Below are 120,206 nucleotides of genomic sequence, written 5' to 3' on the forward strand. Positions count from 1 at the left end.
TTAATTAAATAAATAAATAAAGTAAAAGCAGGCAGAATTGGCCCATGGTTTGAGGAGGACAAGATGTGATGTTTCCCCTTGGTGAAGCTACAGTGCCTTTGCAAGGTTTGGAGTGTGCAGGGAGGCTGTGGGATGGTGAGCACCAGCCTGGGCCACTGGCAGCAGAAGTGACGCCTACGATGGTGGCCCCGGTTGGGGACTCAGGCTGGACCCCCACAAACATGGTCAAGACATGGCTTGCATTGCAGAAAGCTGGTGAGTCCCCCTGAGCTCTCCCGGGCCATCGCAGCCTGAGGACCACCAGAGCCATTGCTCATGACGTTACTGTACATCTCAGGAATGTTTGCTCCTGAACCCCTGGTCCTTGGAGCCATACAAAGGTGGGGAATTTCAAAGGGTTCAGTTTTTTGGGTTGTTTTCTTTCTTTTAACCTCCTTAGCCCCTGGTTTCTGGGCACAGACATAGCCTGAACCCACTTGGTCCAAGCCCTGCAAGAAAATAAGAACAACGAGCAGCTTGATTTGCAGGGATGCTCAGACGTGACGTATGAGCCAGGAAACCATCACCAATTCCTCAAACTGGAAAAAAACAGGCAAAAAAAATGGAGGGGGAAAAAGAAAAGCTTTACATCTCCTGCAAAGGCCACCGCCTTCAGCGTGAGCAGCGCTTTCGGGCTCGGCATCCAAACCGAAACGAACTGAGCAATCGCACACGTTCTTCCTTTGCGGAGCCAAAAGCTGTTCCTGTCATGCTATATATTTGCTCTCTGATTAATGTAGGATATATTATTTTTATTTTTTTTTTCAGGGAAGAGAATCGAAGAAACCGACAGCAGCGTGTTAAGTATTTGGCAAACAATTCCTTTTATGTTGCGCGTAGGTAGAGCTCGATATATTTGCGAGCTATATATAGCTAAATACATATATATCTCACGCCACATAATGTTTCCACTTTTTTGCAGACTACCTGCAAAACACAGACACTATCAGAAGCTGCAAATACAATCATTACACCATCAACTGACAGCCAGTTCTCTAAAGCTTTTTGATGCAAAACATTTTTGTGTTTTCCGAGGAAAGACAACGGGAATCTTGGTCCTTTCTTGCCCATCCTGCAGGCAAGGGATGAGATCCCCGTGTTTTGGGGTATCAAGGCACCCGAAAGAACACGGTGTCCTGCAGCTATAGGTGTGCGTCGGTAATTCACGGCAAATTTTCAGGAGGTGTTTGAGACATTGTCTTAGTTCAGGCATCAAATTGGGGTGGTGGTGGCTGGGCTTCTTTCAAGTAAAGTAAAAATTCTGGGAAAGGGAGCTACAACAAATGAAACATTTAATTTTAATTATTTTTTTTTTAATTCCTACCCATCCTAAACAGAGCTGAGTCTGTGTTGCTTTTAAGGGAAAAATTCCCATTTTTGTTATTTAAGAAGTGGTGGAATAAGATCCTGGGACTTTTGGGGAAAAAAATGCTGCTGCTTTTTATTTTCCCCTGTTTCTTCCAGCTTGACCCCCCAGTCAAACTGGTCCCTTCTGCCCTGGTTGCATTTTTTTTTTTTTCTAAAAAAGCATCAGTAGAGGTACTGTGGTATTTTCCTGATTCACAGAAAAATTCACAGCCTGAACCATCCATCCCAACACTGGACAGAAATGTGCTGGGTTACCTTTTTTCTTTTTTTTTTTTTCTCGTGGGCTTCCCTGCCTCAAAGTGGAGGGTTTGTGGAGGTTTATCTGGTTTTCCTTTGTTCAGCGCTCGCGAAAGAGAAAGAGGAAGGAAACCCGCCATCGCTCGGCCTGATGCTCGGTTAAAAATAGCAGGGCTGGCTGGGCTGGGGTTCCCGTCCTCGCTAAAGGTCACTTCCCCAAGCGCCGCCGCTGAAAATATGCCACCAAATGTCCCATTTTGGCACATTTCTGATGGTTTAGAGGCAGCGAAGAGCCCAGAGGAAGGAGGGATGCTCACCGCCTGGCAAAGCTCAGCTCGGGGCTATGCATGGGTTTTATTTTCCATCCCAGTGAACCTTGTCCAGGGTTCCCTCCTCGGGGTCAGGATGTGACGGCTGCAGTGGGACCTTCACAGCTGAAGAGCTGAAGCTGGCACATCCCGGGTCCCTTCCTCCACTGCGAGGAGAGCATCCCACTGGCCAGGGCATGGGGCCTGTCCCCACGCAGTGCTTTTTAATTATTTTTAAAAATATTTTTTAAATTTATCTTTTTTCTTTAAATGTTAAATTTTAAAAATTTAATTTTATTTTTATTTTTCCCTGTACAGCTTGGCTGCTGCCTGAGATCAGGGCAGTCCCAGGGCTCGGCAGCGTGGCCTCGGTGGCTTGCAAGGGGGAGATGGTGCAGGGCAAGGGACCAGCTCCCAGTCCTACCTTCAGCATCGCTCAGCGCCGGCAGCCAATCTCCTAGGAAACTGTTGGAAGGACTCGGTGCAGTCACGAAACCCCCGGATTCCCCCATTTCCCACCCTCTAGACCTGGGAACCAGCCTTAAAAAGAAATTGTATGATAGGAAAACAGATCTGGTGAATTATTCCCTTCGCTTCCAAAAGGGCTGCTTGGTGCTGGGATGGGCACCCTCCTCCCAGCTCCATGGCACACACCCAAGGGAGAGCATCCCTTCGGGATATGCCACAGCCAGTTTTACACCACAGATGGCATCCCTCTGGCTGGAGGAGCCACCTCCTGTGGGCACTTTTGGCTTCAAAGCCACCATGATGTGTTTGTACACTCTTGAGGGAGATCTGCAGTCAGAGGGGGCTGGTTCCTGGCGCTGTGATATTGTGTGATTCCTGCTTCTTAGGAGAGAGAAGGAGCTGGAGATGTGAAAGGGAGGGAGACAAAACTCATCTGATGCTGGTTGGGCTCCGAGAGTGCCGGCCAGCCCTTACCCTCCCCTTGGTAATGGGAGATGGAGGCATCTCCATGGAGAGCCAGAATCGTTTGTTCTGCCTAGTTAAAACCAGACATTTTTCCATTTTAGGCTTCTCCTTTTGCTGGAGGGAAATGTGGAGTGAAATTTTGCCCATAGCGAGAGGACTGAATTAACCACCTCAACCACCAGCCCAGCCCCAGCTATGTGCAGGGCTCTCGGCGCTGCCTTGGAGCCTCCTCTTGCGTTATTTGCTTTCACCATTTCCTAAACTCCAGCAAAACCCCCAGGAATGACACGCCACAAAGGCAGGTAGTTTTCTTCCAGGAGGTATTTTGCATCAGGGAAAAATCCATCTGAGCATTGGAGTGTCACAGTATTCCACTTTCAATGGATATTAATGTATTTTCCTACCTTTGAAAGGGATCGGAATACAGTTTTTAAAAAAAAAATAAAAATTGCCCAATATAGGTCTGGATTCATAAACAGAGGCTCCTAAGTGTGCTGCTGCTGGCTGCGGGGAAAACGCCAAGGAGTTCGGAAATGCCACAGGATCCTCACTCAAATCCTGCCCAGCAGAGCTTGGGCAATTGCTCCAGAAATGCCTTTATCAGGGCATTGCACTTGGGAAATCCCTGTTTCCAGGTTATTTACAGACATAGCCATGAAAGCAGAGGCAACCTCAATGCATGTGCTTTATAGATACTGCTGTAAATATTGCCTGATGCTGGGAATCCTATTCCTTGTAGCCATTTGCGGTGGGAGCAGAGCTGGAAAATAGGGTGATTGCACTGTGTACCACCTCCCCACAGAAACGCCTTGTCCATATGGACTTTTCCTCCTTATTTTCCCCAGACACTGAATTTCACTGAATTTTTTTTAGAGTTGGAGGGGACCATATAGATCATCTAGTCCAACTCCCCTGCTGAAGCAGGATTGCTTAGAGAATGCTACTCAGGACTGCCCCTGCCTACTCAGGACTGCTACACAGGACACGACCCCCTGCCTTCCCTGAAATCCTGTGCCAGCCAAGTGATTCCAGGATCTCTGGCTCCCTGCATCCGTGGCCCCAGGTGGGCTGCAGCATCGTCCCCTGCACTCCGGCGGGATGCTCGGCAGGGCTGGCGCTTCCCTGCCACCCTCAACGGATGCCTTTATGCTTCAAGAAGCTAAATCCTGATGGATCAGGACACAGAATAGACGGATTATATTCCCAGCAAGGGTTGAACTACCTGAGCTCTAGCCCTGAGCGTAGCAGCGGTGAGGATTGATGTTTCGATGCTCTTTGGATCCAGCCCTCAGGGAGCAGAATTGGCCTGGAGCTGCTGGGAGTCCTGGCCGGGGGATTAAAAATAAACCCCTAAGCCTGGCTGCGAAAGGTCAGCTGGCATGTAACATTTAGAAGAGCCTCAAACTGTTATTTCAAGGAGTATTTTTATTTTTTTTCTCCATAGGAAAAGCAAATATCAAAGCTACCGTGGAAAAAAAAAGCCGCTCCCAACACTCTCCTGCGGGTGGGGATTCGCTGCAGCGAACTGGGGGGATGCGGTGGGAGAAAGCCTGGGAGCGGGACGGCAAATGGCAGCAGCACTGCCACCTTTAATGAATTAATGCCGCTGTGTGTGAGACAGCCCCAGAGCCAGGGGAGGGTGCTGGGGCAGGACACGGGGCAGCTGCACACAACCCCTGGTTGATTTAGGAAGGTGAGAGCTGCTGACAGAAGAGATCTGCACCTTCTTGTGTGGCATTAGCCTCTCTGTTTGGGGCGGTTAACCCTGAATTTGCTCTTTTTAGGCTGACAGCTCCTCTCCTGGGAGCAACCCAAAGGGCATATGAGTGTGTGGCTGCAGGTGTGTGCTGGGGTGAGGGGTAAATGAGATTCCCAAAATGGTGTTAAATGCACGCACCGAGGGCTGGCTCCCACATCTATCACCCACTCTTAACTCCCATCTGAATTAAGATGAACTTGACCTGAGCGAGGAGCGCAGGTGTGGACCCTAAAGCCTGTTGCCGCAGAAACGAAGAGGATGAAATACAGTCCACTGAAAGCTGACTGATGTTTTCTCCCATCCTTCAAGCTGTAATTGCTGCTGACAATTCTTCAAAGTCCTTAAACCCGTGGTTAGCCCGTGCCCAGGCTCGGTCAGCGTGCGTTATCCATCGCACGTCGCCAGCCGGAGCCCGGTTACCAGCACACGGGCTGCTCCCTCAGCCTTTCCAGCAGACATAATTTTTTCCCCATCTCCGAGGAACAAAGTGGAGACAAAAGATCAATCTTCCATGGACTGTAAACCGCTCGGGGCGAGGAGCATGGCGTGGATCCAGCGCCACTGGCAGCCTGTCCGCTGGCTCCCACGGGCTCTGGAGCGGCTCCGACCGTTCCCGTTCCCCTCGCCCCCAGCCCAGGAGCACGGCAGTGCAAAGCCATGGCTTTCGGGAGAATTAGTCCCAATTTCCTCGTATAGAAACAAGATCAAAATCAAAACCGGCTGTCGACTTCCATGCCTCGAATCAGCTCGGTCAGTGCTGGCCGGGCCCGGCTCTCCTTCCCGCACCGTAGCCGTGCCCAAAAAACCTCCTCAGAAGCTTGGGAAGTGTTAAACCCACTCCTTTCTTCTTTTTATGACCCTCTTAAGCTTGTCTACCTCCAAAAATTATTACCGGGGGGGAAAGCCAAGATAAATAAGGAAGTTTGCCTTTCGTTTCAGGGCTGACGCACTGCAGAAGGGAATCCCCCAAACCGGGGGGGCTGCCAGGGATGGAGCCCCGCTCCCCCCAGACTGGGAGGAGCCCAGTTCCAGTGGCCACGGGGCCTTCGCTTACAATATTGAGGGTGTTTTCACTCCAGACCCTTTTCCCTCACTGGTGATTGCTGGACTGACTAATTTATGGCTCCAAGACGCTAATAATTTTCATGGATTGTTTAATTATAGGTGGGGTGGACGGTGCTGCCTGTTAGCAGGGCTGCCAGATGTTCCCTTTGGAACTGTTCTGTTCTCAGTCGCTCCCAGCTTTGCCAAACTTTAAATTTTGGAGCTGGGACACAGCCTTGGCGCTATCTTCCAGTACAAGGACTGGCACCGTCCGATGAAACTGGGAGGAGCAGGAATTGGGAGGAGCAGAACCCACAGGAGTGGGTCTTCATGGGGTGCCCTGCCTGAGGGCATGGAGTGGACACGGAGGCGGCATGTCCCCAAGGGTGGTCGAGACGAGGGCTTGGAGGAGAGATCATTGAGGGTTACTGGATAAAATGCTCAAATGCTGGGAGGGTGCTAGTGGAGAATGCTGTAGGCATCTCCCGTGCCTTGCCCGGTGGCAGGGGCTCATGCGTGGGGTGGGTTACTGCTGGGGAGCCACTGCCGGGCTGGAGGGACCCATGGTCTGAGCTGCTGTTTGCAGAATGTGACAAAGGGCTCAGGAGATGCTGGGGAAAGAAATGAGAGTCTCCTGGTTTGACATAAATGGTCTCGCAGCTTGATCTTGGTGTGTCTCGTCTCTGTTCTTCATCTGCACAACGAGCATTAAATCAGACCCTCGCTTTCTCGGGTGCAGGTGAAGGCAGTGTGTGGTGTAGGGCCTTGCCTAAATCATGCCCAGGAGGACACACAGAACCCTCCTTCCAAAACCCTTCCTCTAGGGTCAGCACATCTGCCCTGGAGCAGAGTAACAGGGATTGGGCAGCTGCCTGTGGAGTGGGTTCCACCTCACCAGGCTGGGTGATGCTGGAGTCTGGCCTGACCCCTGCTAAAGCAACTGCTTTGAGGGCAGTTCCTGAGTTTTGGGGATTATTTATTGCATTGGGTCCTCTGAGAACCTCGCCAAGACCATGTCATGTTTTAATAACACCAGATAGCATTGGTTCTCCCCAGGCACCTGGTGAAACTGCTCAGTCCCCTGAACCAGAGACCACCGTCTGAGGGCAACACTATTGCCCAGCGGGCTCAGCAGCCAAAACACCACTTTTTCCCCCAAAATGGTTATGAGAAGTAGATGAATACAGTGCCAGAGCTTGAAGCAAGGCCAGACGGCAAGGCTGGGAGCTCGGCTTCCTGCAGCACTGCTGGGGGGGGGCCAGCCGGGCTGCAGCTTGTCAAGAGCACCCCTCCACCTCCCACGCTGTCAGCTGCGGTGAACCGAAAAAAATGAGTTTAACAAACTCAAAAAAATTAACCTATGTTTCCTTCAGGACCTCTGCTCCAGCGGGAGCTGCAAAACATTTTCTATAAATGAATCTACATAGAAATAAATAAGGCAGAGCTCCTCCCCAAGATGTCTGCTGCCACTTCCTTGCGCTCGCCGCCATCCCCGGGCTCTGTTTTGGGTACATTTCTGCAGAAGTTGGGTTCGTCACCCCCAGCTGTCTCGCCTCTCGGCCCATTGCTGTTCCCCACACCTGGAGAGTGGCACCGGTTGCCATCAGCTTCTTCCAGTGGCAGGTGCAGTGGGAAAACTGGAAGTACCTGAAAAGTCAGAAGTTGGTGCTCACGTGGGGACAGTCACCGGGAGCGGGTTCTAGCCGGGTCACAGAAAAACTGCTCAAGGGAAGAGCCCCGTTAGGCACACCATGTGGGTCCTGTAGATGTGGGTGGTGGTGGTTACCCTTAGCTGGGTTGTACCGTGGATTTGGGGGGCAACCTTCCTTTTCCAGATCAGGGTGACTCCTCACCTTGCTGCTGCTGGTCTCTGCTGCACAGGGGATCTGCTAGAAACTGTTGGTTTTTTGCTAGAAACAGTCATTTATGTAGCCCCTTGCCAGCAAGTGTTGCAAAAGCGTGGTGTAAAGCTCTTATGTTTTGTGACTGGGGCTCTGGCCCCTCCTGAGCTGAGCAGGAACCTGGTTAAATAGGGTGGCAAGAGGGCTCGAAACCAGCCCTGCTGTGGTGAGTTGTGAAAACACGAGAGCTCCAGAACGAGCCCATTTGCTTGAATGTGGATGCTCTGACTTCTGCCGGGGGGGACGAGGAGTGTGAAGCATGATGCCCTGGGATGTCCGGGCCGTGCACGATGAGCCCGATGCTCAGGTTTTACCATGTGCGAGGTGCCTTGGTTCCTTCCTGCCTCTCCCTGCGGTGACATTTTACATTTCATGTTTCAAAAGACGAAGGCGGCGCAGCACAGCTGCCTCTCTCCGCATACGGTGCATTGATGGGGACAGTGTCGGTGGCAGCTCTCACGGGTGTCAGGCAGTGATTCGTAACTCCAGGGCTCCCGCTGCCATCAGACACTGCCCGTGATCTCGCAGAGGGACGTGGACATGGACCTGGTCTGCTCCCAGCCGGGCGGGGGACATGGGGCTGGGGAACTCCCAACTTCCAGCTGGTCTTCCAGCAACGGAGGGGACCTTTCCAGAGCCCACGCTTTGAGCCCTCAGCACAGGACAGATATGGACCTGTTGGAGCAGGTCCAGAGGAGGCCACAAAAATGATCAGAGGGATGGAACACCTCTGTTACGAGGACAGGCTGAAAGAGTTGGGGTTCTTCAGCCCGGAGAAGAGAAGGTTCCAGGGAAACCTTATTGCAGTCTTCCGGTACTTAAAGGGGCTACAGGAAAGATGGGGACGGTCCCTATGTGAGGGAGTGTGGCGATAGGATGAGAGGTAATGGTTTTAAACTGAAAGAGGGGAGATTTAGATGAGATATAAGGAAGAAATCTTTCACAATGAGGGTGGTGAAACACTGGAGCAGGTTGCTGGGAGAAATGATAGATGCCCCATCCCTGGAAACGTTCCAGATCAGGTTGGATGGGGTAACAACCTGATCTAGTTGAAGATGTCCCTGCTCACTGCCGGGGGGAGTGGACTGGATGGCCTCTAAAGGTCCCTTCCAACCCAAAATATTCTACGATTTGCCCGGGCAGGGGCAGAGCAACCCCTTCCCGTATCTCCCAGCACCTGAAGGAGCACCCACCAACCCGGTTTTCTCTCCGGCGGGAGGATTTCCCTGGCCGCCAGCATCACTCCCGAGAAGTTTGGAAATAATTAAAAAAATAATATAAAGGTGGCGGGGGGGGGGGGGAGGGGGGGGAGGAAGGAAGAAGCACGGTTTGGGGAGGGGGGGGCAGCCTGGGCTGTGCAGGGCCGGGTGCCGGAGCCCGGGGCTCCCCGGGACTGCCCCGCTGGGGGCGGGAGAGGGGGGGGAAACGCTGGGGGCGGCGGCCCCGGGGGAGGCGGGGGAAGCGGCGGGCGGGGCGGTACCGGCGGGAGGAGGCGGTCCCGGCGGCGGGGGCCCCTTCCCGGAGAGGTGCCGAGGCAGCGCCGTGCGAGCGGCGCCCCGTGTGCCCTCCGTGAGCGCCTCCCCCCCCCCCCCCCCCTCCCCGAGCATCCCCCCGGACCGGGCCGCCGCCGGGGCATGGAGGCGGCGCACAGCCTCCCGGTGCTCGACGTCCTCCGCCGCTTCGGTGTAACGGAGAGCTGTGGGCTCAGCCCCGAGCAGGTCCGCCGCAACCGGGAGAAGTACGGCCCCAATGGTTAGTACGGCGGGACGGGACGGTGGGATGCTGCCGGTAGGGACGGGAGGGGCCGGGGAACACGGCGGTGGTTGGGGGGGGGGGTGTCGGGGGAGGGGCAGCCCTGACGGGGCACCGGCATCCCACCGGGGATGAGGCTGGGGACCCTCCGTTGGGGCCCTCCAGACCGGAACCGGGGAGGGCCGGGGTGCTGCCCTGGGGTCCCCCGGAGCATCCCCCCCCCCGCCCAGCCCCGGGGGTTGCGGAGGAGCCGTGGGGATTTGCCGCGGGACACCTGTTGATTAGGGGAGTACCTGCCGGCTTCAATTAAGACCTAATTACTGCGGGTATGGGCGGCCGAGCAGCACTGGCAATTAGCGGGGGGTATTTAATTCCCTAGGCGGAGTGTCTGAAGGTGGGGAGGGAGACAGATATGTCGCTAGGAAAGAAGGGGAGGAAGTTTACAGAGTGCTTGTGGGTGAAAGAGGGAAGCCCCAAAATCGGGGTGAGGGGAGTCATGGTGGGGGGACCCCGAGGAGACCCTGCTCACCGCAGCCCTGGCTGGGCCATGGGTGCTGCCACGGGAGAGGAAGGGGTGGCAGGGGGAGACAGGGTGGTGGGACGTACGCTGGCTTCATGGCGTGCTGTGCTGACCTGGAGAACCCTTTTTTTGAGCAGCTTCTTGGGTTTGATAAGGGGAAATTTTAAACTTGTGTTTCCTAAGTGCCCAGGGTGTACGGGAGGGACTTGCTGGGGTGCCTGAGCCTCCCCGGGTAAATACAGCTTTTGCTTGCTCAGGCTGGGACGGGAGGTAGGTCGTTAATTCGGCATACGGAAACAGGAGGGGTTTCAGGTGAGTTTGCTCCAGTGCTTTGAAGCAGCAAGTCTTTTCTTGAAGTTGTGCAAGGAGCAAAGTGTGTAAACTCTCTCTCGGGTTGGAGCTTGTGTCTGCTTTTCACTTGATCCTTGTGGATGAGGCTAAGGGAAGCCCAAGTAGCTGCTGGCGGGATTGCTGTCTGCACCGTTATTAATTAGGAGGGCTGCGTTAGGTGGGATCAGAGAGCTGTGCCTCCTCCAGACAAGCTCTGTGAACAGTGTTCCCGTGTGCTGGGCTGTGCTTGGGGTCCCCCTTCCTGCCAGCACCCCCTTTCCCAGGCGGGTTCTGCTCTGTCAACATGGTCAGGGCTGGGTTGGGAGCTCTTGCCCTGGAGGCAAAGCAATGGAGCATCTCACCTGCCCTCGTCTGACCTGATTTTGGAGGAGGGCAGCGGGCGACCTGCCTGGTTAGCTGGGAGGGGGGCGATCCCTTTGCTTTTGGGGGGCTGAATGCAAAACGCATCCTTAACAAAGAGGTGCACTTGTCTGATTTCAAGGTATAATTGCTTCTGATCTTTCCGTGCTGTCCCTTGGCCCCACGGGAATGTGGGGATGATGGGCCATACGGGCGGCCTGTGCCGCGCAGCAGCGTGTCCCCTACAGGCATCACCGTCGCGGGGCTCATGGTGGCTTCATCCTCCTGTTTGCCCAAGTGAATCATCGCCGCTGAGTCAGGCACGTTGGCTGCTCGGTGGCACCAGGCTCTCTGCCTTGAAAAAGGTAGCTCAAACGTATGACGTAGGCGCAAAGCAAAGGGCTAGTGGTGGCAATTAGCTTGCCTTCTTATTTATTATTTCTTTTCTTCTTCCTTCCCCCTCTTGCCAGCAATGGCCCTGTGCTCACCTCTCTCCACAGTTTTGCTTCCCATACGGTCCCGTGTTGGGTTTTTCACAGGCTGCTGCTTCGCAAGAGCTTCTGACTTTAAGGACGTTCCGTGGCTTTCGCCTTCAAAGCAGAGCTGGGCACCTCCCGTACAGCGCAGCTCGCAGTGATGTGCGAGACATTGAGAGCAGTAACGTGGGCAGTGCGACCATCAGTGAAAGTGTGGCTGAAGACTTTTAAGAATGTTGACTTTTCGTGATTTTTTATTTTTTTTTGTGTGTGTGTGCAGTGTTTATATTTTTCTTGTGGCGTGGATGAGAGACAGACAGGTTAGCACAGCTTAAAATCATGCAGAATGGGATCCTGTGTGGTTGGTTTGGTTTAAAACCTCGATGTTAAGCAAATAGCCTTTTTTCCCAGCATGGTGAGAAGTTTCAGGTTGGGTGGTGGCAGCAGGAGCTGGTCTCCCTGACTCTGCTGGGGTGCCCTTGGGTGTCCTGTTGGGGAGGGATGCTATAGGCAAGGGATGCTTGCAGGGAGCATGGGTCTTGAAGATGGCCTATATCAAATTGTATTTTAATTTAGGCTTAAATTAAGCTCCGGCAGCAGAAGTGTGGGGCAGTTTGGCAACTCGCTTGAGCTTGCGCAGAAGGGGGAAGAAAATTCAAATCTTGCGTGGCTTGAAGCACAGAGCAGACCTTCAGCTCCAGCGAGTTTCATTTTCGCACCCTCCTGTCTCACATTCATTCATTTCCTTCTAAATCTGAAATCAAACTGATAGTGTGGTCGTGAATCTTTCTTAAAAACTGCCTCCCGACATAATTTAGAGAGCTGCTGTCTGCTTTTTTAATTTTTTTTTTTTATTATTGTGTTGATGCATTTAAAAAATACGAGCTGCAATGAGCTCCAACGATAAGTGAGAAGCAGTGGCTGTTGGCACGTTTCATATTTTAAAAAAAATAATAGTGGTTTTTTGGAGGGGTTATTCTTTTAGAGCCGAAAATTGCTTTTTCAGTTCCAGTGCTCGCATTTACATTTGCAGGAGGAAGCAGAGAGCAATACTGATTATTTCATATCTCCAGTTCGTGGCTTGGCAGCCAAGCAGTGAGATATAGATTACCGGACTCGGAGGAAGATATTTCTCCGTTAGGAAGAGCTCGTGTTCTAGTTTCAGATCTGTCATCGGCGCTGTCAGCATGGCCCTTTCGTTTGCCAAGGGAACTGGAGAAGCCGCAGAACGTTTAGGTCTCTCCATGGCGGTTCTCAAAAGGCTCCTGAATCTCCAAAGTCAGTTTTAACTAATAAACACTTTGCGATGCCCCACGTGTGCCGGGAGGGCCCTCCCCAACGCCCCCTCCCATCCGCCAGCACCCAGCTCCACGGGTTGCTTTTATACCACAACACTTAAAAAAATAAATAAAAATACGAGAGCAAGAAGATGCACGTATTTTATAATAGACTGAGCAGAGGATACAGGGGTGCAAACATTTTTCTTTCTAAATCTGAAATGAGGGGCATAGTTTACCCTGAAATGATTTCAGTTTTCCCAGGGAATGACAGATGTAAAGAGGAGTTGCCCCGCGGACAGTCAAATGATTTTTCTGATTTAAATATAGCTCCGATTTCTCTCTTCTAAACAGATTTCCATGTGTAAATGAGCATACATTTCAGGCAGGATATTGCCAGCATTAATGCATATGCATAATTTTATTTGCTTCGTCGGTAGCCTAAATGGACTGTGAATGTCAGTGGAGTCAAGCGCTCGGCTGTTGGCAGCATAGGGGCGTTTATCTCTTCTTGCCTCTCATCCCTCCTGCCCGGGAAGCAGGATCCCTGCTGCCGTCTGGGGTTGGGAACCGGCGGGCAGGACCAGACCCTGCCCCTCAGCCCTCCTTGGGGTCTCCCCCATCCCCTCCTTTACCCTCGCTGCTCCTGGGGCTGACCCCAGCCTGGTACCCCATGCTCTTCAAACCTCCCGCGCCTCACTGCAAGGTGTGATGGTAACAGCATTTACGTGGTGGCTGGTTTCAGGTCTTATTCCAGCCAGCTTCAGCCCTGGGTGAACTCAAAGCCATGAGTAAATTATTTTTTCTTTTATAACACATTTCTATACATCTCCATAAGCTTTCATAGAATCATAGAATGGTTTGGGTTGGAAGGGACCTTAAAGATCGTGTCGTTCCACCCCCCTGCCCTGGGCAGGGACACCTCCCACCAGACCAGGTTGCTTAAAGCCCTGTCCAACATGGCCTTGAACCCCTCCAGGATGTATTTCAGGTTCTCGGAGCCCTTGTGTGTACTTTTCCATGTGGGTGCCTGAGCCTACCTGGGTGGGAGGAGGAGACGAGCCCAAATCCAGCCCGTGATGTGTTGCTGCTCTCCCAAAACCCACCGAGGCTCGTTCGTGAAGAGCTTTCCGTTCTTTGGCATGAGCGCACGTCTCAGCCTCTGTTTTGCTAGAAGCAGCAGCAAAAAACACTGATTATATTATTCATTTCCATCCTTTTCCCAGCCTATACCCTGGGCTGCATGTGTATGTATGTCCATTGGTGCATTCTTTTATGTATACATCCATCGGCACACGTGTGTACATGCACGCGTCCCTGCGCGTACTGTAATTGCGGTACATTATTTAATGTCAGATTAGCTGCTGGCGGCTTCTAACTAGCCAAGGTTACGCTCCAACTCTCTCTTGACAATAAAAAATAAATAAATAAATTAAAAAATATTCTGTTTCATGCTGAAGTATTTGAGATGCCGGTAAGGAGAGGAAAAGCAGCATTTTCTGACTCATCTAACTCTGCTCTCTGTTCCTCTGCGCATCGCCCACCTTTTCCACCCCCGAAACACACGCTTAACAGTCTGATTCATAAACATGCTACGGGGATGGTGTGGTTGTTTTTTTTTTTTTTTCTCCTCCTCCAAATCCTTTCCCTTAGGAGAAATGCTGAGGCATTAAAACCTTGTGAGCGCCTTCACATTTTGGAAAGACTACACAAAGTTATTCCTAATTGGACAAGAGGAAACTCAGGATTTTCATCCCAACGCTGTTCTCCGAGGTTACCCGCTTTCATACCTACCTTTAAAAGAAATTGTGAATAAAGAGCAATGTTCAGAAAAAATGATGACTGTTTTTTAAAATGCTTTGGAAGCCAGGGAGGGAGAATTTCCAAGGCGAGGAGAGGCCGGGGCGGCACTGGGGAGAAAGGGATTTTGTGTGCAGGTCTTGTGTGTCCCCCTGGGAATGACCTCCCCTATTGCATAAGTGTTATTTCATTAATATTTTTATTTCATTGCTGGTTTTAAAGCTGGGGGTGGTGGAGCTGGTACTACTACACACTGATTTAGGAGGATGCCCTACAGATGCCAGCTTGGGATGCACCGTTTCCAGAGAGGGACTGGAGCAGGTCCTCCAAAAACACCATTAGCAGCAAAATAATGCCAAGGCATTATATTATAGAGGGTAATCCTTTTCCCTTGTATTTCAGGTGTCTTTTTTGACCTCCCTGCTCCAGCCAAATGTTTTTGGCCAACCTGGTTCAGTCCTTGCCATCACCATGTAGCTGCACATCTGCTCTTTGCCTTTTCAATGGTGTTGGTCTTTCTGCCTGTTTTAAGCCTTTTCTAATGGCCAGATCTGATTTGAAGTTACTGAGTCGTGTTTCTATGGTCATCTCCCTCCAGGGTAAATCTCTGAAAAATACTATTGATATTTATATTGCAGGTATGGTTGTGTGTTTTTTTTCTTTTCAAAGCTTCCCCTCAAAACCACCTGATGCCTGGTGTTGCTTTTGCTTTCTTCCTACCAAGGAGAATTTTAATTTTTGAGAAGCGTCCAAGTCGCTGCCTTTTCGCTCTGCATTTGATCTCCTCCTGCAAAAGGGATGGTGTGAAAGCCGGAGGCTCCTGGCTGCTGCCAAATCACCCCTGTCCTGCTGGTGGGGTCTGTCCTGGCACATCCATAGCCCGGCGATGCTGGGAGATCCCTGCTGGGTGCCCAAAATTGCAGATGCTGCTGTGAGGCAGGGCTGAGCACGGGCAACTTTGGGCAACTTCAAGCAGATGATGGTTGTTTTCTGGTGGTGGTAGCTGCCCTGTGCTGCACTTGGGAGCTGGGGTGAGCACGGCCGGCCCACGCCCTCCCTGATGCACGAAACCTCCCCCGAGAGCGGCGTTCCCATTGCCCTGCTGCGATCTGCAGCGGGGATCCGAGATGGTTATCGGAAGGCATCAGAAACCTTGTGGGGCTGCCGGGCTGCACGCAACACCGAGATGCTTTCATTTTCCCAGTCCTGAAAAATGAGTATTTTTAGTTTGTTTGTAGGGTTTTTTTTTTTGTTTTTTTTTTTTTTTGTTTTTTTTTGTTTTTTTTTTGTTTGTTTGGTTTTGTGTTTTTTTTTTTTTTTTTTAATACATTCAAACCTCTGGAGGAGCCAGCTTTGATTTTTCTCCTACGCGCAGCATTTGCAAAGTTGGGTGGGATGCTCATGCCCCTCCAAAATGTTTGGTTTTGTATTTAGGTTTATTCTTTGTAAGCCATGAGCCACATGTTGAGTGCTTGCACCCTGTGCCTCTCGCCCAGCTAGTCCAGCCCCTCTCCTGGGGAAGGGGCTCCTCCTTGCGAGGCATTGCTGTGTCCGGACCAGCCACAAAATCCTTCTCTTGGTACCTCGAGCTCACTTGGTGGGTCAGGGGATGCCCCATCCCCATTAATGTTTTCAGAGCTGTGCAAAGGGGCGTTAAGAACTTATGAGCAGCACCTAAGCTGTACTCCATGGGGAATTAAAAGCAGAATGGCAAACCTCTTTCGGCAGGCAGGGCATGACATTGCACAAGGATGCTCTAAAACTCCTATTCAGTCTTTTTTCCCTGGGAAAAACCCATTAAGGGCACTTGGGCAGCTCTGGCACGTGGGGCAGCGTTCCTTGCCCGGGCTCTTGGCTCGTTTTGCTAATTGCAGCTGGTGGGTGCAAAGAGGAGGACGTTGGCTCTTGGGCTGGCTGGTTTGATGTGGGTTAGTTCAACCTGGTCTAGTGGGAGATGTCCCCTGCCCGTGGCAGAGGGATTGGAACTAGATGATCTTTAAGGTCCCTTCCAACCTAAAACATTCTGTGAATAGCTGGCTGGTCCGGAGGCGGAGGTGCTTGGGAGCAGGATATGGGGACTGGGAGACGAGCTGCTGTGCTGACATTTTCAATTACAGAGTGGAAATATTAAGGCAGCTCATGATCACCGGGAGAGGAATGGGGTTTTCTGCTTGCCTTTTTTATCTCTTCTTCCTTTTTTCTTTTTTTTCCCCTTTTATTTCCCTCCCTTTCCCCCGGTTCTCATGTAGTACTCATGGATGACCTCCCATTGCATCTCAGATGGGGTGAAGGCAGCCCCTCCTGGTCAGTTGGTACACCTTGGGCAGGAGAACCAGCTGATGCTGGGGACACTGGGAGGACTGGGAAAGGTGGGAGGGAGGGAAGGAGGAGAGGGGCCAACGGCCCTTGTGGGTGGGCCAGCAGCAGCAGGACAGAGCTGGCTGGGGCTCAGTCCAACCCTGTGCAATATTAATATCCAGGAAGCACCAACCTCCAATCCCACCTCCATTTATTATTGTACATCTGATTTCTTTTTAATTTTTTTTTTTTTTTTGCCGGTATCGTGACTCATGATCTTTTTATATCTCAGTGTTGGTAGTATTGGAGGTAGAAAGTATAACAGTAACCTATATTAAAAAAAATATATTCCCAACTGCTCGGTCGAGCTGCTGTCTGTACCAATTACCTCGCTGGAAAACAGGTAGCAGAGATCTGGGCTGGAAGTGTAGAAATGTTGAAGAACCGGAGCCAAAAAGCAATAGAGAAAATTGTGGTTACTTGAGTATTTCCATGACGTGAGCGTGCGCCAGAGGCTCCTCCGTGGGCGGTTAACCCCTTGCAGGCCGGGCTGCAGGCAGCTGCCTGCTCCGCCAGCGTCGGAGCAATGACCGCGCGGGTGGTGATGAGCAATGCTGGGACAGGAGACTTGTTATTCCCCCCAGGATTAATGCAATTAATGCTAATGGGTCTTTTCCAAGGTGGTTGGCTTGCCGGAGTTGAGCCAGTCATCTCGTGAAAGGAGGGTTGCATTTTGAGTGCAAAGTGTAGCTCTTTTGAAGAGAAGTTGAATTAATCCTTGCTAGCAATCAACCTCCTGTCTGTAACTAGTATTTGCTGTTATTTTGTGGGAACCTCCCAGTTTTTGAGGTTTGGCTGCTTGTTATCACTCTATAAAAGTCTTTTCTCTTTCTCACACGCAGAGGTGGTAAGTCCGACGTCGGGCTGTGGTTTGGTAGCAGTCCCACCTACCTCCCAGGACACGGTCCATGCCCATGTCCCGCCTGGGCCAACCAGGCATCAGGCTTCTTCAGGTCACGCCATGGCATCTCTTTGTGACCCATGGTGGCTGAAATGTGAAATTTTATACCTCTTTTTGAAGTCTAGACCTATATTAACCCTAAATCCAGGTGTCTCCACTCTTATCATCCAAATCCTCCTAAAAGTTAAATGGTCGGCAACCTGCTGAAAGTACCGAGGCTGGTCCTGGCTTCATCACCTGTGCTCCTACATGAACCCTTTTGAGATTTTTTATATATATATGTGCGTGTGTCCCACTTGAGATTATAACTGTATCTCTCTCCACTTGAGATTATATGTCTATATTTTTTATCCTTTTTCCCCTACACTGACATTTGCAAGTCACTGTGGGACACCTTTGCATAAAAGACCCCTTTATGGAGGGAAACCAAAACACAGACAATAAAAAGATGGGTTTTTCCCTTTCGAGAGCTGAGAGGTCCATGCTGAGGGGTGAAGGCACTCGAGGACGAGTGACACGGTGCTGGTGGCCCGGCCCAGCTGCGCGGCAGGGTCACTGTCAGCATCGGAGGTGCGATGTTTTGGGGAGGAAATCCGCTTCTTGCTCTTGCGTGTCCCCTGTGCCCCTGGGTTCCTGTCCACGGTATTTTTGCTTCGGGTGTTTCCTGCTATTTAGCCACTATGTGTATTTTAATCCAGCGTGCGGGGGGAGGTGGGGAAGGGATGTGAGTTAGTTCGGACCGAAGGGCAGGGTTGTGTGGGGTGTCCTTGTCCAGGTTGGGGACACGGGGCCAGGGGCAGCCCTGGCGGTGAGGGGTATTTCTCCATTCTGATTAAACCACCCCCGTGGTCCCCAGAGCCACCGGTTGTGGCCATACTGCTGGCCAGGAGCTGGGTGGGAAAGCTGTCCCTTGCGCTGGGACCAGTCCCCACAGCCAGTCCATGTCCTCCTGAGGGAAAGGATGGCCAAAATGCCTTCACCCCCTCCCTGCCTCCTCATCTCATTGGAGAAAATCCCTGGAGTTCTTGCAGAGCCGCCCTCCGAGCAAATGCAAGGGTTGTGTTTTGTATGTTATACATTTGCTTTATTATACAGTGGGGTTTTTTGTTGGCTTTTTCTTCTTCTGGTTTGGAAACAGTTTTTCTTGCATTTGTTGCTGATAAAAATCAGTTATTTTTTGGGAGGGGTGCCTGGGTGGGGGAGATTCTCTCTTCTGCTTCCTTTGCAGCGGGGAGCGAAAGAGCAGAGATCCTCAAGGAGGAACTCAATTTGCTGAGCAGTGACTCCGGCCACTCTGCCATGGCCGAATCCCCAGGGATTTGCCCTGTAAAACATCGGCTCAGCTGGATTTTGGCGAGCAGGCAGCGCCCGTCCCCAGGAGACGGGCAGCCGAGGTCAGGATAACCCTCCCTTTACCTGGCTGTTGGCACTTTCCTTTTTCCATTCTGTAACCTCCAAGTCAACAGAAGGTCTAAAATAAGGAAAACGTGGGGAGTGAGTGGAAAAATAAATATAAAAAAGGCCGGCTCAGTGGCGCGGGGTGGGATGGAGCTGTGTCTCTGGCCTTCCCGCTCTGGCCACCGCAGGGTCTTCCCCTCGAGGTGTTGTGCCCTTTGGGGTTTTGCAGGTTTTCTAGACTTTTGCACGTTCTGGAGGTCAGGGACCTGCTGTTGCCTGAAGGTAAATGGAAACCCCACCAGAGGAGCAGGCCTGTTTTGATCCGCTCCCTCCGGAGGGGAGTCCTGTTCTGTGGTGCCGGCTCAGGCCTCTTCCGGGGCTCTGCTTTTATCTATAAAAGTCTAATTCAAATTATTCTTCCATTTTTCACCCCTTTGTGACATAAATGTGTATAGGTACCTATGTATATATGCGTGTATATATATAAGATTTTGTTCTTATATACAAATGTGTATAGGTATCTATGTATACATATATATACTATTTCATCCTTATACTCAAATATATATAGGTATCTATGTATATATATAAAATATTTCATCCTTATACTCATATATAGGTATCTATATATATATATGATATTTCATCCTTATACTCATATATATAGGTATCTATGTGTGTGTATATATATATATATCATCCTTATGGACACACACACAGATACTATACATAGTTGGAAGGAGATTATGGAAAAAGCCTAGATGGGACTCATGTTTCCAGGGATCTTTGAGTATCTCGTTCCAGGAAAGGAACTTCTTCAGCTACACAGAGATGTGTGATCCCCAGAGAGTTCATCCATGAAAAGTATTAATTGTCCAACTCGCCCCTTTTTCCCATCCAGAAGAACGGATCTTTTCTATCCTACAGAAATTTTTTTCTTCTGATATAATCTAAACTAAGGGCAGTGTAGACTTCATTTTCCATGAAAACCCATCCAAGAGGATTGCTGAAAATAGACCATGCTCTGAGAACAGATACCAGAAAAAGCAAGTGGTGAGGGGGGGGGAGCCAGGTCAGCCGGGGCAAGGAGTTTTGCAAAAAAAATTAATAATCTCGGTTTGAGTTAATTAAGTTGAGAAGTAGCTCATCAGCACCCATGTGGGTTGGGGTCAGAGGACGCACCGCCCTGCAGATACACTGGCCACGTTTTATCAGCCTGATTTTATTTACCAGCAGATGGGAGACGGGTCGAGATGCCATATTCAAACTTTCAAATTTCACAAAGATTTGCTGTGGCGAAGGCATTTCCTCCAGAAAACAAACAAATGGAGAAAAAAAGCTCCAAACCCACCCCCTCCAGATCTCTCACTTTTAGGATGGAGTTGGCTCCCTTTGGCCCCGAACTTGGGGCAGGGTCTGCTTCCAACCCCAGCATGCAAAATTGGGGTTTTCCTGACCCGTAAATACGTATCCCAGCTCTTACGCTGTGGCTTGGCTACAGGTGGCAGGATCAATTAAAATATAGCTATTAAAATATCTGCTTTTGGAGGGGTGAGACTGAGTAGGTCCCTCATCTTGGCAGGGAAGGGGAGAAAAACTTGTTTGGATTTAAAAGGAATATCTTGTAGTTCTTTTGTTCTTTTTTTTTTCTTTTTTCTTCCTTTTTAATTGAGATTACTGGTTTGGGGCTTTGCTTTTGAGGGGTTTCATCTTGCAAATGGGGAAAACGCTGAGGTTAAGGAAGGTAAACCCTGCCCTGGCTGCTTTCTCCTGGGGTGGTGGGTACCGGTGTTTGAACGCTGAGAGCCCCTGGCCCAGCTGGTCCCTGTGGGGCGGTGGAAGAGATGTCCTCTGAGCAGTGATGCTGCTGGTGGGATGTGCCTGAGCTGCTCGGCCTCTGCTGGGTGCGGCGACCAGGAGCCACCCATGCTTTCCACAGCACTTGGCCAGTGGAATGTTTTAGTTACATTTATTATTTATTTGTATTATTTTCTTTTACATGCCATGCAAGTGTGATACCCTCAGTGGTTGCTTACAGCCTCACTGAAGATACTCTGCTCAGTGTAAACACTCACCAGATCCCTGGGAAGGCAGTTCTGGGGGATGCCGCTTCCCCCACCAAACTGCAGCAGCCCTTTGCTACGTGCTGGGCAGCATCTCTCCTCCAGGAGCAGATACTTCCTATTTTCAAAATGCATCCTTGTCTCGTTTTGTTACCTGACTTCCAAGCCCCAATATTCCTTTTCTTTTTTTTTTTTTTCCTATTTTTTAGGAAAAAAACCCAAACCAAAACACAAGCACAGTCCCACCTTGCTCTTCCCCAAGTCTTGCAGATGAGAGGCACAGCCCAATTTTCAGTGCTGAAATTCCTCCCTGGGGATATTTGAAGCCTCCTGGGGCTGAGCACGTTTTCCTACTGCCGGGCAGGGACGTGCAGCCAAGCTGACCTGGCAGCGTGGGGCATCGCTGGGGCTCCTGGCACTGCCACCTCCGTGGGGTTGGTTTCCTAAACCATTCCCCAGCGCTGCCAGGAAATTGTTACTACATTTTCTGTCGCTGGGTGTTGGAGTCCCTGCGAGTGGTCTATTTGTGGTGGTCCCTCCTGCCTGGAGGGATTACAAATTCGCCGTAGCTTTTTTCCCTGGCCGGGCTGGTGGTTTTCTGCCACCGTGCTGGGTTGGAGAGGTTTGGCTGAGGGTGGCATCAGGGCATCTCAGTTGTGATGCGGGGAGCAACTGAGGACAGGAGGCTGCAGCGGAGCCCAAAAGGGTGAAAAAGTATTACTGGGCAAAAATCCCCAATTTACTTAACACTTAGCACTGGGGTATCAACAGGAAATTAGTTGAAAGAACAGTTTTAGGGCAATAAAGGAGGAAATAAAATAATATCTGTAGGGTGCAAGAGGAGGATATGCTGAACTTGGCAGTGTGCCCCTCGATTGGGGCTGTGGCAGAGCTGGCAGAAGGTTCCCAAACGCAGCAGAGTCACTCCCTTGCCTTTCCCTGAGTTTATGGAAAAGGTCTCCTCAAAGCAGAGATAAGAAGCGAAAAGAGAACCCAACACAACCCCAATACTAAAAAAAAAAAACCACCCCAGCTTAAGCTTTATTTTATTGAAGTGCCTGTAGTGGCTTTTTTTTTTTTTTTTTTTTTTCTTTTTCCAAAACCTGTTACTATTTAAACGCAGATTTTTAGCTTTTCCACCCGGGAGCCGGGGCTGGAAATTCTTTCCACTGCGTTGGTGCAGGAGGGAACAAACCGCTGCTTTTAGTTTGCTCAAATAATCCATCCCAGGCTGGAGCCACGGGTTTCCTCTGCCCCGCTCCCTCCCACTCCCAAAACCAGCCCAGGGATCTGCTGGGGGTGCCGGTGGGGACTGCGATGGGGGGGAGGCGGCCACCGCTCACAGCCCCATTTCCCCAGGGTTTTCCCCCTAAATTTCCCAAGACTTTATTCTTGCAAACACCACGTGGGCAACGGAGCCGCAAACCTGAGCGGTGGCTATATTTTGGGGGGGCAAAATCATCTTATTTTCATAGCATTAAGAAAAGGAGGTAGTTTATCAGTGGGTAAATTATTTTCTTTTCACCGTGGTGTGGGAGGAAGACGCCCAGGTCCCCCTGAGCCATGGCAGAGGGAAGCTCCTGCTATCCAACATTTTGGGGATGAGCCATTTCCAAGAATAAAGGAAGGGAAGTTTGGGGTGGGATGGACAAGGTTTTCCTTATTTATTTCACATGGCTCCTTGGACCGTTGGTTCGATGCTTCTCTCCCACCTCCATCCCTATTTCCCTCTCCTTGGACAGTGGGATGTGGTGGTGGTGGCTTATCCTTTGGAACGGGGACACACTGATTTTTACGGAGAAAAGGAGTTATCACGGGGCTGGATTTGCACGGTGCATCGCTGCTGTTGAGGGGCACATCCAGGATAACCCCATTTCCTATTCCCTGACCTGCTGAGATAAGCTGGGCTGGCCAGAAAAGGAACAAGTGAGCCTTCAGCTTCTCCCCTCCGGCCTTAGCGGCGGGGCTGTGGGTGCCCAAAGGCACCAGTTCTCCCCTGGGACCTGTCACCGTCCTGGAGGGATGGATGGTGTTGGGCTGTGGGTTCAGTGCTGGCGGGTTTGGAAGAGCAGCATGAGGGTAGGACGAGTTGTTGGTCCAGAGCCTCATCTGCTGTGGAAAGCCCTATGACCCAAACCAGAAATTTTGGGGGCTGATTTTATTGCCAGCCATTTACAGCAGCCCGTTCCCAGCCAGTTGGATCATTTCACCCTAAAGCATTGCGTGGAAAACAGCAAGGACATTTCTGGCCCTTAAAGCTCTGCTAAGCATCCTCATGTGCCGCCCCATCATCCCTCAGCAGCCGCCATCCCCGGTGCTTCCTCTGGCCCCAAATTTGCTTATTTTTGGGGCTGTGGATCCCCCGACCAGGCAGGGCACCGGGCTTTTGCAGGGCTCGAGCAGGGACGAGTGCCGGGGAGTTACAGGAACAGCAAACCGCTGGTGTTTGCCGTGGGAGGGGGAGCTGTATCTCATGCCTTTTATCTTCCTGCCGCCTTTCGGAGCAGCCTCAAGCGAGCGGCTGTCGCGGGCAGCCGGCGTAACCAAAACTTGCCCGGCGTGCAGGAAAAAGCAGCTGCGAGGCGGTAAGCAAATAAGGCGCCGGGGGGCCGGAGGTGCTTCCCCCGCCTGCAGCACACCCAGGGCCACCACCGCCTTCTCTCAGGAGGGAAAGACACGGGAGAAAAAGCACCCCTGGCTTTGGAACCAGCAACTCGGGGGTGATGGAGGACACGGGGAAGAGCTGGATCCTCGGGTGGTACAAAGCAGAGCTTGACCGTGGCCTCCCGGCACGAGGATGGGGATGTTCCTAGGGCCATGCCTGCGCCCATTTTTAATGCACGGTGAATTAGTGTTTTCCTTGGGTTGCAGGACTCGGTGCAGCTTGGTCGCAGGGTTCACATGCCGCAGACATGCACCCGCCTGGGGACGCGATTTCTGTGTGTGGGGTGGTTGGGGTGTGGGAGACATTGCTCTGCCAGCCCTGCCTTCACCTCCACCCCTCATATCCCTTCATCTCCATCCCTTCATCTCCATCCCTTCATCTCCATCCCTTCATCTCCATCCCTTCATCTCCATCCCTTCATCTCCATCCCTTCATCTCCATCCCTTCACTGTTGCCTCTGCTGGGGCCAGCCAGCCCCACTGTGATTTGGATGGATGGCTACTGGGGTTTTTAATATACGGGGCTTTTTTTTTTGGCAAACAGCAAGCTCAGCTCTGCAGCATCCTTATCTCCTCGTCTCGCTGCAGTAGCACATGGTGTCTGTGGGTCTGGCTTATCCTCCAGCCAGGCTAGGCTTCAGCAAGCAAAGGGGTGCCGGGGTGGGAGGAGGGTGAGACCATGACTAAAGCCCAGTTTGTTCTGCAGAAGCTGAAACAACCCCAGAAAGTCCTTTTAGCTGCATCCTGAAGGTCCTGCTCTTCCCAAGCAGGGCTGTGTCCTTGTTGGTTGGAGCCTGGGCGGGATGCGAGACACAGGGAAGCTCAGGCGTGAAGCTGCATGTAAAAGCAAAGAGCGTGGGTTAATTTAATTAATACACAGCCAAGGCATGTAGCTAACTACGCTTTCTCCTCTGTGAACATCAGGCAGCATTAGCACTATTAGGCTTGGAGTGTTTGCCATCCTGGATAATGCTATAACCCCCAGGATTAGTTTGCAAACGCTGTTTTTTTACGCTTCTGCAGCTCAAGTGTGACCGTGCAAGGTGATGAGCGACTTCACGCCTCCATCCCCAGGCGGGAGAGACACCAAGCAGGTGATGGGCTGAGTTTGCCTTAAAACAACCTGCCAAAAGCCTTTCCCGGTTGTAGCTCTGCGGAGCGCCAGGGATGTGCGGCGGTGCCGGCTGTCAGCAGGGATGAAGCAGAGCAGACATCCCTCCACGACGGGATCCTTCCAGCGCAGCCGGTCCTGGGAAAGGCAGCCAGTTAAAATAACAATTTATTCTGCCCCGTGTCTTGCGGGACTGTGGAAGGATCCCAGAGCAGCCCTGCCTGGGTTCCTGCTTTATGTCACGGGAGAGGGGCTGCTGTCCCAGCTGGGGATATTTTAGGGTTTTTCTTACTCTTTTCACTGCTAACTTGGAGCCTTTTTCCTGCCTGTTGACAAAATCTGGAGTCGGATGTGTCCCTGTTTTGCCCATCCATTTCCCCTTCCCTGCATACAGAAGAATAAATTCAAGGCAGAAAAAAAAAAATAAATAGATGATTTTATGACATAGAAATATAGCTTGAAGGGAGTTATGTGGAGCAGAAAGCTGGGCCCAGGCATGATGCTCACCGTTATCCCCAGTGTTGTGCATCGTGCTGTTACCCTTCTGGCATCGATTGGCATCAGAATTCTTTCCCATAAGGGAAATCTGATTTTATCCTAGGGAAGCTCCTGAAACAGTGGGGATAACGGTATTTCATTGTTCACTTTGCAAGATGTGTGCTGGTGTGGGTCGCACGCGGGGTCTGAGTGCATACCAGGGTTCGCTTTGCCCTGCGCTGGCCTCAGAGAACGTGTCACCTCATGCCTCAGTTTCCCCGAAAGCCGAGTGGGATGTGATGCGTCACTGCACGACGGAGAAATGCCGGCTGCTGTAGGGCCGTGCTGCTCCTGGGATTTTTCATCCCGTTACAGCAGGAGAAACTCAAACATTTCCTTAAAGCGACCCCAACGCCACCCTGTCGCGTTTTATGTGTTTGCTTTGGCCCGGAAAGCGGGGCAGGGTCTCCCTGGGGGCACGAGGGCTGTCGTAGAGCCCCGGGATGGCAGCCTGCACCCGTGCTGCCTCACTCGTGGGTGGCACCCGTGTTTATTTACCTTTTCATCACCTGATTACCGTGCCCTGCCATGTTGCAGGCGCCAGCCCGCGGGCTGCCAGCCCTGTTTGAGTTGGCAGGAGCCGGAGGTTAACCTCCGGCTAAAATAAGCCCGACGCCAGCCCCGCGTCTGCCCAGGGTGGCCGGGCTCATTGCATGCCCTTAGACCATCTCGTATCGATATTTTGCAGCCCAGCTCAGGCCATGGTCACCGGGTGACACGATGGCGCAGCAAGGAAAGAAGTCGTGATGTGACAAGCTCAGAGCGAATCCTCGGCAGTCCCTGGAGCTTGGCTGTGTTTTGTGCTCCTGCAAGGCCAAGCTCTGCGGGTTGGTGGAGTTGGGGTTGCACCTCTCCGCTCGATAACCCAGAGGAGAGCACGCTGTCCTGCTTCCGGGAATGGTCCTGTGACATCCAGGCACCCGTTGTCCTGTATCGATATCTGTTTTCTTGGCTCTGCTCTCCAAATCCATGATGCAGAAGAGCAGGAGCAGAGGAATTGCAGATACGCATTTGCAAGCTGTGGTTCCCGCACCAGTATGGCTCAGCTCGGGAAACTGAAAACTTACAGTACGAGTGGGTGGCCCCATTTTGGGATCCTTTGAGCAACCCTTATCACCTTCTACCCTTGTTGGTGTTACTGCATTTGTCTTCTGGCCGTATCGGGGAGCTTGGGCACAGAGCAGGATCTCCATCCTGAGCTCTGAGCCACCCACTGAAGAAAGGGGCTATTCAGGTGCCGGCTGGGAATTTCCATTCCAGCCTGTCTGAGCTCACCGTGTTCTCCCAAGGGAATTGCAGATTTGGGATTTTGCTGGTTCCCTGCCTGCGGTGGGTTTCCCGGATGGGTGGGACACAGCAGCGGTGCCAGGTCTTCTGCCCTGCCTGGTGCCACAGGGATGATACATAGAACTTGGATTTTGGTGGGTAGCAAACCCTCTTATTTCTTAATGAGACTCTGGAAGTGAGAGGGAGAGGCTTCAGCAGCAAACAGTGCTGTTATCTGATGGGTTTTGATCAATTCAGACCCAAAAAACTGAGTTTATTGTGACTTTCCGCCTTTTTTCTCTGGGTGTTTGGTGCAAAATGGGCGCTGAGCTGCCACGTGAAGGGTGGTGGAAGGAGTCAGTGATGGCAGGGGAGGTGTCTCCTTCTCAGTATACTCAAAGTTGGGTTTTTTGGGGGGAGGCACCTACAGCAGCATTGCTGATGTTTGGTGACAGCGACGGCACAGTGTCACACTGCCACCGGCGGTATTTCGGCTGGCTGCCCCACCGCACGTGTTTCCTCCCGAGTTCACAGAAACCTGTTTTCATGCTTTAAGCAAGAGCTCATGCAAAGTCCCCGCTCGGCAAACGCCACGGCTGCGGCGCTTCATGCAAACGCCGGGCAGGAGAGGCACCGAGAGGCACCGCGGCGTTTCAGGTGGCTGCTCGGGGTGGAAAGTCACCCCTGGGCACCCTGGCAGAGCCCAGACCTGTGGGAGCCCCAGCCACCTCCCTGGGGGCACCCGCCTGCCCCCAGCCCTCTCACCTCGCACGTTTGCACCCTTAAAATGGAGCCTGGATGGAAATAGCAGCAGCAGATCTCTTCTACTTTTAATTTTGGTGGTTCTCTGGGCCGGGGAGAGGAAGCCGGGGGTGGAGAGGAGCCGGCTGCAAAAGGGAGAAGAGCCACTTTCCTTCTGACACGCTCTGCAGAGTGATTCGAAATGTTGAAGCAGCTCCAAGATTATATATATTTTTTATTTTTATTTTTTTTGCTATAAGAATAATTATAGGCATTACGTAGCGATCTGTCTGCTCCTCGCGATGGCAGGGGATCAGAGTGGCCTTATCTAGGAGGGACATGGGTTTAAAATAACTCGTAGTAAGTGTGTGTGTGAGCACTGAGGAGCTGGTGCAGTTTGAGGCATAAACACATTCGGGCTTCTTGTTTTCACCAGTTTATTCGGTGAAGGTGGGTTTGGTTTGGGGTTTTTTATGTGTGTTTGTTTTTTTTTTTTCTTTTCATTTCTCTGAATGAAAATAGGTGATGGAAAACAGCTGAGCAGGTTTCGCTTCCTGCTCTCACTCACAGCTCCGCACTGGGGGTGCTCAGAGATAACCCTGTGTTTGGTCCAGCAATGGGGCATCAAGTGTGTCTGCCTTGGGCTGACTCCTCTTGAGCTTCAGCTGGTCCCGTATTCCCTCCCAGAAATGCAACGAGTTGGAGGAACATCTTGTTCTATTGTCACCCCATGGGGGTGGCAGACAGCAAAGGCTTTGGGTCAGCTCTTTGGGAGGTCTCTGCCTGAGTTTCCCCCGTGGGGAGGTTTGGAGTTGGGGTTTTCTGTCCAGTCCCCTCCCGCCCCAGAGGACCAAAGGATGGAGAAGGCGGGTACCCTGCCCTGGTGCCATGTCACCTGGGTGTTGAGGCCCTGCCATCCCTTGCAGTGCTGTGCGATGCCTTTGAGCCACCGGCACAGCCTTCCCCAGGGTTTGCTGATGAGTGACTATGGCTTCCGTTTCTCCCCCTCCAGCGAGCTCTGCTGTGCTCAGCGGATCCTGGAATTTCTTTTTCATGAGACAGGAGCAATGTCCGGGTGTCCCCTCCTCGGGCAGTTGGCAGAGGTTTTGGTCTGGCTCCCCTGGGAGCTGCTCTGTGGGCAACCAAAGGATTCACCCTGAATACGGGAACAGTGGGTGCACGTGGAGACCAGCACCCATCAGCAGCCAAAACCAGGGGCAGTCACTCCTGAGCCATCCCTGGGTGCAGGACTTTGCGGTCCTTGGCCAAACCTTGCCCATGGCTGCACGGGGGAGGAAGCAGAGCGATGCCCTTGGTGGGTACTGGGGTTTGTGCCTTGTCTGGTGGCCATGGGAACCTTCAGTATATGTGGTGTGCGAAGGTAACGGTCATCCCATGGGGACGTGGGAGTCCCAGGGAGACCATGGTGGGCATTCGGGAGCACTTGGGGTGTTTTCAGGTTGTGCAGGTGACCAGACTCAGGTTTGGCTGCGAGCAGTGTGGATGGAGGCTCTGCACCCACCGGGCGGATGGTTTGAACCATCCGAGCATCAGCTTTGGATTTCTTTCCTAGAACTTTGCAGACTGTGAAGTACAACTGTGTAATAGGAAACGTGGTCTGAAAGTTACAGTCCTCAGCGGGTCCATATTGGGTTTCTGGCAGGGCATTTTATGGGATGGTTGGACCTCTGTGTCCTGAGTTTGGAAAGGGCAGCTCCTGAGGAGTATTTTTTTAGGCAGGCTGAGTGCAGGAATAAATGCTGCTGGAGCCGCTTGCTGCAGGGAAATGATGCTTCTCTGGTGTGGGCAGCGTCCCATGCTGCTTACTGGGTGTCAGACTGAGAACTTTGAGGACAAGCCGTCTCAGTGCGGGAATACGTGCAGAGCAAGTTGTGTTTTGGGGTCCTGAATGGATGGCTGGGGCACAAGGGAAGGGATTGCTAATCTGGGCCCAAATCACTAATTGATCTTTTTATTTTTATCGCTTTTTACTTTGTTACGCTTGCCGGGCTGTTGATGAAAACCCCCAGAGCTCCCTGCAGAAGAAGGTAAGTCGTGGGCTGGAGGTGGGGATGCCTTGAGTCTGGGTGGAGGGTGCTGGGGATGAGGTGGGGGCACTCTTTGGGGTCTTTGAATCTTGCTTTTAATCTCAGAGAAAGCCGGGCTGAGAGCAGCGCTTTCCCCTGATGGCAAGGCTACTAGCTGTGAATAGAAACACAGAAGATTTGGCTTCTGTAGTTAAAAACAGACATAGTAAAAACCAGGCCAATGCCAGAAATGAAGGTGTTTAATATTGGAGAGAAGAATCCCCCATTGCAGCGCTGGATCTCCTCACAGAGAGGCTCAGGTCCAAGCGGGGGACGGGGTCCTGTTGGTCTTAGTGGCCTCAGTCGTCTAAAATAGCTGTGTTCTGGGGTGTTCTTTTTGAGTGCTGACTGTGCTTGTCTTCATGTTTTCCCACCAGGAAAGTCCCTCTGGGAGTTGGTGCTGGAGCAGTTTGAAGACCTCCTCGTGCGCATCCTTTTGATGGCAGCTTTTCTGTCATTCGTAAGTACCCCAGGTTGGGGGTAGGCACCTTCCAGGGCATGTATGGACCTGGGTGGCAGCCATATAGCCGAGGAGCCAGAGGAAGGTGCGTGTTGGATGATGGAGATGTAGCAGCAGTGCAGTGGTTTTCTAGAGCATAGTGACAATATCATTGGAGCTACTTAAAAATGAGATTTTTCAGTAATGCTGATCCATCCAAAAGTGATATCAAACAACTACCTGGGCTTCTTTCTATTTCTCCAGGACTATACCAAGCAAAGGTAGAAAAGGGCCGTGGAAAGGGTCAGTCCTGGGCACGTTTTGGTGGGATGGGTGTTGTCCCTGGGCACCATGTAGGGTTAGGGTTAGGAGAAAGCAAGCGCAGAGCCCCAGCAAGAGCGGGGCTGCCAAAGGGGCTGCCAAAGGCAGGTGAGGGCTGCCCAAAGCTTTCAGTCCTGAGATGCTTTTTCCTGTGATCCATAGTTTTTTGTCATTGTTTGCAGACACTGCCTGAGATAGCACAGGTCCTTTGGACGTGTCTCTATCTCATTGCAAGAGTTTTATCAACAAAGTTTCCTATGTTTTTAGGTTAGAAGGTACCTTTGTCACTATCTCTTTTAGCTTCCCTCTTAAATACCACCTTCCCCTCCGCTGGGGTGCAGGCAGCAGGGCAGGCACCGGCCTAAAGCCTACACAAACATGTTGGGAGGCAAAGACGGGGCTGGGAGCCTTTCCAAACCCCGTGTAGCTGCCCTCCTCGCAGTGAAGTCTCCCTCCCGGAGCCCTTCTGCTCATTTTTCAATTAAAAATGAAAATCCAATCTGTTTAATTTTTTGTTTATTTTTTTTTTTTTTTTTTTCCCTGCTCCCTCTGGCTGAGCCAGACTGGCAGCGTTTCGGCTGCCGGCGTGGGAGGTACCTCCTGCCTGCTGTTCGCTGCCTTCCTCCTGCCCACGTGGCTGGGAGGGTTCAGAGATGCCGGGCCAGTGATGCCCAAGCTGGTGATGCCCAGGGCAGGTATCGGGTACGGCTGGGCACAGTGTGGAGCATATAGCTTTCCTTTACACCTTTGCCGATGTGTGGGGCAGGGTTAGTGCTTTGTACCTGCGTGGTGCCTTGCAAGTGCTCATTAGCAGCAGCACCTTGTTCCCTGATTGCTGATTAGAGCCTTATTTGCAGTGCCCAAGTACTGAGCAATTAGCTCCGTTTTGCCCACAATTTACCTTGGGAGCAACTTTGCATAAGGAGACATTTCCCACCAAGCTCATGGAGAATTACTTATTTTTTGAGGGTGTTTGGCAGTGGGTTGGCAAAGCTGAGTCTCCTGTACCCTCCTTTTGGATATGACTTGTGGGCTGATAAGGAGGGAGGCTGGACCCTTGTGAGGTTCAATACATTTCCAAAACAACAGTTTGTTGTTGAATTTGGAGAGCTGCTGCAATCTGCTTGATGGTCGAGTCTGCCGTGGTGGCTCCACTAATCGGTAAAGCAGGCGTGAACCCGTGTCAGAGGTCCTTTGTGCTAGTCGTGCTCTTGCAGAGCAGCAGGGTGTTGCTGTGTCAACCCAGCACAGGTCAACAAGCAGTTAAATGGAGTGAGAATATTTGTGTGTGTGTGTGTGGCTCATTTGTATTATGCACTAGGTTATCCCCAGCAGAAGCGTGGAGGCACCTGAGTTAAGCACCAACAGTGGCATATGGCAGGTCCATGCTTTAACCAAGCCGTGTGGGGCTGGCCACCACTCTGGGTTGTCTTCTCTCCAGTAAACGCCATATGTTGGTTGGCTCTTGTTTCTGTCCTCCTTCTTAAAATGTTGGTGCTTGCTGCTTCAACCACACTGGGGTCCTTCTTTTCTCTTGCCTACCAGATCCTGGCCTGGTTTGAAGAAGGAGAGGAGACCACAACGGCATTTGTGGAGCCCATCGTCATTATCATGATCCTGATTGCCAACGCCGTGGTGGGTGTGTGGCAGGTGAGTCGCAGCCCTCCATGTCCCCCCCTGCCCCGCAAGTCTCTGCTCCACATGGCTGAGGTGCTTCATTTGAAGGGCTGGTTGCTTCTTGCCATTGGAAACTCATTTCTCAAAGGTTCAATTTTCATGTTGGCCACGCTGACTCATGCCCTAGTGCAGATGCTCAGTCATTGGCTGCCTCCTGGCTTGTTCCTTCAATCTTTCTTGGGCAACTTTTGCAGTTTGAAGTTTAGGATCTTGCACTTATTTGCCATCCAGGCAAATGCTGCTTGTCTCCTGCTTGTCATGGCTAAATGTGTTTTCCAAGGGAAGCTTTTTGCCCCATCCACCAGAAAGCCACAGTGGCTGCTGCCTCTCGCCTCAGTGTACCCATCATGGGGGATGAGCAAACGCCTCAGCCAGCAATGCTCCTCCTCTTGTAAATATGCACTTTAAGGCCATTTATTTATCTGCAGCTTGATCTAAAGTCGGGTTGCTGGATGGGGAAAAACATATCTGAAGGGGAGATGCTGCTTCCCAAGGTGAGAAGGAGAAAATCAAGCCCAAAGGTCCATGCAGTGTCCAGGACCTGGTGAGGTTTAAGCCAGCGGGGACCATTTCAGAGTAGCTGAAGAAGATGCAGCACTTGTCCCATCCATGGTGCAAATGGATGCCAAAGCCAGGGCTGGAGTTTGGGTGGGGAAGGAACCTGCTGGCACGAGGAGCCCCACCACCGACAGCTCTGCTCCCTCCTCTGCTTGCAGGAGAGGAATGCCGAGAGCGCCATCGAAGCCTTGAAGGAGTACGAGCCTGAGATGGGGAAGGTGATCCGCGCCGACCGCAGTGGGGTGCAGCGGATCCGCGCCCGGGACATTGTCCCCGGGGACATCGTGGAGGTGGCAGGTAGGATGCCATCACCCCAGTGCATGGGGTGGGATGGGGAGGTGGTGATGGCCAGGGGGGCTTTGGTGGCGGGCACTCCGTGGTCCTTGAGGTGGGAGGGTTCTGCTGCAGTGTCCAGCCACATCTCCTCTGGAGGGAGGGCCACTGATTCACCTCGTTGTTGAACACTTGAGATCTTAGTTTCTCTTTTCAAATCCAGGGAGGTGAAATGATTTGGGCCAAAGTCGGGGCTCATCAGCCTGCGGAGGCTTCGCCCCGAGCATGGGGCGGTAGAGAACGGCAGAAAAGTAAAAAAAGTGGTGTGTATTTTTGGCACAGATTTTGTGTCTGGGGAGGGTTTCCCTGTTTTCTGGGAAGAACCGGAAGAACTTTTAATTTTCTGCCAAGATTCCCCCTGTCTGGAAGCAACTCTCCCACGCACATCCCCCGGACAAGGCATGGGCCAAGGGCCGGTGCTGGGTGCTGCACCGGGGGATGCCGGGCGAGCGCTGCCACCGGTGCAGGGGGGTTCAGCGGTGCAGGCAGCAGTGCAGGCAGCGGCACTGGTCCTGCCTGCGTGGGCAGGCTTCCTTGGTAACTGGGGTTTGTTATTCAGGGAGGACAAGAGGCAGAGGGGACCGGCTGCAGGATGCTTTTGCCTCCCTGGTCAGGTTTCCCCCCCAGCCCTTCTGTCGGGGTTTTGCATTCAGCGAGGAGTGCCTGGGGGGGTTCTTCTGCCTGCCCCACCAGAGCTAAAAAGGATGCATTTCATTTATCCCATTTTGTTTGTTTGTTAAACGATGCCGTAAATCCCCAGAGACGCAAAACTAATCCTCTCCTTTCCTCCTCGTGGCCCTGCTAGTGGAAAGATGCTGCAATCCCTCCCGCGCCCAGCCAGCTCGCTGTTATTTATGTCTTCCAGTTGGGCTTCAGCTGGAAGATGAACGTAAAAAATAATGCAGGGAGGATCAAGCGGAGGAGTGCCGGCCAGGTCCTCAGCTGGGCGAGCTGGCAGTGCTCCCAAGCCGGCTCCAGCAATGCATTCCAGCTGGTGACCTGGCCTTTAATTAAATTAATTAATCAATAATTAATTGAAATTCTGCCACCTTTCCCCAAATCAAGTGCTTGCTGCCTGCCCGGCAGCACCTGAATATTACTTTTTAATGGCACAATCAGCATCGTGACCGGGAGGGAAAGAGCTGAGCTCTCCTCTGGAGGGGTTTGCAAATTAATTAGCAAATTGTGGGTCTAGGAGATTATAGCAAGTGATGGGATGCTGTCAGGCTGCCTGATAGGAAAGCGCACCAGGAGCAACAGCTTTGAATGTGCAGGTGACATCCTGGGGACAGCAGGGACAGCGCAGGCGGGACTGGCTTCTTTTTGCATGTGCAAATGCATTAAATCTGGCAGCAAGGAGCAGAAAACCTGCTGCCCTAAGACAAGAGGGGAATGATGGTTGCACGTTGGCATGCTGTTTAAACCCTGCCCTTTTGTAACAAGGGAATTGAGGTGAGTCCTTGGGAATTCGGCTGCACCCCCAGCTTTCTGCCTTGCCCCAAAAGCACGGGCATTGTCCAGGGAGCCCCACCGGGGGCTGCATCACTTGCCCACTCCCGCTTTGCTCGGGCAGCGCTGCCTCCCGTTTTCCTCTCTTTCCCTTGGCTTTTGGAGACTTGCGTGATCGGTGCATGTTTAGTAGCTGGCTAAGGGCAGCTGCCAGGTCCGTACATCTGTCCTGCGCCGTGCGAGTCCCCTGGGATGCTATCACAATATCTACCCTTGAGCGGATGCTACCCCCATGTCACCGGGGCTCCGCACTCTCTCTAGGTGCTGGCACCTCATTTTTCATCTGCAGGTTGAGCTAACGTTGGCCAAACCTCCCTGCTTTTCCCAGGGGAGCAGAGGAGCCCTTTGTTCCCTTTAAGGTGCTGCCAAATCTAAGGGAAACATATCGGGGGGGGGGGGGGAGGGGTGTCTGTGAGTCCCTGTGCTTAGCATGCCCCATCTCAGCCCCCCAAAAAACGGGTGCGACGGGGAGCGGGGGAGGTCCGATCGGATGGCAGATGTTACACGCCGCATCCCAGAGCGTTGGGATCTGCAGCTGGAATAACTGGCTGGGCGGTGGAGCGGTGCCAGCCCCCTCTCTCCTCCCGCTGCGCCTGGCGGGGGGGGGCGGTTTACGAGACCCAGGAGGAAGCGCTCGTTAAAGTCTGGGATTGGAGAGGATGGTTAGCGGCCAGGCCGGCGGTGTTGTGTAACGTGATGTAAGGCGCCGGGAGCCAGGGCAGCCTCTGCCTCAATATTTCCGAAGTTCTGGAGCGCCGTTGCGTCCAGCCGATAAGGGAGCAGGAGGAAAAGCTGCTCCGTGCCAAGGAGACGGGAGGAGGAAACCCAGCGGGAAAAGCAGCTTTAAATGTTTGGTTTTTTTAAGGAAGCACATGTGCCTCGGTGGGCAGCCATCGATGGCTGGCTATCAGCAGGGCTGCTTTCACCCATAACCACTGTGCCGAGCCAGGAGACCCACGGACGGCTGTTTGTCTCAGCCACAAAAGGTCTTCCAGTGTCAGCAGCTTCCAGTCGGTCCACGAAGCCCTGCAGTGGGGATAAGAGTGGTGTTGGGAGGCTCAGGCTGCTCCAAAATGGGGATGTTTAGGGGTTTTTGCAGGGAAGAGGAGAGACGGGGATGTGATAGGGCAGGCAGGGCCACGCTGGGGTTTGGCTGGAGGGCAGAGAGTGTGATGGTGATGCCCCAAGGACTGCACATCTGTATCTCTAACGGCGGCGGCTCCACTCCAAAAAGAAGAGAAAAGATGTCTGTCCTCCTGCCCGCTTGCTGGCAGGAGGGGGATGCAGGTGCTTGCTGCCTGTGATGGTTATGGGGGTCCCGGCCGTGGTGGAGGAGTTCGTGTCACTGTGGAGGTGGAGCTGGGGCAGGTAGGACATGGGGACGTGCTAGGAGCCCGCTCGGCTCCTCTGCTCACCCAGAGCTCCTGGCTCTGCTTGTCCTGGCAAACCTGGCTCCAACCACAGTTAGTTTTGCTTGGGCAGCATCCATGTGCAGCAAGGATGGGGCAGCGCTTGCTCCTGCTGAATTTTGCAGAGGGAGGTGATGCCTGAAACACGCTGTCGGTCCATGGGAGAGGGAGGAGGGTGCCTGGCACAGCAGGAGTAACCCCCTCAGTGCTGCTGCCCGCTCCCCGGGCTGGCTGCTTTTGTGCAAGGTAATCCCCTAAAATTAGAAATTCCTCAAGGTCCCATCACCGCCCTGCCCGATGTCTGATGGGAACTGATGGCGCCTCTTTCCAGCTTTCTTTCTTTGACTTGTAAATTATAGACATACAAAATTAAGCTTTAAATGCAAAAAGGAGGCATCCCGGGTCAGGACCCTGGTTTACCATGGGCTGGACCCCTCATTGCTGCAGGCTGGGTGCTGCCATGCGCCTGCACCACACAGGGCCATGGTGATTCTGAGCAAAAGCCAGTCCCTGCCCTGGAGACCAGACAGTTGAAATAGAAATCGAGGGGAGACAGAAGGAACTGAGGTGCAAACCAGTGGCTCCAAGCCTTGGGACAGAGCCCAGTGGTGGTGGCATGGTTGGGATTTGCCATCCCCCTTCCCCAGGGTGGTGGGTGCTGCTGGTCCCACCTGATGGAGCTGCTCTTCTCTTGCCTTTGTAGTTGGCGACAAGGTGCCGGCGGACATCCGGATCATCGAAATCCGCTCCACCACCCTGCGGGTCGACCAGTCCATCCTCACAGGTGCGTGCAGGCGCGATGGGGCGGAGGCAACTGCTGAAGGCAGAGCTTTCCCTCGGCCATCCGCCCCGAGCCAAATTTTGGGGGTGACACTGGGCTGAGCACTTTGCTGGGGTGGGAAATGGGTGGGAGAACGAGATTGAGGACATGGGGAAGTCACAGCATCGTTTAAAACTCATGGCGTAGGCAAGATGCACCCAGTGCTTGGGCATCCCTCCTGTCCCTTGCGACACGTGGGGTTTCACGAGGGGCTGCTCAGTCCCTGCCCACACTCCCCCCGTGCAGCCATCGCACGATGACCACTGGTGCATGAGGCCTCGTGACTCCAGGGAGAGGTGACAATATTTGGGGCGCTTTTTTTTTTTTTTTTTTTTTAAGCACTGGAAAAGCCCTTAAAGCTGATAATCTACGATATTTCAAAAATTCTCCCTCTCTGCTGTCAGGGAAGGCCGGTGAATGATCAGATGACAAACAGGGGCTTCCAGTATTTCAGCTCCCTTGTGTGCTTTTGTAAAGGCGTTGAGTTAGGAGGTGGCAGGAGGGAAGGAAAAGCAATCAGACAAAAAATGTTAAAAACGCAGGGAAAGGAGCCTAGTATCCTTGAAAAGTGTCTTCATTAGCTTAGTTCACCAAGGGCAAAAGAAGATGCAGCAAAGGGCAAATCTGCAAAGAACAACATATAAACCCTCAGCAGAAGGGCTTTGGTCACCTCTCCTGTTGTGCTGCCCAACAAACTCCATCTGACCGTGCAAACCTGAGCCAGTGGCTCCCGGGGGGGTGGGGTTTGGCCCCATCCTATATGTCTGTATGGGACCTCATGGCCACTAGTGATCTGCATAGGCCTTTTTTCTGTAGCTCTTGTCTTCAGAGCACCTTGGCCCAGCTCTGACATCCCCATGATGGATGTTTTGATGTTTTGGTGGCAACGTGCTGCTTAAAAAAGCCACGGGGGTTGTGATGCAGGCTCATAACAGCATCGAGCTGAGGCTGGAGAGGAAACACGGGTGGTTCATCTCCCCTCTCTTGTCTCGGCAGGGGAGTCTGTGTCGGTGATCAAACATGCTGACCCCATCCCTGACCCCCGGGCTGTCAACCAGGACAAGAAGAACATGCTTTTCTCCGTAAGTCCCTTACACCTGTCCCCGCCTCTCCTCTGGTTTTGCAAAGAGCTGCCAAGTGAAGAGGCCAACAGACACGGGAGGTCTCTGACCAGTGAAAGGGAGTGCATGCATGAGAAAGACTCGAATCCATATAAAGAGCCCCAAATCCATAAAAAAGAGGACCTGGTTCCATGGGATTTCATTTAGGCTGTGGCACATGACGCCCTTAAATGCCTTGGGTGATCTCAGTGGGTTTTCCATCAAGCAGGATGTATTACAGACAGAGGGAAGGTTTGTGGTTGAGCCTGGAGCTGTTGCAAGTTTGAGTTTCCTCCTTGCTCATACTCCTCTCAGGCAGAAGCCAAGTCCTCAAGGGGCGAGAGGGGTCTCCTGCTGCTTTAGGGTGGGTTTATATAAAATCCCAGGATGTCTCATTTTCCCTTTAACCAAGATCTCATGTTCTTCCTTCACAACTAGTGACCCATTTACCCCTCAGGCTGAGAGGTTTCATGCCCCTATATTCATTCTGGATATATATCCTTTTTTCCCTCCCAGGGCACCAACATCGCAGCTGGGAAGGCTGTAGGGGTTGTCATTGCCACAGGGGTGTACACTGAGATTGGGAAGATCCGAAACCAGATGGTGGAGACTGAACCCGAGAAGACTCCCTTGCAGCAGAAGCTGGACGAGTTCAGCCAGCAGCTCTCCAAAGTGATCTTCCTGGTGTGCATCGCTGTTTGGGTCATCAACATCAGCCACTTCAGTGACCCCGTCCATGGGGGGTCCTGGTTTCGGGGGGCCATCTACTATTTCAAGATTTCGGTGGCACTGGCGGTGGCCGCCATTCCCGAGGGCCTCCCAGCTGTCATCACCACCTGCCTGGCACTGGGCACACGCCGCATGGCCAAGAAGAATGCCATTGTCCGGAGCCTGCCCTCGGTGGAGACCCTGGGCTGCACCTCCGTCATCTGCTCCGACAAGACCGGCACCCTCACCACCAACCAGATGTCTGTCTGCCGGGTGAGTACTGGGGGCATTTTGGGATGCAGGGGGGATGCTCCGTGAACCCCCAAAACCCTGCGCCCCTCCATCCCCATCTCGGGGTGACAGGCTTTGCTGTCCTCACCAGACTTGTTTCATATTAGGAATTTCGAGGTGAGCGTGGAAGGTCGTTTGTAGGAGGCCCTGAGCTTCCTCTCTGCCTGACCTGGGGCAAGGAGGTTTATGGCGTCTCTTGGCCTGGTTGTAATTAGAAAACTGACTTTTATGAGCACACCAGTTTGGAGGCGCTGTGTTGCCAATTTATTTCAGGGTCTCCCTCTCCAGCATTTCTTTCTGCTGGGACATGACGTTGAGACAAAGCTCTTGGAGAAGCCAATGCGATCAGCCTCCTCTGCTCTCTTGATTATTTTCCCGTGTTTTTAACCAAACCAGTGAGAAATCCTGGACCATGCAAAATTACAAAATCTGGACCCATGAGGCCAAAACTTGGTGGGTCAGTGCAGCATGTGGATCCAGCTGTCTATGACAAGCTCAAGCAGAAATCCAGGGGTTAAGAGAAGATGCCTGTGACCTGGTGAAATGGTTCTTGGGTTATCTGTCCTCTCCTGGCAGCTGGTCTGTCATCAGCAGTTGTGTGCAGCTGGGCTTGGACTGAAAAGCTCTTCTTACGGAGAGAGCCCTGGGGTGGTTTGGCAAAGAGGTCAAAGGCTCATGGTCTACCAGAGAGCTTTGCTCCTGTGTGTCTGGCCATATGGGGAGGTCACTTGTTAGGAAAGCCTGGACCATCCAAATACTTCTCAGTTTCCCCATTAATCCTCAAGTCTCAGGAAAGTTTCATGGCCTTGGCGTGTCGGTTGTATAGGAGAACCTTGGAAAATGTGTTGCTGTGGGGAAAAATGGACCTGGCCACCATCCCTCCTCTCTGACACTTGGGTAGCATGGTGGGAAGCCGTGACCGTGCTGCAAGCTGGCCATGGGCTTTGGCCACTGGTTTGCTCAGCACAAACTACAGATGACTGGAAATGTCTGATATTTCTGTCCTGTAAATGATTTAAAATGAGACACCACTGGAACGAGGCAGTGACCAAGCTGTCTGTGTCTCGCATGAGGAGGAGGTTCCCACCAGCCCACTTTCTGCCTCAGTGATACAGGGAAGCGAGTAAAGGGCAACCCCAGCATGTGGGGTCTCAGATTACAGAAGGAGAGGTAGGACGTGACCATGCCTTCCCCAAACCGCTTCCTACTGGAGGATCTGCTCTTGAACTTGGGCAGAAGTGCCACCGTCTCCTGCGGTGTGGCGTGGTCAAGAGAGACAGGGTTAGTGATGCTGAGAGAGAGTGTGAGCAGGATGGGGATGGAGTGGGGCACACAAGAGGGTTTTTCAATCAATCATTATTTGCAGAATGAACTCAGCAACTTTGAAACAAAAGAATATAAATTCAAAATTCAATGTATTCTCCACCCCATCTCCCCTCAACCCCTTTCCAATATCCGTGTTATTCACTTGGCTGAATCCTGACTCCCAAGATGCGATACCGAGAGGCAGGCTGGCCTCAGGATGGCCAGAGATGGCTGTTAATGTTTAATGGACCGGGATTCCCGCGTTGCCGCAGGCAGGACGGAGGCTGCTGGTGGCTCTGCTGAGCAGCGGGTGGGTCAATATTTGCACTGGTGGCCATTGGCGTGTCCTGGTCGTGCTCCTGCGCCCAGCAGCCAGCTCAGCTACGGGTGTGCAAAAGCCATGAAAGCCTGTCAATAACCTGGAAAAAGGTATTAATTGAGTGCGATTTAATTAACGCACACATTTAATTTGGTTGAGCACAGCTGCTTGGCCACAGGGTATGCTGTTGAGTGGTGCTTGCCCTTTACTTCTCGCTGCCGGCGTCAGGTCTGTGGAGCTGTAAAGTGACTCTTCAAAGGCTTCGAGCCTGTTTTAAAACCCTCAGCTGTTTTTTAAGGGCTCTGCTGCCGGCTCCGGATCCCGCTCAGTGGCCGGGACGTGTGGCTGAGTGCCGGCTGAGCCAGCTCAGCAGGATGCTCACGGATGCCATGCGGGCAGTGTGGGCGAAGCAGTGCCCCCCAAATGCTGGTGGGTGTGAAGTGCTCACCAAAGGGCTTTGTGCTGGGGGCCTCATCCATCTGGGGTGGCCAAGACTTTGGTGCTTTTACTGTGGTCTCGAGTCCGCTGAGGTTACAGCTCTGCAGCAACACCATAAAGCCACAAACACACTTAGTAAATCAGATTAAACCTGTAATTTGTGTTGCTCATGGTCAACTGGGGGTCTCTGAGACCACCATCTCAGCCAGCCCATGGTGTGGAGCAACCACGGGCAGCCTTCTCCCAACCCTTAAATAACCTCCTGGGAGTAATGGGAGTCTGGCACGGGGAGAAAGGGGGCAGAGAGGCATTGCAGCCCTGCTCTTGCACATTTAAATCAGTCTCCTAAAAGTTGCAGCACCCTTTTATGCACCAGAACTTAATTTTCCAGGAGCGGGAGGGTGGTGGTTGAGAGTCAGGACATGAAGTGGGGATGTGAGTGTGGCTGTGTAGACTTGGGGCTGCTGCTGCGTGGGGCAGAGTGGGACGGGGCTGGAGGGGGGAAAAGGTTGGTACCCCATGTCCGGGAGAGGGAGATGGCTGGTGACATTTGGCTGTCTCCAAGATGGCTGGTGTTTTGGGAAACAACAGCAGAAAGGGTTTTATTTTCAATAAACCTTGTAGCAGAGCCTGGATGTGCAAATTCCCATCCCCAGTGCAGCCGCCCGGGAGTTGTGTGGGTGCTATTTGCTTTTTAATCTCCAGGACACTGTGCCTTGATAGAGCAGTTGTGTCTGTCTAAACCAGCCACTAATTAGTGGGAGGCCTCACTGGGGGTGTCCCAGGGGCTGTGGCCGAGCTGCCGGCTGTGACAGTTGCCGGTGGGTGCCCATCAGCCAGGGCTGCTTCCAGCGCAGGAGGAAAACGATGCTGATCCGTGGGCTGATTGATGGGTAAATGACTGATGATTACAGCCTCTTACTATTCCAGACAGCAATCCTATCTTGTCTGCCTTTTGATGAGTAGTTCTGTCAAAGATACTACAGAAATGGGGAGACGTATCCTTCCCATCCCTCTTCCCCCTGAGCCTGCAGCCGGATGCCCTGTGCTGCTCCGGGGACGGTGCAGCCGTGAGTGCCCTTCTCTTTCTAAAAATACACATCTGTGTGACCCAGTGATGGGGACAGGCGAGATCTGCGGGGCAGGAGGAGCAGGGTGTGCTCTTCATTAGCACGTAGTAATGTTTTCCTTTCCATCTCTCTGTTGCGTGAAGCCCCCACATTGCTGACGTGGTTTTAGAAGGGATAAGGGCAGGGGAAGCAGCCCTGGGGGGGGCTGACTGGGTTCCCCTTGCTGCGTGCTGGAGCTGGTGGTGGTGCAAGAGGCCAGGCAGCCCCTCTGAGAGTATCTCTCTTCGTCAGCCTCCCGAAACCACCCAGCCGAGCTGCAGCACACAGCTTTGCCATCTCCTTCTATCGCTCCCGTTATTAATTATATTGTTTTTGTGATGGAAACCTTACCTAGCCTCTTTACGGATTAATTCACAGCTATTTCCTCCGGACTGTTCCCACTGTCTGCAAACTTCCCCCCCTTTTCAGCCTGGAAATCTGCTGAAATATCACCCCAAAAAACCTGCAGACACCTTTGTGGTCCCCCCAGCCGCCCCCTCGCTCTGCCAGGCACGCAAGCTGGAAGCAGGCAGGAAATTTGATATAACCTCTGGTTGCTGTGGGTTACGCAGCACCTTTTTAAATAGGCATGGAAAAATAAAGGGCCTGGAATGATTTTTATTTTTTTTCTTTTCCTTTTTTTAATAAGAAAGTTGCTATTGTGAAAGTAGTAATTGTTTTGTAGCCCTGAGCGTTTTGAAAACAAACAGTCCCGTATCAGGCAAAGCCACCGGTGTCTGGGGTGGATGCTGTCAGATTTTTTTAATAAATGAGAGTCTGATCGGCATTTCTGAGCGCAGGAGTCCATTTTCTGAAGAGATCGGGAGATTTTGGCTTTCTGGAAGGTCGATGGTGTTGGACGGTTCAAAAAGAGATGAAGGATGCTCACCCTTCGAAGGTCCGTTTTGGTGTTGCAGAAGCCTTGGGAAATTTCAGCCACATGTTGCCTGTTTCTGGGGTCTGTCACCTCGGGGCAATTCAGTTGCTGAAGGGGACTCGATGTGTTTTGTCTCTCTTTATCGAGGTCCTTCATGCGTTAGTGTTTGCAGCTCCTGCCAGAGGAGCTCAGTGCCTCAGTGGAGGGCTCGGGATGTCCTGAGCCTCTTCTGCCACCCTTTGGTTGGGGATTTTCTTCTAAACTCTTCAGGGATGCTGAGGAGCCTCCAGGATGGGCTCTGGGAAAGGAGCTGAGGGGCCAGTAGCCCCGCAAAAGCGGTATCTGCAAATAGCTGTGAAGCTGTGGGGAGGTTGCTTTGAGCTCGGAAGTATTTACATAGGAGACATATGCTTTGAACCTCCTGCTTTGATTTGCCCAAACCTGTAAAATACAGAGGTGAGAAAACCCAACGAGGTGTCCCGATGCTAAACCTGCTGTAAATGTGCTTCCCTAAACTTGAGCATTTTTTCTTGGCTTGGCCCTAAGCTTGCACCTGGGCTGCGTGGGGAGGTCTCACACCCAGCAGCCAACGTGGGGTGTCCTTGTATTATTAAAAATCATTCATAATAATAGTAAATTAACCTCTGTTAATTGCCAAAGGAAGCGGGGAGGGGAGAGAAGTGGATGGTACCCAGAGCTGTGGCATCTCTGGTGCTGAGTGATGCCTCCTGATTTCTCCTGGGGAATATCTCAAATGAACAGAGGAAAATAAATAGGGAAAATAAATGATTCGAGACAGGGCAGAGAGGGACAGTTGCTCCTGCACCCACATTCTGGAGCTGTCGAGCAGGCCTGTAGAGCCTGTAGAGCTGAGGGCATCACTTTCCTGCAGCCATCCTCCCTCCTGGCTGCTCCCCATGGCTGCTTGCGGCGGGGGAAACACATTCATCAAACCAATTTTTTTTTATTTATTTATTATGTTACGTTTTGGCTTCAGCACAGGTTGTAAATAATGATTAAGCAGAAACAAACGTCGCCGAACTGTCGGCCCGGCTGGGGTTGGGCACTGCTCTTGCTGCTGCTGGAGGTGCCCCAAAGGGTGGGCTGTGCGAGGGGGGATTGGGAGAGCTGGGGGACGAGGCGGATTTTTACTGTATTTTTATTTTTTGGGGGGGTTTGTTGCTCTCACTGTTGCAGCAAGAGAGAAACTGGAAGAAGTTTGAAAGGCAAAAATCACTAAAAATAGAGTTTGTGGGACTTTTACGGCTCCTCGGGGCTTTATTACTGAGCTGCCACGCTGCCGGTGCCCGGAGCCGAGCTGCGATCCCAGTAGCCCGTAAGGCGAGCTGGTGGCTGAGAGCTGGCTGGGAAAAGGCAGCAGGGGCAGCCCCTTCCTGCAGCTCCTGGCTGGTCAGATCCTGCCCCACGGAGGCTTTCCAGGGCAGCCGGGGCAGAGGCGGAAACCAGAGCCCGGCTTCTTCGCTGCTCCAAGAAAAACACAGGCACCTTCTTAGGAACTGGCTCGGCATCACTCCTCTCCGATGGAAAAAAAGAGCTGGAGGAGGTGAACATGAAAAAGGCAGGGGAAAGCTGGAAGGACTCGGGGACGGCCAGGAATGGTGGGCGACCAGGGAGGGGGCTGAGCCTCGTGCCAGTGGGGCCATCACCAGGATGGTACCGGCTGGTGGGTCTCCAGACTGAACACATGAGTTGTACCCAAAATTCACTGCCTAACGCTCTGTCTCCATCGTTCCCTCTTGCAGATGTTCATTATGGAGAAGGTGGAGGGCGCCCAGTGCAGCCTGCACGAGTTCAGCATCACCGGCTCCACCTACGCCCCCGAGGGACAGATGTGAGTGTGGGTCCTCTCTGCTTCACGGGTGACACGAGGTGACCCCGGGACAGTCAGGGAGAGGTGGGAGGACTGAGCTTGTGGCCAAGGCTGGGGGACCCCAAGTTCACCCCTGCCTGGGTTTTCCATGTCAGTTCGCAGCCACGCTGAACCCTGTCTGTGGCGATACCCACCGGGCGCTGGTTTTGGCCACGTTGGGCTTGCAAGCCTTGGGTGGATGCCCTTCGCTTTCAGTGGGAGCCAGGGCAAATCATTTCATCATCCCTTGTCACCAGCTCCTTCCCAACACGATGTGGGGGATGCACTCCCTGGCTCTGCCCGCCGCCCTCCCACTGCTCAGCAAAGGGGCTCAGCTCTCCCTTCGTTAGCAATCCTGATAAAACGAGCCTGCTTTTGAAGTGGAGAGGACAGCAAATGTGGGAATGGTGTTGAATGAGGCTTTCCTCAGTACATGCTCATTCTCCAAATTTCTGAAGGCCGTGCATTTTCGATATCGGTTGGTGACCATCACCCCTGCCCAGAGCAGGACTCGGGGCCAGCAGCTTGTGTCACCAGCGATGTGTAGAGGGACTTGAAAATGGCTACAAACCCCAGCAGGAGAGTGGTCCCTGAGCCCTATGTCTGCGGGAGGGACAGCAGAGATGGCTGCTTTGCCCGGGGCACGATCCTACTGGTGTCAGGATACGTTTTGGGGGGAAAAGTGGGCTTTGCTGCAGCTGAGGGCAGGGAGTGGAAGCCAGGGGCTTTTCCCTGCTGTGTTATTACACTCCTGGGATTTTCTGCTCTTGTGTTTGTTTATTCCCCCTCCTTCGAAAGGAGGCGATGTGGGGAAAGTCTGGGAAGGAGGAAGATGGGAAGCTCAAGTGGTGGTTGGAGAACTCTCTGCTCCCTTTCACTTTGCTGTGTGATCCCAGGCACGTTCTTCATCACGGTCCATTCTGCTCATCTATGGAGTGACTATTAATTTATCCCAGCCTCAGACTTAATTTCATGAATATTTATAGAGCCAATTTGATCCTTGGCTAGGAATCTCCATTAAAAAGTGAGCCAGGTCGTAAGCTGGCATCAATCAGTGCGTTTCAATTAAAGGAGGAGGACTGAGGGTCTGAACTCGTGTCTGCTAACCTCTGAAGCTCCATGTCCCCTCTCCAGGGACTGCCTGCGGGAACGCTCCGTGTTGGTCTGCAACAAGTCATGTTGCTTTTGAGTTTTGCTTCAGCCAGTATTGCAGTATTGCACATCGAGGCGGGGGTGAGGGCTCACTTAGGTGTCACAGAGAGAAACCCCCCCATTCCCCCGGGGCTGGTGGGACTGAAATGCTTGTTTTGCTTTAGCCTGGCCTCAGCGTGGGGGATATTACGTGCTTGACCTTGGGTTTGCTCGCATCCCTGTGCAGCCCCCAGCCAGCAGCACTTTGCCTTTCCCAGCACACGGCTCTGTGCAGGGACAGCCGACGATGGGGACGTATCCCCCCATCCCTCCGCAGCTCACTCCAGGGGATCACATGCTGCAAAAGCCATCCCTGGTATTTCCACCTTCCCGAACATCAAAACCCAATCCCGAGTGCCTGCAGGCTCCCTCCTCCGCCAGCTGCCTTCCCCCTGCCCACGAGCCGGGCCAGGCAGCATCCTCTGGGCAGGAGGCAGCTCGCCCCTGCCCGCTCTCAGCCCAGAGCAGCTTCTTGTCCCTCAGCAAACAGATTTTTCAGATTTTCTTGGCTGCTCCCTGTTTTCCGCTCCTGAGCTGTAACAAGGGCTCCAAACTGTTCTTTCCATTGGGAACCAGCAGTGGAATAAACTGATACTAATAAATGCCTGACAAATTATTTTTCCAGCAAGCAGATGACCGGCCGGGTTTATACAGCTCTAACCTGCAGTCACCTCTCCTGGAACAGGGATAATTTTTTTTATTTCCCCTGAAAATCACTGCTGCCATTTCTGCCACTGGGCGGGAAGCAGCGTCCAGCTTCCCTGCTGTGTTCGGGGCTGCTACTTTCCGGTGATGTTTGTGCTCCTTTACATAGCAAAGAGCTGCTATTTAGGAAGCAAAGGCCACAGTTTGCTGCTTGCTTGGAGCCAGCCACAGCAATGGAGTCATTAAATTTGTCTGCCACTTTTAAATGCTCCCTTGGGTGCCCTCCGGCTCTCTGGAGCGTGAAGCAGCATCACGGGGAGGAGAAGGGACTTGCTGCAGCTCTTCTGGATCCCCAGCAGCTGGAAAACCCTGGGGGAGTGGACATTAACTTGGATTTCTTTGCCCCTTTTCTCATCCATCATCTTCATAATCAGCCTTTTGACAGCTCCTGCTTTCAAGTCCAATGCTCTTCTGAGCTCCTCTGCAGCCCCCTTTATTCTGGGGCACTTCCAGAGTTTATTTGCCTCCTGTGATATTTTATTTGCAACTAGTCCTGCCCATTTGGTAAAGCACAAAATGTGAACTCAAGTGTGTTTATTGCCAAACCCGGGGCTCTTTCTCCCTTTTTTCAGAAAATTTTACAAGGGGTACATAGGAGAAGCTAAGTGTAATTTGAACTTGGTTTAAGGCTTTGGGGGGTTGTTTTCTCCCCGCAGCCTGAAGGACGAGCAGCCGGTGCAGTGCGGGCAGTACGATGGGCTGGTGGAGCTGGCCACCATCTGCGCCCTCTGCAATGACTCCTCGCTGGACTACAACGAGGTGAGGGGGACACTGGGGCATGGGGGAACACCAAAGATCCTCTTCCCTTTCCTGCGGGTCCCTTTGCAGCGGAGGTTTGTCCCTTGGGATCCCCTGGCCTGGCTTCAATCCATCCCTGGGTGGTGCTCTGGGAGCCCTGGGATGGTGCAGTGGGTGACAGCATCCTTGGTTGGAGCAGCAGGTAGAGGACGTGCTCTAAAGCTTGAGCTCCTTTATTTTTTCCTGCCCTCTAGTCCAAAAAAGTCTACGAGAAGGTGGGGGAAGCCACTGAAACAGCCCTGACGTGCCTGGTGGAGAAGATGAATGTCTTCAACACTGACACCAGCAAACTCTCCAAGGTGGAGCGAGCCAACGCTTGCAATTCGGTGAGTGGGGGACACCCTGTGAGCTCCAGTGCCAGGGGACAGGAGGCAGAGGAGGGTTTTGGGACAGCTTTATTTGAGCAATAACCACTTGCAATGATCTAAGGGACTGATCTGCCATAAGGATGTGATTTCTTGGCTGAGCTGTTTTCAGAGCAGATAGTGCACTGTCCCTGGGGGGGCTGATGCTGGGGCCATGGGTCCACACGGAGCTTCGGAACGTGTGATCCCTGAGACTCAAACTCAGCCCAGTCTCCTGAAAAATTGCCTAGGGAAAAATCCTCCTGCTTTTTGCACTGTGCCATCCCTCCTGGTTCTGTGGTTGCATTTCTTGTTGTTATGGTTTGAGAGAACCCATAACAATCTATCGTCGTTAGACAATTATTCTATCACCCGATGACCCCTCCCCACCCGGAAAGGGGAATCGGGGAACACAAAGAAACACAAAGGTTGAAATATAAATGGATTTAATAGACTAAGGCTAAATAATTAACAGTAATACTAAAGAACCAGTATTAATCCCGATACTGATATAAGATATACAGGAATTATACTCAGCCATCTATATCAGCAGGAAGCTGTGCACTCCCAGCAGGGACAGCAAATGTGGGACACTGGGAGCGCAATGGCTTCAGGAGGAAGGGAAGGGCTCAGGGCTCCGGCACCGGGGCAAGGAGTTGTCTGGACCCGCCGCCATCAGGGAGAGAACCAGCCACGCAGCAAACTTTTCTAATTTATATTGAATGTGACGTTCATGGTATGAAATAATCCTGTTGGCCAGCCTGGGTCAAATGCCCAGGCCTTGCTCCTCCTTGTCCCTGCCCCTGGCAAGGCTCGAAAACACTAAAACCTTGAATCCTGCAGAGCCTGGCTGGCTATAAAGTAAATATTTTCACAAATTCAGACACTGGAGTCTTCTAAAAGTGCAATTTTCCCCAGCATTAGAAGAAAAGTTAGTCCTGTGTCTCTCAACCCAGGACACTTGTCCCATCACTGGTGCTGTACCCGTTCAGCAGGGTGATTAGCCAAGGTGGAGAGCTCCGGCTGCTGTGTCTCCAGCATGTCCCGACTCAGCCCCACGCTGTCCCCGCAGGTGATCAAGCAGCTGATGAGGAAGGAGTGCACCCTGGAGTTCTCCCGCGACCGCAAGTCCATGTCTGTGTACTGCACGCCCACCGGCCCCGGCCACAACTCCGCTGGCAGCAAGATGTTCGTCAAGGTAGGGGAGAAGGTCCTCAGCACCCTGCAGGATCCTCCTTCCCCATGCACACCCGGCAGGATTTGGCCCTTACTGTGACAGGCAGTGATGCTTTGTCAGTTTGTCCCCTCCTGTAGCTGTCTGGGTGTGCAGGAGCTGGCAGATAGGCTGGTGTGTTCAGGGAGGAGGTGAGTCTTTGTAGTATTGATAGGAAAAAAAAAAGCAGGTAAGGTGATTTAGAGGGAGGAAAAGACACTGAGAGCGCTCGTGCTGGGGCCAGGGGAGAGCTGCCCCTGTGCAAAACTTGGGCACTTGCCTTTATTAAAGGTTTAGACCCTCCGGACACCAGTAACACCCAAAGGGTGATGTCCAGCTTTCCACTGTAACCAGAAATAAAATAACGTTTTAAAGGGCATTTTTTTCCCAAGAGAAGAGATGCGGCAGGAATTTCCCCCTGCTGACTCTGAGAAGATTTGAATATTGTTGTTCCCACTGGGAGATCTCTTCTGGGTGGGTGAACTCTGTCCTCCAGGTCAGGTCGGGACCCTCGGAGCTGCCGCATCTGTGGCCTGCCAGTCCTGGGCGAGATTTTTTAAGAGGAGCAATAGAAGGATTGCAAGTTTTACATTAAAAAGCAATGTCAGGGGTCCTTTTTAAGGTCAGAAGGGAGGGGGTGAGATGCTGTGATGCCAAAGGACATGTTTTCCTGAATCACAAAGGCATCACAAGCATCTGCTGAGCATCCTGCACGTATTTTCAGCAGAGATTTATAGCCTGAAACAGAGCCGAGAGGGGATCCATGGGGTGGGAATATCTCAGGCAGGCATGTGAGTTTTGCGGGAGTCAGACGGATCCCCCACAGAGCAGATCCTGCTGACTGGTGACCTGATGTGGGTTCATCCTTCCCGCCGTCCCCATATGCTCGGTCGGAGGCTGCCATCTAGCGCGCTGAGCTGGTGTGCCGGGATGTGCATGCTGGAATTTTGGGGACATCGCCTTCTCCTCTGCCCAAACTCGGTGCCTTCCCTCCCTCCGGCACTTCCTTCGGTGCTGGCAAGAGAGATGTTCGTCCTCCAGGTTCATCCCAGCCCCTAAGCCCTCCGCTCCTCCGCAGGGTGCCCCAGAAAGCGTGATCGAGCGCTGCACCCACGTCCGTGTGGGCACTGCCAAGGTCCCCCTGACGGCCCCAGTGCGGGAGAAGATCCTGAGCAGGATCCGGGACTGGGGCATGGGCATCGACACGCTGCGCTGCCTGGCCCTGGCCACCCACGACGCGCCCGTCCGCAGGGAGACCATGCAGCTGCACGACTCCGCCACCTTCGTCCACTACGAGGTACGGCACCAGGGGCTTTCTCCAGGAGTCTTTTTTTCCTTATTCCCAAAGTCTTCCCACCTACTTCCAGCTGTATTTTCTCTTCGGTTTCTCTGTGAGCAGCGGGCAGTGCGATGGCTCAGCTCCTCCTCTGCAAACCCTGGTGCAGAGCTGCATGTAGCGGGGCCGGTCCCCAGGCCAACAGCCCTGTCCCACTGGGCATCTGTCCCTGTGGGGTGACCACTGGGAGGGGCCTGAGGACCACCAAGAAGGATGGGGAGGAAGGGAGCAGAGTAAAAAGGTGTGAGGAGCAGCAGAGGGGACGGGAGCATCCCATTGCATTGGGGCTATAGGGTGCATCCATGGGGCTGTTGGTAGGGCACCTCCTGAAAGTTTCCTCCCAGGGGAAATGCCCATGCCCAGGGTGGTTTCACAGCAGGGAGGGAAGCAGCTGCATCCTCATGGTTAATGTGGGTCTGGGGCTGTCTTCCCCCCATAGAACAACCTGACCTTTGTGGGCTGCGTGGGGATGCTGGACCCTCCCCGCAAGGAGGTGACCTCCTCCATCGAGATGTGCCGCAAGGCTGGCATCCGTGTCATCATGATCACCGGTGACAACAAGGGCACGGCGGTGGCCATCTGCCGCAGGATCGGCATCTTCTCAGAGAGCGAGGACGTGGCCGGCAAAGCCTACACGGGCCGGGAGTTCGACGAGCTGCCCCCTGAGGCGCAGCGGCAGGCGTGCCGCGATGCCCGATGCTTCGCCCGCGTGGAGCCGGCACACAAGTCCCGCATTGTCGAGTACCTCCAGTCCTTCCACGAGATCACCGCCATGGTGAGTCCCCTGGGGATGCCCCACCACCCCCTGCTCCTTTCCTCTCCACCCAGCTCAATCCCTTGCACTTCATTTATCACAACTTCATGCAGACAGGTGACGGCGTCAACGATGCCCCGGCCCTGAAGAAAGCCGAGATTGGCATTGCCATGGGGTCGGGCACGGCTGTTGCCAAGTCAGCCGCTGAGATGGTGCTCTCCGACGACAACTTCTCCACCATCGTGTCGGCCGTCGAGGAGGGCAGGGCCATTTACAACAACATGAAGCAGTTTATCCGCTACCTCATCTCCTCCAACGTTGGGGAGGTCGTTTGGTGAGAGCCCCCCACACTGGGCACCAAGCTGGGGGGAGCAGAGGTGGGGACACATCCCCTGGGGCAGGTGACCTGCAGTCCTGTACATGGCCCCTGCCCCTGGCAGCATGCAGTGCCCCAAATTGTAACCCCGGGTACCAAACAGAGCAGCTATGCCTGGGGGCAGGGGGATTTTTCTTTTGTAGTTTTATAACCATGCTACCCCTCAGGAGCTGTTTTGTTAATTCATTGCCTATTTAAGCCCATGCCAGCGTCTAAGATGAGTGCAGATATTTGTGCACAGGCTGTTGTCACCAGGTCACACTGGTGCACTAGGTCCTGGGAGCTCTCCCTGTCCCTGCTCATCCCTCCCAGTAAATCAGTGCCATCCTCAGCAGCGTGGACAAAGCCTTGGGATCACTTGAGTGTCCTTTGCCCTTCGGTTTCAGCAGGGGTGTTTGTGCTTGGAATGGGAACCTGCATGGCCATGGGGTTGGGTTTCGACTGCAAAGGAAACTTTAATAGCAACAGGAACAAATTTTAGCTGCAAAATTCAGTCCTGGACTTCAGGTTCCTGACTCAGGGGCTGGGGGTTCACCTGCAGGACTTTGGGTGAATATTCGGTTTGGGGTATTTGGATCCAGGGTGCCTGATTGCTCTCCCCTTGCACGACACAGACATTTCTCTGGCTGCATGGAGCTCATCTAATTCAGGATCTCTGGGGGTTTTTTTCCCCACAGCATCTTCCTGACAGCCATCCTGGGCTTGCCCGAGGCCCTCATCCCTGTGCAGCTGCTGTGGGTGAACCTGGTGACGGACGGGCTGCCGGCCACCGCGCTGGGCTTCAACCCCCCCGACCTGGACATCATGGACAAGCTGCCCCGTAACCCCAAGGAGCCCCTCATCAGCGGCTGGCTCTTCTTCCGCTACCTGGCCATCGGAGGTGAGCTCCCACAGGCACCAGTGGGCAGAGGATGGGCATGGGGTGCCATGGGGAGGGGGACCCCTTTCTGGGTGCTGGGGGTAAGGGTGTCTCTCTCGGCTGCAGTGTACGTGGGCCTGGCCACGGTGGGTGCAGCGACCTGGTGGTTCTTGTATGACGCCGATGGACCGCAGGTCTCCTTCCATCAGCTGGTGAGTCGGGAGGGGAATGGGCCAACGTGTTGAGCAGATGCGTGAGGGTATGGATTCAGGCCTGGATTCAGGCGTTGGGGTCTTTCCTCTATCCTTCTTCTGTGGTTATTATGGTAGCATTCCCAGATTCCTGGTAGAGAAGACAATAGTTTAAAAAGAAAAGCAAATTCTCTCTCTCAGACTTATGTTTCCAGCCGTGCTTCTGCCAGCAACCAACTTGACCCAAACAAGCTGAAAGTAGCTTCTGTACCTAAGCCCTCATTGAAAGGGATCAATCTTTACATTACTGTAGGTCTGAGCAAGGTGGGGGGAAAGTGGGTGCCATCGCACCCTAATGTCACGTGCAATGGAAGATGTATTTTTGATGGAGACATGTGTGTGCTCAAACACCTTATTAAAAATCTCTAAGCCACAATCCAGCCATAACCCCAAAGCCCCCACCACAGCAGAAGCTGGGTCGCTTTAGACAGTTTTATCAGTTGCTCTAACTGTGGGATGTTTAACAGCACTCTTAATCAAGGTTCTTCATGTGCCCCTCAACCAGTCGACCTCTTCCTCCTCTTTCCTGCCTTTCCTACACTGCTGCTCTGCCCTGTATTTACCAGCGGTTTCCTGTGCCGACAGAGGAACTTCATGAGGTGCACCAAGGACAACCCCATCTTTGAAGGAATCGACTGTGAGATCTTTGAGTCCCGATACCCGACCACGATGGCTCTGTCCGTGCTGGTGACAATTGAAATGTGCAATGCTCTGAACAGGTAGGGTGGCTGCAGGATCGCTCTGTAGGGTCTACGCATGACCAGTTCTATGTAGGGTGTCTTTGAGCATCGTTTGGTGGGCTGAGGGCTTTGCTTTGCCTCGGCAGAGCCATTCGGAGTGCTCTTGCAGTGGACCACTAGGCTCACTGTAAATGAACTCCTCCAAGCCCATGTGCTGCTGTCGACAGTGGTGAAGGAAAGACTGGATCTGCATCCGTTAACAGTTTGGCCCTGTTAACGACCAGTCCTAATCCATGCATGGCTGGTTGCCTTGAGATGGGAGTCCAGATCCAAATCACAGCAAAGCCTGAAGCTGAACAGTCTGGAAGAGAGGGGCTATAATATACAGCCATGGAGAGGAGGGGGAACCCCCAGCTTGGGCAGGTGTGGGCAGCAGGAGATTATTGGGGCTAACACTGTCCTCTTGCTTTCACAGTGTCTCTGAGAACCAGTCGCTGCTGCGGATGCCACCATGGCTCAACATCTGGCTGCTGGGGGCTATCATCATGTCCATGGCTCTGCACTTCCTCATCCTCTACGTGAAGCCCATGCCTGTGAGTGCTTTCTGCCACCTCCATGCACAGCCTGGGGGGCTCCTCCTATGGGCAGGGACATCCCTGGAGCAGTCTTTGGGTCTGGAAGCTTCTGGGCCGGTTGTCCCCAGTGTATGCCCAGTCCCGTGACTCAAACCAACATGGGGTCCAGGAGATACCCTGCCCCAGTGAGCCTTTACTTAAGTCAGAAGTTCTCCTTATAGGCAATGCAAAGGGGTATGGATATCTCGGCTCCTTTTGGAGGCATCGCCTCCCTTTGCAGTCTAAGGTTGGTCACGCCTTGGTTGATGCCTAAGGGTGCTTAAGATGAAGCAGGTTGCAGTGCCCAGGAGGTTACATTGTCCTTTGTCCCCTGCTAAGCTCCTGCAAGCACATACAGTCCGAGCTTTCCTCATCTGCAGGAGAGATGAAGGACATGGTTTTTGACTGATCTTGGCCAAGAGCCACCTTGGGATCATGACAGACCTTGAAGAAATCGTGTTCTTTGGGCTGTCCAGATCATCCCTCCTCGTATCTGGGATGACCCTTTCTCAGCCTGTGCCATACAACAACCTGACCTTTAAAACAAACAAAACATCCTACCTCCTTCCCTACTGACATGTCCAATCCTTTCTACTTTGCAGCTCATCTTCCAGGTAACCCCCCTGAGCTGGCCGCAGTGGGTGGTTGTAATGAAAATCTCCCTGCCCGTTATCCTGCTGGACGAAGGACTCAAGTACCTTTCCCGCAACCACCTGGATGGTGAGCATGCTCTGCACCACGCTGGGTTATGTTTGCTCCATGGTGCTTTGCTTGGGGGTTTGTGGTGGCTTCACAGGTGCCTCGCTCACCTTCTCCACTCACGTGGTGTCTGCACCTGCATGTTCATCCACCTTTGCTGTGAAAAAGGGACTTTTTCTCCTACCCCCTTCCTTCTCAGGTGCCACGTCAGGCAGAGCAGTTGGTACTCACATCTGCTTGAAATGCTCCCTTAGGAGCTGGAGCACTAGATAAATCTGCCACATGTGTTTATCCAGCTCCTCTCGAACCTCTGGGAACTGGATCCCTTCTCTTATAAAGCAAAACAAATCAAACACTGGTTTCTAACAGGAATCCTTCATTTTTTCCCTTCATTTTCCACCCCTCTATGGCCGTCCTTACCTTGTATTTACTACCTCTATTTTAAGACCAAAGAGAGCTGAGTGTGTTATAAACTGTTTTTAATGGGGTTGCCCTTGGCCGGCAGCTCTCGGGATCCGTCCCGTGGCGCACGCGGAGGAGAAGCAGCTCCTGTGACACCGGGGCAGCAGTTCCCATGTGCTCCTGGGCTGCGTGCTGTAAATCACAGCATGCGTTCAGGCAGCCCTCCAAAGAGATGATATCATCTTTTCTTTCGTTTCTTGCAAAAGATGTTGCTGTGGGTGATATCTGGGTGCTGAGTTAAACCTGCAGGTTTTTCCCGGCTGTGGCCGCGGGGCCGTGGCTGCCACGGGGCTGGCTCCTCTACAGGAAAACAGGTTTGATTCCATTTTTAAGGTGTTTGCCCCGACAGCGATAGCAGGGAGGTGAAGGGCAGGAGAGACACCATCCCTGTCCCAGAAAGATGGTCAACCTGAGTGTGGGGACTGGATGTCCTTTCACAGCATCACCTTGCTCAAACCTTTTTTCTCCCCTTAAGCAACTGACGTCCTAGGAAACCCCTTCCTTTTGTCTTCACCCTTTGATAATGACCCAAGAAAACTGTGTGAAGCCACTCTTGCATTTCAGGGCCGATGGCAGGTCTGTCCAGCCCTGGCAGGGAGGGATCTGGGGCATCGTAACAGCCCTGTTTGTTTTCTCACGGAGCAGAACCATGCCAAAAGCTGGAAATACAGGATGGGAAGTTATTGCAAGCAGGAAACGATCACAAACTGGTTGCGTTCCCCGTCACTGGCTCCCAACTCACATCAGCTTTCCTTTCTGCACTGAGCTGATCCATAACCACAACGACTGCTCAGTGAAGCCTCCACTGAGAATCGGAGATGCAGGGGCTCCTGTTTTTACAGACCAGGCTCCTGTTTTTACAGACTAGCTTATTTTTTTTAAATTATTGTATCTGTCAACAGGCTGATGGGTGCTTTGCATCACCCAGGCTTGTTTTATCATACGATCACAAGCTTGTAGCAACAATTTTATGGCACGGCACTGGGCTGGGGCGTAGGAGAGCTGGTTTAATTCCTGGCTGTTGCATCCCATGCATGCCCTCGGTCTTCACTTCACCATCTGTGATCTGGGGATGAGTGTTTCTTTCTCCCACACTTTGCATTTCTCTATAAAACCTCAGTGCTGTTGGAAGAAGGGTTTTTCTTCAGCTTTGCCAGCGCGGCTCTGAGCACAGCAGGGCTTCTGGCAGGCGTATGATTCTTTCGAGTCCCATCATACCAGCTCAGAGTGTTTCCTCCTCCCATGCTGGGTCCTCTGAGCTGTCCTCATCCCCATGGTCACGGTGCTGCTGATGCTCACGGGTTGCTCTGTGTCTCATCCAGCAAGGGTTTCCCATCCAGCTATTCAATCACGGCTACAGGGCAAAATCACGCTTAAATCATCACATTTGAAAGAAATAATTGAAATCTTCCTAATTCCTCTGGGCTTTGAAAAGCAAACAAAAAAACCTCAAGAAGCCACTTTTAAATGTGGTATTGTGATTCTTTTACCAGGCATTCTCAGGACGGTAAGACACACGTGGAGCGAGGAGCACCAGTTGAAAACCAGCAGGACTCCAGAGCAAGGGTTGGCTTTCTTACGTGTCTCATCCCAGAATGCCATGTTCTCGTGCTTCCTCCAAAGTCTTGCTCATGTGTGGTGGGGACCTGCTTGGACCATGTCCGGGTGAACGTAGCTTGGAAAATCAGCCAATAACGGAGCCCAGGGACCATGTACCCAGACAGGGTCTCCTTTCCCACACTGGCCTCTGTTTTGCTTCAAAATAAGGGCTAAAAAGCCCATGAAGCAGCTGTTTGCATGGCTGGGGTGGGGCAGGCTACTGTTTGGCCTCTGCAAGGCAATGCTTGAGGATGGTCTCCAGCATGGGACCTTCTGTGGTCCAAATCTGAGGGATAGCCAAGGGTGTTCAGTTGAGGAATGCAAATGTCTAGCTGTGAGTTGTGCTGATTCAGGTTTTGCATGGAAAATTTTCTCCTTTGATCAGATTTAGATAAGTCGTGTTTCCATTACACTGGACTTTCCTTGTCCTTGAAGTGGCAGAAAGCTGAGACTCTTCAGTTTTCACCGTGGTCTCAGTGTTTTTCATTCCTCTCCCTGTCACCCCAGTCACTTCCAGCCTCCCATCTTGCGTGCTTTGCATGTATCGCTGCCTTCATCCATCTCTGGCCCCTCTGGGGTTTCTACTGTCTCCATTTTGGGAGGCAATGTGAGTGGGAGACAGCAAGCCAAAGTGCACGGCTGAGCTTGGCTGGTTTGGTGTGACCTGTAGATGTTCTGGTCAGGAACGTGGAGATGTTCTCCAAGGTCCTCCTGGGTGTCCATCACACAGATACATACTGGCTGACCACCCTCAGGGGCCTCTTGCCCTACTGTTTTTAATATCTGCTGTCTTCTATGCATTTAAGTGTATTGGTTTCTGAGCCCCATGGCATGAAGGAGGAAGGTTTCCATTTGTGCCAAGACCTTGCAGAATTCTCTTTTCTGAGTGGCTTTCAAAAGGTACAAAAACCAGACAGGACACTGAGATAACCCCAGTGCTGGTGCCCCTCCGTGCACCATCAGCCTGCTGCCACGGCCACCCCGCTCCCCTCCTGCTCCATCCCTGGGCCTCCTCATCTTCACCATCTTGGAACAAACTCATCACAGGTGTCAGCGGTCCCAGCGTGGTGGTTTCACTTATTTTCAGCCCAGGTGCTATTTCTCCCCTGTGCCGTGGTAAAAGCAGGAGCAAGTCAAGAAGCGGGTGCTTTCTGCCACTCAGCTACGAACTGCCCCGGCAGCCGCAGCGTCTCTGAAAATCAGAAGTTTTGATGCACAAGAGTTGCCTTGGCATGATTTGTGGAAGATGAGCATTTATCCAGCCATTTGTCCTTACACCCAGTGAGAACTGCCACCCCTGGGCGATTTTGCAGGAGCTGCAGGGTGGTGGCCGTGCCGCTAGGTACCTCTCCCTATCTGTCCCCTCCCCGGCAGGCAGCATGGTGCTCTGCAGCCTCCTGCCACCGCAGCTGATGTGCTGGCGAGATTGCACCCTTGAGCTTCTCCACTGCTGAGATTTGGCCTTTTATCTGTGAAGTCAGTGTCATTTTTATGCTTTAACATCCTCCCAGAGGAGAGCAGCTGGCGGAGGTGGCTGTGTGGTGACAAGTGTGTCACGCTCCCTGCCAGGGCCAGCCGGGGCTCTGCATCCCTCTGAGACAGCCTGAAATCTGCAGGGACCAAAATCTCCGCGTCCCATCACAGAAAAACCTGCGGCACGTAGCGAAAAGGAGCTGCTCGCCCTCATCTCCCCCGTGCGCCCACACCCGGGGATGAGGGCAGCCCCCAAAACCCCCTCCGGGAGCAGAGGGGCAGCTGCAGCTCCTGTTTTCCCTGCGGAGGAGGCAGGCATCCCTCTCCCCGGAGCAGCAGAGAGCTGGGAGCGAGCGCCCGCAGCCGTGGCTGCCCTTGTAGGGTAATCTCTGTGCCGAGCTACCTTGGCTGGGCGCTGGCGCCGGGGGAGGAATGTGTCCCCACGGGCCAAGTTGTTCACTCGAGCTGTGGGATGCTCTGAAGGGAGAGCAGCACCGCACCTTTCGGTGCCGGAATCTCTCCAGATGGGATTTTACAGCTCTGATCCCTTGCTTTTTATTTCATTTTTCCTCTTTCCTTTTTTTTTTCCCCTGTGTGTGCGTGTGCCACGCTTTAGAAATGGAAGAGCAGAGGGAGGCTCTCGGTGCTGCTGCCCTGGCAGTGCAAAGGGATGGCAGGAGGATTTCCCTTTTGGTTTTCTCCTGGGGTCCAGGATCTCGGCCGAAGCTCAGTGTGCCCTGGTGCAGTGGGGAAGATGTGCAATTTTCCGAGCTACGAGGGCTGCAGCTTTTCCCTTGGTGGAGGGGTGATCTCAGTTGCATCCCTCCAGCATCACCTTTTACGGGAACCTGTTAAAAGGGAAGTTAAAAGCAATAAGGAAAATACCCAGAAAAGCCTCGGCTGTTCTGGTGCGGAGCAGATCTTGTAGGAGGTGAGCTTGTGTCGTTTGGTTGCAGGTTTGCAAGAGTTGAAAGGGCTGTGACAGCCCTGAGAAACTTGGTGGTGTAAGGCAGGATGCGGATGGGATCAGGTGGATCCCAACCACCCCATGATTCCTGCAAACAGGATGCCCCCTGTTCCTGTCACTGGTGTGCAGAGAGAAGAGCCGGCGACCAGCATTTCATAGAATCATGGAATAGTTTGGTTTGGAAGAGACCTTTAAAGGCCATCTAGTCCAACCCCCCTGCCATGTGCGGGAACATCTTCAACTAGACCAGGTTGCTCAGAGCCCCGTCCAACCTGGCCTTGAATGTTTCCAGGGATGGTTCATCTGCCACCTCTCTGGGCAACCTGGGCCAGGGTTTCACCACCCTCAGCGTAAAAAAAATTTCTGCTTTATATCTGGTCTAAATTTAGGAACCTGCATCCTGTTAAAGCGAAGTGGGTGCCCGACCCTTGGCTGACCGCGGTTCTTGTGGGTACACCCAACTCGCTCTGTGCGGGGGGGGGGGTTACTTGGAGCCCTGAGAGTAACATTTTGAAGAGCATTTGATGTGGTTTAATGCTCGATGTCGGCGCTGCAGCCGTGTCCCCTATGTATCCCTGCCCACCATACGGCGCGGCCACCCCCTCGTCTGCACAACCATTTAAGGGTAGCGCCGTGGCGGGCAAAAAGTCCCACTGGGGACTGTTCAGCTGCTGAAGAGACACCTCTGCAACACAGAGGAGGTGAATTTTGATCCTTGCAATGAGATTTCATACAGTGCGGTCACCAACATCCCTGCTCCGCTCTGAAGCTGGCGGACCAGAGGTCATCCCGAGGGATGCTGCCATTGCAGCGACCAATTTTATCTCAGGACACAAGGGCCAGGCTCGCCGGCCAGCGCTGGAAGGAAATTTTGGCAGAAGTTGCGAAAAAGTATTTTTTTTCCTCTCTCTCTCCCCTGTTATTTATTAATTCCCCTGGAAGCTTGTCGGCACCAGGGTTGGCAGCGGGCGCGGAGCCTCGCTGGTAACCCCAGGCGGGACCCCTATTTATCAAGAGCACAGTAACAGTGGTCCGCTGCGAATGTGTTTGGTGATGTGTGCAGCGATGAGAAGTAGAGAAATACGGTCAAAAGATTCATGATAAGTGACTTTTCTAACTCTGCTCAGGAAGTGCTGCCTTGTGGGTGCTTTTTTTTTTAAGAAAAAAAAAAAGCTTGTTCTAGGCAGAACAAAAGCTGTTTCTGGTCTTTCCCAGCTCTGGGCTCAAGAGTAGCTGCTGCCCCGGGGGGCCTGGGAACACTGCTATTGACTCCTTGAAAACTGGGGGTCTAGTTGGTGTGAGCCAAGCTCTGGCAGGGATTTCAAGGCTGAACACCATAGCTTTCCTTCCGGCCACATGTTGTCACCTTCCATGTCTGATTCCATCCATCCGTAGGGTGGGGAGAAGTGAGAAGGGCAGCCCTGGGGCTGGGACAGTGACTTCAATGAGTAGATTGGTCCTTGCTAGTTGTCCTGGAGGTATATATGGATGTAAATATATATATATGGTGTGTGTAAGTGGCATCTGCCCATGGAGCCATATCCATCCATCTGGCTGCAGTGGGGACGGGGCTTTGGGATGTGCAGTGGGATGCAGTGAGCTTTGTCCTCTCTGAGCCGCTGCCGTTCCCTGGGTGCTACCTGATGCTCTCGTTAGGAGTGTTAACGAGGGATTCCTGGCTGCTCACCTTCCTGCTGTTCCTGCCTGCATGGCTCTGACTCATCCCTTTTCCTACCTCCTGCAGGTTGAGTGTGCTGAGCCCGTCCTCATTCAGAGACCGGCATCCTCCTCCTCACGCAGCCTGAGCTGCCGCAGCTGCAGCTCTGTGCAGACAGGTTCCCAGGTCCCTTCTGGGATCAGCCCAGGAGCAACCTCTCTCGACAACAAAAACAGGGAGCTGGTTTGCTTTTGAATCCTCACCAATACTTTTTCTTCTCTTTTCCCCCCCCCCTTCACTTCAGGAGAAGAGGACAAGAAATGAATGACACGAAGGAAACGCTTCTAACTAAAGGATCCCTAACTTGTAACTCGGACTGAAAGTCTTGCATGCGTGACCATCGCTAGAAGCCAGCAGGACATGCATGTGTCCGACTATCAGACAAATGCGGGTGAATCGTCGAAAAGAAAAATACTGATTTTTGTTTTGTTACGTAGCTTTCTTTTTCCTGTACATACGAGTGCAATTACTGGACAGCTGGCGTAGGGTTTGGGGACGGAACTGTGTGGACCCAGGTCGTCGTAACGTGGTTCCTTGGGGATTTAGTCCTGCAAAATTTGAGACCCTCTTTCCAACTTTCACCCCGGCCGGGGTGAGCTCAGGCAAGGCATCCTTCACGGGAGATCGAGGAGGGGAGTCGGGGGTTTTAGGCGATACGCTGAGCGCGGGTGGGCGGCTGCATTCCCCGGTGGGTGGGATGTGCGAGGGCAGCTCGTGGGGCCGGGAAGGGCTTGGCGGTGGGTGAGGGCATGGGAGGGAGGCGAGGGGGCCATAGGTTGGGGTCACCAGCCCTTGATGATGTCCACGGTGCCGGTGGGTGAATTGCTGCGGCTGCAGGAGCTGAAATAGCTTCTCAGTGTGGCCACTTGGTGGTGTGGATCTCGCCAACTGTGTTTATATGTCGAGGTTGGGTGCGTGTGGTGGAAGGTGAAGTTCTCCCTATTTATCACACTGTCCTGTTTGATCCCCACGTTGTGGGAAGCCCTGCACCTTCTCAGGCTCATCCGACACCAAAGCATGATGTGGTCGTGTCTGTTCTCCTCCGTCCGGCGTCTTGTTAGATCCCATCTGCACTGTTTAAGCAGTGTTCCTCCTCGCAGGGGCAAACATTTAAAGCAAAGCATGGGGATGGCCGACTTTGCATTCCCCATGTCTACCGCTCAGTCCTGGTCACGCTTTTTATCCTCAGTTGATTTTTAAGTATTTCCCTAGCAGGAGTAGAGCTTAAGTCCTTAGGAGCATGTCCATGAGTTCGTGTCCTCTGCCTTGGAGGACATTGCTGTCTTGCACAGGGCATCCTTGACACCGGAGATCCGCCTTCGAGACGGGAATGAATGTATGTTTGTACATAATAGACCTTCTCTGGGAGCAGTGTTTGTCACGGCATCCTTTTTTATAAGGCACCAACTTGATTTTATCTTCTTGGGATTGTCCTGCAGCAGCAGTGACACAGGCTGCAGCGAGAGTTTGTGGATCAGGAGTGGATTTTGGGATCCAGCAGATCGATCTTTCTCCCTTGAGCTGCGTCAGCTGAGGAGCTGATAGCGGGTGGTTTCTTCTCCAGCTCTCCCAATCCTCCCTCCCATTTTCCTCATGTTCCCCTATGATCCGTCCTGACGATACTTCGTTAGCCAGACCCTGTATCTTCCCTTTCTCTTAAATTCCAGCAACAGCACTAGAGCTAGGGTTTTGGATAGCATTTTGCTCCTTTGCTGTTGGGTTTTTTCTTTTACTTTTTTACCCCTTAAAAGCTTCCAGTGCTTTTGTGTTCCTCTTTTACCTGGGCAAGAGCTACTCTTCCTCTGTACAGTAGGTGCCAAATATCATCCTTCCTTTCTTTTCTCCATCACCAGCATTGAAGATGAGCAGAGCCCCCAGACCAATGGGAATGTACAGAATTGTTATACTACTGAGCTGATTTAATTGTACAGAAAACCTTGCATGAAATGTTGTTACTGTATTTAATATATAATGTATTCAAGAAATTTTAATATGGAGCTCTTTAAAAAGATCTTTATAGATTCTCTGTGGTTAGAAGATTGTTGCTGATTTTTTTTTTAAATATTATACTTTGTCTTGAAGAAGTTTTATTTTTTAAACGTGTTATATCTGATTGATTTAATTGGTGATCCCATTGGGCAACCAATTCCCCGGGAAGATTTTCACCGTTACGAGACTCAGAGGACCAGGGCATGACCCAGGTACCACTTAAGCCTTCAAATAAGGCTTCAGTAAGACTCACGCCACAGATGTGTGATGTGCCTTTCCCCGAATGAGTGGATTTCACCTTGGTTTAGTACAGATCATCTCCGGCTCTCTGTGTGGGAAAGAACTAGTGGGAATTTAATCCAGGACCAGCTCAATGACTTTAGATGAAATTGCTTCTGTGTTTCCCTGAGGCTGAAAACCAGTTTGGGAGAGGCTGGACTAGATTCAGAGCATCCCAACCCCGTTTGTAGGGTCCAGCGGGGCTTTCAACTGCCCGATGGCATCTCCCTGGGACATGGTGGCCTTGGTCTATCGTGCCTGTGGGGACCTGCTTGGTCCGTCCACTCCGTATTGCATGGTCTGAGTTCCATGGGCTTAAGGTCAGGTGCAGGATTATTCATTTTACTCTTAAGGTCTGGTGTAGGATTATTAATTTTACCCAAAACGTGTGTGGTGGAGTTTCTTGTGTAAAGGACCCACTAATGAGTATTGAATAATGGATGGGAGTCTCTGATAGAAGGAGACCTAAAAGGAAAAAAAAATAACTAAGAGCTCTGTTTCAGAACAGAGATGAAATAATGAAATTTTAACTTGCTATTAAATTCCTGCTGGTAATTTTTGCTTCGTCTCACCTGACACAGGGAGCTGGGGGTGGTTGTACCAGGCGTCCTTCCGAACCCACTAACAGAACAGCTATTTGAGGAGATGCTGAGTTTGTTATCTTATTGTTGGTAAAGAAGCCAAGTTGCTGTTATTTTATCATTGATGGAGGTGCCACGCTGCTGCAAGCCCTGGTCTATTTGTCCAGTCACTGGGTTGCAAGTGGGAGTTACCAAAACCCAACCATCACAGGCAAGAAACCAGAGCTGTGTCCCAGCCAAAGGCTTGTTCTTTCCAGCAGCAGGAAATTCCATTTGCTTTTTTACTGTAAACCTCTAGATCTGCCTAGAAAATAGTGCAGGAAACCTGCACTAAGGCACCCTGGAGCAGGCATCTCCCTGTCTAGGAGGGACCATTTTGACACATCCCCATTTCCCCTTTTGAACGGTTGACCACATCTCTCTCTCCCCGCATCCTTTAATTACTTGGAATACAGGTTTCACTCCATGCTTTTTGATTACAGAGGCTTACAGTTCAAATATTTTCATGAAGTAGAAAGATATCCGTAGGTCTAATTTTTTTTCCTTTCCGTTTTGGTGAAGGGTCAGGATAAATCACGGAGTAGTTATTTATTGTGTGTACACCGCCAGCAGTGTGCTGGGCGCTTTTACAGGTTGGAGCATGTTCTTGTGCAAACCTGGAGATCCCAGAGCCAAGACCATCACTTTGGGATCAGGTCTTATGTCTTACCGAGGCATCCGACTGTGTGCAATACAAGGGAGATGGACACCGGGTAGCTGTTTTGCCCAAGAGCTTGTTAAAAAAATGCAGCTTAGGGGCAAAGCCTGTAGGATCCTTGCTTTTTTGACAACTGAGTTTAGGAATTACTTCCTTTTTTTGTTCTATTTTGATGGTGCTGCCTGGTTTATTCAGAACTTTTAAGTAAAACATAGGTTTTTCCAGCAAGACCTTTAGCATCGGTGGGCTGTGGTGGCAGATCCTCCGCGCGCAGGGATGCAGCGATTTGAGATGCAAGGCCGGGGTGGCAGCACGGGGTTGTCCATGAGCACTTTATAGTCCTTTCTCAGGGGCCAGGCACTGTGCTGGGCTACTGCCAAGGCGGGAGGCGAGGGTCCTGCATCCCTGGAGCAAGCACTGGGGGGGTCAGCTTCAGGCAGCAACTATGGAAAGTCTTTCGTGCTGTTTCGGGATGTCTTGTCATTGTGGCCAGTTGCTGGATGAGCTCTTCCCCCCGCAGTGTGTGATCCCATCAGGAGGCACGTTGGGAAAGGAAAAAGAGAGATGCTCTGCAGAGCAAAGATGTGCTGCATCCTATGTTTTATTTCTGTCACGTGGCCACCGTGCGGCTCAGGGTCTGGATGAGGTTTTTGATTTGCGTGTTTGAGACTTTGGCACTGTGAAGATGTCGTTCATGTGTTTCTGATGGTCGGCTCAGCCAAGGCTGGATGGTACCACCAGGCGCTGGAGAAGTCAGGAGCAAGGTGGACAGGTTTTACTGGAGAGGCTGCGGGACTTCAGTCCTGTAAGAGCATCAAATCTGGGGTTGAACCAGAGTCTCCTCATGGTGTAGATGGCAGAAGTAGCCAGAGGAGCAATAGGAAAACTCAGCAGCAATTTTTGGTCCCTGTTTTGTACATCAGGTTGATAGTGCTGCTTCCCAGTCAGGGTCCTGCTCTGCCAAAACTCATGTGCAGTGACACAGCCTAATGCTGTCCCGGTCGGTGGAGATGTTCATGAGGTTCAGTGACCTTGGCATCATAACACTCCTGAAACTCAAACGCACAGGAGTCCCCAGTACCCACCCCTAAGACTTATATTGTGATTTTCGGTCCATACCTGGCATGGCCATCACCTTGTATAAATGATGCCAGAGATTCAGTCATCCTTGTTCAGTCCCTCCTGGACTTTTTTTTCCCCACTTCTGCAGTGGCAACTTCTGGCAGGGCTTGTCCCTGGCAGAAAGACAGCCCGGGGATCAGGATTTTGGGATGAAGGAGAAGGGCTTCACCCCATGCAGATCTTGCATGGCACAGTTTAGGCTAGGGTTTGCAGGGCTGTAGTGAGGGAGGGGACACACAGGGTAAATTGTGCTCCCTGGACCTGTCCTCTTGGTGCCATTCAGCTTTCGGTATGAGTGGGGCATTAAATGAGCCTAAATCTGTGTGCACCTGGAGCGATGGGGACATGGGTACCGCCGGCTGGTGTTCAAGCTGGGTCGATCCAGGCACTTGGGACCAAGAGGAGGGCGAGCACTGAGCTGCCGGCAGGTGCCTTCAGTGGCTTCCATCTGGGAATATGCTGATTTTTTTATAAGAGATGCCTGAACAGCCAAATCTAGAAATCTCTTGAGTTTGTGCTTCACTGCGAAAGGTAAATCATTGTATCTTGGGGTGGGTGGGAGGGTGTTGTCTGAGGGGTAGAACTGAAAGAAACAAGGTTTCCTATTTTATTATACGAGAGATATTTTTCCACTAAATTACTGCTTCCTAAACCGTGTCCTTCATCCGACTGTAAATAGCCAGGTGTGCCGTGAAGACATGGGAAAGCTCCTCGTGGTCACATCCGTACGATCCACTCTGTTCAGACAATATTGGGCTGATTTGTTTTATACTTATGAAATTACAGAAATAAAAGCAATTTTACTGGATGGCTCTGGGGTTTTTTTGTTGGAGTTTTTTGGTTTATTAATTTTATTTTTTTTTGCTTTTCTTACCCTGTTTGTGGCCGATTTGGGGGATATTTGGGAGCCCGTGGAGCTGTACGGGAGTGCCTGAGGGCATTCTTCAGCCGTAAAAGGAGTTGTGCTCACCAGATCAGGATTTCTTGTGGGTTTTCAGAGCAGCCAAACTAGAAATGGAGCTGAGCTTGTCTCTGGCATGGGACGACAAAGGCGAAATGAAAGGAGTGGCATGATATGACTGTTGGGAATTTTTTAAAGTACCAGCTAATTCGTTCTCGGGGCACAAGAATACAAATAACAGTGCTAATTTTGACTGCATCCAGAATAGTCCTCACCTTATCTCCCCCAGCTGAGAAAGGAGATTTAAATAAGCCCTGCAATGACCTCCCCAAGAAATAATTATTAAATAAATAACAATTAACTAACTTGGATTCTTCTGGGGGTGGCACAGGGCCTCAGGGCCGTGTCTTTCCATCTCCGCATCACCCGGAGCTCTGCCCACGGTTGTGTGTAGAGCGGAAAATTCTGATGCAGCTGCGTGTCGTGTTATGGAGCCACTCTGGGTTTATGATAAGATCTGCCCATGGTGTGTTTTTGCTGGGATATGGCTCCATGTGCACCTTCCCAATGCTACGAGCAGGAGAAAGGTGCTGCATAGGGTAGCCCAAAACCTTTGTAACCCAAAGGGGGTTAAAAAGAGGGATGTGGGACACCCAGGCAAACACTGATTTTTTGGAAGGGGCCATTGCTTAGCCTCCTCTTTCCAAATGCAGACCTGGCCTCCAGTGTTGGCGCAGGAGGGCCACCACCACCGTGGCTGGAGATGAGTCTCAAGCTGGACTCCATACCAGCCACCCCAAGGTTGCAGCGCTGTCTCAGCACATAGCGGTGAAGGCAAAGAAAAACCCAAATTCCCCATTTGATGTTGCATCGGTCCCTGGACCACTGGGGACCATCACTGCTGGGGCTATGCAGGTCTCTCAGAGGCATGTTTTGGAAAACAGGTGTTATCCCCCCAAAAAACCCCCAAGGGTCCCTGTACCCCATGGGACATGTTGAGCTGCCCCATGGGGTGTGCATGCCGTGCTCCCAGTGGCTGTGATGGGCACAGGGCCGCTCACCCTTCAGCATCCCCAGCACCGGGTTCCTGTGTTTGCTTTGGTGTTGGCTAAACCACCGCCGAGGTATTTCCAGGGAGACGTGTTGCCGCAGCAACCAGGGATGGAAATGCCACTTCTTGGGGGTGAGTACCACCAAAAACATCTGTCTGCGCCGGGGCGTCGCAGCGCGGGACGGGCACGGAGCGGAGCCAGCCCTGCTGGGAGGGAGCGAAGAGAGGTCAAGGACAAGTTAAAATTGGAAAGAAAACTGAACATGCCGTTTCGTAGGACCTTGCTTGCTCTCATCTGCCAATGTTTTTTCGCACCACCCCCACCCTTCCTATGGCCAGCGGGGCAGTGTGAGCATCTCCTCCAGCTGGTGGGGGCAAAGGGGTCCATGGTGGCCAAAATTTCTGAGAAGAGCCAACTTGCAGGGCCTCTTCCTGGCAACCTCGGCCACCACAGGTCCCCTTTTCACCCGCCGTCATATTTTAAATCTACTTGCCACTGTGTTATTCCTCCCCATCCACAGATTTGTGGCGTGCTGCACATTTTTGTGCTGAAATTCAGAGCTCCATGCTGGAAGCTGCCAAGTGTGAGTCTGGATTGTGTAATGAGCTTCATCTATTATTTATATTTTTTTTCCCCTGAGAAGTTTTTGGAAAAGCAATTTCTGAGAGCCTGGAAAGACCTGGTAGCTCTTATGCCTACCACGACTTTGCTTTCCTGGGTGCGGGTGGGCTCAAGCCCCACACGGAGGCTTTCAGACCCCCCCTCTTTATGCCCCAGTAGCTCCTCCATCCTCCAGGCCCATGTCCCAGCTCGAAGCAAGGATCCGCTCACATTTCCAAATGTCTCCCTTAAAAATACCATTTTTTGCATTTTTCTCTTGACAGCCCCAAGCAGAGGTTGAGTTTGCTTAACGGGTAGGGGGAAGGAGTTGCTTTCACAGCCATGGACTGAGTCCTGTGCTAAGCCCATGACAGCCCTGCTGGGAATGCCCTCAGTGGGTCACTAGCCCTTGATGCCCTCGGTGTCTGACCCATCTGGAGCTGAAGGAGATGCCGGATGAGGCCAAGCCCAGTGCTGGGTACTGGGCAATGACCCAGGAGAGCATTTGGGCAATCTGATCCTGGGGCTTTGCAACCCCGGACACTAACCCAGGGGTTTTAGTGCTTCTTTTGCTACTTCCATTTTCACCTCCTGTGGGCAGTGGAGCCAGATGGGCTCATTTTCCTTCTCTCTCCCTGGTTTTGCTGTCTGTTGTCCTGCTCCTATGCCACTTGGTCCCACGTTTGCATGCTGCTGGGGTCAAGCCCAGCTCAGCACTTTTTGTGCCCAGGGCAAACCCAGCCTCAGTGCCCAGGACCTGCTGCCACTCCTCCAGCAGCATCCACAGCCCTTGCACCTCGTCACCCCAGGCAGAGCACCCCTGGGGCCTCCCGCCTGCTGTGCCTGGAAGTGGCTGAGAGGTGCAGAAATTGTTTGGAGGAAATGACTGTGAGCGTATCAACAGCATCGTACAAGTTTGTGTCTGCAGGACCCCAAGATAAAAACATCCCCAAGATCATAACTTCTGTGCAGCAGGTTATGCGCAACCCCCTGGGCTGCACCTTACACAGTACACTTATAAAACCCTCTTTCCACTAATCCTTTTTTTATTTCTATTTTTCATTTAGGCATTACAGTAATATATTATCACAGCAGATTATCGCAAACAGAAAGCCAACCCTGACCTCGCATCAGGACAGCCCAGCGCCCGAGCTGAAAGCATCCCAGCCCCGTGAACTCAGCATCTCCCAGCAGGCGACTGCCCTGTCTGGGAAGGTAATATAACAATTTAACAGCCCGAGCAGAGCCCTTCCCCACGATAACCACCTGGCAGAGGTGGGGAAGTGCGTTAACAGCTCCTGCAGGTTATCACCAGGAGAAGCATCACTGCAAACAGGGGCGTGCAGGATGTGGCCCCAGCAGGCAGCCGGGCACACCGGCCAGCTGGCACCACTCGCACACCCACATCACTGTTGTGGGGCCAGGTAGCTTAGAGATGCCACCCCAAACCTACTAAATTCCCTGTTATAAAGTAATTTAAAGAGCGGCAAACCAAGGGATGGCATAGGCATGGGCGAGCTATGAGCAATGGTGGCGTGTGAGCCCATGAGGGTTTAGGCTATGATTTTTTTCAAACAATTAGATGTTGTGGCCAAGAGGGTGCCTGTGCTGGGTGCTGCCGGACATGGCAGAAGGAGACCCAGGCCCCATGGGTGTTGCCATGCTGGGGGTCCCTGCTTCCTGCATCACCCCAGTCACATCCACGGGGTCCGGCCTCATTCACCAGCTGCAACAGGGCTCCAAGAGATACTAAAATGGGAGATGCACATTATCTCCCAATGGAAAGTATTTTAGCTAAATCCATGCTATAACCATTTTATTGACTCCAACTACCAGAGAGGAGGTTAGAAGTGACTCTTTTACAAGTCATTTTGCTGTTAAATTTAGCTGTCCTATTTTCATTATCCCCATGGCTTTGGCAAGGGTGAGCAGCCTTCCCTAAAAGGCCTCGTTTCATACAGTAAGTTATTTGCCTCTCTCCTGACAGATATCTAAGCTTATAAGGTTTGTCTGCTCCGCTCAATCGCAGTATCAGCCTTCAATCTTATATGATTAGCATCAGCATTTTGTATTTGCTTTTGGTTCCCTGTTTGACAGCTTCCCATGTTGCTGAGGACTGGGGCGTTGGGATGGTGTCGTGTCACTTGTAACGTAGGATCATCTGATTTTGATTCCCAAGGTTCGCCCAAAAGATTTGGATAAGTGGTGCATCTGCTTTTCCCCCCGTTTTCCCTATTGCCCAGCAAAGATAATCAATTTGTTCCACTCATTTCACGGTTGTCAGGTCTGTAAAATGTTGAGTCGACAGGTCAACATGATGCCAAGCGATGGGCAATTGAAGATGAAAGGTGATGATGTTAAAAGAAATGTTCCAGAAAGGAGAGATTTATTCCAGCAGGTTAAACTTATCCATCTTTCCAAAAACATTTCCCCCTGCAGAGAGGGACCTTGTCCCAGCCTCAGTGGCCGTGGGGAGCTTGTCCTTGCAGGGAGTCCTGAACCTGCCAGGCTGTGGGGTTTTTGGGAGGAAACATCCTCTTTTTCCCCCAGAAACAACCCTCCTCAGCCCCAGTGGGGCTGTGCCCTAGAAGTTTCCTGGGGGGAACTGGTGGGATGCCATGTGGGTATAGGGTCCCCCCGTCCACAGCCTCTGTACTTTCCCCACCAATTAGCCAAAAACCCCACCAAAGCTTTCCACCACAATGATGTTGGCTCCCAAATTTCAGTCTGGCACGTACAAATCCAGCCCCTTTCTCAGTGATTTTCATTTAAGGCAGTGCCTGCACCACCCGGCCGAGCATCCCTCGCTGTGACCCAGGCTCGCGCTCACGGCCGTGCCTTTCAGGAAATGCTGGAAATGCTGAAAATGCTTCAAAACGCGCCCAGCCCAGCCCCGTGCAAGTGCTGGGAACTGGCCAAGCCCCAGCTGGGCGGCCTCACAGCGGGAGGGGGCCAAGCCGGGTGCCTGCCTGCCCTTGGGTTGGCTCTGAATTGCTGGGCTGGGGCTTCTGTACCCCCACAGTCCTTCTTCCCAACCCTTTTCCCCAGGGCAGCTTTTCGGGGACAGAGCAGGATGTGGGTTAGGGACAGGAACAGGAGACCCACAGCCTGAGGTGGTTATTGAAGCAGCAAAGATGATACCCCAAGCTCAGTTCCTAAAATCCTCTCCCGGGACCCCCCACCGTCTCCTCCATCCCAGCATTCCCCCCAGGGATGCCTTATGGTCCCTGCTCGCCCCAAGTGCCACCCGCAGCCCCTCCGTCCCCAGGGAAGGCCCCTGCCCAGGCGAGTGTGCATCCCTCACAGGCGGGCGGCTCCATCCTGGTGGCACGTGGGCTCGGCAGCGGGGTGGCCCTGCACCCTCCCGCACCCCGTCCCACCCCCGGACCATGTAGGGCACCAGCTGCTCCCAGCCCAGAGCTTATAGGAAGAGGAAACCCCGTCCCCGTGCAGAGGAGGAAACCCGACAGCCCAGATGTGCACAGAGCAACGCCGATAGCATTTTTATTATCTTTTTTTTTTTTTTTTTTTTTTTAACTTCTCTCTGCAAACAGAGGAGTTGCTGGAGCGGAGGCGGGCACAGCTTGACCCACGGCACGGCCGGCGAGCAACGGGAGGCTGTGGCACAGCCCTGGCGCAGCCATGGGGCAGAAGTGCATGGAGAAGTTGTCCTCCTTCCTCTTTGAGTATGACACCCCCAGGATGGTGCTGGTGAGGAACAAGAAGGTAGGACTGACCTTCCGGCTGATCCAGCTCATCGTCCTGGCGTACATCATTGGGTAAGGCTCCCCGGCGCCTGCTTTCCCCCAAATTAATGTTTTGCCACCAGGTTAAACAGCAACGGAGACGAAGGGGCTCATATATCCTCTATATCCCAATTTGCTGGGGGGGTTTATTGCTGATGGCATCTCATTCCCTGGACACGGCCACTCCCGTGCTGCCCAGTGTCCCACCAGGGGTCTTCTAGATGGCTACTATGTCCCTGTGTCCTCCTCAGAAGCTGCTGCTTGTGCGGGCTGGAGGCTCAGCCCTGCCCAGCTCTGCTCCGCACACCGGGGCCCCGGCTTCTCGCTGAGCTGCATCCAAACCCCATTTGAGCTGCTGGATGGTGGCCTGAGAATCTGTTGTTATTTTTATTTTCATTTATATTAACTAAGAGGCAGCTGGGGCCAGCGCGGTGATTTGTGAGACCCAAGCGACTCGAGACAGGCCCATAAATCTCCCCGTCCGCCGCCCCGCCAGGGAAGCAGAGCCAGCCCAGCGGCTGGAGCCGGGATGGATCCTGGCTCCAAATCCCTACTTTGCTTTGCTTGTGGGAGGCAGCTCCAAGAGCAGCCGTGGTGCAAGAGCAGCTGCTTAAAAAAGGCAGCGAGCGGAGCAGGCGGGCTCAGGATGTGTGTCCTTGGGTGCCCTGGGGCTGCTGCTGTGATTCGGTCCCTGTCCCCTCTGCATGGGAGGATGTGCCGTGTGATGGGATGCGATGGTTGATAATAGGGCAAAAATCTTTGCTGTGCCCCCATGGCCGCTGTGAGCTCAGCCTGAGAGAGAGAGAGTGAGAGACCAGCACCCTTCCATCAAGAAGGAGGTTTGCAGGGAGAGGGGTGTCTGGCCATGAACTGGGAAAAAAAATTAGTATTTTAGGGGTGCAGGGCGCCTAGGGCAGCCCAAAGGAGAGGCCGTAGCTCCCAGGGCTCAGTGCAAGCAAGTAGCTGCGGGGAGCAGTGGTGCCCATCCTGCCTTTTAGCCCAGATTCCCTGGAAAGGGGCAAAAGCTTCCCAGGGGTTCATCGTGGGACCCCACGTCGCTCCCACCCTGCTCACCAGCGCTTTGCCTCACAACGGTGATCCTCACCCCAACCTGCTGCAGAGCTGTGGTCTCAAGGATGCTCCGTTGCAAAGGGCTTTTTGCACTGGTCCAGACTGGTGTCACTGGGAGCAGCACTGGCTCTCCAATGGGCTGAGGCTGTGAAGCCCCAGGGCTCCACCAAACCTGGCCGGGGCAGCCGCTCCTGAGGATGGGGAACCGGCAAAGATGGTTCCTCAGAGCGGGGCTTCGTAAGGAAACGTGGCTTAAGTAACCGGGCTAAAAACAGGAGAGGCGGCCAGGAGGGAGAAAAAAGAGAACCAGCTTGGGTCTGACAGCCAGGGGCAGAGGGCAGGAGGTTGGCATAAAAGTTGCTGTTAATTCCTAAGTTTTTGCTAGTTTGGTGGGGTCGGGCTGTGAGTGCAGCTGCTCGTAGCCCCACCAACCATTGGCATCCCCTCGCTGCCGGCAGCGCTGCCGCCGCTTCCCTGCCTGCACTGAGCCACGGCTCTTGAGATTTTTCTCTTCTCTGGAAGCAAGTTTGGCAGGCAGGTATTTATTTATTTACAATTACCCCAGCTTTGGTCCCCCTTGGCAGCAGGCCAAGGGATGCTCGTGGGGATGGATGCCTGGCGGTGCTGGAGGGTCATCAGTGAGAAGGGACGTGGAGCTGACCCTGCCGAGAGACCCAGCGTTACCCGTGGGGAGCAGCTCTTCTCTCTGCTGATACACTGAGATAAGGTGTTATCGCTGCTGGCCAGGCCGTGCCAGGAGCTCCCCGGCTGGATGTCACTTTCTGGCGTTCGTTTCCTGAAAACCTCGCACGCGAGGAGGCTGTGGGCTGAGCCGCAGGATGCGGCCGGCGAGGGAAGAAGGCTTGGTGACTGCCACGTCGGGGAGCGACACCAGGGGACTTTCACCTTTCACCACCAGGGCAGGGCTCAATGTGGCCATTTACAACACGATGAGGAAATGACGCCTTGTTTGCCATGACCACAGCTCAGCAGCGGGGTTGGGGCAGCATCCTGCCCTGCCATGGGGAGGCTGTGTCAAAGTGGGGTGCCCACAGTCACCTCTGCCAGGGAGGGATGAGGTGGCAGCAGCAGAGGCTGCGCTGGAGGCAGATTTAGGGAAACTCCACCGTGGTGCTGCCCAGCTCAGCCTCAAGGGCATCGGGGAAGCTAACCAGTGTAACCAGTGTAACCCAGTATGGCCCTCTACCTTGGAGGAGGAGGTTGGAGCTGGTGGTCCCAGCTGTGGTGGCAGCAGTGCTGAATTTCTGCTCCCATCCCCAGGTACTGGGGCAGATGTCAACCTTGAGGTCCCTTCCCCACCTTTGCAAGGCAAAAAGCACCGTCCCCAAGATGTCCCTGTGAGGTCTGGCACCAACAGGGCAAACCTCAGTGCAGCACCTGGCGTTCCCCTGTTTTCCCCCATGCCCTTCGGTCGGGTGCCCAAGGATGGGCGGACACACCGGGTGGGTGTCACAGGCTGTCCCAGGGGGTGCATGATGCCTCTGTCATGGCCAGCGGGACCGGTGCCCGCAGCAGCAGGGACAAAAACCAGATCACTCCTTTTTTAGCACCAGGAACGCTCCGCGCCGCCGGGAGCGCTACCCGAAATGGTTGCTCGCCCATGTTTATAGTCTCCCTGAGTCAGAGTTAATCCAGCGTCAGCTTGTTTATGCCATAGGTTAAATAGTGTCAGGAGCCGGCCCTAATGGCTGAGCAATGGGCTGGGAAATGCAGGGAGAGCCCCATGGCAACCACAGCAGTGTCCCCAACCCTGCTCCCACAGCCCTCTTGCACCCAGAGCCACGGCTCCATGGTTCCCTTTCCTGGATGGGCAATGGCGGCCCTGGACATGAGCTGTGTCCAGACTTACTTCTGTCTTGGCTCAGGAGGCACTGATTTTTGGAGAGCGCCTATGAAGAGGATCAGGAGGGTCCAGGCGGGTCGCTGAGCCCAGCAAGCTGCAAACCTACCAGAGGCTTTAATCCCAAATGGCCAATGGCCACCCTGCTCCACCTGCCTTCACACCCTCAACCACAAAATGTGTCCCAGTCCCCAGAATAAACCATCCCACCATGGAAGTCAGGTCCTGCACCTACCGCATGCCTTGGGCAAAGGGTGGGAGAGCTCAGCAACACATCCCTCATCCAGCTGGAGAAAATTTGGCAAATAACCCCCCAGGTGAAACTTGGTAGAAGAAGCCCCAGTCCACAGTGATGTGCTGGGACTTGGGGCTCCTGCAGATGAATGCTGGTGGCCATGCTCACCCCACTACCTTTCCCTATCCAGGTGGGTTTTCCTCTACGAGAAGGGCTACCAGTCTCAGGACAGCATTGTCAGCTCAGTCTCGGTGAAGCTGAAAGGCCTGACGCTGACCAACGAGAGTGTCATGGGCCCTCACATCTGGGATGTGGTGGACTATGTTTTCCCAGCCCAGGTAAGGAGGCAGGGTGGGTGGGTTAGGGGAGTTGCTTTTGTCCCAATGGCTGCTTTTCCCTATGTGCTGGGATGCAAATGGGCTCCTCGGTGTAGGCATTCCATGGGCTAACCATGGCATGGTGTCCCTGTGGTAGGAAGCAGGTTGCTCCTGCCACAAACCTCTGCCCACATATCACTCCTGGGGAGCATCTGGTGCTTGGGACCCACCATGGTTGGTGGGGCATCTCTGAGGCTGCCTCCAAAAAGGTCAAGGCTCCTCCAGTGCCTCCGGATGAGCATCTCGGGCAGCAAGGGGGGTCCTCCACTGTCCCTGGGGCTGGTGGCACTGAAGCTCCCCAGGGCCACCACCAGCTTCCTGGGCTGTGGCAGAGGACAGTGGAGGACTCAAAGTTAGGGAGAAAGGTGCCATCTGCCTGGACATGTCCCAGTGGTTTGGGTGTCCTACCCCTTCCCCTAGGGAGAGGGCCTCTCCTCGCAGAGACTCCATCAGAAAACACTGTGCTGGCTGTGAGCTTGTTGGCTGTGTCTCCACAGGGGGACAGCTCGTTTGTGGTGATGACCAACTTCATTGTCACCCCTGGACAGAAACAAGGAACCTGCCCGGAGGTAAACACACTGGCTTCCTTCAGCAGCCTCAGCTTCTGTATTTTAGTGAGGGTTGTGGTGGTGACACTGGGGAAGTTTTCCTGACACTGAGAGGTTTAGTAAAAGCCTGAGCCTGGCCTCCTGTTATTGTCCCTGGCTTGTGAGTGCTACATGAAGGCTTTTATTCTGCTGAAAAAAGGCCAGCATCTATTTAAGTTTTCTTCCCTTTGAGATGATCAAGCAGAGCAGACTCGAGCCTTAAATAAAAGCATCTGCCTGGGGTTTAAAAAAGAAATGCCCCCTTTTTCCTGCTTAACCTGGACATCCTTGGTTGGGAAGTGGTGCATGGACGAGGTCCTGGCTGCAGCCGAGCAGCGTTTCCCCCCCGAGGACAACGCCGCCTGGCGAGGCAGGGGGGACGGAAGGCGCAGGGTGAGGTGCTGAGAGGGGCTGCCTCCTCTCTCCAAACAGCTGCCGGACGCCGGGCTCTGCACGCGAGACAGCGACTGCAGCAAAGGGAAATACAGCCGCCAAGGACAAGGTACGGCACGTGTCCCCCAGGCTCCGGCACCCGCGCTTCGGGCGAGACACGCCGGGCACAGTGTGCTCACATGGCTGGGGAGTCTGGAAGGGGAACCTGCTCTGGGCCACCAACTGAAGGGGTTTGGGAAAAGCCTCTGAGGTGCTGGGGGAGAATCCCACCCGGGCTGGTGCTGCTCTCCTCTTCTGAAGTATCCGAGCTGCAAAAAGTTCTGCCAACAAAAGGTTAATCAAGACTAAACCATTTCCCCTAAGCTGCTGTCCTTCTATCAGCTCGGACTTTTTCTGAGGTGTATTTTAGCAAGAAAAATGCCCAGTTGCTCCCCAGTACAACAGTGCAAGAGAAACCACTGCCTCGAGCCAAGAGGCCCCAATTAATTCCTCTTTTCATCAAGGGGCACCAAAGCCCTGAGTATTTTGTGCCTCAGATGTCTATGGCAGGGCTGAAGCTCCAACCAGATCCCATCCACCCCAGTGTGAGGCTGGGATTTCCCAGTATCCAGGGGTGTGAGCTCCTGTCTCTCCTCCCCACAGGGCTCATGACAGGCAAGTGTGTGCATTTCAACAGCTCTGTGAAGACCTGCGAGATCTTTGGCTGGTGCCCCGTTGAAGATGATGACCATGTTCCCAGGCAAGAATGATGCTTTCCCCCCTTTTCCACCCCAGTCCCACTCCAGCCATGGGTCCACCGAGGAGCCCAGCAGAGCATGCAGGCCCTTAAGCTGTCTTCCAGCCACCTCGCTGTGCTCTTGGGGTTTCTTAACTGAAATCCCATCACCTAGCTCTCTCTCTGTCCCCTAATAGGCACTTCCATCCTTCCTTGGGACTTTTCTGAACCCCATTTCACTTTGAAAGGGAAGGCATGAAATCACCTGGGTCCTGCTTGTCACAATTTGGATGAATTTCCACGAAATGGAGCTTTCCCTGGAGGCTGGAGAGCCGAGTGATGGACACATGTCAACACTTGTTGTTTTTCAGCCCTGCCTTGTTGTCAGAAGCGGAGAAGTTCACCATGTTCATCAAGAACAGCATCACCTTCCCCAGGTTCAAGGTGTCCAGGTAAGGGGAGGTTTGAGGGGGGTGGCTTCTGCTTGGTTCCCTCAGGGGAAACCACAGGTATAGCTGGATTCTTGATAGAGGATGCTGTCCCACATGAGCGAGCCCAGGACTACTCTAATTGCTGCACTGATCACCAGATTGGCTAATAGGAAATGAGACATTTCCCTCCCAAATCTGTCCCACCTCAGCTGGTAGCTGTGGTTACAGGAAAGAAGGTTTCTGGAATTAATGTCCACTGAGTTACCCTCACATAATGCACATGAAAATACAGTTTCTCTGATGCTTCATTTTTCTTCTCCCTTTTCCTCCCTGAAGATAACAGTAAAATACTACGTGGCTCAGTGGGGTGTGAGCAACCAGGGCAAGCTTGGTACCCAAAAATGAGCAGAAGCCCCTCTTAACATCACGGTTCCCATCTGTTTCTGCAACGGGTTATAAGGTTGGCCCCTTCCAGGCAGCGCTGGAAACAGTGCAGCCGGCTGAAGGCACACATGTAAGAGGATTTGTGATGACACTGATTATATATCTGATTTGGAACAAATTAACAGAAGCTATTTGTGCCGAAGACGGCGGCTGCCTCTCTCTAAGCCCATCGTGTCCCTGCACCGTAGCCAAGGTTAAACGCCCTGGCAAAGTCTCCAGCCAACCTCACGCTGCACCCCGAGAGGTGGCTGGGAGAGGGCATCCCCCACCAGCAGGGAGGAGAGGTGGCAGCCTGAGTGAGGGGACACGGAGGGGGAGAGCAGGTCCGGGCGGTGAGGGCAGACGGGCTGGCTGCTTGTTGCGGGGGCCGTGCCAGAGCTGGCTGGGGTCATGGGGAAACTTCCTGCCTTTGATCACTGCTGTTGATTTAACTGCCGAGCATAAACGATGGGACGGGGTTGAGCAAGGCACAACTGTTACAAAATCATCTGGGTCCGGGAGGCTTCACAGAAAAACTATTTTTAGGCAAAAGAGCAGAGCGGGGTGGAAGGCAAGACGTCGTCCTTTCCTTTTCACCCCTTCCGGAGGAGATAGCAAAATCCAGCTAAATGTAAAAGCCGTGGGATGCAATATCCACGAGCTGTCCCAGATGAAAACTGTTGGTGGACAGAGCGTTGCCTGGCAGAGCCCGTGGAGGAGCTGACATGTGAAGGGGAGAGGCAGCTGGGAGGGATGGTGCAGACCACAGGAGGGTTTGCAAAGCTGAGGAATGAGAGAGGGCGTTGCAAGAAGAGGTGAGGACAGGCGGACACGTGCTGGGTTTGGGCAGCAGGCAGAGCAGCACACCCAAAGCAGAGGTGGAGAACGTTTGCAGGAAAGAAAACAGCAGAGAGGCTTCCTCCATAGGAGGAGGTTTTGGGAAATGAGTTGCTGATGGGGTGGGGGAAACCAGGCAGGGCTGGAGGAAAGGGCCCACTCTCCATGTGTGGGGTCTGATGAGCACATATGGGAGGAGGAAAAGGCCCTGATCTTTGATATGACCCAGCTTTGAGCAACAGGTTGGACCAGGGACCTTCAGAGGTCCTTTCCCGCCCAAATTATTGGGTTATTCAGACTCTCTCTCACTCCCTTTTCATTCACAGGCGCAACCTGGTTGAGGGCATTACCAAACAGTACCTGAAGAAATGCACCTATCACAAAGTCACCGACTCCTTGTGCCCCGTGTTTGACCTGGGATACATAGTGAAGGAATCGGGACAGAATTTTACCATGCTGGCTGTTAAGGTACTTCAATTTCAAATGACGTTTCTTGCTGACATGGGGAGGGGGACACCAACAGAGCAATCATCCCCAAGGCCGTTGAGACACGAGGGATCTGTTTTCTCAAGGACTCCCAAGGCAGTGTCAGAATTAGGTCTTAAAGATTATGAATCTCCTTGGACGTGGCCTAATATTTAAGCCTTTCTTGGAAACTCCCCTGTAAGACTGACAAGATTTGACGCACTGGCAGTAAATCCAGGCTTCTGTTTGTTTTAATTTGTATAGTGAATAACGAGCTGCGTGGCCAAATCCCATCCGATTGAGCTCGGAAACCTCAGCTGGACGGTCACACGTTGGTCACTGCACAATACAAACTGCAGCCTGACCCCAGGCTCAGAAATGCAGCTTTGCCCAGTGGTATGCAAGAGTATCTGCTGTTTCTGCACTGCAGAGCCTTAAGCTAACTTTGCCAGGCATTACATAAAATCAGAGGCTTGCATATAGGTGCAAAAGGGATGATCCTCCGGGGAAGAGCTAGTTACAACCTGGAGCGAGCTCAGGAGGGACTGGTTCATTTCCCAGCAGGTGGCCACTTCTCTTAGAGGAGGTCTTCTTCTGATTTTCACGGGTTCATTTCACTCTCCTCTCTGACCGTGTTAAATTGCCTTTGATTTTCCCTATGACATTAATGGTTTGATGACAGGGTTAAGCTACAGGAAAGGCAAATCTTGTGGGCAAAATAAGGCAAGGGAAGTCAAGAAACAAGTCCTGTTTCTCAGGACCATGCCTTGGGACGTGGGGTGCTGATCAGGAACAAGAGGGCATGAATTTAGTTGTGTATCCAGCATTTAGGGCAAAAGAGAGCACCTCTGATAGGGCACAAAGCCGAAGCTGCCCAGGATGGGTTGAGGCAGCGATGGGGTCAACGTACCCTGGAGAGCCAGGACATTTCATAGCATCAAGAAAGGCCACGTACGAGGAGGGAAAGCATTTCTCTGTGCAGGCCAGGTCCAAGGAGGGGCAATCTCATGACTCCCCTCTCGGCTGCAGGGCGGAGTGGTGGGCATCACGATAGACTGGAACTGCGACCTCGACTGGCCCGTCCGGTACTGCAAACCCATTTACCAGTTCCACGGCCTTTACAATGATGACAGTAACGTTTCACCAGGCTTCAACTTCAGGTAAGGAGACCCTTGTTAACTCTCCAGGCAGAATTCAGAGGTGACATCTCTCAGAATCCCCCAGCACTCAAAGGACGGTGGAAGATCAAGGACTGTTCTCCAAAATACTCGCTACCTTTGCAGTGCCAGACAGCAGTGCTCTCTATAGCATGGCATGAGAAAAGTGATAACCCATCCTTTGACCTCAAAATTACCCCGTTGCCTTTCCCTGTATGTGTCCTCCCCCTTACAGGGTGGGGAGGACTCTCCTGCTCATCTGAGCTCTCAGGAAGTCCCTTGAAAGGTTGGAGATGGTGCAGGGTCATCTCAAGTGTTCCCACACTTGGAAGCATTCAGCCACCGCATGACATCTAGGCATGAGCTGCTGCTCTGTGTGAAGCTCCCACTAGTCCTGCATTAATACCCGCTGTCACGTAGCACTTGGGGACATCAGGTATCAGCACAAGCAGGAGCTTTAAGTACAACTTGCAGGCAGGGAAACTGAGGCACAGAGGGGAGAGGTGCAGCCCACCAAGATCTTGATGCTGTTGGGTTGCAGGGGGCTGTTAGACACCCTGGCAGGCCATTAACGCTCACCATCCAATCGGACAGATATGCCAAATACTACAAAGAAGACGGGATGGACAAGAGGACGCTCTACAAGGTGTTTGGGATCCGCTTTGACATTTTGGTGAATGGCAAGGTAAGGGGGGCCAGGCACCCGGATCCCTAGGGTGGCGATACCATGTCCTCAGGAAGGTCTAGTGGGGCCAGGAAAACCAGTGTAAGGGTTTTCCTCAGGTGCTGACCCCCTCACAGCAGCCCTTGGGAAGTGCTGGGGAAGGGAACATAGAGGGGAAGCCCATTTTACAGGTCACATCTATCAGCTGCAGTTCGGTCAGTGGTTTTGTCCCCAAAAACATAATGATGGGTTGCAGGGCGAACTGTGGAAAGTCAAAACCTCTTACTGATATTTCCAAAAGCTGAACATTTGCATTTTTCTCTTTTGTTTTTTTTTCTTCCCACTGGGAGAGAAGGCTCCTTGTGTTCGCATTGGGAATATTTAAAGTGCATACTTTTTTTTTTAAAACTTTTTTTTTTTTTTAAATTAAAAATACAGGAAGCAAAGTGATTTCAATTTATGTCAGACTAAAACCACCCTACCATATTTTTCTGTTTGACCAATGAGCTTAAAATCAGCTCTTATTCAGCTCCTGTTTCTCTCCGTGCTGCGGTTGTGGTTTGGGTTGCTGCAAGGTACTTTACACAGGCCCCACGTACAGATATGGCACCCCTCCTTTTTTTTTTTTCCCTGGGTTGATTGTAACATATCACCTATTTTCTCCAATTTTATTCAGGCGGGCAAATTTGACATCATCCCAACCATGACCACAATTGGCTCTGGAATTGGTATTTTTGGAGTGGTAAGTTCAGATTTTTCCAACCTCTATATGGAGACTCTCAAATTAGTCTCCTTCCCCGTGGCATCCGTGGGGAAGCGTCTCTGAGCTGCAGTGAAATACTGGTTCCCGCTCAGGCAACAGGGGATGGGGGAAAGGCGGTGCTCTCCTGCCTTGCTGGCTCGGGAAAATAGATTCCTGCTGGCCACTGGCTGATGTGAATTCTGCTAGTGAGAGCCGCTGCCCTGCCAAGAGAGGGGAAGGCAGGCCTTTGTGGCAGGGCCACGTCTTGGTATCTTGACAGTTTCAAGTTAGAGCTGATACTGAGCGGGGTTTGGAGGTGATGGGCAGTATTTCATGCACGACAGAAAACCAGCATCCTATTTGGTTATGGTCGTTAAAGACCTCAGCATGACCCAAAGGGTGTTGTGCTCTGCATACACCTAAAGCGGAAACAACTTCTGTTGACTTAAACTGCCCAGTGTTGAACCCAGAGCACTTCACTTCTGTCCTAAATGAACATTCAGGGGCTGTACACTCTTTAGCAGCTGTCACATTGTGGGTTGAAGCAGAAGTGACCCTAATTTGTGGGGCAAGCTGGAAGTACAAGGTGGCAGAGGTGAGCTGGGAGGGCAGCTCTCACCCTAACTGCATTTTGATTTAAGGCTTCTGTCCTCTGCGACCTGCTCCTGCTGCATTTTCTCCAAGGACGGGACTATTACAAGCAGAAGAAATTCAAATATGCTGAACAGGAGCCTGTAAGTAATAACACGTCCCTCCCCTGCAGAGGCTTTTGTGGGTGTGTGAGTGTGGATGTGTGCATCGGTGATGAGGCTGTAACACAAACAACACTTATATTGAGGAGCAACCAGGCACCTTCCTGAGCTACTGGGAATCCTGAGCCCTTGGGACTGTCAGAGGCTGGCACCCATGAATCTCCTCTCCTAAGTAACAGAGATCTTCTGTGTGACTCGCTGTTAATAGCTTTATTCCCTCCCTTTATCCCCAGATATTCCAGTATCTGGTAAGATTTACATTGCTTTAAGGGAAGCAGGGGCAGACCAGTGCTTTAGCAAACTGGAAAATGTCCCCTTTTCTGAGAACATCTCCAAAACCATGGGATGCTTTTTGCCCTTTCCTAGGACACGAAAACAGCTCCCCTCAAATTCATTTGAAAATCTGCTTATACATTGGGGGTTAGAAGTTGTTTTTCAACCACATTTTTCCCTGGCATTAGAAAGGGGCAGGTCTGTAAAAGAATCATTGTTTTCTCTCGTTTAACCCCCAGTCAAAGTCGCATAAGAAGGAAAAGGAGCTGGACAACACGCAGCGAGAGGTGAGTGGTGTTTCCCCAGCCCTGACAGTGTACAGCTGGCAGGGGTGAGGGCTCTGGGTCTCGGGGCTCTCCCAAGGCCCCCAGGAAGGCAGCAGGGCTCCAGGGAGGCCTGGAGGAGGTCTGAGCTTTGGGCTGTAATGTCTAACCTGGGCTCAGTGTTTCCCAGGGGAGGGTGGCTGCACTGGGTGCAGGATGTGGGATTGACGTCACATCTTCGGTGCCCCCTTGAAGAGGGGCAGTGGGTGGCAAGACAGCAGAAATCACTGTGCTCTCTCTCTTGGCAGAATCTACACTGACCGACAACCCTGCACCCTCTTCCTCATCCTTCTTCTCTCCTAAAACACCGTCATCACCCTCTGTCACCAGCCTGCACCAGCCCCAAGGCCAGCAGGAGCAGTGTCCGACACCGGCTTGCAGGAACATGGTACCCAGCAGCCAGGGCAGGGTCCGGCCGGCCCGGCGCCCTGCCTTTGGTGGGACACGCTGCGATGCTGCTGTGGGTGGGTTAAACTAAGGGACCCTGCTGTGGGGCACTGGGGTCTGCAAGGCTCCCACCGCACCCTGCCTGGTGTGCCGGGGCCGTGCTGGGGTATCCCGCACCCAAACCCCCGGGGAGAGCATCGCTGCCTCTCCTTCCCCAGTGCCAAACTGAGGAGAGGAGGAGGGAAGCAGAGCTGGCAAGAACCATGCCCAGTCCCTCAGTATGGAGAAAAATGGCTATTTTGTAAGGATGTATTTTATTAAAAAAAAAATAAATAAACCTTTAGTTTTTCTACTATATCCCTTTGCGGTGCCCGTGCTTGCCCCGGGCCGTGGGGTATGCGGTGCTTTTCAGCACTGGGGGGGGTTTGTGCATGCGAAGCAATCCTGTAAACGGGGCTGGAGCACGGGGCCTCTGCCATGGGCTGAGAGCAGGCTCCCTTGGGCTCTGCCTTCCCCTGCAGGGCCCCTGGGCCTCCGGCCACGAGCAGAGGCTGTTATCGGGGTTGTCACTTGGGTTTCCTCCTCAGACAGGCTGGCTGGCTCGCTGCTGGCCGTTGAGACCAGCTGCCCCATGCCAGCTCTGCCTCCTGCTGCCCACACCAGTCGGCAGTAGCTGGTCAGAATGGACCTTCTCGGTGGTAGCGTCACAAACCAGCTCTTTGCTTCCAGAGACGAAGCCTCCCCTCTGCGCTAGAAGATTTGCACTACTCAGCACGTATGGTTGGAAATCACCAACTGCGCCCAAGTCCCCACCTCGCTACGAGCAGCCCCTGCCCCGTGCTGCTGCCTCCGTGCAGTTCTCTGGGATGCATCAGCACGGACTTTCGGCACAGTCTCTCCCTGAATGTTGTTTTGCAGCCCCCGGAGGTAACTTTGCCTTGGTCACTTCCAAACTGAATCCCAGCTGCTGTGGGGAAGTGAGTAAAGACGCCATAGGGATCGCTCTGCCTGGGGCTGTGATGGCGCTGAGAGTGGTGGGGAGCACGAACCAGCAGCCTGCAGGATGGACCCGCCACGCTGGGCTCATAGGGACACAGAGGCACGTGCCACAAACAGTTGCAGGTGATATTTGGTCATAAGCTCAACAAATATTTCAAGCCATACATTCCCCAGGAGGAGATTATTTGCTCTCAGAAGGATGCCTCAGCTTTCACGGGCAGGGTTGTGGGGTTTTTTTAAGATTATCCATTTGGCTAAATTTTTTACCATTTCTCATGATCATAAAATCATAGAATGGTTTAGGTTGGAAGGGACCTTAAAGACCATCCAGTTCCAACCCCCCTGCCCTGGGCAGGGACACCTCCCACCAGACCAGGTTGCTCAAAGCCCCATCCAACCTGGCCTTGAACCCCTCCAGGGATGGGGCAGCCACAGCTTCTCTGGGCAACCTGGGCCAGGGTCTCACCACCCTCCCAATTTCTTCCTGAGATCTCATCTAAATCTCCCCTCTTTCAATTTAAAGCCATTCCCCCTCATCCAACGGCTCCTCTCCCTGATCAAGAGTCCCTGCTTTCCTGGAGCCCCTTGAGGGACTGGAAGGGGCTCTAAGGTCTCTCCGGAGCCTTCTCTTTTCCAGGCTGAACAACCCCAACTCTCTCAGCCTGTCTTCTTTGTAGGAGAGGTGCTGTGATCATCTTTGTGGCCTCCTCTGGCCCTGCTCCAACAGGTCCATGTCTCTCCTGTGCTGAGGCCCCAGAGCTGGAGGCAGCACTGGGGGGGGGGATGTCTCCCCAGAGCGGAGCAGAGGGGCAGAATCCCCTCCCTCGCCCTGCTGGCCACGCTGCTGGGGATGCAGCCCAGGATGCAGTTGTCTTTCTGGGCTACGAGCAACCCTCCCAAGTCCTTCTCCTCGAGGCTGCTCTCCAGCCATTCTCCACTCAGCCTGTATTTGTGCTTGGGATTGCCTTACCCAATGCTGGCCTGTGCAAGAGAGATGCCAGGTGCTTATATTAAAGATGAGGGTGAGGGAAAGCTCCCTGGTCTCTGGAGGAGTTGCGGTGCTGTAGTGGGGGCATGGGGCTGGTGGTACTCTCCTCCAGCGAGGCGAAGCCTGGCCACGGTGCAGCTCTCCAGCAAGATGCAACCAGCAGAGGGGACTGGAAGACCATTTCACACAGACCTGCCTGGGGAAAATTTGCTTCCCAAAGATCAGAGGCAGCGAAGCGAGAGTGTTCAGGTAACCTTTCGCACCCACTTAAACCGGGTCAATCTCAAGTCATAACTTAAAATAACCAGCGTGAGGCTGCAGGTAGAGCAGGAGGCTGTTTCTGCCTGCTTAATCTTTCAAGCTGCTTGTAATGCAAAGTCCCTATTCTTTCCTAGGAAGTATTACAAGGCAGAATAGGAAATTAGGAAAAATGCTACTTGTAAATGATCCCCTGTAGCTGCTATTCAAAACCTCTGAGCTGGGATCCCTAAAAGTCCCAAGACTGCTTTAAAAATCCTGGGAGTTGTTTATTTTCATCTCCTTGCTTGTCTTTTTAAAATGCACGCTCTTTGGGGATCCTTTTCTTTGCTTTTCGTTCACCAACCATTGCTGCAAACAGCAGAATGAGATATTGTAATTTTAATTCTTTCACCAGAACAAACTCCTCCTCTAAGCCGCCTCCTCAGGGCCTCTGGCTTTCAGGTGGGTGCCATGTAGAGCACTCTGGAGGAAACTCAGCAAGCATCTGATTTTAAGACACACCGGTCCCCTCCGGGGTATGAAAAGGCCCATGGCAGTTGTTTCAGTCCTTCCTTTTGCCAGAAGGGCTGGAGCTGGTGCTCAGGGGCGGGAGAGCAAGGAGGAAGGTTGGTCTGCTCAGCCCCGTTGGTGTAGATGCTCTATTTCAGCCCCTTCAGTGCAGCCCCTTCCCCCAGTGCCTTCCACTTTGCGAAAAAGTCATGCAAAAATACCGAATGCAGGATAGTACACAAAAGTTAAAAGTCTGTGCATCTAAAGCACTGAAAATTGAAAATAATGACAGGTTTAAGATTTGCCCTGAGAAAGGCTGCACCCTGCAGTGTCCTGATGTTGCTGCTGAGCTTGTTCCATGGAGGTGTTTCAGTGGGGAGGTGTGGGTGACCAGCAGGACTGTCCTCCTCTTGGTTTGACCCGCTCTTGCTCTTAGGGTCAGGGAAGAATTCCCTGTGCTTGAAATCTGTCGTGGCCAGAAAGCGACTGTATTGGAAGCTGTAAAAATGTGGCCCCTGGATCCTGCTGCTCTCTGACCTCTGAGCAGTGAGCCAAAGTGTCACAGAAACCCAAAGGGACTCAGTAATCGTGCAAAGACCCCTTCAATGACAGTTCGCTGTGTTGCTTCCTATTCATGCTGTGCCAATTGAGGGTTGGGTTGCTTGGGTTTTTTTTTTTAAACTCCTTGTTTAATTGGGTTTTGGGTTTTACATGGTTATTTAACTAATAGAAAAATACTAATAGAAAAGGAACCTTCAGCAAATCAAATACTGCCTCCAGCCCTTTCAGCTAGAAAAAATACAAGAAAGAATATATATTCTCCAGCTAAGCCCTAATCATTACAAACAGCACTAAGAAGCCCTTGTATGTGACGATGTCAGTATAGTGCTCTGAGGGTCTAACAGAGGACTCTTGCACTGATCACGGGTGTTAGATGAAGAGAGCGAGCCATGAGCCCGGTCTTACTATTCTCATTTTACAGAAAGGGAAACTGAGACACAAGCAAATAATTTCTGAACATGTATGCAAATGTGGTGAGCAGATTCTGCCTCTGCCCAGCTATTATAGAATCATAAAATCATAGAATCATAGAATGGTTAGAGTTGGAAGGGACCTTAAAGATCATCTAGTTCCAACCCCCCCTGCCCTGGGCAGAGACACCTCCCACCAGACCAGGTTGCTCAACCTGGCCTTAAACACTTCCAGGGATGGGGCATTCGCAACTTCCCTGGGCAACCTGTTCCAGTACTTCACCACCCTCACAGTAAAGAATTTCCTCCTAATATCTAATCTAAATCTCCCCTCTTCCAATTTAAAACCATTCCCCCTTGTCCTGTCACTACACTTCCTGACAAAGAGTCCCTCTCCGGCTCTCCTATAGGCTCCCTTCAGATATTGGAAGGCTGCCATGAGGTCTCCCCAGAGCCTTCTCTTCTCCAGGCTGAACAACCCCAGCTCTCTCAGCCTGTCTTCATAGGGGAGGTGCTCCATCCCTCTGATCATCTTTGTGGCCCTCTGCTGGACCCGTTCCAACAGGTCCATGTCCTTATTATCCAACAGGTCCATGTCCTTATTATCTGTGAAGGTTACCAGGTTGGACCTGGCACAAATATATCTTTTTTATACCTTCTTCTGAAAGAAATCAAGCGGCACAGATATTCCACAAGAGCAACTGTAGAAAAACTTACTTGGCAATAATTATGCTGGTTAGTGATGCTGCAGAGATGAGGAATGATATTTCAACCTCTGCAGAGCTGGCAACATTTAATCGTTAGGTTTGCGCACAGTTCCCAGCACAACGAGGCCCTGATTTCCACCTGGTGCTTCCACACACTGTAACAATGCAAATTAAAAATGAATAACACTAAAGAAAGGGATAGCTCCTTCCCTGTGCAATCTCTCCTATCTCTAAACCCACTCGTTCTTTCTCTGGCACAGCAGACTCCCTTTTATTTTTAACCCAGTCCTCCACTTAGGACATTCTTGGATTTTTCCCTAAAAAAAGCACCTGCCTTTCTGGTTACACTTATTCCCTTTCTCTTTTGATGTGGGAGCATGTTTTCAGTTGGATAAATCCTCTGGCTCACACACAGTGAAGGACTGACAGGAACCTTTGTGTCCCCCCAGCTCTAAATAATGTTTTTCTTTCCTCCTGTCCCAAAGATGTGCATTCTCGGGCCAGATTGTGCTGGGTGGCAAAAGGACCCTCTCTGCCGTTACAGCCGCAGCCTGCAGTCACACTCCTGGTGACAATACAGTTGTTACAGCTCATTTTTGCTGCTGCCAATTAATTACACCATGCTATTTTCTTTTGCTTTCTTCCGTAAAGTGCTCTCTCCTCCTGTTACCTATTTCTAATTGCTTTATTGCCTTATTTTAGAAAACGTAGAAGCCGAAAGTGTCCAAACGGATTCTGAATATAGCAACAGCTCAGTCAACCGACGGGCTCAGGATCGTTCCAGTCAACAGAGCTCTGCCCACCAGTACCAAGCACAAATCCTGCTCGGCTTTATGGGTTCACAAAGAGAGTCGGCCACAGCTGTTCTTACAAGAAATGATGGCTTCAACTCTTTTTTTTTATATCTAAACATACTTGTGAAATGCCTGGGGAAACGTAAAGTCTCCCTCTCATGACTGTAAGTCAAGGACAGGTTAAATAAACACACACACCCAGTCCTCCCACCCAGAAAACACTCAGAAAACACATGGGAAATAACAGTTACCGACCAACTACCCCCAATCATTATCGAACAGGAACACCAAAGCCTTATTTTAATGTTGTTATAGCCCTTGTGGTCTGAGCATCAGAGAGACATTATCTGGGACTCTTTCTGCACCGGTCCTTGCTGTTTTGCAGTGTAATCACCGGTGTGTTATGAAAAGGGAAACTGAGGCACATACTTTTTGTTTGTTTGTTTTGTTTTCTGGAAGAAATAGCAGCTTGTGACTGAGACTAGTTCACCAGGTTATTTCATTAGGTGAAGTGCTATCAGTTTCAAACCCTGGTGATGGTACCAAAACTGTGCTTCAAATGCACTACTTTTTTTTTTTTTTTTCCTTTCTTCCTTGCAGAATAATTAAGGGGATGGAGTATGCTGTGGCCATATAATTAGATCCATTATTTTATCACTCAAATTAAAGATTGAGAGTAGGCAAATAAGGTCTCAAAGGTTTCAAGCAAAATTTGAAACATTTCAGTTCAAAATACTTTTGACTGAAAATTGGAAAACAGAACTGACAAATTGGAAGTGAAAGGGCCTTCGCTCTGGATAAACCTGTTCATCCGTGGAGCTCAGCTGCGTGTCACCAAGCAGGGTGACAAAGCACATTTCTGTGGGGAACGTTAAGACTCGGATGCAAGTGGTAAATTGCAGTGGAGTATTTCTGACCGTTAAGACACATACCCACAGAATGAGTGAAAAAGTTCATGGTCTTCACAAGGCTTACCAAAAAGACTTTGCTGTTTTAATGATTGGTGTCTCTTAATTACATTTGGATACTCCTCTTAACACAGCGACAATCTGAGCAACGTTTTTTGGGACGGGAAACAAAGCTGGTAGTAAACCACAAGCTGCAGTAATACGTTGAGTTGTTTTGAGGTATGAAAACCATGGCAAGAAATTAATTTGTTTCCAAAGCAGAGGATTATTTGAGACCCACTGGAAGTAGGTGCAGGCATTTCTATCCGCTTGTTGTCACAGCGGGGAGCGGGGAGCTGCAGTCAGCAGTGGGTTGAGTCAGGATGTGGATTTAATCCAACTCTTGCTCTCCAGCTAAAGCCAAGATCCCCCGGTGGGGACCCTGACCACAAGCAGGGTCACAGCAGAGCCCAGAGAGCCCGGCCACGAGTCACTTGTCACAAAATCAACATCCTCGTGAATCCCACAGGAAACCACCCTTCACAGCTGGGTGCGGGGCTGCAGTGGGAACCCCTTGACCCAGGGGCACGGCCAACCGTGAGCCAAGTAGGTAGAAGAGAGTGGGGAAAAAATATAAAAGCCAAAACATGAGTCATGAAAAATTGAGGGCGTTTGCTTTTAGGAATTCCTTGAGTGATGGCAGTGGAATTAGTTGATGTGCAGCCACATTTCTTCCCACTGTGGTACAGCTTCAGAAAATGCTTGGGCATATGATTAAGGCTGACTGTTACTAACTTAGAGATTAAGCCTGGATGAGGGGACACTCAGGCACACGGAGGGTGAGCAGGCACCACCATGTCAGCACCCCAGAGGACAAGGTCCCCCTGCCCCAGGAGGTGTCTCTCACCACCAACTCCTTGGTGACAGCGGAGAACACGGGCACCAGGAAATCCCCCTATACCCACAGCCCCACCACCCAGGGAGCACCCAACTTGCTGCCTGTCCCCACATCATCAGGGCATCCATCCCCACACCATGTGCCTCACACCTCATCCCTCAGTTTGGAACACCCCCCAGGCCCAGCGGACCCTCCACTCCCTGGAAGCACCACATTGCCTGGTTACACTGGCCAAAATCCCCGTGTTTTTACCCAAGAGCCTGCCCCCAGCCTACATGTGCTTCTGGTTGGACACCACACAGACACACGCAGGAGGAGCAGCTGCCTGGGCATTCACACACCATTCATGGTGTCGCACACACACACACACTCTCAGGTGTGCTTCCCCCTTCTTCAGGCTCAACCCGAGGTTTCCCGCAGCAGAGTCTCAGGCGTCAGATTTTATAAAGTAACTAATTTAATTGAAAGGTATGGCAGCAAGGACAGCCCGGGCTGGGTGCCTCCAAACAGAAGCACCTTGAACAGAGAAACCCCAGGGCAATTATACCCTAGTGATCCATACACCGCTCTCCTCGCGCCTTTGAGTCCAATGGCGATTTTTTGGTCTGGACTCGTTGAATTTGACTCTTTTTCTGTGTCCAGGCAGGCGGGCTCTTATCCTATTAATTTGCAGTTTCAGCTGAGGGTTGGAGCCTCCGTATCTTCTGGTCTACACCCCTTGTCCACCCGCGCTCGCTGGCAGAATGTGGAGAAGCAAAGAGTCCCCGATTTGGGGAAAAACACTACCAAAACATCAGCGTGACATCATAGAATCACAGAATCACATGGGGTTGGAAGGGACCTCCAGAGATCACCCAGTCCAACCCCCCTGCCAGAGCAGGTCCACCCAGAGCAGGTTGCACAGGAACGTGTCCAGGCGAGTTTTGAATGTCTCCAAAGAAGGAGACTCCACCAGCAGCCTGTTCCAGGGCTCTGCCACCCTCAAAGTAAAGAAGTTCCTCCTCATGTTTAGGTGGAACTTCTTATATTCAAGTTTGTGCCCATTTCCTCTTGTCCTGTCCCTGGGCACCACTGAAAAAAGACCTGCCCCATCCTCTTGACACCCACCTTTAAGTATTTACAGGCGTTGATCAGATCCCCCCTCAGCCTTCTCTTCTCCAAACTAAAAAGATCCAAGTCCCTCAGCCTTTCCTTGTAAGGCAGATGTTCCAGGCCCCTCATCATCTTTGTAGCCCTCTGCTGTACCCTCTCCAGCAGTTCCCTGTCCTTCTGGAACTGGGGAGCCCAACAATGGACCCAGTGCTCCAGATGGGGCCTCACCAGGGCAGAGCAGAGGGGGAGGATGAGCTCCCTCGACCTGCTGGTCACACTCTTCCTGATGCACAAAACCCACCTTCCCATACTGAAAGACTAAGCCGGGCACTATACCAGCTGCTAGGACATTTACGAGGAAAAATAGCTCCATTGCGGCCTAAAGGCTTCAGCAAATCCAGCCGCTCCTGCCAAGTAAAGCTAGGCAAACAGCACAAATCACGCCCCTTTATGACCCTAACTATTCTATCCTAATTAAAACTTACTTATTTACCCTAAACAACTAATATCCCTCAACGAACGCGCCCCGAAAAAGGGTGTTTTTTCCCCAAACTCCTTGGCCGCCCCCGTCGTGCCCCCCTCGCGGCCACGCGGAGGGACGGGGGAGGGGGGGGGGGGGTGGAGAGGAGGGGGGAAGCGGCCCCGCACGCGCGCGCGCGCGCGCGCGCCCCCGCGGGGGAGGCGCGGCCGCCGGCGGCCAATGGGAGCGGTCGGGCGGGCGGCGGCGCGGGGGCGGCGCGCGCTGATAGGGCGCGAGCCGGGGAGTTTGGCCGGGCGCTGCAAACAGAGGCACGTTGTGGAGCCGGGCGGCGGCGGGCGCAGGTGAGCGCGAGGCGGCGGCGGGAAGCGCGTGCCCCCTCAGCGGCGGGGGGCTCCGGGGCGGCGTGAGGGACCGGCCGTTGCGGCTGAAGGACCGTCTAGGCCGGGTCGCCCGCCTTCAGCCCTTCCCGGGGCGGTGGCTCCTCCCCGGTGTGGGGCAGGTGCAGCGTGGGGGGGGGGGAGGGTGTTTGCTCCGCGGGCAGCGTCCCGTTGGCTGTGGAGGGGCCGTGGCGGGCAGGACGCGGGAGGGATCCCAGCTCTGGAAGCGTGCACTGGGTTAGGGCTCTCCCAGGCCGGCGTGCTCGGGCAGCTGCCTCATCGCCCGAGCTGCGGGAGCTGCGCTCCGCCGCCGCAGCGGGACTGGGGATGCGCCGGGCAGCCGCAGCTCCAGAGCTGTTCCTTTTACCAAGCCCAAAAATAAATGGGGGGGGGGGGGAGGAATCCTTCTGAAAAGAGGGGATTTGAGCGATTTACCCATCACACCAGTCACGTCTCGTCCATTTCTCAAGGGAGAGAGGGGGCAAGGTAAGAAGTGTGCTGAGCTCCGTGCATGTTTGTTACTGCTTCCTAATCCTCCTTGCTGCCCTTGGGGATCAGCCTGAGCTCCTCAGAGTTTGGATTTTCTCTGGGGTCAGTGCTTTGGTCTGAGCTGTCCTGCCCTGGCAGTGTGTGAGAGCACACACCTTGCAGCCAGGCTGGTGTGAAGAGGGGCTTATCTTCCTCTTGCTGCTTACCTTGGCTCTGAGGGAGAATAAGCGGCAGCTCTCAAAGGCCCAAATGCTGTGAACAAGGAAAACTGCTGATCCTGCAGGGATATCACTTTCTTCAGATGCTCTGATGAAGCTAAAATTACCATTCTGTTGTAGTTGTAACAAATTACCATTCTGTTGTAACTTAATGGGAAAGGTTTTGTTTAATTGGAAACTGTTGCTTTTCTATTTACATTAGTCTGTGATTCCAAAGTTAAGCTTACAGCGCTACTTCCCATAATGCGTTAATTTCCTCCCTATGAGGCATCTCTGGCAGCTTCAATTTGTTCTGGTGTTTGACATGGGGTGGCTTTGAAGTGTTGCTTTTGAAACTGGATAAGGCAAGCGGCAAGCCCTTATCTCAGTTGCTTGAAGAGAAAAACCAAAGCTGACGTGCTGGGGCCGTGCTCCAACATGTCCCTGTGCGCGGCACAGCTCGCTGTGCTGCACCCCGTGCTCGGGCTGGGGTGTGTGGTATGAATAGGATTAATCCCCAGGTCTAGCAATAAATTGCTTTCCCGGGCTTGCTCCCTTGGCTTTTGCCTGGAGAAGGCCAGATCTTAGCAACGAGGAGCGTAAGCACCAGCCTCTTATCATTCCAGCGAGGAGTTCAGACATGTTATTGTTTGATACGGTATGAAGGCTGGGCTTTAAAAAGTCACAGTAGGTGCTGGGCCACTGGGTCCTGATAGTTTTCTTTTTTGAGGCAAGCTGTGTTCACTGGCATGAAGTGCCTTCAATCTGGAACTGTCTCCAGTTTATTTCTTCTCCTTGCTTTTGGGATGTGTCTTGTGGGTGAGAGTGGGCATGCTTGGAGTGGGGTATGTGTAGGTGGATATGCTCCCGGGACAGCTCCTGGCTCAGAGGGTGGGCAGAGCTGCTCATCCAGCCTGAGCTGCAAGGGGACCTCCTCTGTCCTAGGCAGTGGTGAGGTGCCCTCATGGCTTCAGACAGTCTGTTGGTGCTTTACTTCTGCCATGAGTTCCAGAGCCTGTGCTGCTGATGGCACAGATGCCCTGTGCCCCCTAATTACAGTGTTTGTATCAGGCAGAGATATTTGGAGAGCTTAACAAGTAATTGTCCTTGCACTAACCAGGATTTCAAGGCCCAGCTTTCTTTTGCTGGGAAGGGATTGTGGGATTTCTCTTCTCTTATGGGCTTTTGTGGGGTGGCTACATTGGGAATCTCATCAGCCTGTGGCAGAAGAGATACTTGGAAGGACAGTGCAGCAGTGTTCTGTTTGCTGGAGGAAGAAGCACTGTTTAGGTAGCTGTCACCACAAGAGCTTATGTGGTTTAGACCTTGGCCGGGTTTGAAGAGGTGGCACTATACTGAATGTGCCACTCTGTACTTCAGCCAAGGGTCTGCTTGCCAGAGTACAGCATCACTTCTTGCTGCTGTTTGTTCCCTGAAGTTAATGAAGGGTGCATTAACCCAGTCGTTTGTGTCAGCCGTTCCTGAGCTGTGGAAAGAACAGTTCTGTCTGAAAGCCGAGTCTTCTGTGAAGTGTCAGTGCTGACCTTAGAAGAGCCTTTAGAGGGTCATTGCTACCCTGGAGCAGGGCAAGGAGAAACTTCTTTTGTAAGAGACTTAAGGAAAAGGCTGGTGCTTCTGGATGGCTTCTGTGGACTATGAGCAGGGTCATTTGGGTCTCCAGAGGGCCTTTCTGCCAGGCTGAGGAACAGAGAGGATAGATCTGGTGCAAATCGGGGCACATGAAGCTAGTGGAGGGGAAGAGATGTGTGTTGGTGGGGAGCTCAATGTGAGGATTTTGTGCTGGAGTTGTGGAAGGCAGTTTGTTTGATAACATCTGAAATCAATGTGTGCAATTACTCTGCCTTGGGAAGATGCCTGGAGTGAGCATATCCATTACTGCCCTGGAGTGCAGGTGGAGTGTGGATGAGCCTGTTTGGCAGCTCAAAGCACTGACAAACACTGAGTGTTGGGGGAGGCAGGATCTGCTTATGTGGGAGATCACACTTGGCTCCAGGGCTCCACATGGATGCTGAGCACACAGTGTTAGGCAGCATAAGCAGGCAAAAGGTGGGAGGGAAAATGGTTTGTGTAAGGCCAGCAGCAGAGCCCAGCTTTGGGCAGCACTGAGCTGTAGTAGGAGCTCTCCTGACACCTGAGTGTGAAGGAGGGTGGGCAAATGTTGCTTCTGGGTGGGTTTTGACCCCCCACTAACTTGGGGTGGGGGGAGACTTCTTCCCGCACAGCAGATGCGGCAACATCCGGCAGATGCTTGTTGCTACGCAGCCCTGCCACTGCTGCTGAAGTTTGGCAGTTAGTGATGGTGGGAAGCTGAGCTTGTCCCTTTGCTGAGAGCCAGTGAGGAGGCAAGTTACCCCTTCTGGCTTCTGGCCAAAAATGAGACCTGAGCTGTCAGTGTAAAAGCCAAGTATAAAGTTGGTATGAGAAAATGTTACTGCCTTGTGCCTTGAAAGCTAGGAAAGCAGACACATCTGAGGAAAACAAGGTATATAGTAACCCTTGTCAAAATTCTCCCTCTTAGGTCTTTCTCTGCATGGTTTCAAATGATTCTTCTCCTCTGATCTTCAGGCCTTTATTTTTTTGGTACAGGATCTCACTTGCTTTGAGAAGCAAGCATCCAATGTGTAGGGAGGTGACCCAGTCATCAGAAAATACGTGGTTGAAGAAACGAATGTGGGTAGCTGACTGCAAAAGTGGTAAGGATGATTGAAGTGTACAGAAGCAATTGTTGACATAATGCAATCCTCGTGGCAGATCTGAAGGTTAGTTAGTGATCTTTATGATAGATAAAGCATTGGGTACAGTAGAGAAATGAATGATATCAAATAATGCCATATAGTCGAGCATGTTCTTTGAATTAAGAAAATGGTTAAGCTTAACATGGTTGGAGAAAAATGTCTGAAATCTTCTAAAGAGCAGCAGTCCTGGCAATTGGTAAATCAGGGTAGGATACTAACCTGAGAGATAATGGTGGGAAGAAGCTGCAGTGACTTCATGGATGTGTGGGAGGGTGGCTGCTGATTGGTGGTAGTGAGTGAGGTGTAAGTATATATATGTGCATGTTTCCAGCTCTTCAGAGATTCAGATGTTTCTTAGATTGTGCAGTTAGCCACAGGTGGTAGCTTTAAGGATTGAGTCGTTCATCACAGAAACACATGCTCAGCTAGGACCATCTGCACCAGACCAGGAGGCTGCAGATTCCTTTGGAGGATGTAGCAAAATTGTTAAGAAATGGGGCTGCTCAGGCCCTGGGTGGCAGTGTCAGTCCTGCACCAGCAGATCTTGTGTGCCTCAGGCCCAGAGCTGCCTGTCCTATAGGTGGGGGCCCTTGTTGTTGGCCTGGCTGAGAAGTGGCACCTGGTGACAGGCACAGGGGAGAAGGGATGAAACCAGAGATGTGGTGAAGCAAGGAGGTCTCTCATGGATTCCTAGGGAAGGCTTGTGCCTTACTTCAAGGGTTGCTATGAATTAGCAAGTACAGCTTTTTTTTTTTTTCCAGAACGGAACATCAGGGCTATCAAAAAATCCATCTGGAAATCTGACTCAACCTTTCCTATTTTCCTAGTTCCCAGCTACTGTGTTGCTTTCCAGTCTATTTTTTCCCTGTACCCTATACAAATACGGTCATTTTATAGAATTCATCATTAATGATGGGGTGCAGTCAAGCACTGTAACTTATGGTTCTAACTTGCTTAGGAATTTGCAGTCTGGATTTGTTGGTCACTTTTCCTACTGGGTTAAGTCTTTAGAAACATTTTTCTGTTCCATTGCAGTCTTCAGTTTTATTTTTGGCATTAGTGATATGGACAGAAACAGAGGGAGAAGCATAAATATTTGTCATAAATGTCAAGTACATGACATTGGAGAATTTTTTTTTATTGCTTTCATGTGCTTGTGTCCCTGGATGGGGAGGTTCTCCTGAAAGGTCAAAACCTTTTGAGGACAGAGCTTCTCAGTGGGCTGAGGCTTGCAGCTGCAAGGGAAAGGCTGTCCCATGGCAGCTGGAAGCTTCTTATTCCAAAAACTTGCTGGTTTAGGGAGTGAACCTGAATGAAAATAAACCCTTTTATTTTATTTCTTGATGGCACCCAGCACATGAGCTGAGTCATGCTTGTGGATAAAGGTGTGGTTTGCTGAGGGTTTGTTTCTTTTGGGTTGCTGCCCTGGGCAGGCATTATTTTAGGGTGAGTACCTCTGAAATAGTTGTAGTTCTCTTTGCCAGAAGCCATGTGGGATTCATTTAGCCTGTTTGTCTCTGGGGTGGTTTCAGTGTTTCTGCAGGTTAGTGGCAGCGTTTGGGGAAGGCTATGAAATGTTGTGATTAATTCTTCAGTATTGTTCAGAGAGTTTATGGTGGAGTTGTTAACTAGTTAACAGTGACTGCTCTAATTATTCTGGTGTGACTGTAAACAGTGAGGCTGTGATGTGGCACTGTCTGCTGGAGCAGCGCTTGAATACGTGTCTTTCTGAGATATAGGCATCCTTCCCCTTTCTCCTGTTCCCATGCTGTACTCTCAGCACAGCAGCTGTGTGCATGTCTTAGACAAGCAGGAAAGCTGTGGAAGCTCAGCCTTCCTTTCTGCTGATACTGGTGCTGAGTGGCAACTGCTTTCCTGAGGTTGGTGGAGCCAAACTCATTGCCTTGCTTTTTTTGGTACCTTCCGCAATCTCTGTCTCCAGTAGTTTTCACTTGCTTGCACCAGTATAAGTGAGAAGGACCATGTCCCATCCTTTTCAACTGGCAGCGGAGCCTGGGGTTTTGATGGGAGTCCTTGCTGCAGAGCAGAGATGAGGTTTGTATTAAGCCATTAGGAGTACAGAGCTGTATGCCAAGGTGGGAGGAAGAGAGTAGTTCCTTGAAACCTGCAGTTCCTGTGCAATATCCCACAAATGTTTTTGGGGTGTGCTGATCGTTTTTTCTCAGCCAAGTGGTTCTGTAATTGTGTGACCTTGTGAGGACAAAGCATTAATGACACATTTTGGATGGGTGTTAGGTCCCTGTTCCCATGGGGAAGCTGTGCAGGGCAAGACTCCCGACTGCACAGCTGTGCAGATAACATTTTCTTCAACTTTAGATGAAAAAAATTCTTGCCTCTGGTGTTCTTGCTTTACACAGATTTCTGCTATGGTTGTTGAACTGTAAGCATGCTAAGTAGGAACAAGTCCTACAGACTCACAAGGCTTTGAACTGGAGAAGGATGATCTGGTATGTCGGATGTTAAATTAACACAAATACGACTCATTCAGTTGTTTCCTCTGCTGCAGATTTCCAAGGAAACCTGGATCTCCAATTCTCAGACCCAAACATTGAGTGCTTAGCATGGGCGTTAAACTATGAGCAGACATGAGGGGCTCAGCTGGGGTGGGAAAGGAAGAAATAAAGAAGTGCTGTGAAAGCCCTGGCAGAGTAACACCTTCTGAGGATGTGTTAGTGTTGGATCTTTGACTGTGGTGAAGGTGTGAATCAGCTTTACCAAGAGGTGCAAGATCATCATACTCTAGTGACCTGGACTTCAGTGCCAGCATTTAGCATTTTGGTACTGTATTGGAGCAGAGCTCTGCAGTCAGATGCTGCTGTCCTCCTTTTGGTGGCTTGTGTTTCTCAGCTGTCCCTGTGTTGCAGAGACTATTCACAATTTTATCTTGCAGTCTTGTGAATGCAGCAAAGATTGGACCAGCCGCCCTGTAGTTTGTCTTTGTTTTGCCCTGCTTTTGCATGGTGTACATACTAACTCAAGGACTGTTTTACTGTTGATCCCTTGTAGTCATGAGAGACTTTAGCATGAGTGTCTGTCTCTTCTTCCCCCCCCTCCCACTCTAGGCAGTAGTTCAGGTTTCTAATCTATAGAACAGAAGTGAGTTCTATAACCACAAAAAACTGATGAGGATAGGATTTTTTTTTTATATACAACTATCATGGGCACAGCCTTATGAAGCCCACAGTTGCAGGCTGTCACATATACAGTACATAAAGCTGAAAGAATCAGGCAGCAGCAGGAAAAAAAATGTGCCCGCACAGCTCTGCAGAGTACTGTGTGCATGCATACTTACCTGAGGCTGCCTCTAATTGCCAGGTCCCATGCTGTTCTGCTGCCGCATCCAGCTTTGTCAAAGTACTCTCAACTAGCTCTTGCCTTTGTGCTTCCTTACCATGGTGCTGGCAACACGCAGGCATCATGGAGCTTTTCTCCTGCCTCTGGACCTCCTCATGTGCTAGATGCAGCTGGTGGTCTTAGTCTGACCTGCTGCTCTGATGTGGGCTCTTGGAGAGATATCGGGATGCTCAAAGGGACCCCTGCTAGAAGAGGATCTTTAGCTGTTACTTCATGCTGGGTGCCTGCTACCAGACCCTCCCTTCCCCTCATACAATCCTGGCTCATGGGGCCTTGCCTGTTTGTGGACAAGAAGCTGGAAGATGTGTGAGCTGCCTCCTTATTAGGAGCCTGGGATGGATGTGATCCGAGGATGAAGCACAGCTCCATTGGGGAAGGAGGCTTCCTTGCTGCAGCATGTGAGAAGTGATTGATGGTAACATGAAAGAAAAAGGATGGATTTGTCCCTCAAGGGAGTTAAATGCTGCCTTGGAAAAGTGTTTTCAGAGCTTCCCTCCCTGTCTTCTATGAATGATTACAGATCAGTGTAGAAAAACTGGGAGGGAAGAAGAGCAAACTGGGTTGGATACTGGTGATATAGGAGACTGTAGCCCTGTGCCAAAGAAATCAAAATGCCTGAATGCAGCAGGACCTGGTGCAGTGTTCCTGTGACAAAAAAAATTATTGCAGTACACAGGCATAAACCAGCCCCCTAGACAAGTCTTAATTTTAGCAATTCCTAACACCTGCTTCTAGTAATGCTGTCTGGTGGTGCTGTTCTGTGATATAATTTCTGCTGAAACTAAGGGTTTGGGTCTGCTTGTGCTAATGGTGTGCCTGCCTCAAGTGGCAGTATGAGGACAGAAGATTCATCCACTGACCTCTTACTGATGAGGTGCTTTGATGCTGAAGTCCAGATGGACCCCTCTATAGCTGTCAGGTAGCTTGACTGACAAAGGTTAATGGTATCTGGGGCTCCCAGCTCTGTGAGGCTGAGTGTAAAGCAGACCTGAGATGGGATTTATTTTTTTTTTTTGTCTTGCTGTGTCAGCACCTCATCCCCAGGCTGAGAGACAAGGCTGGAGAAGTGGAAGATGTCTGAGTGCAGCTTGTCAGGCCAACCGTTGCTGAGTGCAGGGGGAACAGAAATGTGTGCCTCTGTCTCAGGGCTAAGGTACGGGGTTACTGCATGTGCAGGGGGTGATTTGTTGGAATGGTGAGAACAAAGTCCTCTGGCTCAGCTTGTCTAATGTGCACAGCACTGGTACAGGAAAGGCTGGGGAAGTGTGAACATCTGAGGGAAGAGGCAGAAGAAAGGGTTTTATGCAAACTTGAGAGGGCTTGTAGCTTCCTCTACAGTGCTGGCAGGCCAGTGAAGTCCATTCAAGGGAGAGCTTTGCCCACCTTTGTCTTGTAGTAGTGGCCATGAACTTCAGTGCGCTCAGCTGGCAAATCAGGCCACATTACTACGGTGCACTTACATGTTAGAGAGATCAGGCATCTCTTCCAGCATGTTTCCATGCTCTGATCAGGCTTCTGCTTTCTCCTTTCTCATACAGTATTGATGTGAGCAGTGCTTGTAATTTGCCTTGAAGCAATAGTGAAAAGGCATGGTTTATTCATAGCAGTTGCTGGGAGTCCATTCCTTAATGCCAGATAAATTGATTTAAGTCAGACTACAGACTGGAACTGGCTTCTTCTGTTAACTTTCAGAGCTCGCTGTTTCCAAGGAGCCAAAAAGTGGCTATGCTCCACCCAAGTGCCACTGTATCTATCTGCCAACCAGAATGATTATCACAGATGCAAAAGCGCAATATAAGATTATGCCCCACCTGTGGGAATCAGTTCTTCTGTATCACATCCTCCCAGTCACCAAACAAATGAATGAGCAAAACCAGCTTTCCCCATGTTCTCCCAAACATCTGCCTGCTTGCTTCATTGTTTCTTGTTAAGTGCATAAACTTCACAGCAGGGACCAGTGTTTTCTCTGTACAGTATCTAGCACAGGTGATAACTGTGTCTGAAGTGCCACAGCAATGGAAAATAAGCCTCCAGATCCAAGTCAAAGAACTGCAGGTGCTCTGGGGTTGCAGGGCAGAAGAGCTGTTTGTGGTGTCTCTGATTTGACTCCAGAGTAGTCTTGCTGGGCTGCCTTTGGTTCAGTGCCTGTCCAGCTCCCTGGGGAAGCCCCCTCCCCTCATTCCCAGAGAGTTCCCTAGCACTTGCAGCTTGCTGGGCTGAGGCTGCTCGCCCTTGCTTACTGCTTATAGTAGGTGCACCAGCCTCCTGCTAATGGCAGGGCTGCAATGCCAAGGTATTTTTGAGATTTTGCTGTGAGCTAGATAAAAACACCTGGGTTCATTGAAGGTGTGTTGTGGTTACTGCAAAGTGCAGAAAGTATCATTCCACTAAGATCTTGTGGAGGGAAGGAAACCTTCCAGAGTCTTTAATATTCCATGTTCTGTAGGTATGAATAAATATTTCCTTGGCCTGAAACATTCTCCTGCTGTGAAATCCATTCCAGTCTCTTTGTCTAAGACGATCGCTCTTCTTCCTTCCCTCTCTCTTCCCATGCCCCAGCTTTTATTAACCTAGAAATGTGCTGACACTTCACCATCAGACTGGTTTCTAGCACTTAGGGAGCTCTGCAGAGTGTCTTTGCAAGTTGTCAGTGTAGCTGCATGCAAAAGAAGAGGAAGATGGCTCAGAGTTGTTCATCTCCTGGGGAATTTGCTCTTCCTATCTGATGGCTTTCTGCAAAAGTGTCTGGCAACTCTGTCCATGTGTATCTGTTCCTTGCTAAAGGGAGGGTGTGGGATTGGGGAGTCAATGAAGAAAGCTGTTCCATCATTCTGCTTAAATACATTTATTTTGGCAGTGCTCCATCCTGTAGAGAATCTCTGTCCCACCATGCAAGTGTATTCATTTGAGCCTCCTTGAAGCTGTCTGTTCCACTGTCATGACCTGTGGATCACTTGGTGTCTCTGCAGTTCTTGTTTTACTTCCTTGGCAAGAAGCCTGTGACTCATACTAAGCCCTTTCCTGCTCCACTCCCCAGGAGGCTGAGCTGTCTAACACTTTCATAAAAGAGTTTTTGGTTCCTCTGTGGGACTTCTGCAGTCCCCTGATTTGGTGGCAGGTGTGGCTCCTGAGGGGCAGGAGGCCTGAGCAAAGCCCCTATGTGTTTTTCAGGAGCAGGTACAGGTGACTGCACTGTTCAGGATGGACTGAGCTCAAGGCTGTTTGTTTGTACTTGGACAGTTAATATTGTGCAGCAAAGTCATCCCAGCCACTGCTTACTTGCTTACATTGAGAAGCAATTTGGTTATTCCAAAGTCCTTGACCTCCTCTGAACCCTTTTGCAGCCCTGGTATCTCCCAAGCTGTGCAGTGCTGACAGTGGGAAGTCCAGTGTCCAGGCTGAGGTTCTTAGTCAGCCAGCTTGAGGCAAATGGCATGTCCACTCTCCTGATGGCTTCCAACCTCCCAGGGCCTGGCTCTGCCTGCCATGCATGGCCCCATCCTCTGGCTGCACAGTCCTATTGAGGTTCACCAAAGGCTTTGTGGGGATCAGCTGAGCAGCTCCTGAAGGCAGGCAGGAAGCCAAGAGTTGGAGCACAGGCTGCTGAACAGGAGGGGCTGTGGAGAAGCCTGTCCAAGAGGGACTCTGAAGATGCTCTGAGGTCACTGTTAAGTCTGAACAGCCACAGCAAAACTCAGTTGGGAACCTGACCTGCAAAAGCTAAAGGACATAACAGGGAAAGGAGAGAATACCCCTTTGTCTTGGTGAAGACCTGGGCTATACGGCCTTGGGAATCTGCATCCTCGTTGCCTTGTTCCTGTGCAAAGCTGGGGCTGTTGGGAATGTAGTGGCTGTTACCTTGGCCAGCTGAAACTGGTCAAGGAGTAAGTGTGACACCACCAAATCCCAGAAGCAAACCAGACATCTAATCGCTGGGTTGCTTATTCAGAAGCAGAGCCGAGTGCTTTCTGGGCTTGTTTGTGGGAGATGGCTGGCTGTGACCAAATGTCTTGCTGTTCTTTGTCCCAGTCGCATTCCTTATACAGTAATTACAACAAGCTGTTATCCAAGTAGAAGGGATGCCCAAAGTGTCTGTGGGCTTTGGATCTCTTCACTTGAGACTCTTCTGAAAACTGCAACCATAATACGGGTGGGGGGGTGTGTGTGTGTGATGTTGATGAAAAGAGGTTCCTCGCATGAAAACCAGCTGGGCTGCAGCTGCTCTTTCATGTATGAAGCTGGAAGCTGTTGGGCTTGCTATACCTCTCACAGATGCTGGGGAGCAGCTGCGCCTTCCCCTGGTGCCAGGCAGGTCCTGCATCCAGCTCTGCAGAGCATTAAACCAACCACACTCTGATGATTAGGGTGGGCAGAGCCTCTCTCTTGTCAAGCCATTTGTTCTGGCTACAGTTCTCTCTGCTTGGAAACTTGTCACTTTTCTAGCCTTTCAAGCCCACCTCCTAGAGAGCATGGGAATTTTAAGTATTTAGACATATAATAAGAATGATGTAATTAAAATTCTTAATTTTATTTTTCTTGTTGGAGTTTTTTTATTCCTTTGATTTAAAGGGTGGTAGCAGCTAATTGGATTCTGGGCCAGACTTGCACAGGCAGCCATGGGGGAAGGGACTGCAAATGAGCCTAGCCAGGAAATTGCACATTTAAATATAGCTCTTGGTAGGGTCAGTGAAACACCCAAGGGGCAAATTAAGAATAAAATTTCTACTGTAATGTGTTCATTTAGCTGCAGACATCATTTTAAGGGAAACAAAAAGGAAGCTTGGGAGTGAGGGGGCCAGATTGGAGGGTAGGTGTCCCTTCTGCAGTGCATTTGTGTACTGCTGAAATACTCTCCCAGGCAGTAGCATCCTTCTGTCCTCTGGGTTGGCTGGTGCATTGGCCGATTCCAAGAAGAAACCGCTGAAGGGATTTTTGTGTTTGGGAGGGGTTAGTGGTTTCATTGGAGGATGTAAATCCATAGTTCACATAATGCTGTAGTGCCGCTTCTGCTGTTGGCTTTGGCACAGATCGCCTGGCTCACCCTGTACATCAGTTGGTAGGGAGATGGAACTAGCCACCACCTTGTTAGCACTATTTTGCTTAATGGGGGCGGCTTTCCCTTTGAGTTTTTCCTTTGAAATGGGTGGGTGGGATGGTGCTTCCCAACCCCATAGGTACTGACCAGTTTCGCTGAACTGGTTGCTGGGAGGGTGATTGAAGCTGGTGAATTCAACCCGAATAAAGGGAATTCAGGGAAGTGAAGCACTGGATTTGTCCCTGTGGAAACTTACGGCCTTGTGCTTTTCCTGTTGGGACCTGTGGCTCTTTCAGCAGAGGGAAAAGATCATTGTCCCTGCTGTGGACCTGAGCAAGGAAAGCAGTGTGCAAAGCAGCCAAAGCCAAGATGCAGGATACAGAGCACATCTGGAGAAACCCCTGGCTGAAAGCCAGCACTGCTCTTGATTCTGACTAGCACGAGTATTAGTTTTCCAGCCCTGTTTGTCCCTTGATTCCTGCACGGACAGTGGGATGCGCAGCAGTGATCACCTACTCCTTGGTGGCACTTTAAGAACAGCCTGAATTAGTCCTTGGCAATTTTAATTTCTCCTTAAGGCTAAGATAAAGAAATACTGCTGATGATGGGGGAAGGGAGGTTCAGAAGAGCAGCTTGTTTTGTGTTTCCCAGGACCTCAAACCCAGCCCTCGGTGTTCTCCCTTTCGTTATGACTTTCTCCCCAGGGAAAGGCCACATGCTTAAAGAGGCAGAGCTTGTCAGGAAGGCCTGATCCTACATCCCTCCCCTTTCTGAAGGGCTGCAGAGCTGCTGGCTGTTCAGTCTAGCTGGAATAAGATTTCACAAAAGCTGTGGAGCTCATCATTCTACCCTCCCTGCAGCTTTCCAGAGCTCTCTATCACACTCCCTGGGCAAGTTTCATGGGGCCAATTAAAGAGCTCTGTGTACAGCCAGAGCATGGTATTTGTGTGCCTTTAAGATCTGCTGGAGGCCTGTACCTGGGTGACTTTCACCTTATAAATGGCATGCAGAAACACCTTGGGATCACAGAGAAACAGTTGAAACAGTGACTTTGGAAGGCTCCAAACCTGAAAGACAAATGAAAGGAAACATTAAGGAAGGAGCAAAATGTCTTTTTTTTTTTTTTTAATCTGGGAGTATGATTCATCTACTGAGTGGTCAGCATGTCACAAATGCTGTTATATTGTATGAGTGTTTTGAAAAAAACCACCTTAAATGATAGCCCTGTGTCACTTGGTGGGGTTTTCCTTGCTGCTGCTGCTCCCTAAACAGACATAGTAGGCTTGTTTGTGCAGGTGCCAATTGGGGCTAGACTTTCAAGGGAGTTCAGCACCTGCTTAAATGCACTGTCTTTTTGGGGATAACTTCTTAAGCTCTCATTTTAATGCCTGCTTTGATTATAAACTCTTTGGGCCAAAGCTTGCCTTTCAGTGTGCCTTACAGCATTAAGCACAGTGGGGCAGTGAGCTCTCTATTAATTGGTGGTGTTGCCAGGCTATTGAAAAGTTATAATAACCTGGCCAAATTTTCGAGTGCTGGTCTAGGCTCTCTGCCTGGATGTCAAAAAGGGAAAGCTAATTACAGTGTGAACCAAGGAGAACAGGCTGGCCTGAAGGAAATGTCATTAAGGTTCTCCTCAGGCCCCAGGTCAGCCCATGTCAAATCACAGCTGCATCAACCTCTAAATTTCTTCCTCCTTCAGTTAAATTACCACCAAGTGATTTCTTGCAAGTGTAACTACCTTTTATACCAAGAGAATGAATACTGGCTTTTTCCTCTATCCCAAGTAATAGAGGCTGGGCTGGGATAACAGAAGGAAACAGAAGAGGACAGTTTCTTCCCTTGCCTGCCCTTCTTGGTCTATAACACTGTATTGAGTGTTTGTGTTGGCTCCCTGCTGACCCTGTGCTGGGGTCTACCATGGGGCAGTGAATGTGTGGGGGGGTTTATCCTCTCTAATGCCATCTGAGATGGGTGTTGGGGGTACCCAAACTTCTCTGTGTGACTGGCAGGTATGGCACAAGTAGTGCTTTCTGTGCTGTGCTTGTCCTGTTGCAGAGCTCAATTCCCTACAGCGCTGTGGCGGCTGAAAAAATAAATAGCTTCAAAATGGTGGTAGACGAATTCAGAGATGGTCTCTCAGGGCTCCCTGAGTGACTGCTTGAAGCTGGGAGATGCAATCAGGAGGAGAAACTCTAATTTTTTCTTTATCATTACTATTTTTAAGCTCTTAATTTCTGCACCAGCACCCTTCCAAGCATCTGCTACTGGCCCCTGTTGGAGACGGAAATCAGGGCAATGTGGATATCTGGCCTGACTCAGTATGGCTTTTCTTATAAGCAATCTGCTGAGTTGTTTTCTAGAAGCTCTTGACCTACATCTCAAACTTAGTGCTGGTTCAGGAAGGAAGAGCAGTCATAATGCACGAGTGCAGTTTCATCATTATCTTTTGCAGTTCCTTCTCAAGATGGGAGGTCTTGGTGTCAGCTGGGGCCAGGAGGTGGGACTAGAACCATGTAAATCAAAGCTTGCTGTTTAAAAGTGTGTATTCCAATTCTTTTAACCTGGTTTCCTTCTCAAATCAGACACCATGTAAAGGACATGCCAGGCATGTGCTGTGTATCTTGTCAGCCCAGTGTCCCACTCTGACACCCATCAGCTTCTGGAGTCTTTGTCTTACTGGACTCAAGTGTCTCACAGTGGTTAAGGCTTCAAAGATGCATTGTTACAAGTCTTCATGGGAATGGATGGCTGGATAAAGGGGGAAGATGTTATGGTGAGGGAAAGGTGAGGGGCTCCAGTCATTAGTTCTGCTTTTCCCAGGGTGACTTAGTGCTGCTTCTCTCAAGTCTCTTCCCTGCCATCCTTCTAGTGCCATTCTTTCCCTTTGACAGCACTCAGTGCTTGGTCCTGGTGGATCCTTGTCCTGTGACTGTTTCTGAGGGGCTGGGCTGCTGTGGGGGACAGTGCTGGTCAAAATTTGGGTCATTTTAGAGGAGCAGAGGGCCAGCGCTGCTTGGATATGTGGAGACTGAGCCTCAGAGCTGCTGCATGCTCTCTGCAGTGGAGCAGAGAGCTTAGGAGACTGGCATGTTGGAGGTCCAGGATGCAGGTACCTTGCCTGACCACAACTTAGTACAGAAACCTGAACCCCAGGAAGACACCTTAGAAGCTTGTACAGGACTGACAGCAAGGCTAACTTGTGTGATGCTACACAGCCATGCCGGTGCTACACCAGTTGGTGTTAGTTTCTGTCCTTTAGGATGGTTCTTCTCAGACTGTGGTTCTGAGCCTTTCTGAGACGAAAATGGTCCCTTTAAAAGTTCATAGGGGGAGTAAACATGGAACAGAGAAACTTCTACAGTCTTCAGCTGGACACAGCTCCCCAGGAAACAGAATTTGTGGTGCTCTTTTTAACACTTCATCATCCTCCAGCAGTCCCTGGGCAGGCAGTGTTGAGCCCCGTTGCACAGGGAGAGGAAGATGCTGTGTTTTGAGGTCAGGGTAAACTGAACAGTGTCAGATCCAGGCATGAAGCAATGAAGGAGTTGGTGGGATGTTTGCATGTGGGTAAGGAGTGGGCAAATGCAGTTTGACTTGGGTGCTGGCTAATAAAGAGTGTAGCCCAGAAAATAAAATCCTCAGAGGAGACTTAATAACTGAGGAGAATAATTGTAAAGTAATTCAGAATATTAACCAATGGCTGAATGCATCTAATTAGCTTAATGAAGCTGGGTGGTTGGGTTCTTTTTTTAATCAAACAGATGGGCAAAACATTATGCACAAAAAATGAGATCTGAATACAATGAATGCATTTAATTAGGAAATAAAAGACAGAGAAAGGGTTTGTTTTTCAACTTGAAGTGAGAGATTCTTCTTCACTGAATGCTCAAAAAGAGCCTTAAATGTCATGGTTTCTCAGAAGTCCAATTGTTACAATTATTATTTGCAACGGCTTCGGTGTTTGAGATTGGAGTCAGCCTGGGCCTGGCCATACCTGCAGGGAGGCAAGCGGGTGCTGGTGGCAGTAATGCTGTGATGGCACGGGACGATCAGTGGCGGTTTGTTGCTGGTTGGATTCCCCAAGGGCAGTCTCAGTAGCTGTAATACTGCTTAACCCACTGCTCCAAAGCCTTTTACCTAAGTGTTCATTTGTGATCACCTCTTTCGCAGAAGGGGAAAGTGAGGAAGCGGTAGCCCAAGATTAAGTAGGGTGTAAGTTCCATTGTTGAACATGTGGACAAGGTGCCCTCAGTATTCAGGACACCTACTGAGCTCTTCCCCAATGGCCTGTCCTTGTGTCATCCGTGCCTGGAGTTCCTGTAGCCACCCTGTAATGCTGCTGGCCCCAGTCAGTGCTGCAGTGCTGACTCCCGTCCTTGTTGGTGTCCATTGCAAGGTGCATGCTTTTCTATAATCTGTCTGACCAGTTTTGCTGTTCCTTGGAAACCTGGTGCGAATCAATGCCTTGCCTTTCCAGACAGGAGACTCCTCTCCACGTGAACCTTTGGCGCATATGTAGTTGTGTAATGTAGATCTGTAGTATCTCTGAGTCTTACCAAGGCTGGGTCCATTTATTCCAGTCTAATATTATAAGCTGAACAAGCCATTTTGATATTAAGCCTGTAATAATAACACCTTGTAGCTAAAGAGCATGTTTTTCCCCATTGGTCGATTACTCAGCTCTGTTCTTTTGAGGCAGTGTTTTAAAAAAAGCAGAGACTTTCTCAGACTATATTTAATTAAACAGAGCTCAGAGATTTCTTCCGCTTCATTTCAGTGCTGTGACTATGTTGCTCTACAGTCTCATCTCTGGGGCAGTTAGAAATGGAGCTTGTGCTCTGCCAGTGCACAGGCCAGGCAGGTCATTTTCCCCTGTCCAGATGTGCTTGTCCAGATGTGCCCAGTCCTGGAGGGGCTCTTGTACCCACAGGCTCCAGCTGCTCTTTAGTGTGATGAGGAATGTGGTACTTGGGGCAGCCCCTGAAGCTGAGCAGGTGCTTGTGTTGAGCTATGTGGCAGCTCAACTAAGATGCTTTACACTACAACTAAGATTTGGGGTCTTAATTTCTACCTGCTTCCTTTTTTGTTGCTAGTGTAGGTATAGGAGCATTTTGAGTATGATGGCTTGGTTATCAATTAGATACAAAGTGAAGGCTTTAATTTGAAAGCTCCTTATTTCTGTCCTAGGAGGTATCTGTGAGCAGATGGTAATATGCTCTGGTTTTGCTTATTGTTGCAGATTATTTGCCAGATAATTTTTTCTGACTAATTCTTTGGCCTGTAGACTACTTAAAATTGTGGAGTCAGGTTTCTGGTAAAAACACTTGTGTTTGCAAATTTTAAAATCTGTTCCTGAGACTGCTTGCTGATGTCACTGTGAGCAGAGGACTTTTTTTCTGGGTGGCAGATGCCCTCTGCTCCACCTGAGAGGGGCCGCTCCTAAAGCAGAACCTTCCTCCCAGTGGCAGGATGGAAGGTAGCACCCTCATGCCCATTTTGGGGTTTATTTTAGTTCAAAGCATGGTACGGCTGAAGTCCTAACCTCAGCATCAGTACCATCACACTGACCTTCCCTGAGGTCGCATTGCTGTTTCACGTGGCATGGTAAGGAAGCAGTCCTGCTGACAGAGCTTGTGTTTTGTGCAGGTGATGCTGTATAACTTCACTTGTGAAGGGCAACAATTAGGTGATTTGCCTGTATGTAGCTGGGCAGGGCACTGATGGCGGTCCTGCAGCCACCAGCATGGCTCTACCTCTGCTGAAAGGCTGCTGTGAATTATTTTTTTTTTATTTTATTACTTTTTCCCCCCTCATCTTTTTCCACTTCTCCCTTTTAAAAAAAAAAAAAAAATTCTCTTTTATGTCTCTGGAGAGCTGGCTACAGTAACTGCTTGACTGATTTATTCTAGTATTTTAACATTTACTGGATTTACATAACAGCCAAACAATCTGTTTCAGGAGTTTATATTAAACCCAGCTCTAGTGAGTCACATCCATGTTAGCAATAATGCGAAGAGAGGCAGCTGGGGGAGTGAGGAGGTGACTTTTTCTGGGTTTCTGCATGGGAATATCTGGCTGCCTGAAATATCTCTGACACCTCTTAACAGTGTGATGCTGCCAGTTCTCTGCCATCAGGGATTTGTTCTGAAACTTTGAAACTTTGCATCACATCAGTGCTTCCATTGCTGCCCCAGCTGAGCTTGGTGGCCTCACCCAGGCAGTGCTGTGTGTCCCTGGTGCTCCACAGCCTGGTGGTGTGTTAGGTACCTGGTGTGTGCAATTTTTGAAGGAGAGGAAGTGTAACTGTGAGAGTTGCAAGATAAAGCCTGTAGTGATTTGCTTCTTGCTTTTCAAATTTAAAACAATGTAGTGTTTGTTCGTGCTAAACTTTGTGGGCCAGGTCTTCAAGGCATGCAGCAAGTGGGATGCTGATGTGTACCAGCACATCCTCCTGAGGTCTGGTGGAACACCAAAGCACATTGTGTAACCTGCTGCTTTTGGGATTCCATCAGTTGTCCACTCTGCCATGGGCAGCCTGGTCCTACCTGCTCCAGAGGCTCTGTCTGGTGGGGTTGTAAGTGGTCAAGCAAAATGGGTCTCCAACTTGAGTTGTCACTTACAAAAATCCCAAGCAAGCAGTAGCAGGAATGGAATAGATGAGTTTGTGTTGCTGTCTGTATTAGAGGTTGGCTGTTCAGCTAAGCAAGGACTTCTCTTGCTGCAGCTTGCTTATTTGAATTCTTGTCTTTAGAATGGAAAATAAATGCTGGCTGATGAGATCCATTACAGCACTAATTTTAGAGCATGCCAAACACTAGGAAATTGTTTTCAATCTTCAATCTCATTTCTCCTTTATTTCCCCCTTCCATTTGCGAAAACTGCCTTTGTCATTCTTCTAAATGCCTGCTGATGTCCCGCTCACTGGTATCCTGAGGCATTCTCCTCCTCTTTTCTGGTACTTCTTCGTTAAGCCACTTGACACTGCTGTTACAAAAGCTCTCTCTGGGGCTGCAGGCAAGGTGCAGGCAGTGAGTGCTCATCCAGCTGGTGCAAGATGCCAGCAGAGCCCCCTGCAAGACTGGATGCTGCCTCCCTGATTGCCCCAGAGTGGAATTTCTTATCCTTGGATGCCCAGGACTTTATAAGTCTTTCCAGCCCCACCCCAGCCTGCTTTCTCAATGAGCAAGAGGGGAAAACATGAATTTCCCTCTGGTCTGCTGAAGAGTTTAGGAAGCAGTCCCAAAGCTTCAGTGTTTGTCCTTAGCACTAATGAAAACCCGACTCGTTGCCCAAGAGGTTGGAGCTGGCAGTGACATAAGAATCAAAATGCTTGATCAGTGCTGGAGAGAACAGCAGTACACAAAATCTAGATTATTAAAACGTGATTGTTTTTCATCAGCTGGAAGCTTGCACTGGTTTGAGAAGAGCCTGGATTCCTAACTGGTTGTTTCCTTTGAAACCATCAGGGTGGTTGCCGACACCAGTGCCTCCTTTAGCACTGCTCCAGACTTGCAGTGTTTAGTAGAGTCTGGCTGAGCTCTAGATTAAAGTTGGTGGCAAAAGTCCAATAGCTTCACCCCATGTAATTTTCAGAGGCTCCCTGGAGTACATGTTTCATGGGTTTGGAAACCAGATGTCCTTGATGGCAGCTGCTGTGACCATTAGCAGATCACTGAAAGACTTGGTGCCTGCCCTGGGGGGCCTTTGAAGATCTTCTGTCTCTTGCCCTCAGCTCTTTCGCCTTTCTCCTGTCTGGAGAGCCCAGTCCACTGGCAGCGGGTGGTACCTGGATCCCTCAAAAAGAGCTGTCTCTTGTCTCCAGCACAAGAAGCCAGAGCAGGTGAAAAATTCCCTATTCCTAGCAATTACCATTTCATGCCTTCCCTGGGTGTGCACTGAGCCCCGTGGCTGCTTGAGGTGTCAGCCTGTGGGAATTCAGCGGGCGAATGTCTTCATAGTCAGCCTTTGAATGTGGCTGAGATAAACCCTTTACTGAACTAAATGTGGTAACAGCTAATCCCTTGGAAACAGTCACCTGGGCCCTGCGTGATGAAAAGAGGCTTTGCTGCTCTGATTAACAGCACTGGCTAGAACATTAACTCACTTTTCTTTAGAAATGAAAAGCACCTCTCCAGGAGAGTTTAAGGGATTAGGTACCCGCTGGAATATTAAGGTAGGTGTTTTGCACCTTCTTTCTAAATATGTAGCTTAAAAGCCCTGTTCAGCCCTGATGGGATGGGTGATTACAGCTGAGTGTCCCTGTGCTGTGGTAGAGAAGAGACTGGATGTGGCGCCGAGGCCAGTGTGAGACTGGTGTCACCCGAGGAGCTTCCCTAGGAGGATGGCAGCGTGAGCAGCTTTCGGCACTACTGCCTACTCTGGGGTGTCCTGCTGGGCACCAGGGCTCAGTATTGTAAATTAACCCGTCAGACTGGCCAGCCCCCACCTAAAGGGCTGAAGCTTATTGAAGCCTTGCTAAGAGCCAAATGACACTGACCTTTTCCAGCTCCTTCTTTAGCAAATGCTGAAGGCTGTGTAAAGCATTCCAGCTGTTTTGACAACTCCATTTTCCCTTTTGAGGGGAGATTTTTCACTGATTTCTTTATTACTTTTTTTTAACACAACACTTGAAATTTCTAGTTCAGGCCTTTGAAACCGTCTACATTAAAAGGAAAGCTCTTGCGCTTCAGTGAAGGCAGCTTTGGGCTGTATTTTTAAGGCCAGGCTTTTATCTTGGTGCTTGTTTCCATGATGCTGTGCCCAAGCTCTGCCCTGGCAGGAGTGCAGCCTGACTAGTGAGCATCCCATGTGATACTTGCTGATGAAGGCTGTTGACCAGCAGCCTGGCTAGTTGAAAAGATTAAAACAGGTGTATAAAATTTGTCTATAAAATAATGTAAGATTGAAAAAAAAGATTATACACTTCTATTAAGTATTTGCTGTTCAGAGCAGGTTTGAGTGCTCAAAATACTTCCAAAATCCTGTTACCTTTCAACCTGTCCTTCTCCTACTGAATTTTCTATTTTAAGTAAATAGCACAGAGTTAGCTCAGAAGGGGAAAAGTATAATACAAGTGTCACTGTTCAAAGCATGCTTTACTGGTTAGATATTTATGGGAGACATCCAGGAAATGAGCAAACACTTGAAAGTATATGTATTATTTATTATTGTAGCTGATTAGTTACCGCTTGAAACCTTTTGGTTGGTGCTATGGCTCTGTATACGCCTCACCAAGCAATGCTTCAGCAATGTATATGCTGGCACTTGTCCCAGTTAAACATTGTAGGAGATGAAAATGCTGCGGTTGATTTATGGAAGTCGGTGTTTGAGCAGTGGAAGATAACAGTGGGGCACTTGGTGCAAGGACAAGTGGAAGTGAGTGAGATTTGGAAGCGCACAGGACCAGTGAGACCCATCTGGGGAGAAGCAGCAAGGAGGGGTTAATATGTCTGATGGTGATGAAGTGATGACAGGCAGGAGTAAAACTTGGCTCCCAAGCATCAGGCTGCCAGCAGGTACTTGGTCTCTCTGTTTCTACAGCGGTGATTCCTCCTCTGGACTGGAATAGAGGAGTGCAGAGTAATCGCTTGAAAAAAGGTGACTCTTACCTGTCCCAGCTGTGCAACTGGTTCTGAATCCATGGGCTCACAGGGCATGCTGTGCAGCAACCTGCTGGCTCCGCTTGCTCCCTGGACCCGTTGTTAGATGTTGCTCTATGTAAGACCATGCACCACCATCTCTCTTCCTGCCCACGTTCCTGAGCTGTGACTGGAAAACCTCTTTAATTCATGTGAAGCCCACCCAAAGCACTGGGTGAGCAAAGCACACATCTCATCCAGCCGTTCTTCCCTAAGCAATACACACTCTTAAGCATTTGAGGCCTAAGCAAATTAGCATGTGTTGAGGTGGTTATTTAGTTCTAATCTGCACATCTGGAAGAATAATATGGTAAAATCACAGTGGAAGGGGTGATATGACTCCCTCTGCCTTCAGCAAAGTGGAGGTGGTGCTCTATTGCAATGGGAAGGATCCCCTTCCCTTTGCTATTGCTGGTGTAACTAGAGGTGGGCCTTTTCCTCCAGCATCAGCCATTCCCACAGGGATATGCTCTTTTAACCTTTCTGAAAATAAGTTTACAGAATGCTACAATCAGAAAAGTTCCTTAATCAAATGACTTCTGCAGGAGAGGAGCGAGGGGGCCTGGAAAGAAATGGAAGAGTCATGAGAGATGTAGGAAAATGCTTTTTATGGAATGAATAATTTTTGGCGCAGAGGCGGTAGTGTTGTATTTAATTCTAATTTGGGGATTTTTGGGGAATGCGTGATTGACACCCAATGAGGGGTGCAGGATGTTGTTTCTCAGCAGGCTGTCATTCCTTGCTCCATTTACCTGTCAGCACTCCTGTGGAGACTTCTCTCTTTGGCTGCCATTAACCCACTTCCCACAACACTTCCCTTCAGCCTCTCCCGGGAGCCAGCAGCACAGGAGGGGCCCTCTCCAGTCCTTGCAGTTGTGGGAACCACTCTGGGGTTGTGATTTGACTTGGCTTATTTGGCTATACCTTTGTTATGCTGGTGACTGGGAGCTTTCCTGCTGCTCTCAGTCCATCCATACATTTCAGCCAAATTCTTCCTCTTGGCCCTGTCCCCTTAATTAAGAGCATGTAGGTTAAGTGCTGTGAGCCTGAGCAGAGTCTCATTGCGAAGTAAACTGGGAGTGTAGGACTTAGGCGAGTCTTTTGTTACTGCTGTACAGGGCTTATGCTAATAACAACAGCAGAGATTGAACCCAATCCCTGATGAGCTTTCCAAAAGTCTGATTAATATGTTTAACAATGGATCTGAGGTTTTGTTTTGATCTTTTTCATGAGTGTTAAATTTTTGTCCCTTTCATAGTAGCTGTGGATCATGTAAGCACAGCAGTATTGCTTTCCTAATTGGCTTCAGGTTTATCTCTTATGTTAAGGGTTTGCAAGAGCATCCGTCACCATGGCATCAGAATGCTTCCTATGCCAAAAACGCTCGATTAAAAACTTACATATACGTGTGCATACACTTTTTTTGGTCTGTTGGAAAGTGTGAAGACGTTCTGCTGGAAGATCATGTTTTTGCATGATTGTATTCCCCGAATAGTTAGCTTTGCAAATAGCTCTTTTCTGCTCATGCTGGTATTATGGCTCTGGTCCACATGCCATTGAAGAGAGAGAGACATCTTTCCAATGAACTTTGGACCAGACCCTGTACAAGCAGAATTTTGTTTCCATTGTTTATGGTTCATGCTGTGGGGACAGTAAGGCAGGGTCCTGCTGCGCTGGTGCTGTACAAAGACAGTCAGAGACAGACCCTGACTCAAAAACTTATTGTCTAAAGGTCAAGATAAAGCAAGGGGAGGAGAGAAGGGTGGGGAAGCAGGGGAAAGAATACAAATTTTTCGCCAGTCAGACTAGCGTCTCCCCTGGGCAGGCCAGAAATGTTCTGGCTGGCTTAGACTTTCTGAAAAATACAGCAGCAGCGGTATGGGGAAGCAGGATATTTAAAGTGAAGTTGCAGATGTTGAAGGATTTAAAGGCTGCGTGGCACAAAATACAATGCGGCATAGAGCTGGAGGAACCAGGCTATGCAACGTGCACTTGGAGAAATGTTCCACTATTTATAGCAAAAGCTTCTTCCTCTCTTGATTTTACCTCTTTTTGAATGCACTCAGTGATTGCTTTTCATGTATGAATGCTTGTAAAAATGGAGCTCCCTTAAACAGATGTGAAATGTTTATATGAGTTAATGACTTCAGAGAGCTCTGGTTGATTAAAAACCAAGTGGTGATGAAGTTGCCTTGGCTGCAGTCGGCAGTCCTCTGTGGAGCTGATCCGGTGCCCGCAGAGGGACAGTGCAATGGTAGCTGCACACAGATCCATCCTTGGGGAGCTTTGTTGTTACTGACTTTATTAATGTGCTTACAGTGGGGTGGGAAGGAGTCTTCCCAGGGGTGAGAAATCCATGTATGGTACTAACCTCTCTGGGATTTGTGCTGTCACAGAGCAGAGGGTGAATGAAATCTTACCAGTGATTTTTCGGTTGGAGCAGGATGAGACCTTTAGCCTGAAACCAGGGGCTTGTAATGGGTGGTTCTCTATAAAGTGTTTTATTCTGGGTATTTTCCTTCTGCTGCTTTGCTCCCCACTATTGCCTTTGAATTCAGCTACCAGGAAATAGCTGTATCAGTGTGTAGCTGGTTATCCCACGGTCAGACCTTCCTTGACTACAGGTCAGATGCAGACAGTTGAGGAAGTATTTCCAGGGGTGAAACTGTCCTTATGTCTCCGCAGCGGACTCCTAGAGAAAGGGATTAAGGAGAAGAGTAAGCTCCTTTCTGCCTGCCTCTCTCTTTCCCCAAGATACAGCTAAGAGGATCTGTCTGTCTTTGGGTTTGCTTTTCACCACTGCTGGAGGTGTAAGTTCAAAGTGCTGCAGCAGTGGGCTGGTCTGTAATCCTCCAGCAGCCAGTGAATGTCTTGTGTGATGGCCAAGAGAGCTGGAGGTGAATGGTGGATTCTTGCTGCCTTATCAGTGCTTGGGAGAGTAATTTGGATGGAGACAGACACACGGAGCGGTTATCCCATCAGGGAGCAGACAGATCTCATGACATTATAACTGTAGCAGGAAAGCTGGTAATTACCCTTTATTTTGAAGGATGCCTTTAATGTGAGCGAGGGGACGTGTTTGCAGCAGCGGGAAGTGGATTTGAGGTGGAGCTGCTGTGTGCTATTCTTGAAAGCTGTTGGGCTTTCCTTCTTCCTGGAGGCTTCATTTGTGCATCTGATACGATTGCCATGGAGAGCAAGGGATGATGATGTGCTGGTGGGATTTGAGCTGTTTGCTTAAATTTGTGTGCCTGTGTGTCCATGAAGGTGTGTGTAAATGTGTGTGCTGTCCTGGCAGCAGCTGGGCTGCGGTCACAGCTGAGCTGTTGGTCCCCAGGACCTCCATCCAAACACTTTGGAGGTGTGTGACCCACCTGCAGCTTTAGTGGTTTTTGCTGTAGTGATACTGAAAACTGGCTTATCCTTGCTAATTTTGTACCTGCACCCGCAGGCAGCAGTTGTGAGTCTCTGGAGTTTTTTCAGCCTTTTCATCCTACCTCATCAATGCTGGCAGCTGCTGCTTCTGCTTCATGGTAATTTTGACTGAGCTATAACATCCATTTTTGGGGGTGCTGTTTCTTTGAGTGTGAGCCTTTCCATCCTCAGGGCAGCCTATTGTCTGGGCTCTCCTCCCTTCTGCTACCTGAGATGGGTCGTTTTCCATGTTAGTAGATTATTTCAGTGGTGAAGTTCTTTGAGGGAAGGGGGGGGTGTAGAAAGATTACCAGGAGGCACAGCCAGACATGGTCTAACATTTGAGCCGAGGAAGATCACTGCCACACTGGCACAGCAGCTGTGGAGTCAAGGCTGTGACTGTCTTTATGGGATTAAGTCAGGTTGTCTGACCTCAGTTTGTGAGAGGTTGAGTTGCGATCACTGGATTTAGTGCAAAGGGGTGCAAAGTTTGCCCCTGGGCCAAAGGCAATAATGATGGGAGAGTGGCCTCAGCTCCATGGAGGAAAGCAGGTGGGTGTTGGTGGTTGTTAACACCTTCAGTCCAGCCCAAGCAAATTGCACGTTCACTCCCTGGTGAGAAATCTCTGTTCTTTTAGATTTGTTTATATAGAGTCAGATGCTCACAGGGCTGGCCAGTTAGGTGAAAACCCTGGTATGTTCTCCTGCGAGTCTGAACAATTCAGAAAACCTAAAAACTAGAAATGCAGTACCAAGACACTGGTGATACTGTGATGTCAGCTGCACAGTGCAGAACAATTTAAATTAGTTCTGTGACGCTGTTCCAATTCTGAGTGTATTTTCTGTGCTGTGCTAATTGAACATGGAGAAATTAGCAGCCCCACAGAAAGGCTGTGCGCTGGACTCTAAAACAGATTGAACAGACTAATCATTTCTGGGGGTGCCCAGGCTGTTTGCTGTGTGTGTTACTGCTGCTTTGGTCGTGGCCACCCTGATGGAGCACAGTGGTGCAAGGGGCCTCCAGAGGAGAGACCAGACCTGCTGACTGATGGCCTTGCCTGGATTTTAGGAAGAGGACAGAGGGACAATCTGCCATAAACCTGCTGTTGGATCTTAAATGAGCATTTCAAAGGTGTCAAGGTACCTGTTGGGGTCTGTTCAGAAGTATTTATGGGAATTGCATCTGCTCTCCGGTGCTCTGTTTTCCAGCCTGTGAATGTATCCCATGGGATGTTTGTGAAGATGAGTACATTATTTTATTTTTTTTTGTGAGATGCTTGTATTCCTCTAGAATGGAGAGATATTTAAGTACCATAAGTGGTTTAACTTAATGCTTTTGCAGCTTCGTGTAAGACCTTTTGTGAGAGCAACAGAAAGACGTTGAAAGAGTTTGGCTGCAGTCCTGGCACCTGCCTGTGCTGAGCCCTGCTGGCTCCGGGAGCTGGGCTCTGCCCGTCCCTGCTGCCAGGAGCAGGGCTTGTGTTTGCATTTGCAGGGTTGCAGAGCTGCACGAGCGGCTGGTGCCAGCAGCTTGTACATGCTTAACCCAAGTGTTAGCTGAGGTTGGAGGCATCGCCAAAGTCGATTTTCAGAACTTTGTAAATGGAAATTCTCAACGTGGTTTTCCTCTGCTGTTTCAGCACAGGGTTTCCTAGCAGCGCACCGTCTATCTTAGCGTGACAAGATCAGCAGCGATTACAAATGGGAGCCCTTTCCTAACCTAGAGCTGCTGCAATGACATATAAAATGGACAAGTGATTTAAGTAATGAAATGATTTGGGTTTGGTCATGGAATTGAATGAGACTTCTAGAGCCAATGTGCTTACTCATCAGATGACTCACGTCTTAGTCACTTTTAGAATAAGTGCTTCTCTTTTTGGGTGCTTCCAGAATGGCATGGGTAACGAGCTTAAAATTTCCACCTCCTCCTTTGATAATTTTTTAGAAAGTATCTAAAAAAAGACCGCTTGTGGGAAGGACGATAATACAGTCAAATGAAGCCTTTGGAAAGAACGTGATGGGATGGTTTATCGGACAGAAGAGGAGACAGCTCTATCTGGCAAGTAAGGTGCATCCCAGGTGCTTAACCTGAATTCTACAGCACTGTGAGACTTTAAATTTTGCTCTTTGCATCTTGGTCATGCAGAGTGATCTCATGCCTTGAGATCAGACTTCTCAAGCTTTGTTCTTAGGTTACTCCAGTGAGTCCATGTGGTGGATAGCTGCAAGTCTGAGCCTATTCTCAGATTCCTGTGCCACCAGTGGTATGTAAAAGCATCCTGAGATGGAAGCTGGCCCCTGAAATGCTCTCAAGATTGCTGTGCAAATAAAACTCTGCTGTTCTCAACTTCTATTTATGTGTAACTATATTTTTCCATTACCAAAATACTGAAGAGGTCAACTTTAAACCTGGTTGTTCAGACATGTGCACGTTTAAGCAAGTGAATAGTATATCTGAGAACCTGGGGGAACAATGAAAAATTACTTTAATCTACTGCAAGCTTTATATAAAAAACAAACTTGGGGTTTTTAGCTTTTGCTTTCTTTCTCACAGTCACTCTGCAACAAATATAATGTAGGTTATTCCTGATCTAACCAGGTTCATGATGAATCATGTGAGTTGAGTGGCATGGTGTGACTGCTGCTGCTTATTTGACTCGTGTGACTGTGTAGAAGCCAATGTGGGATGGCCATGTAGGGAGCAATATGGGGCATTGCTGCTGGCATAGGCTTTGCTAAGCTGCATGGGGTTAAACTCTTATCAGTGCTTCAAGTGTTGAAAATGGGGATGCACTGACTGTCAGTAACAGGTCTGTATGTGGTTTAGTGATGGACTCGGCAGTGTTAGGTTTATGGCTGGGCTTGATCTTAGAGGTCTTTTCCAGCCTCAGTGATTCAGTGACTCTGCAGATGTTCTGATTTGTATCAGGAATGATAAGTGTTATAAAAAAATGAGGCTGTCATTAGATCTACTCTTAGAACTGTGTGTTCAGTGATAGGGAGAGTACAAAAGCAAATGAAGCAACCAGAGATTGGGAATTGGAAATCTGAGATTCTCTTCCTGAGCATTGTGGAGGTGCCTGGTTGACCCTGAGCAAGAGTGTCTCTTCCTGGCTCCTCTCTGTAAACGTTCTCTTGGCCCTTGGTGAATAGGCACCATCTGTAGAACATGGGTAGGTCACAGCAGGTGACAGATACTATTTAAATGAGAATTTCCCATTGAAATGTATTAGGCTACAATTTCAAAAACAGGAAGCTGAAGAATAGAGTTTTATTGTTAAACAGAACTGGTGAAAGGAAAGCCAAAAATAGTTTTCTTACAAGTGTCCTTTGTTCAGGTACTA

General features: G+C 51.1%; 2 protein-coding genes across 3 annotated transcripts; both read left to right on the forward strand.

Annotated features, from left to right (window-relative positions):
• Positions 1 to 9,223: 9,223 nt before the first annotated feature.
• On the forward strand, positions 9,224 to 60,671 carry ATP2A3 (ATPase sarcoplasmic/endoplasmic reticulum Ca2+ transporting 3). 2 transcript variants are annotated; one of them, XM_074160451.1, is made up of 22 exons: positions 9,224 to 9,341; positions 29,174 to 29,191; positions 29,608 to 29,690; positions 31,536 to 31,640; positions 32,384 to 32,522; positions 36,180 to 36,260; positions 37,293 to 37,378; positions 37,913 to 38,377; positions 44,207 to 44,295; positions 46,866 to 46,968; positions 47,202 to 47,333; positions 48,424 to 48,549; positions 49,643 to 49,861; positions 50,340 to 50,675; positions 50,768 to 50,988; positions 51,708 to 51,910; positions 52,016 to 52,101; positions 52,726 to 52,859; positions 53,296 to 53,413; positions 54,037 to 54,154; positions 56,089 to 56,161; positions 60,596 to 60,671. In XM_074160451.1, exons 1-22 carry the CDS (start codon positions 9,224 to 9,226, stop codon positions 60,669 to 60,671), a joined length of 3,129 nt encoding a protein of 1,042 aa, XP_074016552.1. The 2 variants fall into 2 exon arrangements, with proteins under 2 accessions (XP_074016552.1, XP_074016553.1); XM_074160452.1 differs by having other exon boundaries at positions 54,037 to 54,162; positions 56,108 to 56,161; positions 60,596 to 60,619.
• A 10,529-nt stretch (positions 60,672 to 71,200) lies between these two features.
• On the forward strand, positions 71,201 to 83,329 carry P2RX1 (purinergic receptor P2X 1). Its single transcript, XM_074160662.1, has 13 exons — positions 71,201 to 71,351; positions 74,676 to 74,823; positions 75,360 to 75,431; positions 75,882 to 75,951; positions 76,485 to 76,581; positions 76,929 to 77,009; positions 78,575 to 78,716; positions 79,743 to 79,873; positions 80,465 to 80,555; positions 81,211 to 81,276; positions 81,918 to 82,010; positions 82,541 to 82,588; positions 82,873 to 83,329. The coding sequence occupies exons 1-13, from the start codon at positions 71,215 to 71,217 to the stop codon at positions 82,882 to 82,884; spliced, it is 1,188 nt and encodes a 395-aa protein (XP_074016763.1). The 5' UTR covers positions 71,201 to 71,214; the 3' UTR covers positions 82,885 to 83,329.
• The last annotated feature ends 36,877 nt before the right edge of the window (positions 83,330 to 120,206 follow it).

This window comes from Numenius arquata, chromosome 18 (assembly GCF_964106895.1).
Source record: "Numenius arquata chromosome 18, bNumArq3.hap1.1, whole genome shotgun sequence".
NCBI lineage: Eukaryota > Metazoa > Chordata > Aves > Charadriiformes > Scolopacidae > Numenius > Numenius arquata.

What these genes read in the sequence shown, in the direction of transcription:
- P2RX1 (XM_074160662.1), top strand. Translation starts at nt 71,215, where the DNA reads ATGGGGCAGAAGTGCATGGAGAAGTTGTCCTCCTTCCTCTTTGAGTAT. An exon ending in GATGATGACCATGTTCCCAG is followed by an intron (nt 76,582 to 76,928) that starts GCAAGAATGATG and finishes GTTGTTTTTCAG; the next exon opens with CCCTGCCTTGTTGTCAGAAG. An exon ending in TTACCATGCTGGCTGTTAAG is followed by an intron (nt 78,717 to 79,742) that starts GTACTTCAATTT and finishes TCTCGGCTGCAG; the next exon opens with GGCGGAGTGGTGGGCATCAC.
- ATP2A3 (XM_074160451.1), top strand. Translation starts at nt 9,224, where the DNA reads ATGGAGGCGGCGCACAGCCTCCCGGTGCTCGACGTCCTCCGCCGCTTC. An exon ending in TGGCAGCTTTTCTGTCATTC is followed by an intron (nt 29,691 to 31,535) that starts GTAAGTACCCCA and finishes CTTGCCTACCAG; the next exon opens with ATCCTGGCCTGGTTTGAAGA. An exon ending in AACGTTGGGGAGGTCGTTTG is followed by an intron (nt 50,989 to 51,707) that starts GTGAGAGCCCCC and finishes TTTTCCCCACAG; the next exon opens with CATCTTCCTGACAGCCATCC.